General features: G+C 38.7%; 2 protein-coding genes across 2 annotated transcripts; one reads left to right on the top strand and one right to left on the bottom strand.

The window, feature by feature from the left end:
• Positions 1-48,781: 48,781 nt before the first annotated feature.
• Positions 48,782-103,595, bottom strand: LMNTD1 (lamin tail domain containing 1). Its single transcript, XM_082635260.1, has 9 exons — positions 103,498-103,595; positions 94,264-94,499; positions 91,353-91,551; positions 71,696-71,882; positions 71,040-71,159; positions 69,038-69,252; positions 68,259-68,429; positions 54,460-54,523; positions 48,782-49,702 (listed from the first exon to the last, which is right to left on the bottom strand). Exons 1-9 carry the CDS (start codon positions 103,584-103,586, stop codon positions 49,682-49,684), a joined length of 1,302 nt encoding a protein of 433 aa, XP_082491386.1. The 5' UTR covers positions 103,587-103,595; the 3' UTR covers positions 48,782-49,681.
• Positions 103,596-119,449: 15,854 nt separating this feature from the next.
• LOC309812462 (histone H2A.V-like) lies at positions 119,450-120,000 on the top strand. The gene has a single exon (XM_082636253.1). The coding sequence runs from the start codon at positions 119,550-119,552 to the stop codon at positions 119,934-119,936; it is 387 nt and encodes a 128-aa protein (XP_082492379.1). The 5' UTR covers positions 119,450-119,549; the 3' UTR covers positions 119,937-120,000.
• Positions 120,001-144,179: the final 24,179 nt, after the last annotated feature.

Here is a 144,179-nt window from a genome sequence, read left to right as displayed (position 1 = left end):
TGGTAATTTATTGTCAGGAAACAGAGATGTCTTATGGACTGTGGCCAATACAAGAACTGGAAGCTAGAGATCTATCAGGATACTCTCAGTGTCTTGTGTCTGCTGTTGTCTATGTCATTACTTTATTCTGTTCTCTCTGTATATCACTATTCTCTAGATCTTGCATCTCCATGGCAAAATATGTCAATAGAGTGAGTAAAAATGACAAAAGGTCTCTTGCTTCTCAAGAACAGGTGGCTCTAGCATTCTGTGAAGCTGGCTCCCTCTGGATGGTGCAATACTGAAGTGATGAGTGGATTCCTTGGTCATGGGCTCACTCCCACATCTTCTTCATGGTGAAGTAGGTCTCCTGGTTGGATGCCTTGTGTGGGTTTCCAGGCCTGTGGTTGAGATGCTCCATAGGCCCCTGAGTGTGGTGCTGGCTGAGGCTCTGGAATGTGTGTGTATCCCTGTGAGGATGAATGGATGGCCTTTCCAGGATGTAGGGGTTCCATGTAGTCAACTTGCTACTAAGTGGCTGGTTGACTTCCTTGAGGAATAATGCCATATTGGGGGTTCAGTATTGGTCTCTGTTGCTGAGAAGTTGGATATTCAAAGGCAGCAGTAGCTAGATTGGTCTCGGTAAGTGGGGTCCATGCTCTTGGGCTCACACATAACTTCTGTTTCTACCACCATGTTTGCTCTGTTTGTGTGTCTATCCTGCTTGCTGTGGGTGACCGATGACAAAGACTGGCTAATGTCAAGTGACTATCCATTTTGTCTCCTTGGTTGTTCAGGGCTTTTTCTGTGGTAGATGCTTTCTGGTCAGTATTCACATATAACACACAAGTTTTCACACTTCATGCTGTCACCTGTATGTCTATCCACAAGACTCCGTGTTTCTCATCTTCCAGTTCTTTTCCTTCCAGTTCCCTAGCCAGACAGTCAGGCCATTGGATGCTGCCCAGGAATTTATATATATCCTCACCTTGGATCACTTCTCCTTTCACCCAAAGCCAATGAGCAATTGTACTGTTCACAGGTCTACCATTGAGAAGAATTTCCTCTCTGTTGTCTTTCCAGGTCTAGCACAGAGGTACTGAAATTTTAGTTTGCATTAGAATTATCTGGACAGCTATTCAAAACATAGATTGCTGGGCTCAACCCCCAGAGTTTCTGATTAAGTAGGTCTGGAATAGGAACCAATACTTTGCACTTCTAACAAGTTTCTAGGTGATGCTGATACTTCTGGTCTGGGGACTGTATTTTGAAAGCCACTGCTCTAGAGATTATAAAATGCATAATCTATACTTATTACAGTCTATAAGTAGCATTTTACCACTTCATGAACAATATAAAGAGCTTTTATCTCTAAAACTGCCCTTACTTATGACTACTCTTTTTGCTTTTATTGTCATGTATTTTACTTCAACCTATGTTATAAACTCTACCACATGTTATTTTTTAAATTATTTTTGTTGTTTTAAATAGTCACTAGTCTTCTAAAAAGTTTTAAACGAATTAATCTTTTACATTTATCCATATGTTTATCCTCTCTGGAGCTTTTCATTCTTTTTAAAAATTTCATGTTTCCATTTGTAATCATTTCCTTTCATTCTGAAGGACTCCTTTTAGAATGTTTTGTATTGCAGATCTGCTGGCAAAAATATTCCTCAGCTTTGCTTTGCTTCAAAATGTCTTTATTTAACCTTTACTTCTGAAAGATATTTTCACTGGGTAAAGAGCTCTAGGTTGGCAGTTTTCCTTCTTTTTTTTCCCTAGCACTTTGAAGATGTCATTTAATTGTCTCTTGGCTTCCACCATTTGTATAATTGTTCCCTTGATGATATCTTTTTTTTTCCTCTGGCTACTTTTAAAATTTCCTTTTATCTTCAGTCGTGAGCAGTTAATCATGATGTTTTGGGGAGTTTTTTCTTTGTATTTATCTTATTTGGGGTTCACTGAGGTTCTTGTATCTGTGGTGATGTCTTTCATCAGTTTTGGAAAATCCAGAGACATTATCTCTTTAAATATTCCTTCTCTCCATTCTTTTTTGCCTCTTCCAGAACTCCAGAACACAGGTTAGACCATTTAACAGTCTTTTTCTTTTTTTAAATTATTTTTCTTATCTGTGCTTCAGTCTGAATAATTTATTTTGAGTTGTCTTTGAATTCAATGACTCATTCCATGAAATCCTAATTTTGTACACTGTATAGTCCTAGAAAGTTCATTTAGTTCTTTTTAGAGATTCCATTTCTCTGCTTAAATTCTTCATATTTTCAGCCACTTTGTCCATCTTTTCCTTTATTTAACATGTTTATAATAGTTTTTTTAGCTTGCTTCTTTTTTAAAATTAATTCTTTTATTGGAGTATAGTTGATTTACAATGTTGTGTTAGTTTCTGCTGTACAGCAAAGTGAATCAGCCATACATATACTTATATCTACTCTCAGTTCCAACATCTGGGTCATCTCTAGTTTTACTTCTATTATTTTCTTGATTAAAAATTACATTTTCCTACTTCTTTGCATGTCCTTTTTTATTGTTAATTTTTAAAATTTTATTCTGGACGTTGTATTAAAAACCTGTAGATATTGACATAACTATATTTCTTTTCAGGTAGGGCACATTTTCCTTTACCAGGCAGCAAGGTTGAAGGACTAATCATTTCAATTCCATCAGGAATTGAGTTGGGATGGGAATGGGTTGCAGCTTTAGGTTGCTTTGGTTCTCATCTGGCTTCAAATGTGTTGAGAATGAGATCTGTCCTGTTTTTAGTACAGCTGCTTCCCCCCGATCTGACTTGGAGATTTAATCACTCACACAATGGGGAGCTCTCTCTACCTTTCCAACCTAGTGCCCCAGCTTCCCAAGCTGCCCAGCATTCATCAAAAGTCTCATGGGCAAAGACTGACTGGTGGGGAGAGCTGCTTATTCTTTTGTGGATTCCTCTAGATTCAAATATATCACTCATGCTACTGTGGCTATTATAGACGCTGTTAGAGTTTCCTTTCCCTTGGAAGAAGAATCCCTTTTCTCATGGCAAGCTCAATTATCTACCTATCCCATGCTTAGCAGATGCTACTAGGGAGGAAAAGGTTCTTCCCTGTCTGGAAGTTAATTCCTTTAGACTTTTTGGCATCCATTTTTTCTTCTTTTCAGTTTATCCATTTTCCCCCTACAGTGAGAGCTATAATTTTCTATAGACTTTTACATCATAACCTAAAATAGAACTCATCTAAATTGTTTGTAACCCCTATGAAAACCATGCAAATTAGATATTATCACCTTTATTTGAAGGTGAATATCACCTTAAAGATTAAGATGAAGCTTAGAATGGACCACTTGCCTGACATTATCCTATTTGAAAGGACAGAATCCGAATTCCACTGCAGGCTGAACTTGCCATGCCTCCAGAGCTAGTGCCACCTCCCTTCCCCACCCTGCACTTTACTCCTTTCACTATAAAGGCACTGCTGTAAGGTGACTAAGGAAAAAAAAAAAGTGTTCTGTGGTCGAATTAATCTAAGAAATGCTGCAGGCTATCTTCTCCTCTTTAAGATTTATGATATCCACCAGCATGTTAAAGTCCTACAGTTAAATAACTTGTTTAATACAATGTTTTCTAAACTTGTTTGACTTCAGGACTTTCCCCCACCTCAGCAAATAACAGCGATATCACTCCACAGAACTAGAGTTGTGTGGAGTACATTTTGCACAGAACAGCACTACATTATTGTCTCTTGATTCTGCTGGTTATGTCTTCCAAAAAGGTCATTTAGGCATTATTTTATAATAATTCACCAAAGCATTTGATGAAGACTGCAGCACTAAATTTTATTAATTTAATTATTTCCTATAGAAGAAATACACGTTTAACTGAATGTTTAGAATAAATCTGTTTTAAGCTGTGCCTTTCCAAAAAAAAAGGTAAATATGAGAGAACAGAGTTAGCATAATAAATTATATTGTTTTATTTAAAATATATTCTCTTACCTGAACCATGAAGCAAGTTGCTCTACCCTTATCAATAATGAATCATTCTGCAACATATAGAAATGCTACTTTAGAAATATTTTATGTCAGAAGAACAAGGAACTTCAACGACTGAGAAACTTACAGCTGTCCAGACAGAGGTCATAAAAACAGAAGTATTTTCTCCATTAGGTAGAGTCACTGGCTATCACTATCTTGCATTAATATTTTTACATGGATTTCACTGTAAAGGTTAAAATAAAACTTATAAAATATGTATGTTGCAGGAAATATGTTAGAGTGTATTAATTTGGTTAAGACTCATGATATAAAATTTCTCGTGAACTAAAAATCAAATTGATTTCCACTGGATCTTCTGGAATTTCTACCAGATTCCAGGGTAAATGAATGTCCATATTGTTCTTTGAGACAGGAGTCCTTTACATGGTTTAAAAGCATCATGGCCATGATCTGCTGGGTGAGAAAGCTCAGTGTATTAGACTCAGATGCACCAGGCAGTTACTATGTCCAGGACATGATGAAATGTTCCCTGACCCCGAATACCAAATGTTTACTGAGAAACAGGTGGCCACCCTTGACCAAAAAATCCACACTTCATTCATCTTCCCACTGTTACATGAATAAATGCTGATCAGTGGCTCCTGTTACAGGGAATATAGAAACATGACTTTTACTTCAGAAAAATAGTGACTCCTGACATACTCAATTTCAGCTAATCAATTATAATCTCTTGGCCAATCTTGTTTTATGTATGCTTCCTTCCATTTTGCACTATCTCCAATCCCTCCACCACTAAGTGGATTTTTTCTTTTTTTTTGCGGTATGCGGGCCTCTCACTGCTGTGTCGTCTCCCATTGCAGAGCACAGGCTCCGGACGCGCAGGCTCAGCGGCCGTGGCTCACAGGCCCAGCCGTTCCGCGGCATGTGGGATCTTCCTGGACCGGGGCACGAGCCCGTGTCCCCTGCATCGGCAGGCGGACTCTAAACCACTGCGCCACCAGGGAAGCCCTAAGTGTATTATTTTAAGGCAAGTACTAGACATTGCACTTCAGAATGATTCTCTAGGACTTTTTGTTTCCTGTACATTACTTTTTTTAGAAAAATTAAAGCTTTTATTTTGGAAGCGTTTTAGATTTATAGAAAATTTGCAAAGATAGTTCAGAGAGTTTCCATAGTACACAGAGTTTCTATATACCCTATGACAGTCTCCCCTATTATTATTTTACAATGGTATGGTACATTTGTCACAATTACTGAGTTAACACTGATGCATTTGTATTAACTAGCGTCCACAGTTTTTTCAGATTTCTTTAGTTTTTTTTTTTTTTTTGGCTGCACTGGGCAGCATGTGGATCTTAGTTCCCCGACCAGGGATCGAACCCACAGCCCTGCAGTGGAAGTGTGGAGTCTTAACCACTGGATGGCCAGGGAAGCCCCAGATTTCTTTAGTTTTTACCTACTGTCCATTTTCTGTTCTAGGAGCTTATCCAGGGCACTGCATTACGCTTAGTTATCATGTGTCCTTAGACTCCTGACTGCAACAGTTTCTCAAATTTTCCCTGTTTTTTAAAAAATGCTGGTCAAAGTATTTTTTTAAATTTATTTATTTTTGGCTGTGTTGGGTCTTCGTTTCTGTGCGAGGGCTTTCTCTAGTTGTGGCGAGTGGGGGCCACTCTTCATCGCGGTGCACGGGCCTCTCACTGTCGCGGCCTCTCTTGTTGCACAGCACAGGCTCCAGACGCGGAGGCTCAGTAGTTGTGGCTCACGGGCTTAGTTGCTCCACGGCATGTGGGATCTTCTCATACCAGGGCTCGAACCCGTGTCCTCTGCATTGGCAGGCAGATCCTCAACTACTGTGCCACCAGGGAAGCCCTGGTCAAAGTATTTTTGTAGAATATTCCTTAATTGGGAATTGTCTGATGTTTTTCTCAAAAGTAGACTGGGACCATGGAATTTGGGGAAGAAAACTACAGAGGTGAAGCGCCCTTCTCATCACATCATATCACTGGTGTATACTTTTAAAACCACGTATCACGATAGAGGTTAACCTTGATCACCTGGCTGACGTACTGCTGTCAATTTCCTTCACTGTAAAGCTACACTTCCCCCACTATTTCCACACTGTACTCTTCGAAAGGATGACATTCTGTGCAGTCTACATAATGAGAGGGGAATTATGTTCCACCTTCTTGAAGGGAAATATCTACGTAGATTGTTTGGAATTTGGCTGGGAGGTTTGTCCATTCTCTCCTATTTACTTAGTTATTCAATCATTTATTTATAGCAGTATGTACTCATAGGTATTTGTCTTATATCTTGAGTTATAATCCTATACTAACTTATTTATTTGTTGCTCCAATTGTTCCAATTTTAGCCACTGGGAACTCTTTCAGTAGGTTCCTGTGTCCCTTTGACATATAGCTATCACTGTGGGGTCTTTTTATGTGATTGACTGTTTTTTGAGCACTTCCTTACTATGCTTTAGGCCCATATTGTGTATTTCCAGCCCCAGTCCTAGAATCAGTCATTTCTGGTTCCTTTATTGGGGGATGGTACTAGAACTGGGTGCTAGATGTGCTCCCCACTACTGGGGTGTCACTGCTTCAAGGTTCTCTCAGCTGACAGAGCAAAGAAATACACCTGTGTATACACATATCAATTTCTATATGTATTTCTATATGTAACCATCTGTATATATATTAAGCTAAAAATGAATTCATAGTGATGTCTCCAACTCTAATTCAATACCACATAAACCCATTCAAGCTTTTTCCCCTTTGTAATCTCCCTCCATCAGTGAGAAGCCTGGCTCTTGCCATCTGCCATCCATTTATATGGTAATTTAATTCCCGTATACATGTATAACGGTTTCCAAAATGTTAACCCAACCTCCATGGAAACAACTTTATCAACTAAAATATAGTTCTTATGTATAATTTCTTTCATCTTCAGCCTTACAGTCTTCACTCATTTCCAAAGTTATTTAGGTCAGCACCTTATTTCCCCACCCCTCTAAGGATTTATAAAATCCAAAGTAGCACAAAACTATAATAACAAAGTAAAAGCAACCCATAGGCCATTTCACCCCCCTAAAATGAACAATAATTCCTTAATATTATCAAATACTTAGTCAATGTTCACTTTTTCTATTATCTCATAAATGTTTTATTTTAGTATTGGCTTGTTTGAGTCCCAAATATAAACAAGTTTCACCCATTGAATTTGGCTGATATAACTATTAAGTTTCTCTTAATCTATAGGTTTTCTGCTCTCATTTCTACCTTGCCATTTATCTTTTGAAGATATGCTTCATTTGCATTTCTTCCTACAGAATTTTCTTCCTACAGAAATTCTGTCCTATAGAATTTTCCATTTGCTGGATTTTGCTGATATTTAATATCTTACTTCTTTCTCTGTATTTCCTATAATCCAGTATTTCTGTAGTCTGTATTTCTTGTAATCTTGTATTTAGATCTAGAAGCCTAAGCAGATTTGTTGGGAGGAGGAAGAGGACACTAATATTTCATAGGCAGAGTTGTGTACTTAGGACATTCCATCTAGAAGCACATAGTGTCTACACATCTCTCTTTTTGTGATGTTAAGAATGATCAATGCATTAAGGTATTGTTAACTTGATTATCTGTTATAAACTTCACCATCAGCCTTTTACCTAATCATTTTAGCAACCACTGATGATGGTTACTTAGATCTAGTATTTCATCAGGGTTTAGAAGTCACATCTGGTGTATTCAGTTTATAAGTGCCAAGAGGAACTAATATTTAACTACTCATTCTCTGCAAGAAAAACATGGTATTAGAGTCTGGATTAATTGTGATAAGGTGAGAAAGATGGCATATAAGAGTGACATTTGGTTTTACTGCATTGCTATAACAGTATAACTTGAGAGCTGAGTTAAAGAGCTGGGAAACACTGAATAATGATATACTTCATCTTTCTAGGAATGCTAACTGATTTTCCCAATGTCTCTTAGCTAGTGAGTGGTAAGGCTGGAAACAGAATATAGGTCTCTGGACTATGGATTCAGTGTCCTTTCCAGCAAACCCCAATGCCATCCTGCTTTTGTGTGCTCTTCAGCACTGGGTCAGCAGACACAATAGCATCATTTATTTGGCAATATGGAAAGATATAGGATTTGCCTATTTTCAGACAGAGGAAAGCTTGCTTTATTAGTAATTAGTTTTGCTTCACAGAGAGAAGAGGTGGTCTATAACTCTTGGTAAGAAGAAAGACTCTGTTCTGGCTGGGGGCGGGGCTTGTCACTGGATGGCTCCTTGCTGATTTGATCACCCAGGATGAATGGTTAGTGAAGCACTTATTTATTTATTCTTAACCCTGGCTAAGAAAAAATGGTGACTGAAGTAAAGAACTGAATGTCTGACCTTTACAAAATAAAGGCATTCCACATATTGTCTTGGCACTTTGCATTATTTCCATCCTTTTCTGTGCTAGCCCCTGTACCTCTGGAGCTGAGAAGACTGTGATTTACATCTCCAGACTCCCTTTCCAGCAGAGGTTTGGATTCAATTTAAATAATGAAAACGAGATGCATTCATATGAGATTTAGAAGGTACAGGAAAGTTCCTCAGGCATCAGGGGCAGGTGTGTGAACTTCAGCAAATGTGGGTTTTTGCAGTTGCCTACTATAATTTCCTGCCAGTTACCCTCCCCAGGACTGGTGGCAGCTGTGACTTCTAGCAGTGGTTTCCTGCAGTTTTTAGACCAATGGGCAGCAGCAGGAACCTGCTGATTCTCTGGACAAAAACTGCACCTAAATACTGAAGGCTATTGATCCCCCATCCCCTGCAATTTTTGCTCCCAGCTCCTCCAGTGGTTTTGAAAGCATCTACTTCAAAGTACTAATTCTTTTCTGTTTGAAATGCACAGAGTAGTTTCTGTTTTTCTAATTGAACTCTGATATAAAAAGTTGTAATTAGCGTCCATGTCTGAAGTTCAAATGGTAGGATCGATTTATATCTCTGATAGTAAAGAAAATAGGAAGATGCAAAGTAAGCTGTAAAGCAGAAGAAAGAATCACATATTTTTAGTTAAAAATGAAAAAGTACAGAAATGTCATAACTGTCAACATTTCACTTTGTCTTTTTTTAACCTTAAAGACAAAGCTAAGTCTACTTTAATCTTCATCATCCCCCCAACATCATTTTCCATTCCCTTCCCCATTTCCCAGAGAAACGACCCTACTGAGTTTGTTTATATACTTCCAACCCATATTTTACATATAAGTATGTAGTAACATTTTATGTGTTTTAAAAACAGCATCATATGTACATATTCTCCATCTTGCATGTTTGTCTTCAGCATCACGTTTCTGAAGTTGATCCAGGTTCAATTGCTTCAACTGCTTCATAGTGTTTCCTGGTTGATTGTTCCATTTTGTATTAATATGTTCCCCTACTGATGGGCATTTAGGTTGTTTCCAATTGTTCGGTATCATTACTTTTTTTTTTTTTTGGTATCATTACTTTTATGCTGTCAATACTCCTCTTGTTCTGAACGCTTTCTGAGTCTTGAATTTTAACGAAGCTAAGACAACATATATATTTTAAAAATATCTTTCACCTCTTTATATTTCCTTTTAAGACAGTTACTTAACAGTGATGTGGTCCACATACCCTAAAAACAGAAAAGTCTGATTCTAAATGATCAAAAAATCATACAGTTTAGATGAACAGGATTTTCTCAAATTCTTCATCCCTTCTGACTATATGAAGTCACGGAGACAGAAGGGAATCATCCACGTTAATAATTACTTGTGAGTCTGGCTTTTAAATTGTGCCATTGCAGTGTTTGCTTCACAGTGCCTTGTGCCCACATCAAAAAGTAGCCATATGAAACTCCTTGCCTCATTTGGAGGCTGCTCATCTATACCTTTTGCTTAGGCTCAATGTCAGTTTCTTGCTCCCTAACAAATCCCCTGGCAGTACAGAAATCAACGTTGGAGCACAGACTCTAGCAAGTGTGACAGTTACGCTCAGTGACTCTCTGGTGTAGTCCTTAACAAGAGTATTTAGTCACTCACTTGGCCTGTTTCATGTAGAGATATGCTTTGCAGAGAAACAATTCCAAGAGGGTTGAAATGAGTCATAGTAGTTGATTAGTCTATGATGGTGTTGAGTCACTGGAACCAAAACATTTTGCAAAGTGCCTATTGACAGATGACCACATGCTCTGGTTTGAGCTAGTGAGATGTGACATTTTGGAAAATAGGAAGAAAATTGTGATATCTTACTATCTCCCCATGGAACATGCTGTCAGCTGCCTAGAGGAATGTTTTCATTTTTGTGTATACTGCTTCCTTGATTTAGAACACCCATTCCAATGCTACCACTCTGACTTGCAAATTCCTATTACTCATCTTTCAAGATCCATCTCAGGCCTGCAGTGTTTCTTGAGACACAGTTACTCACTCCCATCATGGAGCCTCACAGCTGTTGGTTTCTACTGTTATTAGACCATCTATCATGTGATACTGTGATTTACCTGCCTTTGTATTTATCTTCTTCATCATTCTTCAGGGACAGAGACCTTATGTTAGTTGTCCTTATATACTTAGCACGTGACACATAGTAGGGCTTGATTCACTTTTTAAAAATATTTATTTATTTATTTTATTTTTGGTTGTGTCGGGTCTTAGTTACAGCGTACGGGCTCTTTCATTGCAGTGTGTGGGCTCTTTGTTGTGGCACACGGGCTTCTCTCTAGTTGTGGTGAACAGGCTCCAGAGCACGCAGACTCAGTAGTAGCAGCACCTGGGCTCTCTAGCTGTGGCGCGCAGGCTTAGTTGCCCCATGGCATGTGGGATTTTAGTTCCCCGCCCAGGGATCGAACCCACATCCCCTGCTTGGAAGTCAGATTCTTAACCACTGGACCACCAGGGAAGTCCCTCGATTCACCTTTGTTTCTTTGTTAAATGGGTGTGTTACTGTTTATGTAGGCACCATGAGATGCTAATACTTATAACAGTAATTGTTAACATTTACGAAATGCTTCTTATTCTAGGAGTTTCATGGTTCAGGTCTTACGTTCAGGTTTTCAATCCATTTTGAGTTGATTTTTTTGTGTGGTGTAAGATAGTGGTCCAGTTTCATTTGTTTGCATGTGGCTGTCCAGTTTTCCCAACAGCATTCATTGAAGATACTGTCCTTTTCCCACTGTATATTCTTGGCTCCTTTGCTGAAAATGAATTGACCACATATGCATGGGTTTATTTCTGGGCTCTCTATTCTGTTCCATTGATCTATGTGCCTGTTTTTATGCCAATACTATACTACTATTTTGATTCCTACAGTTTTGTAATATAGTTTGAAATCAGGTAGCATGATGCTTCCAATTTTGTTCCTCCAAGTGCTTCTTATGTGCTAGGCACTGTCTTAAGTGCTTTAGTCATATTAACTCATTTTATTCTCCAATACCATTCAGGAGGTAAGAACTGTACTCTCTTTTACAGATAAGGATGCTGAAGCACAGAGACATTAAGAAACGTATCCTGTCATACAGCTTCTAAGTGGCGGAGTTAGGAATTACACTCAAGCATTCTAGCATCAGAGGCTGCATGCTTAGACACTATGCTCTATTGCCTCTATTTTATGTTAGGAAGATAATCTAGAGATAATTTTAATGAAACAGAATAAATAATTTTACACTGGAAAATAAAATTGCAGTCACTAAAAGAGAATGTTTCAGGATTAATTTGAAGACCATACTCGAATGAGTTAGAGCTGTACGTGTTTGCCTAGAGGGAAATCTCTGATGTACAATTAAGTAAGAAAAACAAATTTTAGAGTAACTTGGTGTTATAATTTCTCGTGAATAAGAAGAAAATAATAGAAGGGTCATACAGGCTGGACCTCTTCCTTCCACATCTTTCTCTATGCTGACAAAACATGTACATGAAGGCTGGGCTGTAAATATCGGTTATGACACAGAAGGAGACTAAGTAGGGGAGTGAGCTTATTAATTTTCCTTTTGAATTATTTCATGATTTCAGTGGCAACATGTCATTATTTTAATATTTGAAGAAGAATTTACTGAGGAAAACATTATTGAAGGTGAATACAGTAAAATTCTAGAGAGAAATTCCAGAGAAGGTGACTTGCCAAGTCACACCTGGTAGGTGAAGTTGACTTAGTTCAAAGCGGTTTCCATGAAACCCTCATTTTAGCAGTGGTTGTTTCATTCTTAAGGACTGTGGAAAATGAAGAAACTGTGGTCTGAGGCTGGTGGGCCAGGCCTAGTGGGGGCACCATATTCATTTATGCATCTCCCCGACTCACGTCGCCCCACTTGCCCCTCAGGCCTGGGCAACTTGCTCAGGGAGGAACCCTGGCCACCTGCTGTCCCCTGCTATCTCAGCCTGTTGTGGGTGAGGACTCCTCAGGCATCCTTGTCTGACTGAGTGTCTCACAAGGGCTCTGGCTCCTGCTGCCACTTCCGGGTTCCGAGGAAGTACTTGCTATGGGACAGGAGATCTGGCTTCCCCCGCAGCTGCCCCAACGGGATGGAAACACAACCCGGGAGTACAGGGGGAGGTGCTGCTCTGTGAAGCTCACTTGGACAGGAAACAGAAGAGGGCCAGAACACAAATCCTTCTCTCATCCTCCCCTTGATCAATTCTTCTGAGGCTCAGTGGTTCCAATGGCCTTTTCAGAGATGTCTGTGCAGCAAAGCAACGGACTAGGTCTTCTTGTGGGGCTGCGGCCGTCTCTGTAATGTACCGCCTTGTGCTTGCTTTCTCTCCTTCACTGTCTCCCTTCCACCTTTGCCCTCAGGCTCTTGCTGCCCTGGGAGTAGGAGTGGTAGCACATAAACTGTACAGCAGGCTGTTTTCTAGGGGACTGGAGCCAAGATGTGGTGGGATATAGCCTGGTTTAGAAGCATGGATGCCTGATGTTATAAACAGTCCTTTGTGCTGAAAATTGGGAAGCACTATTTGAAGTCTGAGTGCTTGACTTGTGGGCTTTGGAAAGGATTTTTTAAAAAAATTGGTTTTGGTCTGATACAAGGAAATGTAAGTTAGACACAATTATTTAGGAAAAATAAGTTTTCTCTAAATTATATAGAAAGGAACTAACTTGGGATTTTTTGTGAAGCGAATTATGTGAATGAATTTGTTGAAATACCTTGATTCTTTTATTTTATTGATTTATTGATTTTATTGATTTCTGCCTTTACTAATAGGATATGTCTTTTGAATTAACACCCTGTTGTGGCCAAGTAAAAAATGTCAGCTTTATCCGACAAATATTGGCATTTTGACCAAGGCTAAATATATAGTTAAAATAAAATAAATTTAAATAAAAGTAATACATACTTATCTGGAAACTTGATAAATACAATAATGTATAAAAACTAAGAATCAGCTATAGTCCTACCATCCAAATACAACCATGTTAACATTTTGGTATATGTCTACCCATGTTTCCTATGGATAGGATATGTATGTATTTTACATTGGTATGCGTAATATGGCAATATATACACCAAGGAAACATGTAAAATATTTTTCACATATTAATATCTGTATATATTTTATAAAACACAAACATATTTTATATATGATTTGGAGTATTACTGTTTAACTTAATATATTATGAGATATTTCCTAAGTTATCAAATATTCTAAAACATGAATTTTAATGGAGACATTCGGTATTTCATTGTATGTACAGGTCAGAGCTTATATTTAACCAAATACTTTGTTGTTGGACATTTGAAATGTTTTAGATAAGGGGGCTTGTATAAGTTTCCTTTTTCTTTACAAAAATGTTATAGAATTTAGAGAGATAGAAAGGGCCTTAAGAGATGGTCTGGTCCACGCCTCTATGTACTACCCTTTGATCATCCCTGTAAGCTGGACTGAGACAGTAAAATTGTAAAAAGGATTTATTCCATCTGTTTTCTTTTATCCCTCTTCTTGCTCAGTTGCCCAAAACCTTCAGCCCCATCTCTCTCTGTTTACTGCCAAAACTAATTATCAAAACCTCATCTATCTGGTTTTCATAAAAACGACAACAGCAGCAACAGCTGAGGCATATAGTGTTTACTGTGTACCAGGCTCTAGTCTAAGCACTACATTTATTTTAACTCCTTTAACCCTCGCAAAACCCTTACTATCCCTAAGTTAGAGACAAAATGGAATCACAGAGGTGTTAAGTTAATTATTCAAATTCACTTAGAGTTAGCAAGTGGTGGGGCTAGCATTTAAGCCCAGGCAGCTAAGGTTTAGAACCTGAACTCTAACCACTATGTGATAACAGATGCCCCCGAGCATAAACATGCCAAAGAAGTTTCATTCTGAGTTCTAACTTCCATCATTGGAAAGGGCTGCCTGGAACGATGTGTTGAAGAAGGATTCTGGGGCTATATCTGGTTTTAGAGGGGAAAAGGGCCATGATATATGAACAATGTCTCCCTTCTGTGAAAGGAAACAGTGATTGCATATTTGCCATCTTTGCCTTACGGTTTTTGTTACGCTAGAATTAGTTCATTTCAAAGGGATAAAACTCCAGAGATAAAAAAAAAAATTCTGTAGGTGGAATAGAGTTTACTTATACTATTGTTTTTGTTTTTGCAGGAGGCAGATGAGAGAGCAGAGGTTAGGGCGATTTCAGGCGTTTGAATTCACACTCTTGGTCTGCCACCTTCCTACCAACTGACATGCTTCCTCTATCAGTTCAAATGACTCATTTGAAGACCTTTATCTTTATATTTGTTTTAAAAAATTGCCTCTTTCATTCTGTCTGTCCTTAGTTCGAATAAAAGCAGAGGACAATGGAAAGCACAAAGAATCAGGGGACAGAGTTATGGGCTTATATTTTTTGCTCCATCAAATTAACTGTGTTTTCTTGTGTAGTATTTACTAAACCTCCTTTTAGCCTCCATTTTCTCATCTGTAAAATAATTCTTACTTAAACTGTTGTGAAGCTTAAGTCAGATAATTGTATAGGAAGTGTGTTACTGGCAGACGATGAATGTTCCCTCCATCACACTCTCATATGCATCAATACATTGTATCCTTTTATATTCTTTTTTTCTTTGATTATTTCTGACAGAGGCCATTTACTAAAATGTTTACTAGATTTTTTGTTGTTCTTGCTTTTTGGTTATATGGAGATATCCTTATCAAGCTTCAGTTATGGATGTTTCAGAAATTAACACTCAGTTGAAGACCTGGCTAGTGCTTGGTAACTCCACAAAACTGCATTAGGGGTAATCTTGGTGCTTGAATTATACTTTAAGAAGAATTATAGAAAGCCTGCTGTCTCTTAAGTTGCTAGTGCCACCATTTTCTAGATTGCGCAAGGTAGAAATTTAGGGGTCATCATATTCATTTGCTTTTGTTTTGGATGACTTCTATTGTTCACTGATCTGATGTTAATCTCATCTGTGCAGGAAAGAGTTTGCACACCTTTTAGAAGGACTACTTGGGGGGCTAGCCCTTGGATGCTCTCTTGGAACTTGGCTTTGGAACTGATACATTGATAAGGCTGTTTTGCCCACCTGGGCCCTGACCCTGCTCTACCAGCTTGCCTAGATTAATTGTACAGATGGTGCATTCATGGTGAACGCCTGCTTTCCTACTGGGAGTCTGGAATTTTGGTAGTTGTGGGTCGTCACACAGGCAGAGAGGGCCAACATGACTGGCCTCCAATGAAAACCTTGCACTTTGAGTCTTAAACTCGTTTCCCTGGGAAGAAACACTGATTTCTGTTTAAGAAGGAGCATGTTCTGTGTGACTATCCTCCTGGATCTCCCCATTCCAGCCCCAGAGGAGAACGTGGGAAGCCTGCGTCTGAATTCCTCCAGACTCCACCTTATGTGTCTTTTCCCCTTGCTGGGAATGCTATGTATTGTTGCACTGTAATAAACCATAGCTGTGACTATACTGTCTCTGAGGTAATGAGCCTGTGAACCCTTCTAGTGAGTCACCCAACATGTGGGTGGTTCTGGGACACCCGAAATACCATCTGTTGTATTTTTTGTGTCTTAAAGTTTAATTTGAGTCTTTTCTATATCATCCGTGTCTCCTTTTAACAAGCTAAATCTTTTCTCTACCTTCTTGAACATATGGAATATATTTATTATAATTGTTTTAATGTTCAAGTCTGCTAATTCTATCATCTGTGTCATTTCTAGGACTCTTTCCCTTGAATGATTGTTTTTTTTCTCCTCATCAGGGGTTGTATTTTCCTGCCTTTTAGCATACTTAGTAAGTTTTGTTTGTTTGTTTGTTTGTTTTTTTGTGGTACGTGGGCCTCTCACTGTTGTGGCCTCTCCTGTTGTGGAGCACAGGCTCCGGACGCGCAGGCTCAGCGGCCATGGCTCACGGGCCCAGCCGCTCCGTGGCATGTAGGATCTTCCTGGACCAGGGCATGAACCCGTGTCCCCTGCATCAGCAGGCGGACTCTCAACCACTGCGCCACCAGGGAAGCCCTAGAGGCTTGCTTTTGAACCTTGTTGGGCGAGACCAGAGCAGCCTTTAGGCTCACTACCAAGGTGCTATTCTTCTGCTGTGTTCCCTGTCTGATGCCCTGCATATTAGGGCATTTTTCCACTCTGGCTGGTGGGAATACAAAGTACTCCTAGTCTTGCGTGAGTCCCAGGGATGTTCCTGCTGGTTTCCTGAGGTGGTCCTTTCATGGTCTTGGTAGCTTCTTCACAGGCATGCACTGATCAGTATTCAGCTTGAGACTCGAGGAGCCCTCAAGAGATCTCCAGAAATGTCTCTCTGTACACCTTCCTCCATTCCATTCAGCTAGCTCTTTCCTGTGACTTGTAGCTGCCTTGGTCTCCCCGAAGTCTCAACTCTGTCTTTTCAACTCAGGGAGATTGTTCGGTGTTGTTTGGGTTCCCTCTCGTTCTGAGCCCTGGAAGCCAGGCTGTCATAGGGCTCCCCTTGTTTGGTTCCCTTCTCTAAGGGATCACTGCCCTCCACTGCCTGTTGTCCAGGGTCTAAAAACCCCTGTTTTCTATATTTTGTTCATTACTTTTTAGTTTTTAAGGTGGGAGGGTAAATCCAGCCTGTTACTCTGTCAGGGTCAAAAGTGGATGTCCAGACTTCCACACACTTCTTTGAATCAGGTAGTTGAGGGTCTTGACTTCTCATCACTGACATATCGCCTGGCACATAGCAGTTGTTCAAACATTATCTGTTAAAAGACGAAATGAATGAATACTATATAGTTAAAGATACAGTAGTATTTTTCATTTCCCCAGACTAGACACTTAATAGTAAAACTTCAAAAAATTATGTTTTAGATGTATGCAGGCTTGAGGTAAAACCCCTGCCGTCACTTAGTAACCGGCTGACCCTGTGGCCTTTTCCCTTCTGAGGACAACATGTACCTTGCAGGACAGGGGTGAGGATGAACTGAGAGGTGGTGTACAAGAAGCACACCGTAAGTTCTGAGTGAGATGGGAACACTCGCTATTGTTCTTGGCCTGCTTAAGTAGTAACCCTATGTTGATATAAGGCTTTATAATTCATGTGCTTTCCATATATGTGTCATATCAAATCCTAACAATATATTTTCTCCCAAATAATTACCTAAGTTTAAAGTCCCAAGAATCTTATGAAAGAAGAAAAAAATAAGACGAGCATTTGAAGACTTGAGAGCAGAGCTTTGCGTTTGAACATCACACTCTATCTCTGGCTTTGAAGAAGAACATCCAGGCTTGCATGATAGACTTTGTCTGTCAAGTTTTTAACCTGCTCTTCACTTAGTTGTTTATGCCAAAAGCTGTCTTCACAGACTCCCCTTGGCGCTCACCTTCTGTGATGTAAAGCCTATAATTAATATTATGTGTTACCTTGATGGCTGATAAATTTGGGAGGGCCTCGAGTGGCCTAACGCATGTCCCCCTTCTCACTTTGCTCTCACGGATAAGGCCCTCGAGCCAAACAACCGTCCTTATCAAGGGGACCAGGCGCAGTTTCAGCTTATCCTCAAGGGATGGGTTTTAGTTTCCTGCCAGACTGTGGGATTATTCAGACAAACCAATCTCATTCTCCTGTGGGAACCAGGGGGCACCCCGACCTCTTGATACTACAAAGCCTGCTTCCCACCCCCCTGGTTGTTCACTCGCCCCTGACTGCAAACTCCGTGTGGCCCTGTGTGGGTGCTGTGTCTTCTTCCCCTGAGCTGTGAACTTATGTGACTAGTACTGTTCATCCCATCTGTCCAGGATTGGGTGTCATGTGTTTGGTCATCCCCTCGGAACCCTGGGACAGGAATCTTTCCCTGGACAGTAGGGTGAATGTTGTGCTAATTTCTGCTATATAGCAAAGTAACTCAATTATACACATATATATACATTCTTTTTTTAACACTCTTTTCCATTATGGTTTATCCCAAGAGATTGGCTATAGTTCCCTGTGCTATACAGTAGGACCTTGTTGTTTACCCATTCTAAATGTAATGGTGTACATCTACTAACCTCAAATTCCCAATCCACCCCTCTCCCTCCCCCTCCCCCTTGGCAACCACAAGGCTGTTCTCTATGTCTGTGAGTCTGTTTCTGGAAAACTCTAGGAGCTTAAAGACACAGGTTCCCAGAAGAGGTCAGGAGGGGGACTAAGGAACCAACCCCGGCTTCTCCTTCTCTGGGTCTGAGTGCTGGCCCGCCCACACACTGGGAGAAGGTAACCCAGAGTGTGGAAGGACAGGGTGTTCTTTCTCTGCACTCTTCTTCCTTTCCTCCTCACCCCTGATGGGAAGGAGGCTTTTTAATCTGATTACGTATCCAAGTTATGCTGTGAGAGGTGGTCCATAATAGGAGGAGGAAGGTTTGCCTGCCTAATAACCTCTTTGGTCAAGGATCCCACTGGAGAGGTTGGGAGCCAGTTATATCCCAATTGGAACCAGGAGCAATAGTTGACTTGGCTCTGGAGAGGTGGTGGGTGGGAAGGATGGAGCCAGAGCCTTTGAGTGGGAAAAGGGATAGAAAAGGAAGAAGTACCAATAAAGTGTCTGTTCTGTTGGAACTCACATATTTCAGGATATAAAACATCCTGAATTTTTAAATAACAAGAATATAATTAAATGAAAAAAGAGAAATATATGATATGTGACTATACTTTATTCTCCCTGAAAATTCCTACTGTTAGATTTATTAAATTGAATAAGTTGGGGATCCAAAAGTTAATTTGAGTTAAAAGGAGAATTTGTTGAATCAGGATATTCTTCATAGGCTGCTGCTTTAAAAACCTTTCTGCTAGCTGGTGACTAGTGCGGTTGTGTTCGTTGGTAAAGATCTCTTTCCACATTGACTGAATCAGAAGGGTCTCACCTAAGAGAGTGAGACAAAGAATCCTAATACTCATCAAACAGCTTGGGAACAACACAAATGATACACCAGGCTCTATTCTAAGCACTTGTTTACATGCATTATCTCCTTTAATCCCCCAAACAGCCCTACAAGGTAGGTGCTATCACTGGCTATGTGACTTCTGGCAAGTTACTTACCCTTTCTGAATCCCCTCTCTATTTCAGAGAATTTTTGTGAAAATTAAGTGATAGGATCAATGTAAAGCACTCAGCCCAATTCCTAGAATACATTAACTGTGAAGGGGAACAGAATATGCCACCCCAAAATATGCCTCTTTGGCATAAGGATTATTTTGAAAAACTGCAGACACAGGAGAAACTCTGAAAACAGAGTAGAAGGGAAATTTACATTAGAAAGGGGGCCTGTACCAGGAAGAGAGCTACCAGCAGAGATAAGTGTTTTGCCTGAGCATAACAGGGAAGCCTTTGTTTACTTCTCTTTGAAATCCCAGTTCCCGATGCTTTTCCTAGCTCAGGATGGTATATAAGCCTCAATTTCTGGCCGCTTTTGGTATCTCATATTTTTTGTGGGACTCCTGTAGGTACATACTTAAAATTGTTGTTGTTGTTTTTTTTCCTGTTAATCTGTCTTTTATTACGGGGGATCTCAACCAAAGAACGTAGGCGGGTAGAGGCAAAATTATGTTCCCTCCCCTATAACTGCTAAAAGGATTTGTTGTGTAAAAGCTATGCTATTTTTATTCCCGACTGTCCAAGGGAAGAGTTTACAGACTATGGGTGTTAAACATATTTGAAATTTTCAAAGCACTCAGAGCATTAAACATTCCATCACTGGACCATCATTTGAGTTCAAGCCCTGGCTAGTGCAGGAGGCAGGTGTGTTAAAGCTAGGCGGGCTCTCAGACCACCATGTGTATTTGCATCTTCTGGCCCAGATGCACACAGTAGGCAATGCAGGGCGTGGAACAGTTCAGTGGCCAAGACGTGTGGCACCAGATTGCCTGGATTCGAATCCCAGTCCTGGCATTTAGTAGCTGTGCAACCATGGGCATTTAGTTAACCTCCCTGCACCTCAGTTTGTCATCTGTAAAATGGGGAGAACAGCAGCACTGACCTCAGAGAATTGTCATGAGGATTAAGGGAGACAGTGCAGGTGAAGTATGCCAGGCATGTAGGGAGCACCAGTGAATGGAGTTATGACATGTTGGTAAATGGCATTCAAGTAGAGGACTGTGGGACATAGATCCTAATACAAAATGCTAATAAGGTGTTAACCAGGAGTTCCCACCCCTGTCATGTGGAGCACTTTCTGAAAGGAATGAATGCTTAAACAGCTAACGTGTTGAGTACAATTTGCAAGATGCCGTGCTGAGCACTTTACCTGTTTTAGCTTATTTAATCTCTAATAATGCCGTAAGATAGGCGCTGTCATTCTTCCCATTTTACAGATCAGAAAACAGAGGCCCAGAGAAGTGAAATACCCATTGCTCTGAGCAGTAGGCAGGACTGATGCTGAAGGGCCGTATGGCTGTGGGCTGGAGTGCAGAGCTCCGTCGACCATCGCGTTCACGGGCTGAAGGCTGGACTGTGATCCAGGAGGCAGCTGCCTGGTCTGGGAGGGGCGGGATGCACCCTAAACCTCTGCAAATTCACCTACCTGTTCACAGAGCGGGGAAGGTGCGTGGTGGTGGAGCGGGAGCGGGACACGTTCCTTACCCTTCCCCAGAAGCCACTGCCACAAGAGGCCACCTCGATGCTGAGCCTGTTAGCGGAGGAGGTGGGTACCTGGAGTTCCTGTGAACTGATTAAAAGCAAGAGAGAGGGATGAAGCTGGCTTCGTGGGGAGACAGGCCTCTTCGTTCAACACTGAGGTGAGGCGGAGACGGCTCCTTTATGCCCAGAAATATCCATCCTACCACCTGTGTGAAAACGCCTCTGTTTCTAGAATTCCCTGTTTACAAAGGGAAGGGCACAGGGACCATGTTAACTGTCTTCAGGTAACACTAATCGGTTCATCCCTTGGAGTCCCTGCTTCACGTGTGTTTGTCGAAAAGATTGCACGTAAGGTCCTCCAGCTGAGGGCAAAAAAGGGAAACAGAATAGGAAACTACGTGGTGTGTGGTTGGGTGGGAGAAGGGATGCAGGAGGGAGGAGAGGGGCTCTGAGGGGGAAATTGCTTGGGCACCAGAGCTGGTGCTGCCTGCTTCCAATTTCTGTTACACTGGCCTTAAATGTCATTCGGGAGGACTTCATGTGAGTCTTTGGCATGGATGTATTGCTCTGACCCTTGGGAGAGAGCAGACAGGAGTATTGTCTCTTTCATCTTTAAGAATACTTTCTTTTCTATTCGGCAGCTGCCTTATTGCAATTGAAGTTCCCATCAGTCAAGTAGACATTAAGTGGCTTCTTATACAAATACTTGCTGACTTTGCAAGGGCCTCTGAAAAACATTCTATTTCTTATAAATTCTTTGAAGTTTTATTTTGGCTCCAGCAAGTGTGTACAGATATATCCAGAGATGGAAAGGGTTCCTGTGCAAATGAACTCCACAACCACGAAGTGATGGGAGAGACAATATGCTCACAATTCCCTGTTGGAGCGGCCCCCAAAGGTCACCTCCAGGTAACGTGACGGGGAAGTTGCTTTTGCTGTTAATTATTGTCCACATTTAGACTAGAAACTTTGCGAGCTAAAAAAAACTTAAAGTGTTCACGATAGTCAATTTGAAGGATATGGATAAATGAATTGAAGAAAATAAAAATCACTTGTAATTACAATATTGAGACAACTTCCATTAATGATCTTTGCTCAGAATATATCTGTATCTCTATCTTTGTCTCTACTGATCTACCAGTCTATCTATGGCCATAATAATGTTTTGAGATATTAACCAATTTTTATTGTAAATTTTATCAAAGTATAATATACAGACAGAAAAATGTACAGATCATAAGTGTACTTTTGCACAAATTGGTGTGTTTTTATAAGCTGAACATACCTGGGTGCCTAACAGGTAACTGAAGAAGTGGATGTTTCCATGAACTGGTGTGCATTCCCTCTGCATTTACCTGTACCCTGAGGTCCTTTCTCTACCTCAAGTAGGTAGAGTTTTCCAACTTCATGTCTTGGGTAAAGGAGGCGTCTGCAGATCACAGAGCAAAGGGACTTGACTTTTTGACAGAGATCCAAGAAGATGAGAGATTTAGAAGAACATGAATCAATTTGAGCCAATTTTTTTTTAACCCTAAGCCTAGATAAAGGATTCTTGGATGGGGGAAGAGGAGAGAAGGAAGTAAGCAAATCGAGCAAAGACATCACTGGGTCTCCTAGAAGGGGCCTTGGCCCAACCCCGAGTTCACAAACTCTATCAGAGAAACTGTGGACTGGAACTTGGATCCACATGTAAAGGTTTCCAGATCCAAGAGCATCCTGCTTTCAGTACAGTGAAGGCCTGAACCCTCATTCAATTCAACCAAAGTAGCCCCCCATGCTCCATGTGTCAGCATAGCCTCCCAAGTCCTAAAGTGCACAGCTTAGACATGAGGGTGATTCTGATGCAGAGGGTCCTTGGTCCTCGCTTTCAAAAACACGGGTGTAGATTCTTGTCCAGGCCATGACCATGTTTCCCAAGCTTGTCTGTGCATCAGAACTACCTAGGGACCTTGTTAAATACACAGAATTCCAGGACCCACTACTGAATTTGATCAGGTCTGCCAACCTGAATGTTGACCAACTCTCCCAGGGATTATTATGCAATCAGTCAGGCATCCACTGGAGGATTAGATTTGATACTGGAGGATTAGAAGTGCTCTTCCAGTGGCCTGTGAAGTATATCACTTTATAAGAACAACGATTCAGTGCAGTGGTGTCCAAGTGACCCAGTGGAGCCCACTTAGAAGCTGTTGATGGAAGAGGAGCAACTTAGGTGGTAAGGCACCTCTCCTGTCCTTCGTTCAGGCAGACAGACCCCCTTCTACCTAAATGGACTTGCATAAAGTATTCCAAGGTCAAGAGAGTTTAGCAAACCACTCTCAGTTCCATAGTATCAACCATTATCAACCACATCCTTTGCTCTGTCATTTATTTTATCCACAGAGGAATTTATGTGAGGATGAGGGTACCCCTGGCAAGAGCTTTGCAGGCCAAAGTCCTCTCTTCATTCGCTGAAGAAGAGATGGTGCAGCTATGACACAGTTGCTCTGTGCTTTCTAGCATCATGCCTGCATCCGCAGGCCTCCTGAGGCTCCCGAGAGATTCTGCCATTGGATTAGCTTATGCCCTTCTGACTAGAGAGTCCTCTGGGCCTGGCTTGGAGGCGTTTAGAGCTCTGTTCCCAATTATTAAAAACATAGCAAGAGTGCAGAGAACATTTACAATAGTAATAATAACAATAAAAAGAACTTTAAAAGCCAAGGCTATAACAGACAAATAGTCTATTAACCTCTTCAGATGAGCTAATTTAAAGTGAGTGTTCCAGGCTTCCCTGGTGGTGCAGTGGTTGAGAGTCTGCCTGCCAATGCAGGGGACACGGGTTCGTGCCCCAGTCCGGGAAGATCCCACATGCCGCGGAGCGGCTGGGCCCGTGAACCATGGCCACTGAGCCTGCACGTCCAGAGCCTGTGCTCCGCAATGGGAGAGGCCACAACAGTGAGAGGCCTGTGTACCACAAAAAAAGTAAAAAATAAAAAAAAAATAAAGTCAGTGTTCCAAGTGTAATACCTGCTAGGATAATGTATGAGCCATTGACTGGTCACATCTAGAATATGTACTGCTGAAGCCAGCACCAGTGACCAGGCAGATCTTTTCATTTAGGGCTGCCGCTTAGTGGGATGAAAGTGTAGTTGAGGCTCCCTGTCTGTCAATGGGAGTAAATAGAAAAAAATGGAAAAAGAAGAACCAGGATGGAAAGAAAGCTAGAATTAGAGTGCCCCCAAAATAATCCTTTGAATGTGATACTGGAGGAGAAGTTAGAGAAGATACAAAAGGAACTTGTAGGCACCAGATGATTTCTGTTCAAAAATAGAACTATCGAGAAAAACAAGGATGGAGAAGAGGTAATTATTGTGTCACTCAAAATCCTGGTGCTGGCTGCAGGGTAAGATGGTGAATGTTCTAACTTCTCAGCTAGATTTGGGAAGCAAGGATGGGAAAATCAAATCAGGTGCTGTTTGTTTATTTCAATTTGCTTTTATCAAAGTAAACTTCTTACTGATGTATGTCTTACATACATAAAAGTACAAAATCATAAGTTTATAGTTAGGTGAATTTTTACAAAGCAAACTTAACCCTTATATAAAGTGAGTGCAGGATGAACAGGTAGAACATTAACGGTTCCCTGGAAGCACCATCCTGCTTCCTCCTAATCACTGGCTCCCACGAAGGAAACCACTATCCTAACTACAAACATGGGGGATTTGCCTACTTTTGAACATTACATAAATGGACTCATACAGTCTGTACTCTTTTGTACCTGCCTTCTTTTGTGCTGCACTGTGTTTGTGAGTTCACCTACCTGTGTGTGTGTGTGTGTGTGTGTGTGTGTGTGTGTGTGTAGCTGCTCAGTTTTTTGACTGTATCATGTTTCATCCTATAGATGTACCACAGATTCTCTGTTCTGTTGTCAGGCCATTTAGGTTATCTTCAGCTCTTTGCTGTTACAAACACTGCTGCTATGAACTTGTTTGAGTTGATTATTAAAAAATAATCTTGGGTGACGGGGTCCAAGATGGCGGAGTAGAAGAATGTATGCTCACTCCCTCTTGCGAGAGCACTGGAATCATAATTAACTGCCGAACAATCATTGACAGGAAGACACTGGAACTCACCAAAAAAAGATACCTCACATCCAAAGGCAAAGAAGAAGTCAAAGTGAGATGGTAGGAGGGGCACAATCACAATAAAATCAAATCCCATAATGGCTGGGTGGATAGCTCACAAACTGGAGAACACTTATTCCACAGAAGTCCACCCACTGTAGTGAAGGTTCGGAGCCCCATGTCAGGCTTCCCAACCTGGGGGTCCGGCGATGGGAGGAGGAATTCCTAGAGAATCAGATTTTGAAGGCTAGCGGGATTTGATTGCAGATCTTTGACAGGACTCGGGGAAACAGAGACTCCACTCTTGGAGGGCACACACAAAGTAGTCTGCCCATCGGAACCAAGGGGAAGGAGCAGTGGCCCCACAGGAAACAGAACCAGACCTGCCTGCTAGTGTTGGAGGGTCTCCTGCAAAGGCAGAGGGTGGCTGTGGCTCACCATGAGGACAAGCACACTGGTAGCAGAAGTTCTGGGAAGTACTCCTTGGCATGAGCCTTCCCAGAGTCCGCCATTAGCCACACCAAAGAGCCTGGGTAGGCTCCAGTGCTGGGTCGCCTCAGGCCAAACAACCAACAGGGAGGGAACCCGGACCCACCCATCAGCAGACAAGCAGATTAAAGTTTTACTGAGCTCTGCCCACCAGAGCAACACCCAGCTCTACCCACCACCACTCCCTCTCATCAAGAAACTTGCACAACTCTCTTAGATAGCCTCATCCACCAGAGGGCAGACAGCAGAAGCAACAAGAACTACAGTCTTGCAGCTTGTGGAACAAAAACTACATTCACAGAAAGACAAGATGAAAAGGCAGAGGGCTATTTACCAGATGAAGGAGCAAGAAAAAACCCAAGAAAAAAACCTAAATGAAGTGGAAGGCAACATTCCAAAAAAAGAATTCAGAATAATGATAATGAAGATGATCCAGGACCTCAGAAAAATAATGGAGGCAAAGATCGAAAAGATGCAAGAAATGGTTAACAAAACCTAGAAGAATTAAAGAACAAACATCTAGAAGAATTAAAGAGCAAACAAACAGAGATGAACAATACAATAACTGAAATGAAAACTACACTAGAAGGAATCAATAGCAGAATAACTGAGCAGAAGAATGGATAAGTGACGTGGAAGACAGAATGGTGGAATTCACTGCCACTGAACAGAATAAAGAAAAAAGAATGAAAAGAAATGAAGACAGCCTAAGAGACCTCTGGGACAACATTAAACGCAACATCATTCTCATTATAGGGGTCCCAGAAGGAGAAGAGACACAGAAAGGACCTGAGAAAATATTTGAAGAGATTAGAGTTGAAAACTTCCCTAACACGGGAAAGGAAATAGCCACGCAAGTCCAGGAAGCACAGAGAGCCCCAGGCAGGATAAAACCAAGGAGAAACACACTGAGACACATAGTAATCAAATAGGTAAAATTTAAAGACAAATTTTTGAAAGCAACAAGGCAAAAATGACAAATAACATACAAAGGAACTCCCATAAGGTTAACAGCTGATTTCTCAGCAGAAATTCTGCAAGCCAGAAAGGAGTGTCATGATATACTTAAAGTGATGAAAGCTAAGAACCTACAACCAAGATTACTCTACCCGGCAAGGATCTCATTCAGATTCGATGGAGAAATCAAAAGCTTTACAGACAAGCAAAAGCTAAGAGAATTCAGCACCACCAAACCAGCTCTACAACAAATGCTAAAGGAACTTCTCTAAGTGGGAAACACAAGAGAAGAAAAGGACCTACAAAAACAAACCCATTGGGCCTCCCTGGTGGCGCAGTGGTTGAGAGTCCGCCTGCCGATGCAGGGGATACGGGTTCGTGCCCCGGTCTGGGAGGATCCCATATGCCGCGGAGCGGCTGGGCCCGTGAGCCATGGCCGCTGGGCCTGCGCATCCGGAGCCTGTGCTCCGCAACGGGAGAGGCCACAACAGTGAGAGGCCCGCATACCGCAAAAAAAAAAAAAAAAAAAAAAAAAAAAACCCATAACAATTAAAAAAATGATAATAGGAACATAGATATAGATAATTACCTTAAACATGAATGGATTAAATGCTCCAACCAAAAGACACAGGCTTGCTGAATGGATACAAAAACAGGACCCATATATATGCTGCCTACAAGAGACCCACTTCAGACCTAGGGACACCTACAGATGAAAGTGAGAGGATGGAAAAAGATATTCCATGCAAATAGAAATCAAAAGAAAGCTGGAGTAGCAATACTCATATCAAATAAAATAGACTTTAAAATAAAGAATGTTATAAGAGACAAGGAAAGACAATACATAATAAGGGATCAATCCAAGAAGAAGATATAAGAATTATATATGCACCCAACATAGGAGCACCTCAATACATAAGGCAACTGCTAATGGCTATAAAAGAGGAAATTGACAGTAACACAATAATAGTGGGGGACTTTAACACCTCACTTACACCAATGGAAAGATAATCCAAACAGAAACTTAATAAGGAAACACAAGCTTTAAATGACACAATAGACCAGATAGATTTAATTGATATTTATAGGACATTCCATCCAAAAACAGCAGATGACACTTTCTTCTCAAGTGCACATGGAACATTCTCCAGGATCACATTTTGGGTCACAAATCAAGCCTTAGTAAATTTAAGAAAATTGAAATCATATCAAGCATCTTTTCTGACCACAACGCTATGAGATTAGGAATCAATTACAGGGAAAAAAACGTTAAAAACAGAAACACATGAAGGCTAAACAATACGTGACTAAATAACCAAGAGATCACTGAAGAAATCAAAGAGGAAATCAAAAAATACCTAAAGACAAATTACAATGAAGACACAACCATCCAAAACCTATGGGATACAGCAAAAGCAGTTCTAAGAAGGAAGTTTATAGCAATAAAATCCTACCTCAAGAAACAAGAAAAATCTCAAATAAACAATCTAACCTTACACCTAAAGGAACTTAAGAAATAAGAACAAACAAAACCCAAAGTTAGTAGAAGGAAAGAAATCATAAAGATCAGAGCAGAAATAAATGAAATAGAAACAAAGAAAACAATAACAAAGATCAATAAAACTAAAAGCTGGTTCTTGGAGAAGATAAACAAAATTGATAAAGCACTAGCCAGACTCATCAAGAAAAAGAGGGAGAGGACTCAAATCAATAAAATTAGAAATGAAAAAGGAGAAGTTACAACAGACACGGCCAAAATACAAAGCATCCTAAGACATGACTACAAGCAACTCTATGCCAATAAAATGGACAACCTGGAAGAAATGGACAAATTCTTAGAAAGATATAACCTTCCAGGACTGAACCAGGAAGAAACAGAAAATATGAACAGACCAATCACAAGCAATGAAATTGAAACTGTGATTTAAAATCTTCCAACAAACAAAAGTCCAGGACCAGATGGCTTCACAGGTGAATTCTATCAAACATTTAGAGAACAGCTAACACCCATCCTTCTCAAACTCTTCCAAAAAATTTCAGGGTAAGGAACACTCCCAAACTGATTCTATGAGGCCACCATCACCCTGATATCAAAACCATACAAAGATACTACAGAAAAAGAAAATTACAGACCAATATCACTGATGAATATAGATGCAAAAATCCTCAACAAAATACTAGCAAACAGAATCCAACAACAGATTAAAAGGATCATACACCATGATCAAGTGGGATTTATCCCAGGGATGCAAGGATCCTTCAGTATACTCAAATCAATCAATGTGATACACCATATTAACAAACTGAAGAATAAAAACCATAGGATCATCTCAGTAGATGCAGAAAAAGCTTCTGACAAAATTCAGCACCCATTTATGATAAAAACTCTCCAGGAAGGTCACATAGAGGGAACCTACCTCAACATAATAAAGGCCATATATGACAAACCCACAGCAAACATCATTCGTAATGGTGAAAAAGTGAAAGCATTTTCTCTAAGATCAGGAACAACACAAGGACATCCACTCGTGCCACCATTTTTCAACATAGTTTTGGAAGTCCTAGCCATGGAAATCAGAGAGGAAAAGGAAATAAAAAGAATACAAACTGGAAAAGAAGAAGTAAAACTGTCACTGTTTGCAGATGACATGATACTATATACAGAGAATCCTAAAGATGCCACCAGAAAACTACTAGAGCTAATCAATGAATTTGGTAAAGTTTCAGGATACAAAATTAATGCCCAGAAATCTCTCGCATTCCTATACACTAATGATGAAAAATCTGAAAGAGAAATTAAAGAAACACTTCCTTATACCATTGCAATGAAAAGAATAAAATACCTAGGAATAAACCTATCTAGGGAGACAAAAGACCTGTATGCAGAAAACTATAAGACACCAGTGAAAGAAATGAAAGATGATACCAACAGATGGAGAGATATACCATGTTCCTGGATTGGAAGAATCAATATTGTGAAAATGACTCTACTACCCAAAGCAATCTACAGATCCAGTGCAATCCCTATCAAATTACCAATGGCATTTTTTACAGAACTGGAACAAAAAATCTTAAAATTTGTATGGAGACACAAAAGACCCTGAAAAGCCAAAGCAGTCTTGAGGGAAAAAAACGGAGCTGGAGGAATCAGACTCCCTGACTTCAGACTATGCTGCAAAGCTACAGTAATCAAGACAATATGGTACTGGCTCAAAAACAGAAATATAGGTCAATGGAACAGGCTAGAAAGCCCAGAGTTAAACCCACACACCCATTGTCAACTAATCTATGACAAAGGAGGTAAGGATATACAATGGAGAAAAGACAGTCTCTTCAATAATTGGTGCTGGGAAAACTGGACAGCTACATGTAAAAGAATGAAATTAGAACACTCCCTAACACCATACACAAAAATAAACTCAAAATCAATTAGAGACCTAAATGTAAAACAGGACACTATAAAACTCTTAGAGGAAAACATAGGAAGAACACACTTTGACATAAATCACAGCAAGATCTTTTTTGATCCACCTCCTAGAGTAATGGAAACAAAAACAAAAATAAACAAATGGGACCTAACGAAACTTAAAGGCTTTTGCAAAGCAAAGGAAACTACAAACGAGAAAAAGACAACCCTCAGAATGGGAGAAAATATTTGCAAAGAAATCAACGGACAAAGGATTAACCTCCAAAATTTATAAACAGCACATGCAGCTCAATATTAGTAAAACAAAGAACCCAATCAAAAAATGAGCAGCAGACCTAAATAGACATTTCTCCAAAGAAGACATACAGATGGCCAAGAAGCACATGAAAAGCTGCTCAACATCACTAATTATTAGAGAAATGCAAATCAGAACTACAATGAGGTATCACCTCACACCCGTTAGAACAGGCATCATCAGAAGATCTGCAAACAACAAATGCTGGAGAGGGTGTGGAGAAAAGGGAACCCTCTTGCACTGTTGATGGGAATTGATACAGGCACTATGGAGAACAGTATGGAATTTCCTTAAAAAACTAAGAGTAGAATTACCATATCATCCAGCATTCCCACTACTGGGCATATACCCAGAGAAAACCATAATTCAAAGAGACACATACATGCCAATGTTCACTGCAGCACTATTTACAATAGCCAGGTCATGGAAGCAACCTAAATGCCCATCGACAGATGAATGGATAGAGAAGATGTGGTACATATATACAATGGAATATTACTCAGCCATAAAAAGGAACGAAATTGGGTCATTTGTAGAGACGTGGGTGGACTGTCATACAGAGTGAAGTAAGTCAGAAAGAGTAAAACAAATATCTTATATTAACGCATATATGTGGAACCTAGAAAAATGGTACAGATGAACCAGTTTGCAGGGCAGAAATAGAGACACAGATGTAGAGAACAAACGTATGGACACCAAAGGGGGAAAGTGGTGGTGTGGTGGTGGTGGTGTGATGAATTGGGAGATTGGGATTGATATATATACGGTACCATGTATAAAATGGATAACTAATAAGAACCTGCTGTTTAAAAAAATAAAATAAAATTCAAAAATAAAAAAAATCTTTATTTATTATTATCTTTATATTATTTCAAAAAATTCAACTCTTTTTCTTTTAGAGGAACATATTGAATGCATGGCAAAATATTTTCTGGGAACTAAGTTACACTTCAGCACTACCATTTTCTTTTCATATAACAGTAAAATATTAGTATGCATATTATCAATGGTACTCATCACAATCTTCTCCTTGACTTTTTGAATAGTGGGAGAAAACTGTAAACACATGATTAGAGGATTGAGAAAGTATTAAGTATCAAGAAAATTACATTTATGGGCTAGGCTCCTTTGGTTGAGGAGAGAAATTTATTTATTTAAAAAATTATTATTGAAGTAGAGTTGATTTACAATGTTGTGTTAGTTTCAGGTGTACAATAAAGTGATTCAGTTATATATGTATAATATATATATTCTCTTTTACATTCTCTCCCATTATAGGTTATTACAAGATATTGAGTATAGTTCCCTGTGCTGTATAATAGCTCCTTATTAGTTATCTATTTTATATATAGTAGTATGTATATTTTAATCTCAAACTCCTAATTTATCTGTCTCTCTACCTCCTCTTTGGTAACCATAAATTTGTTTTCTATGTCTATGAGTCTATTTCTGTTTTGTAAATAAGTTCATTTGTATCCTATTTTAGAGTCCACATATAAGTGATATCATATGATATTTGTCTTTGTCTGATTTACTTCACTTAGTATGATAATCTCTAGATCCATCCATGTTGCTGCAAATGGCATTATTTCATTCTTTTTTTATGGCTGATTGATAGTCCATTGTATATATGTACCACATCTTCTTTATCCATTCATCTGTCAATGGACACTTAGGTTGAGAAGAGAAATTTATAATGTAGTTTTCTGTATTTCATTATAGTCCATAATCTGGATGATCTTTTCATGATAGGAAATCCTTAAACCAATTCATGATATTTTATAACCCTCAATTAAAGTTTCATTTAAAAGTGTTGTTTCCCCATGAGCGTGTTCTAATTCTGGTGTTGTCCTGGGGAGGGCATGGTGGATGGGGTGCATGGGCGCTATCTCACTGCTGTTCTCTCTGCATGTTCTGTAACATCCATGTTGCCTCTACATAGCTGTTAGGATCAGGTTTAGCTCCACATGACAAAACAACAATATGAAACAAGACAAAATAACAGGGACTTAAACTTGATATGTTTATTTCTCCCTTAAGCAGTCTGGGGATATAAGATGATATCTTTAAGATAGCATCAGTGATCCTAGCTTTTGTTTCCCTTGTCTGTCTCTTAAGCACATAACTTCCATTCTTATGCTTACCCCATGGTTCACTATGGTTGCTAGTGATTCGGCTGATAGCATGTCTATGTTATAATATGGAAGCAGGAGAGAAGGAGGAGAAAAGGAGGTAGGGAGGGGGGGAGGAAACAGAGGGGGAGGGGGAGGAAACAGAGGGGGAGGGGGAGGAAACAGAGGGGGAGGGGGAGGGAGAGGGAGAAAAAAGACATGTCCTCTGTCTAGAAATAGTTCCTGAAAGTCACAAGCACTTCCATTACATTCTCAAAGCCAGAATGTCATTGGGAAATACGGTCCTTATCTAGTCATATTGCTGCTGCGTGTAAATTGGGGCTTTGTTAAGGAAGAGGAGAAAAAAGGGTGTTGGGTAGAGGTAAGCATTTCAAGTGTTTGTGACACTTTCGATATCTTAGGCAAATGCTGGGTTTGCTCAGAGGTGGTGCAGCAATGTGGTAGACAGCAGAGAAGGGCACGGAGGACCCTAAACATAAAACTGTACCCGAGAAAAGCCGGCATCAGACCTGCCTGACTTGACAAACGCCTTATTCTCTCGGGAGCACTTTATTTAGCAGTATGTTTTTGCAAAATGTAAAAGATAAAGATAGGAAAAATAAGTCCTTAACTTTCATTAAGAGCATGAAGAGACAGTGCGTTTGGTTTGTTGGCTGGTTTTATTTTTGTTGATGAGGCAAAGAAAGGAAGATGACAGAGCCTCCTCTGGTGATTTTCATGGATAAAGAAAAGAAAGTCTGGCCAAGTTTTTCGCAGTGTGGTCCTGCCTGAAAGTAGGAGGATGAACCAATTACATTTTCATAGATTTTTAAAAATTACTAATGGAAAATAAACAAAAGTTTAAATGGCTCTTATTGGATTTACTTTATATTTACCAAATGACTATTCTTTAAATATTACATAGTTAATAGCTATAACTATTACAGCATATAGCATACTCACATTTTTAAAACTTTAAAACATTCACATTTTTTGGAAATACAGTTCTCACTGTTTCTTAGTCTTCTCTGACAAGTGACTCGGATTCTGTGCTACTCATTCTCTGAACCTGTCTGGTGTGTTTGTAATAATAATAACGATAACAGCAACAACAATAATACATATGATAAAACCATGCGAGTTTAATATTATCATTTAAATAAAATGAGCATGAAGGCTGAGAATAATCTTGAAAATCAGGGAAGAGTATTACTCACTCAGCTGTGTGGTTAGGCAGGGATCCCATGGAGGAATCAAAGCCTCCACTGAATACTTAATGAAATGTGGCACAGTTATGAGGGAAGATACATACTTCAGTGTAAAATGGCTAAGCAATTGCACATGCTCTCCTTTTGTGAGGTTTGTACCCAAAATAACTTGACTAAAAAGAGAAATCTTGGGCAAATAATTTTATTCATTTAACAATGCTCTAAGCTTGTTTTTCTCAGGAGTTTGGAAGGCAAATGTGGCAGAACTCTCCATTTCATCAAGTATCTATCACACACCAATTTTATACAGTACTACAAAGTTTTGGATCCCTCTTACATATAAACATGTGATATTTCTCCCTTCTCGTGGTACAGTGGGGAGGGTACTGGAATAGGCCTTGTGGACCTGAGTTTTCTTACTTTGCTAGTAATGGGGTGGGGGGTGGACCAGATGAGTAAGAATCATACAAAAAGGAGAGGGACCTCTTACTGAGCTCCATGTGTCGCTGTGCTAAATTCTTCACATTCCGTCTCAAGTAATTTAATGCATTAACTCTACAGCTCTACGAGGTAGGTATGTTTACTCTCTCCATTTTACGGGTAAGAAAACCAAGGAATAAAGAGGTTAAAAACTGGCCCAAGGTCACATGGATGCTGTGGGGTTGACCTGCTAGAACTAAGAGATCTAGGCTAGATATTGCTAGGCTTTCTCCTTGTTCTGACCTCTTTGGACTCTATATTTCATTTACATGGATATTAAAACCACATTGGAAAGTCATCTGTGAGCATGGTGGGCAACATTCCTGGCTGAAAGCAGGAGACACACTCCTGGATGGCTGAGTAATGGAATATGGTCCTCAGTGTCATTTACTGGACTGATTCACATAAATGACATTTTGGGACTCTCTCAGGATTTCCAGTGCTAATCTGAAAAGTAGATGATGTACAGCTACTACCGGTGGCCAAACTCATCCAGCGCCATCACCACTGTACTAAGGTGAGTGACCTAAGTCAGCGCAACTTATATACCCTCTGCCCCCATCTCCAGAACCCTGGAGTCCATGGAGGGGCTTCAGGGGATTCATTAACCTCCTGAAGTCAGGTGAAAATTTTGTATGTAGGTGATACGAACATTTTTTTCTGAGGGGAAAATCCATAGCTTTCCTATGGGGAAATATTACCTTTGTTTTTTGCCAAGAAGTTTGGCATCAAAGACAAAGTTAGATGGTAAAGATATCTTGAAGGGAGAGAGGAGGCATAAGTCTATTTTAATATATGAAGGAGCCTGGCATGTCTTTCATCTCAGTGGAAGAAGGCAACAGAGGGGGAAAAATTGAGGACACAAAGAAGAATGACCAATAGAGCGTTGTTCTAATGGGGATGGGTAGGGACAAAATCAAGGTCACCGATTGTGGGAGAAAGCGGCAGGGGCAACTTCTTCTCTGGAGAGGAGAGAGGCGGATGGGGAAGGCAGGGAATAATGAGTTGGAAGGAAGAAAAGTTGAAAGATAAGTTACCGGTTAAAAGTCAGAGGTCAGGGTTAAGACCAGGATTGGGAGAAAAGTACATGAGTTTGGAAAACCTGCCTTGGGGGATGCAACCAGCACGGAGGCCCAGCTGGAGTGGAAAAACATGGATTTGTTTTGGAACCACTGAACATAGTCATGAGATTTTCCCCAGTCATTCTGGGCAGCCCCAGATTAAAGTGCTGCTGCCCTGCCTTATTCACGACTCCTTCTACCTGCACAGCTGCCACAAGCGGTCGTCCAGCTTGTGCACTGTGCAACTCGGGAGGATCCGCTCCCACTGTAGACGCAGTGCGTGTGTTTTATCCTGGCGTTCTGGCAGATGACAGTAAAGCATCTTTTTCTCACAAAATCAGTATGCTACAATTTTCTAACCAATGGAAGCAAAGTGTCTTGAAGAGGGGGAGCCTTTCTCAAATGGGCAGAAAGGTGCTGTATGGTCTAGCAGCGGCTCTGAGTGTAGAGGGCTAGGAGGAATAATGGGGTGGGTGCTAAGATGCAAATCAAAAAAATCAGGCCCCTGCAGAACAGACCTGTGCTTTTCTGCCTCAGCTAATGCAGAATTGTCCTACTTCGTGCTGCTCTTTTGCAAATACCACGGATTGCTGAAAACCTAGCCCCGTTCTCCCTTCCTCCTAAATCCTCTCCTGAGTTCAATACCTGATTTTCTCTTCTGCTGAAGTCTATTTGCCAGCACCTTGTCTGCTACTCACAAGGCACTATGTTTTATTACTATATATATTTTATTACTCTATTATTAGATATTTTTGTCTTCATAATCCTGAAATGATTTGAAATCTGTGAATAATGACAGAGGTATAGTGGAGCCACTAAGGCGCCATTGGTCCTTGATGGTCAGTCATAGGCTAGAGAGCCCCTTCCTCTTCAGGCAACCTGTCTCCCTTGTTGCCTGAAGATAGAGGCTTGTGACATTCTTTAAAATCAGGAATCCGGGAATTCCCTGGTGGTCAGTGGTTAGGACTCCGTGCTTCCACTGTAGGGGACCTGAGTTCGATCCCTGTTTGGGGAACTAAGATCCTGCAAGCCGTTCGGCGTGGAAAATCAAATCAAATCAAATCAAACCAAATCAAATCAAATCAAATCAGGAATCCTTAGGCATCAAGGTACCTTATTCCATAAGGCTCTACAAGACCCACTCACCCCTTGCCTCTCTGATCTGACCTTCCTCTACTCTCCTCCATGCTCCCCAGTTCCAGTCATGCCTCCCTCCTGTTCCCCACACACACCAGGCACACTCCCACCCCAGAGTCCCTGTGCTTGCCATCCCTACTGCTGAAACTCCTCCATGTCTCCACTTGGCTTGTTCCCCCGTCTTCACAGTATCAGCTGACATGTTACCTTCTTAGGGACACCTTCCCTGTCCAACCTATTTAAAATTGCAATAAACCCACTCCAGTCTTTCTTTATCACCCTTCCCTGTTTTGTTTTCCAGCCTAAAAGTACCTTCTAACTTGCTGTGTTGATGTACTTACATATTCTGTTCATTGTTAGTCTCCCACTACTAAAATAGAAGCTCTGTGAAGGCAGAGATTTTGTCTGTTTTCTGCCCCGCTCCGGTCCAGGATACCCCCCAGCATGGTGAACAGCCCATGAGAACAGAGCCAGCACTCAGTCATTCTATGTTGAATACATTGCTTGAAAATAGTTTCATATATTACTTTTCTAAATCATATATACAATGACCAAAGTATTGTCTAAATCAAAAACTGGTCTGACATTTGTAAATCACAAATTGTAGAGTTTGGGCACAAATGCTGCATTTTGGGTTTTTTTTTTTTGGAGAAATGTTGATGATTCAAAGACAATGGAATAGTGATTTGAAATCAGGATGGCCCTGTAAAATCTAGAACTTATCATGGCTAAACTGTGCCTGGATAGACAATAGCTAAGTCCTAGTAGAAATCCTTTAAACCCTAAAAGAGTATCTGGTGTAACTGTTGTTGACAGTAGAGAGATTCTTCAGCCGCCAGATTTCCCAAGACTTCTTTCAATTCAAAACTTAAGTAACCACCTAGTTTACATAATAAGTTAGGTCAGTGGATATGTACTTAAGTTACCAACATATATTCATACATTATTTCTTCTTCTGATTATATACATTCTTATATATATATATATATTCTGATATATGTGTTATACTGTATGTATATGATTGAAAATAAATTCCTCTGGGGTTCCATTTAGATGCCCCAAGTCAAGCAATACTTTTTTTTTGAAACCCAAATCTCTTCAGCGGTATTTTCCTTTGTGGTAATGGAAGATAGCTGATTGTAGATGATTAGATGGAAGTGAAGTAATTTGGAAAACAGTTCAGAATAAGTTCAAGAGTAAAATGGGGGAAAAAACAAACAACAACAATGAAGAATCCACATTCTCTAAACTTCAAGCTGTAAAATGGCTGTTGTCAGCAGTACACATTTGAGTTATGAGGTAAAGTGATTAATTGGCTGAGTCTCAACAGGAGATAACATTGGGACCCAATAACTTAACACTGCATATTGAGCCCAGAACCACACTAGCCTCAATAAGTCTCCAGCATCCTTAACTGTACATTTCCCACTTATTATATTTTTTACGGTTGTCAGAGATCATTAATCTTGAAGTTCTAAGACATTCTACTTTCATGAGAAAAAAATAAAGCCCAGGACTTAACACAAATCTAACTGCCATGATAATGAATTATTAATACTTATCTGTTGACTCGTTATACTTTTTTGAGAATGATCTGGGTTTATCTCTTTTCCTTATGGACAAAATCAGTTACATTTTGGATAGATCCTTTGCTAAAGTTCCCAAGTGACAATCAGTATTGAAACTCAAGAGGTACAGGCAAACGGCTCCTCCTAAAATGAAGAGACAGAAAGTAAAGTGGAATCTATCTCATTTCCATGTTTTTCAGAAGACATACCTCTCATGTCTCCAGAGCAAGCTCAGCGTGTTCTCTGAAGTCCCATCCTCCCAGCGCCTGCCTGGTGACTGTGTTTATGTTTAGGCCCCTCACTTGAAAAGGCACAGGTTTAGGAAACAGCTGTTCACAATTAAATGGATTATCATTTGTCAACAGCATTCTGAGCTCAGAAATTCTGTGTTCACAGAAGAGAACGCTGCCAGGCCACGGTGCTCTTCAGAATGTGCCTGCACTTACATCACCCATCTAGTTTGGGAAGGCAGCTTTAAGGTTTTCAAAGCAGTGACAGTATCTTTGTAAAACTATTGTCACACACTCCACTAATCTTTTTCTCTTAACTTTAGAGCATTTGCTCATCATTTGTCTGAGATTTTATTTCCCTTGGATTTTGACACACCATTTCAAAATGGAAGACCAACGACACACCATTTCAAAATGGAAGACCAACAGCAGAGAATAAAGTGGGTATAAGAAATATCAGTATGGTCCCCTAAGAATGAATACTTAATGGATGAAGCTGAAGTTCCTTGGTAGTAACCCTGTGAAATTTATGAATCAGACTTCTAACAATTTAACTCTTGGTTAAAACATTTCTTTGCTGACATAAGTAATCTGAAGAGCTAACTAAGACTTGGAGGACCCAGAGCTTTAACTGTACTGACTAACCCTAAAGACTGTGTATGTTCACGTAAAGCAAAGTTCAGTCAGGAAGGGAATTAACCTCAAACTCGCCAGGTAATTATTGAGAAAAAAGCAAGTGTGTTTAAGTTACCTGGGTAGTTACTTCTGAGTTCTTCTTCTGTTTTTTTTTTTTTTAATTTTTTAGTTTGAAAATGGGGGAGTCATTTAGAAAGGGGGAGTCATTTCTAAAATATTTAGAAAATATTTTATCCAATTAGAGTTTTCAATTAAAGTTAAATTCTTCTCCCTATTTTAGTTTAATTTATTTTATTTTAGCATTTTTGGACACCCCTCAAAAAATCCAACATGTAGAAAAGAAACATGCATGAATATGTTTCTTGAAGCATTGTTTATAATAGGAAACATTTGGGAAATGATTTAAATGTCCTATAGGTGAATAGATAAATAAATTATGAGATTCGACCCAATGGCCATTTTAGTTTATTATGAAGACTATGAAGCAACATGTACTATGCTTATGATAAAATTACATAAGAAAATCCAATGATATTATTGAAAAACAAAAAGAAGGAAAAAACAGGATATAAAGATTGTTATGTACTGATTTCAAGTGTACCTGTTTCTGTAGCTTTCAAAATCTTTATGATATGGCTATAAATTTATTATTTAATTCAAAGTAATATATTAGACTTATTTTTATACCAAAGAGAGTCTGTGAAAACCTCGCTGATAAAATCTAAAGGAAACCAGAAAGTTTAGTTTTTGAAAAAACTATTTGAGTTTAAATTAAAAAGCAGTTCAGGAAATCTCCCTTTTTTTGGGGGGTGGTGGTGGTGGGGTGGTACGCGGGCCTCTCACTGTTGTGGCCTCTCCTGTTGGAGCACAGGCTCTGGTCGCGCAGGCTCAGCAGCCAGGGCTCACGGGCCCAGCCGCTCCACGGCATGTGGGATCTTCCCGGACCGGGGCACGAACCCGTGTCCCCTGTATCGGCAGGTGGACTCTCAACCACTGCGCCACCAGAGAAGCCCAGCGAATCTCCTCTTGAGCTTCCTGCTCCACCTCCCCCCGACATTTGTTCAACATTTAAAGGTTTTGAATAAGCCTGTAATGTGTAATTTATTCTTCTGTAACGCTATCTCATATTTTTTCTAATCTCTCCTTTTTAAAAAGATAGCAAAATAAGCAAATAAACCCACAGTTAGCAAAGAAGCACTGGATAATGATGGACATCTACAGTGTTTTTTGTTAGCTGCAAAAGAATTAGCAAAACCTCCATTTGGCGATTTCTAAGAGCATTTACTTATGTTCATAAAGTGTTCCTAACATAAGTGAACTTTAAACTGTAATACTTCTTCAAGGACGTCATTTCTCAAACATGTGGCAATTACAGATCTTAACGAGGTGTATATTCTTTAGTTGCCAACAAACAAAAGTAACAAATTTATTATCTAGAAGGAGAAGATAAATTCACAAAATTTAAAAATGAAGCATTTACAAAGGTACGGGAAAAAGGAAACCTTATTTTATGGGGCTATGGAAGGGAACTAGAAATACGAAAATCACTTTTTAAGTTTTTGTGAATAGCTTCAGTTTAGAACTAAAGCCTTTCCTTCCTCTTTACTTTTGCACTATTAAGCTGTTTTGCTTTTTAGTCGTGGGGGCGCAGATATAGGGCCATTGACATCCTCTTAACGTTGAGCCAGCAGTCCTAGTTGAATACAGAACTTAATGAACAAGCATTTGTGAAGTTTCTGTGATCCTAGAAATATACTGAGTACTCTCGTTAGTGCTTCTCTAACTTCAACGTGCATACGGACAACCTAGGGATAGAATTAAAATGTGGATTCTAATCCGGTGGGTCTAGGGTGGATTCTGAGGTGATGGATTTCTAATAAGCTCCCAGGTGATTCAACGCAACTGCTCTAGAGATTAACCTTTGACTCGCACTACAGAACACCAAAAGGCAAATTTGCATGCTTTTGAGAAAGTGAAAGACAGTAGACAATTGGCAGACGTAAACCCTCGTGCACTTGGCCAGATGTAAGTAAAGCAGCTGCAACCAAACTCCAGCCGACTGCTGGTGTCGGGGGCTGATGTTGCCTGACGATGAAATGAGAGCTTAAAGTATCCAGTTCAGTGGCTGCTACCAGGTAGGTAACTGTATTTTCCTCTTCTTTCTGGATTCCCTGGCGGCGCAGTGGTTGAGAGTCCGCCTGCCAATGCAGGCGACACGGGTTCGTGCCCCGGTCCGGGAAGATCCCACATGCCGCAGAGCGGCTGGGCCCGTGAGCCATGGCTGCTGAGCCTGCGCATCCGGAGCCTGTGTTCCGCAACGGGAGAGGCCACAACAGTGAGAGGCCCGCGTACCGCAAAAAAAATAAAAATAAAAATAAAAAATTACCAGATGAAACTGTTAGGGAACACAACCTAATAACGTTTCAGCATTTTATACTGGTAAAATCAAATGCTGATTAGAGAATGGACCAGTGGGTGTCATGTAGTGTGCAGAAGCCATTACTTAATATACTTGAAATCAGTGTTGCTTTTGGAAGATGACTGGCTTTATTTAACAAAAAAAAAAAGCTGGAAAAAGTGACTTTCCATAAGAGAAGTAAGAGGGAAGTCATCTGTGGACGTGGTGGGTGGGTGGAGAGTTAGAAATGGACTAGGAAGCTAAGGAAATGGGGCTAAGAAGGAAGGTTGATGGAGCGATATGCCTTCATAGGTGGAATGTCCTTGAGAAGTTCCGGGAGATGGTGTGATATTGTGATTTACAATAAGAAATATATATTTGGTCTTCCGTTCCCGGCACAGAGTTCCCCAAACCCTTGGAATTTCCTGTGATGAGAGCAAAGGTGTCTTTTGTCATGTTAATAAGTGACTTTTGGAAACCGAGTGGGCTGGTTGCCAGGGGAACCAACCATGTGATTATAGGGTTGGACCTTTCAGTTTCACCCCCCTGACTTCCAAGGAGGGAAGACAGGCTGAATTAATCACCATCAGCCAATAATTTAATCAATCATGCTTCTGTAGTGAAGCCTCCATAAAACGCCAGAAGGATGGGGTTTGGAGAATTTCTGGTTGGTGAACGCATGGAGATTCGAGGAGAGTGGTGTGCTCTGGGGGAGGTCATGGAAGCTCCTAGCCCCTTCCCCATACCTTGCCCTATGCATCTCTTTCATCTGGCCGGTCCTGTGTTATGTCCTTTTATAATAAACCAATCATCTAGTAAGTAAAATGTTTCTCCGAGTTCTGTGAGCCACTCTGGCAGATTAATCTACCCAAGGAGGGGGTCATTGGAACCTCTAATCTATAGCCGGTTTGTCAGGAGCACAGGTGACAACCTGGACTTGGGATGGGCATCTGAAGTAGTGGTGAGAGAGGGCATCGTATAGGACCGAGCCCTTAACCTGTGCGATCTGATGTTATCTCCAGGAAGACAGTGTCAGAATTGAGTTAAATTGTTGGACACCCAGTTGGTGTCTGAGAATTGCTTGGTGTGGGGAAAAAACCCACACTTTGCAATTGGGTGCAGTCTTATATGGGAATGCTCAAAAGACTTCAGAACAGAGATGTTAGACATTCAATTCTAGGTTACTTGCTATGCTGTAGGCTAAATGACACAAATCCTCTCTATTGCCCCGAGGCAATGTGTCCTGGACACATACAGCCTTGTGTAGGAAGCACTTTGGGGTGTGGAGGATTCTGGTCATGTCCAGCCTGATGGTTGTGTTCAGCCTGTGGGAAAGGACAGCAGAAGGCAAGACAAGAATAGCCCATGTTGAATTCAGCAGGAGGTCATCAGTGACTTAACTCCCTAAACGATCAACAATCCCCAGAGATATTGGAGAGATGGGGGTTTCACATGTTGCGAGAAGGATAATGAGTCCTTGAGAACATTTAGGGAGTTGACAATTTACACAAATATAAGGTGTTAATTGAAGCAGTAATGTGCACAAAAATATAGAAGGGAGAGACATCATGTAACCAGAAATCAACTAGAAGACTTAACACACCTTAGATTTCACTTGAGATTTCAAACTATAGGGGAGTAAGAGCCATCGTGGGATCTTGAACTGTAATGTGTTTAATTTTCACTTCGTAGATTTTCACTTTGGCAAAACTAATAGGACAGCTTTAGAAAAGCATATTGGTCAATCTTATTAGGACATTTTTCAAAAGTCTTTAAAATTAAAATATCTCCCTATCCCCCGTGAAGTTTTTACCTGAAAATTTTATAAAACATAGGTTTAGAATAGCTCAAGCCAACTTTTCAATTTAGGTTCATACCTCCCATCCTTTCCCTTAATAAGATACCTTCCTCACTTTCTGAGACCGCTCCTTGAACAATTTCCCAATAGCATATTTTCATAATGAATATTGACAATATGCCATTTATTAGCTAGGGAACATGAATTACATTGTACAGGTTGATATTGCCTTAACACTGAATTTTTGGGCAGGGTCGGGGGGAACTGTTACACAGGCCATGGCTGCCTTCTCTGAGTATTTGTATACTTTGTTCTAACAGTAGGTGATGAAGGTGAGAAGCATTTTAAGAGGCCCATGCTGACCACAGAGACAGACCTTTACTCAAGCCAAAGCTCAGTGTAATCAACCACCATATTTGCTTAATGATTTTTAGATTTTTTTTTTTTTTTTTTTTTGCGGTACGCGGGCCTCTCACTGTTGTGGCCTCTCCCGTTGTGGAGCACAGGCTCCGGACGCGCAGGCTCAGCGGCCATGGCTCACAGGCCCAGCTGCTCCGCAGCATGTGGGATCTTCCTGGACTGGGGCACGAACCCGTGTCCCCTGCCTCGGCAGGCAGACTCTCAACCACTGCGCCACCAGGGAAGCCCAATTTTTAGGTTTTATAATGTACGTGTATAGCTAGAAATGCTCTACTCCATATTTGTTTTTTTCTCATTGAAAAGTTTTTTTTTTTTTTTAAAGCCAGTCTTATAAAAAGCAAATTTGGAAAAGTTGAGGTTTCTTAGAAAAATAACTGCTGTATTATAGTGGGATAAATTCGATCTCTATATGTCACCGTCCAATGTACTGCCAGATTCCAACGGAGAATCTGGAATTGCTATTTCCCTTCTATAACATATGGGAGCAAGTTCAAACACTTGGCCCCAGAACACAAAGCTCATGATTTGGTTCACTCTACTTTTCTTGCCTCATTTCCTTGTTCCTTCTTTTATTCCATCTTCTAAATGCACACCAATATGAATGACCATTTTTCAGAGCCACCCAGAGGCTTCCATTTATTTTCTGTGTGTGATCAGCTTCCTTTTCTCCATTTGCTCGAACCATCTTCACTTGATTCTTAAAATCAGCTCCATGGCACCTATCTGGTATTCTTCATTCTCCAAGGAACACACAAGATTTTATATTTAGCTTTATTGTAGTGCTTCTTTGATTCTTTATTTTATTACAAGTATCTTTTCCACTGGTCTATGACTCCCATAAAAGCACAAATTATATTTTGAAAAATTCCACTGCTTAGCATATAATAGATGCTCCAAAAAATTAGTGATTAAGAATGCATGACAGGGAAAAATAAGTTTGCAAAATACAAACTCAACAGACAACTACAAGCCCTTCAAGACATGTCTCCAGCTAATCCACGTAGATTTTAGTGATTTAAGGAAGAGAGGGAAAGGTTAAGGGGTTCCTGAAAGGTGGTTCTAGAAATTAAGAGGAAATTTATAATCTCTAGAGCCAATTATTGCTTCAGGGCAATATTTCAGATATCCCTTGTTTCAGGTAAGCTGACAATATACCCCCAATAAAGGTAAGGTCACAGTTTCTTGCCTGTTTTGTTGGGATTCTTTGAAACATCAGGATTCACCAGCTGAATGATGGTGAATTGGGGATGTCTTAATTTTCCAAGATTGGGGCAGACATGCTCAGTTAAGATTAAAAGGGAAAGATCAAGTTAAAAAGAAGTATTTTTTTTTCTTGGTGATTTATACATAGTTTTTTTTTAACATCTTTATTGGAGTATAATTGCTTTACAATGGTGTGTTAGTTTCTGCTGTATAACAAAGTGAATCAGCTATATGTATACATACATTCCCATATCTCCTCCCTCTTGCGTCTCCCTCCCACCCTCCCTACCCCACCCTCCTAGGTGGTCACAAAGCACCGAGCTGATCTCCCTGTGTGTTGATTCTTCCAATCCAAGAAATGGTATATCTCTCCATCTGTTTGTATCATCTTTAATTTCTTTCATCAGTGTCTCATAGTTTTCTGCATACAGGCGTTGTGGTCGGAAAAGATACTTGATACGATTTCAATTTTCTTAAATTTACCAAGGCTTGATTTGCGACCCAAGATATGATCTATCCTGGCGAATGTTCATAATGGTTGTTTTAAAATAAGGCCTCCTATAGAGAAGTGGTGTCTATGCCCCCTCCCCTTGAGTATGGGCTCTATAACTGCTTGACTAACAGAACATGGCAGAAGGATGCTGTGTCATTTTCTGCATCCAGATCTTGAGAAATTGGTAGCTTCCACTTATGTTTCTTAGGACACTCACTCTTGGAACCTAAGTAACTTGTGTGAGGAAGCCCAAGCTGCCTTGTGGAGAGCAGTCAGCACCAATTTTCCTGCCATGTGAATGAACCATCTTGGGAATGGATGTCTTCCCCATCCCACCCCAGTCCCCGAGTCCCTTGTGGTCCCCCTGTTTTCAACAGAGCAGGAAGTATGAGACACAAGCTTGGAAAGCAGTTCCTATGGTACTTCTGCTCATGGTACAAGGTTCCTCCTTCTAGACCTCAAGTTATTATTGGTTGACTAATATAAATGTAATGTATAATTCAGGCAGAAGGTAATATTATTAGTCACCTTTGCAATCTGTGGATATTAAGGCAGAATTTGGCTGCCTGGCAATCCTGTTGGCCTCTTACTTAGAGAACCTTTTCCCCTCTTTCTCAAGACCACAGTACAGACACAAACACAACCTATTTAGAACAGACAATACTGTTTTCAAACGATTCCAAAAGTTTTACATTTCTCATGCTGTGGTAAAATATAAGCAACAGGCTTATATAAAATTTCATGGTATTCAACATGCTGAAACTGTTTTTAGCCTAAGAAAAATAAAATATTAGGAAAAATAAAACTCCTCTAAAAATAAAATTTCTATTGCATCTGTTTTGTCTTGTAATGTATTCCAAAGAATATGGCTATGCTATGGATATGTCTATATAGATATATTTCAAGTCAGTATTTTTGTAAACATAGATAATTGAGTGGTAACCATTTATATTATCTGAGCACAAAGTTGTATCGCTACCATGCATTTTAAAACTTACTCAGATGGCTAGATTCTAAAGCCTCCTCTACTTGGCCTTGGCATTAAGTGCCAAGGGTAGGAGTTTATCCCCGAAAAGAACTCTAGCCCTGATACTGATCTGAAAATTTGGATTCCTCTACAAAGCTCTTTGGCAATTAACCAAAAATACTTCAACATATGAACAGTGTTTATCCTTTCACAATTTCTTTCACTATTTCATGCCAAAATAATAAAGTGTGCGTGTGTGTGTGTGTGAGAGAGAGAGAGAGAGACAGATAGAGAGAGAGAGAGAGAGAGAGAGACAGAGGAAAAGTGCTGAGGTAGAGCTTAAAATGTTCACCTATTTTGGGGTGTATTCAGTGGTAGGTAAAGTTTTGGGTTTATTTTCATTGTAATTCATGTAGTTCGTCTATCTCTAGGTGAATTTGTTTCCCTAAACAGTGAATATTATTATTATTTTTTTAACATCTTTATTGGAGTACAACCGCCCCACAATGGTGTGTTAGTTTCTGCCCTACAACAAGGTGAATCAACTATACATACACATACATCCCCATATCTCTTCCCTCCCGTATCTCTCTCCCACCCTCTCCATTCCACCAACCCTCTAGGTGGTCACAAAGCACCAAGCTGATCTCCCTGTGCTATACGGCCGCTTCCCACTAGCTAGCTATTTTACATTTGGTAGTGTATATATGTCAGTGCCACTCTCTCACTTTGTCCCAGCTTACCCTTCCCCCTCCCCGTGTCCTCAAGTCCATTCTCTACATCTGCATCTTTATTCCTGTCCTGCCCCTAGGTTCTTCAGAACCAAGTGAATATTATTTAACAATGATCATTACTCGGATGTTTTATGAAATAACCCTCACTACTCCTGTAAGATGATTATAAGCAGAGTGCTGCTGCCAAATTGCAGAGGCAACAAAGAAGTAGCAAATTTCTGGGACCATGAGATAAAGCTCACTGCTGTCTAAGGCTGCTGAAGCCTAAATGATCAATCTTATACCTTTCCTTCAGAAACTTAGGAAAACAAAATGCTCCAAACCCACATTCTTTCTTTGTAATCCCTGAATAGTCTTGCCTGAGTATTACCACTTAGGTAGTTAATGACTTTTACCAGCAGAGGTAGGTCATTCTTCCCCTTCCTATACTGTTCTAGAGAGACTGATAGCCCTTGAGCAGGAAGATAGTTGAGGCTTGTGCTAGAACACTCCATGGTGATGTCACTGATAAGAAATCTACCGCACTGAGCATTTATTTCTCTTTTTCTTGCAAGAGCAAAAGGTTATACACTTTCTGAGAGTTCGCTTCACAAAAACAAGCAATACTTAAATGCACCATATTTTTGGTTATACACTTTCTGAGAGTTTGCTTCACAAAAACAAACAATACTTAAATGCATCATATTTTTGACCACCCAGAGAGGAAGCGTTCTTACAGAAGAGCTCAGAGGGGCTATTGTTATTGATGAAGTGTCAATGAATCAGATACATAGATGAAATTCTTCTGAAGCTACACAATCTTCAAATATAAGGAAGACTATTTGAGCTGAAATATGTTTTGGATTAGGAAACCTCTCCTCATTCGAGGGAAGTAATTGGAAACACCTGAGGCTCACATGCCATTTCTTTTATGTGTTTCTATCACAAATCTTTGAGGGAAGGAGGTTGGGAGGGATGCCTGCACGGGTGAGGTCGCTTATTGGCTTTAGTTCCCAGAGCCCTTTGGGTTGTACATTTATACTCCCAACTTGAACATGATAATCACAAATGGAGGCAGCTGGAAGAGATTATGAACCATGAAATAAGTTAACTTTGATTGTACACTCTCGGATGCTCTTGTTGTCTCCTCAAATACCGTGACTACACAGTTTCTATGGTAACTATGAAAAAGAAGAGCCTACACAATTTAGCCAACGTTTGACTCAAAGATCATACATAATGGTTCAAAGTGGCATAAGGTGTTATTGAGAGTTGTCTGAAAAGGTAGAAGTCTACTCCTAAGTGTCCAAAGACTAAAGAAATAATCAGTGTGGCTTGGTGACTAGAAAATATTTGTGCTTCATCATTATGCGTGGGTTAAATGTGAACCCTTTTTATCTCAAGCCAAAAAGCATATGACAAATTATTTTGTCAAGAAATAGAACTCTTCTCAGATGCATTAGACTGGCATATGGCTCTTCTTCCATCTTGGAAATACTTATCTGATTTTACTAGAGTTTTGTTTATTTACCATTTTAACTATTTTTAAGTGCATTCACAATATTGTGCACTATTTCCAGAACTTTTTCATCATCCTGAACAGAGGTCCTGTGCCCCTTGAACAACAACTGCCCATTCTCCTCTTGCTGACGCCTGGTGAAAGCCATTGTACTTTCCACTTCTATGAATTTGCCTATTCTAAGTACCTCAGAAAAATGGAATCCGGATATTTGTCCTTTTGTGTCTGGCTTATTTCACTTAGCATAATATTTTCAAGGTTTACCCATGTTGTAGCATATATTAGCATTTTATTTTTTTACTGGATGAATAACATTCTGTTGTGAGTATATACCATATTTTAAAAATCCATTCATCTGCGGATGGACACTTGGGTTGTTTGCACCTTTTGTCTCCTATGAATAATGTTGCTATTAATATTGGTATACGTATATGTTTGAGTTCCTTGGCACATGACTTTTTAAAAATAAAGTATTTTTGGCCCTTGATATTTGGATATAATAAAACAAAACTCAATGATCACCACTAATGATCATTTTTTGGGTTATTTTACGTTTATTTTTTTAAACAGGGTATATCGGGGGAAGGTCCTCACTTTGCTTGCTCCATCTCACCTTCCAAGACTGTATATGCCCCATCTTCCTGCATATGTTATATAAATAAACAGAAATTAAATTAAATGAAGCTGGGCTACCAGGTATCGACAGGATTTGTTCTCAGAAACTGAAGCAATCATACCTTCTGCCTATAAAGAGGGACAACATTAAAAATGAGCAAGTTCATTAGTTTTTCAGCTTCTATACTCTTGATGGATATAGAATAAGATCTCCAAAGACTAAGAAGTGAGATTGTAAAAAAAAAAGTAGCTCTATCAGATTATTTACTTAAAACACTCTTGGCATTTCCTATCTGTGGGATTTTGTACCTAGTATCACGAGGTGGAAGAGATTATTTTGGCTGAATTTGAGTTGCATGTAGGCAGGTTTAAAAACTCCCAACTAGTTACCCCATAGAAACTTCATCTATTACTTCCAGCCATTAGGAAGCCAGATTAACGCATGCTTTTGGGAGACAGATTCCAAGTGTAGAGGATCAGACCACAAGATTCAGAATTCCTGAAACATGTGCTTTTGGAAAATGCATCTGCAGAAATGGCAGAAGTTGTCGACCTAACAGCTGGGCAGGGTATAAAAGACTGAAATTAGTGACTAGGAAACTTCATGTGCATAAAATGAAAACAGTGATGGTTTTGCTTTTGACCAATGTTTTTCTTCATAACAGCCTAGAAAACAAATGTTTTAACTTGTCCACAAACTCTCCTGCTTTAAGAAATGGTTACAGGAAAATCCTGAGGAATTATCTTTTCTAAAGGAAACTGTGTTCTCGCTTGCTGCTGGCTTCCTCTCCTGTGTGGAAGGCAGGCTGCGTCATGTCAGGCATCCTTGTGTTGTTCTCTAGACTTGGATATTATTGTCCTGAACAAAAGATAAAATAGCAATGCATGATGAAATATAGTACAAACTGTAAGTATGTTGAAATTGTCATAGCAATATAAAGTAGAGATGATTAGTCTTTCCTTCTCATTAATCTTAAATTAAGACCAGGAAATAGCAGATCTAGATCATACTCATGGATGGGGGACAATAACAGGAGGGAGGAAATTATTCGCTGATGCCTCACCTTTTGCCAGGGTGAAAGGATTATTCATTTTGCTCTCCTTCTAACTCAACTCTGTAACTTGTGTGCTTGTTCAGGTTACAGTTCTTGTGCTGATTTGTGATGTGCAGGATTTTTTGACTCCTAAGCAGTGTAGCTATTTCACTAACTGGTCATGGATACTATTTACTTCTGGTCTTAAATACGAAGATCAAAATGATTCTGAGACAACCAGCTTAATGACTTGTTTCTAAATGTTCACACCCTTCATTTCCTTCTTGGTGGTACTTAAGTAGTACCTAATTATCTTTGCCATTGAATATCTAAGATGTGCCCCAGATTTAAAATATATCAGGTAACATGCACACAAATGTAATAAAGAAGAGAAAGTTTTGTTTCTCTGTTTGCAATTGCTTGAGTCTCCTCTAGGAGACTTAGCAGGAGACTCCTCAGCCTGAGATGTTTATGTTCTACCGTCCTCTGTGGAAATGGAGCTGGAGACATCTGCATGGGCATGTAGTTTCCTTTAAACTATGGAATACTTCTGACCCAGCATGGTGAAAAGTCTAGATTGCAGGTCTTTTTATTCCTCCCGTACAACCTAGCCATGGCACAGTAAGGTGAGGCTGGGAAGACAGAGAACAGGGTAGCTGACAGACTTTGAAGGAAAGAAGTTATAGGAAACAACTATTCATGAAATTTCAACTGACTGAAGAATTTTGGAAATAGACCAATTTGAGGGCAGAGAGGAGAAAGCTATTAGTACATATATGGAAGGAATATATAACAAAATACAGATAGAAAACACTGACATCAGAAAATTTAATCATTACACTTTCAAAACTCCTTTAGCAAGGTTTCATATTAAAAAGTATTAAATATTAGTCCTCCTTTCTATGCTGTTAAATACTGACTCTTAAAACTCACTATTTATGAGTTAAATACTCACTCATAAAAACTGTCCCCAGGATGAGAAATTATTATGGAAGGTTCTTGTCAGGGTCCTAAGGAAGTTTCAGTGAAAGGCTAGAAGAACACCCCATGTTTGAGTTGTCCAATTTGGTCCATTCAGAACAATAAGTATTGTGTGAACACATATCAGTTCATGGAAGGATGCTATCACTGGTACTTTATTAGGAGTCCTAATACAATACACGAGAGTATCTCGTAAGTGTAAGAACTTTTGCCAATTGTGAACTCAATATCCCATGCTTGCAATTTTGGTGCTGTCTTCCCAGGTCCTAATCAACTGCGTCCTCTTGAAGACGGTGCTGGTGATATGTAACAAGTCCCACTTCTGCCCCTGATCCTTCTTCCCTCTTTATTCTGTATCCTAGATTGCTCATGTCTCCTAGCAATCTGAGAGTTCATGTGGCAGGTGGGACATGATGTGGCCTTGCTAGAGTTCTCTACTCTAACCTGTGGAAAGTTCTGTTTCTGCAGCATTCTGTGGCATTACCCATCTGCACTGCCCATTAGTCAGACAGCAGAACTCTCACACATTCCTCACAAAGAACTAAGCAAAGAGAGCGTTTGAGAGCTGTGACTCCAAGTGCAATGGCATGGAGTTATTCAATTGTAGCATAGACATGTGATTAGCAGTTAAAGAATCTAGAGATTGAACTTTGATTTTCTGTGTTTGTACCAATAATTGACATTCTTAACAGCAATTTTGGAAATAGGACTTGAATCTTTTTTGGTGTATGGAGAAGTCTTAAGATTCTCATGATAGCCAACTCCTTTTTTGTAGCTCAAGACAATCTTTATTTATTTATTTATTTATTTTTGGTTGCATTGGGTCTTCATTGCTGCACGCGGGCTTTCTTCAGTTGCGGCGAGTGGGGGCTACTCTTCATTGTGTGAGCTTCTTATTGAGGTGGATTGTCTTGTTGTGGAGCACGGGCTCTAGGCGCGCGGGCTTCAGTAGTTGTGGCAAGTGGGCTCTAGAGCGCAGGCTCAGTAGTTGTGGCGCACAGGCTTAGTTGCTCCGCGGCATGTGGGATCTTCCCGGACCAGGGCTCGAACACATGTGCCCTACATTGGCAGGCGGATTCTTAACCACTGCACCACCAGGGAAGTCCCAATCAAGACAATCTTAATACTTGATTAGCAGAGTGATGTGGAAGAGTGTTGGCATTAGGCTAAGATTCTAGTCTTCACTTTGCCAGTCACTATCTAAGTGACTTTAGGAAAGTCACTGAATCTCACTGAGCTGAAGTTTCTTCAGCCATAAAAGGGAGATAATATCAGCCCTACTTACCTCATAGGTTCAAACTAGATAATGTGAAAACCGTGAAATCCTGTACAAATGTGTAACAATACAAGTCACCAAGGAATGGTCGTGAATATCATTGAGAACTGACTGATGACTTTGTCTCTGAACAGTTTTTCATGAACAGATATACCAGACTCAGGAGCTGACTGTAATACAGAAATTATTCACTGACAAATGAAGTAAAACTTTGCTCCTAGTAAAGACCTCAGAAATATTCTGAGAGCACACTGATGGTCCATCCTAAAGATGTCACCAGATGGGGATGGAGGCTCTGAGAAGACAAAAGTAAGGCATCCAAGGAACCTAGAAATTTTCAAAACAGAGTGGATAAAAAAAAAAAAATCAGAACTACCAAAGAATCTCCCACAGAGAGTTTCAGTGAACAAATCTGTGACCATGGTAGTTAAGCAGAATAATGACTGAGGAAGACCAACAGAGGCTAAAAACTTTTGCCAAAATTATGTTATTCAATATCCTATGAGAGGATTCAGAACATTTTTTTCCAACCCAAACCAACAACAACAAAAAATCCTAGTTTATGTGTATAATAAAACTCAACTGCACATTCAGTATTCAGTATAATTCCCTTCTGGCTACAAAAGTGAAGGGTAATTGAATTGTAGAAGGGCTGGTTGCTAATGTCTATGGCAGATTTCAGATCCCATCCTTTGCATTTCAACAACATGCTGCTCAGGGCTATGCCAACTGGAAGAAATGGACCTAGGTACAGATAAAACTCTAAGACTTCTGGGAGCAGAGATTATATCAATGGAGGCCAAGGCTGGATTCTTCAGCTTTTTTTTTTTTTTTTTTTTTTTTTTTTTTGCGGTACGCGGGCCTCTCACTGTTGTGGCCTCTCCCGTTGCGGAGCACAGGCTCCGGACGCGCAGGCTCAGCGGCCAGGGCTCACGGGCCCAGCCGCTCCGTGGCATGTGGGATCTTTCTGGAGCGGGGCACGAACCCGTGTCCCCTGCATCGGCAGGCGGACTCTCAACCACTGCACCACCAGGGAAGCCCTCTTCAGCTTTTTGCAATTAAAAAATCTTTAGTTTAATTTTGGCCCTGTGGTTGATTACTAGGTGAATTTTGGTAACTTGTCTCTACAGACTTCTGTTTCTTTTGCTCTAAAATGAAGTAGCCGTAATAAACCCCTTTACAGTCCCAATGTTCTACGAGAAGTGTCTGAGAAGAAAGGTTCTCAGAAGAATAGGAAGAGGTAGCCATCACATGTTTAAGAGTTTGGAAGCTCAAGGATAATAAGGCTGTAGAAATGGAGAGAGTGGGCTTGTAAAAAAGTAGGTAACCTTTAGAAAAATAGATGTTGATTAGGAAAAACCTAGGAAGAGACAAGCTGAAAGAAATTGAACAGCTGAGCAATCAGAGAAAACTGGAAAGGTTGGTACACAGACATGGGTAGCTAGTGGGACCATGCAAGGCCAGCAGGTTATGTAGAGAAGTAAAGTCACTTCTGCCAGCAGAGTTTAGAATACTAACAAGTTGGGGATCAGGTGGCTGTTACTTTATTCTTAAATCAAGGAGTGAATCTAAAGCTTAGAAAAGAAAAGAGCAAGAAGACATATAAGTAGGTTAGTCATGGACTAGGGCAACAAAGGATGTCAACTAGAGAAGAACACTGACCAAAAGGATTCCTTGACCAAAAATCACCTTGTCATCAGCACTTTGGGGAAGAGTTAAACACAACCACTTACAAAACAGAAAGCCATTGAAATCTTCCTGAATTACTTAGATGTTGATGTCAGCATGAAAAAGATGAGGCAATGTAAGAAGTGACTGATTAAATGATGCAAAGTCATCTATCAACTGAGTAGCAGAGGCCAGAGTTCTTAATCTTCCCTTTCCTCACCATTTAAAAGACACACAACTAGAGAGCTTCTGCAGTCTCTTTAACCAGAATAACTTCTGTTATGCTATTAATAATCTGTTGCTCATAGGAATTAAAATGCACTGGTATAGTTGTAAAATTGATTTTTTAGTATTTGAAGTGACTCTGGATTTCAGTCACTCTTACTTGTCCATCAACAAGGATAGGATGAGGATATAGGGCAAAAAGTGAAGATGTGATACTTCTTTGTTTCCCATTCTTAAAAAGTTTATCATACACCAGAGACGACAAAAACTGATGGTTCCAAAAGCAACATAAATATTTAACAGAAAACTAATCACTACAGGATATATGAGAACAATCCATGTTCTGATGGCTCTTAAAGATGTATCTACAAATTATTTTAGTCATTAGTTTTCTGCAAAGAAGGCAAATTTGCAATATCTTTATATACTTACCTTTAAAAGTTGAATTGACTGCCTATTGCTTTTGTAACTCAGACGTCCTGTTTTTCCTTGATCTCTGCAAACCCAAAAAGGAGGGTGGGAGGTGGTTAGGGCGATGGGCAGGATCCAGTCCTATATGCCAAGCATTGATTTTTTGCATTAAAACAAACCATGGAATAAACTAACAACAAAAGGATTATCTTTCATTTGAAGAAGAAATCTAAGGTTTAAGGATAGTATATAATGGTAACTTGAACTAAATGGTTTAAATACCACTTGAAAAGTATTATTTGATGATTAAGTCCAAGTTTTCAATGAGTCATGTTAAAAGGAAACATAAATTTCAAGATATAATTAATTAAAACTTTGAGAGAAGAAATATCTGGAAGATATATTTTTTAAAACTGAAGTCGCAGAATAATTTTACCAGCCTGTAAAATTCCTCAAATGCTTTCTACAATTCCAGCAGCCGCAATGATGAAGTAGCTAGTGAAGGGAGGTACAGGAATAAGGCTTCATCAAGAGGGATATACAAGGAGATGTGTGGACAGAAGCAGACACCGCCTAGCCGGCCAATTTAGGCGGCTCTACTCTGGTGATGAATGAGGTGACTGATTCACCACCAGGGTAGAGTGGTGGCTTCCCTAACTTCCATATATTTAGGCAGGGATTGAAAGTCACTTTGTTGAAATAGAATTCCTACATTAAAAAAAAATGTATCACACTGAAATAGTGCTGGATGGATGACCACAAGTACAAATTACTTCCAACCCAGTGATGAGATGTTATTTTATTCTTGTAAAATATGAAAGGAAAGAAAAATAATATTCTAGGTACAGACAACAATGAGCTCCTCTGGAAAAAACCACTACAGGAAAGCTCTTCAGTTCTACCCAATTTTCTCTGTGAGCTCAGAAGAAGAACTATCAAGTAAAATTGCTAGTATTTGCTTACAAAGAAACAATATCCAGAAGCTGGATGTGAAAATGTGATTGGCAAGGAAGAGTAACAAAAGTGTAGGGTGTTTCTAGTTAACACAGTGTTTCCCTCAGCCACTAATAGGGTTCTAAATCCAATGAATCAGGATGCTGCTTGGCACATCACAGGGTAAAATTTCTGAATAGTGAGTTATGGACCTGGAATATAAACAGGCTTCTAAGATATTTTCCTTACATAGGCAGTGGTTTAGATAGAACAATCTGGTCATCACTTCTCATCTTCTGGAGCAATTTGTTGGCCTGAAACTGATTAAATATTTTATGTGTGTCCTTCCAGACTGACTAGCCTGAGGATGAAAGTTTTGAATTGCAACCTGAAAACGAGTTCTTCAGCAAAGTACTGTATTTTAGAGCTAAAAACACTTATAGAAAATTCCCGTCTATAATTTCTGTAAGTTTAATGATGGGATTATCACTGGTAGTGGTGTTTGTTTCCATTTCAGAGGTGATGGTAATTATTTGGGATTATTTGAGCCTCAAATATTTAACACTTAGTAACTTTAATCTGAATACTTTGACTTCCTAAAATAGTATTTTTTTTACTTGTGTGAAGAAATGGATCATTAATGACATATTTCCATAAATGAGATTATAATCTTTCATACCTTTAAAATACTTTTGTTTTGTAATGTTGAAATGTTTTGAAATAAAAGACCTAGTCATGAAGTTACACAATCATTCTGTCATTAAGACTAATATCTTGTCAATGGAACAGGATAGAAAGCCCAGAGATAAACTCACGCACATATGGTCACCTTATCTTTGATAAAGGTGGCAAGAATATACAATGGAGAAAAGACAGCCTCTTCAATAAGTGGTGCTGGGAAAACTGGACAGCTACATGTAAAAGTATGAAATTAGAACACTCCCTGACACCATACACAAAAATAAACTCAAAATGGATTAAAGACCTAAATGTAAGGCCAGACACTATCAAACTCTTAGAGGAAAACATAGGCAGAACACTCTATGATATAAATCACAGCAAGATCCTTTTTGACCCACCTCCTAGAGAAATGGAAATAAAACCAAAAATAAACAAATGAGACCAAATGAAACTTAAAAGCTTTTGCACAGCAAAGGAAACCATAAATAAGACCAAAAGACAACCCTCAGAATGGGAGAAAATATTTGCAAATGAAGCAACTGACAAAGGATTAATCTCCAAGATTTACAAGCAGCTCATGCAGCTCAATATCAAAAAAACAAACAACCCAATCCAAAAATGGGCAGAAGACCTAAATGGACATTTCTCCAAAGAAGATCTACAGATTGCCAACAAACACATGAAAGAATACTCAACATCATTAATCATTAGAGAAATGCAAATCAAAACTACAATGAGATATCATCTCACACCGATCAGAATGGCCATCATCAAAAAATCTAGAAACAATAAATGCTGGAGAGGGTGTGGAGAAAAGGGAACACTCTTGCACTGTTGGTGGGAATGTAAATTGATACAGCCACTATGGAGAACAGTATGGAGGTTCCCTAAAACCTAAAAATAGAACTACCATATGACCCAGCAATCCCACTACTGGGCATATACCCTGAGGAAACCATAATTCAAAAAGAGTCATGTACCAAAATGTTCATTGCAGCTCTATTTACAATAGCCAGGACATGGAAGCAACCTAATTGTCCATCATCAGATGAATGGATAAAGAAGATGTGGCACATATATACAATGGAATATTACTCAGCCATAAAAAGAAACGAAATTGAGATATTTGTAGTGAGGTGGATGGACCTAGAGTCTGTCATACAGAGTGAAGTTAAGTCAGAAAGAGAAAAACAAATATCGTATGCTAGCACATATATATGGAATCTAAGAAAAAAAAAAGGTCATGAAGAACCTAGGGTTAAGACGGGAATAAAGACACAGACCTACTAGAGAATGGACTTGAGGATATGGGGAGGGGGAAGGGTAAGCTGTGACAAAGTGAGAGAGTGGCATGGACATATATAGACTACCAAACGTAAAATAGATAGCTAGTGGGAAGCAGCCACATAGCACAGGGAGATCAGCCCGGTGCTTTGTGACCACCTAGAATAGGGAGGGTGGGAGGGAGGGAGACGCAAGAGGGAAGAGAGATGGGAACATATGTATATGTATAACTGATTCACTTTGTTATAAAGCAGAAACTAGCACACCACTGTAAAGCAATTATACTCCAATAAAGATGTTAGAAAAACCCAAAAAAGAAAACTAAACAAAAAAGTTAAGGTTATAACAACAACAACAATGACAAAAATATATATATATATAAAGACTAATATCTTGGAACTCTTTATATGGTCATTAAAGAAACCTTTATTTCAGCTCTAAGAAGAGACATATAAATGGTTCTCACTTGTCTATTTTTTTAAAAAAGAAACTCCTACAGAAGTATTGTGATAGTGCAATCGGAATTTTCTGAAATCAAGCAACAGAAGAGAAAAACCATAACTTTTAAATACATGATTTAATATGATTTTCCTTTATAAAAGAATTCCTACTTTTTTGATATTATTATTTGATAATAAAAAATGAAATGAAACCCTTGGCATTTTGTAGTGTTCCTACAAGTAATTATTTTCTATTCAGTGTGATTGTAAGAGGTCCAAGTAATTGGCCTTCTATATTCCACAGGATAGTCAGGTATTTTGTTTTAAAATTTCTATTTATCAATTCATACAATTTCTAGTTATATTGTTGACTAGTACTGCCATATGTGTATATATATATGTGTATATATATATATGTGTGTGTGTGTGTGTATATATATATATATATATATATATATACACATACATACATACACACATATATATTAACTGAAAATCTGGCCAGTCATAGAAGTGACATTCGACGTTCTAAATTCTTAATCTGGTAAATGTAAACAATGCAATACATGTCTAAGCACGAATAAACAGAACAGATACTAATATGAAGGATGTATAAAGAAAATTTTTTCAAACTTGTATGTTTTGCTTTGTTACCGTCATGGATTGGAAGAATATTCTTTTTTTATTTTTATTTTTTTAATTTATTTATTTTTGGCTGGGTTGGGTCTTCATTGCTACGTGAGGGCTTTTCTCTAGTTGCGGCGAGCAGGGGCTACTCTTCGTTGTGGTGCGTGGGCTTCTCATTGCGGTGGCTTCTCTTGTTACAGAGCACGGGCTCTAGGTGCGCAGGCTTCAGTAGTTGTGGTACGGGGGCTCAGCAGCCGTGGCTCACGGGCTCCAGAGCGCAGGCTCAGTAGTTGTGGTGCACGGGCTTCATTGCTCCGCGGCATGTGGGATATTCCCGGACCGGGGCACGAACCCGTGTCCTCTGCATCGGCAAGCGGACTCTCAACCACTGCACCACCAGGAAAGCCCTGGGAGTATATTCTTATGGGAAAAAACTACTTTGATCCCAGAACAGATAGGCTGGATCTATTGAAATGCAATGAGTCAGACCCACAGTGTAACTAAAGTAAAATTCCATAAATGTGATCTTACTATAGAGCTTACACTGATGAGATTTTAACTGTTCCATTCCTGTACACTGTTATCTATGTTCAAGTTTCATTTATTTTCTAACAGATTGATTTTTAAAGTGTGGCTTTGCAACCCTCAGAAACTAAGGAACATTTATTACTATAATAATATTTGTATGGAAGACGGTAGCAGCTGTCGAGTCCACAATTAAAATGAATGCCACTGCAGTGTGTAACATGGATGACAGATGATAGGCAAGCGTATTAGACAGTGTGCAAATACAGTGCCTTAAACAGGGCACAGCCCCACACTGTTAGCTTAAAGCAATGTCTGTAGGATAATCTCTGCCGGCTAGTTTCTGCCATTTGATTCGAGTTACAGAAGAAATCTGACAACGTTGTCCACAGTCTGTCAGCTATTTTCAGCAAGAAGAAAGCGCATGCTTGGACTGGGAACAATGGCGGCAGAACAATGCAAACACATCTGCTTTGTTAAAGGGTCCGTAGCCTTTCTAAGAGCGACTCTATTATGCTGTGGTCAGTGCCTTGCCTCTGTGCTCTAATACAGTGGTCCCCAAACTTTTTGGCACCAGGGACCAGTTTCGTGGAAGACAATTTTTCCACGGACGGCAGGGGGTGGGGTGGGGGGATGGTGTCGGGATGATTCAAGTGCATTACATTTATTGTGCACTTTATTTCTGTTCTTATTACACTGTAATATATAATGAAATAATTATACAACTCATATCACGCAGAATCAGTGGGAGCCCTGAGCTTGTTTTCTTGCAACTAGATGGTCCCATCTTGGGGGAACGGGAGACAGTGACACCCGAAGTGTGTTGCTTATGTTCAGGCTACTCCGTGATCTCACTTTGGTCGCCGTCACTGCAGAAAACCCTGCTTCACAAAGACAGGATGTTGGAAATGAAAGCAGACTCCTCAGTGCTTTTGTGGCAATCTCAGGATATTCCACCTTGACTTTAATCCAGAATGTATGGAGATTTGAAGTTGTCTCAAACATACTTTTAAGGTCACTGCCATTTGCGATCTCAAGCAGATGATCCTCTTCTAGCATGGACAAAGTCGATTATTCACAAATGGGTTGTGGATCCATTCCTTCCCAGTTCAGGGGTCTTTCATGGTTGGGAAGTAACACTCAAACTCTTCTGAAAGCTGAGACAGGTGATGCCCCAGCTGGGAGAAAGAAGGCCCTGGCTCAGTCTCTTTTAAAATCTCTGCTAATGTTTGAAATATGTCAAAAATCCCAATGTTCACTCGTCGCCCCCATAATTCCAGTTTGGCTTTGAATGCAGCCACTTTATCTGCCGACTTGAACATAGTTGTTGTTCTCCCCTGAAGTGACATTGCGTTCGTTGAGCAGGTTGAATATGTCACACAAGTAAGCAAGTTTTGCGACCCATTCTGTGTCACTGAAATGTGCTTCCAGTGGTGACTGTTTTTTGAAAAGAAATCTCTGGAGCGGCTCTTGTAACTCAGAAACTCTGGCCAGTGACCTACCTCTAGAAAGCCATCTCACTTCTGTGTATCAGAGAAGAGTGTGTGCTCTGCGTCCTTCTCCTCACAGAGCTGCGTGAACAGATGTGAGTTAAGGCCATGTACTTTAATGTGGTTGATCATTTTAATCACATCCTGCAAAACACTGTTAACTTCAGGTGACATTTTTCGGCTAGCCAGCATTTCCCTATGGATGACACAGTGCATAGACTCACATTCGGAAGCGACCTCTTTGACCTGAGTAGTGAAACCAGAAAGCCATCCAGTCACGGCAGCTGCTCCGTCCGTGCATATGCCGACACAAAGTGACCAATTCAGTTTTCCTGTTATGTAATCATTCAAGGACTGTGGTGTTGGTTGGCAACAAAAGTGCACGTAACATATCCTCATGCACATCCTCCTGAAAAATATATCGCACAAAAACAAGCATTATTGCCTTGTTGTCAACATCAGTAGACTCGTCAACCTGGATTGAGTACCTCGGTGACTCATTAATCCTCTGTAACAATTGTGCCTCAGTATCCTCTGCTATTTCATCAATTCCTCTAGTTACGGTGCTGGCCGAGAGAGGAACACGTGCCACCTTTTGAACTGCAGCCTCTCCTAAAAGTTCACGACAAACGTCCTTAGCAGCAGCAGGGTCAACTGGTCACCAATACTAAGGGCTTCTCAGCTTTAGCAACGCGGTTAGCCACTAAGAACGATGCTCTCAGTGCAGACACATTTGAGGAAGTGGTGGCCTTCAGTAATTGCTTCTGTTCTTCGTGTTCATGGTTTTTTCTTTTGAGAACCTCCAAAGGCTTGTCTTTTAATGCAGGGTGCTTGGTCTCCATGTGGCGAAGCAGTCTTGAAGGTTTCATGGCTTCATTGGATGGCCGGTCACCACATATTATACAAAGCGGGCTTGGAGAATGTGAATCACCTGTTGCAATGAACCCGTAATTTAAGTAGGGCTCTTGGTACTTTCTTTTAAATGCAGCTTCCTTTTTGTTGGCAGTCTTAGAGCCTTCCGCTGTCTCATCATTGGGTCTTTCCCCTTTTCAGAGAAGCTCTCCAGCGACGTTTGTTTTTTACTCATTTTGGCTAGGATTCGCTTGTGGACTCACCAAAACTGTGACTGAGACAAGTGCACAGTGTGGGAAAGAGGCACAGATGGAAGTGGTAAATAAAATAATGGACGGGCCAAGCAAGGACTAAAATAAGTGGATTCTGACTTAAAACCTGCCACCAGATGCAGCTGTACAATTGAAGTACATCAGCTCACTTGCCACTATAAAGCCTGCCACCATATGCAGCTTAATTGTCACTTGCCACTCACTGATAGGGTTTTGATACGAGTCTACAAGCTGTTGATTTATTGTGGTCTCTGTGCGGTCAAACCTCTCTGCTAATGATAATCTGTATTTGCAGCCGCTCCCCAGTGCTAGCACCACTGCCCCAGCTCCACCTCAGATCATCAGGTATTAGATTCTCATAAGGAGCACACAACCTAGATCCCTCGCATGTGCAGTTCAGAGTAGGTTTTGCTCTCCTATGAGAATCTAATGCAGCTGCTGATCTGACAGGAGGCGGAGCTCAGGCGGTAATGTGAGCGATGGGGAGCGGCTGTGAATACAGATGAAGCTTTGCTTGCTCACCTGCCGCTCACCTCCTGCTGTGCGGCCCAGTTCCTAACAGGCCACAGACCAGTATCAGTCCATGGCCCAGGGGCTGGGGACTCCTGCTCTAATATCTCCAAATGCATACTACATTCTATCAAAAATGTATTTCTTGTTTTTTATTTTTTTTAATTTTTATTGTGGAAGATTCCATACTTACAGAAAATATGAAGGAATAATACAACCGCATCTGTATACCTGTCATCCAGATTCACTAATTAATATTTTGGCACATTTGCATTATCTATCTATGCTTATACCACACCAAACCGTTAGGAATCAAGTAAAGATTTCTGTATGGATCTATGAACAACGAATATAACCTCAATAAAATTAACACACCTAAAGAAAGAACAATGATTTGTCAATATCTAACATTCATTCTATATTTAAATTTACCTAATTGTCTTAAAAATGTCCTTTCTAGCTGAGATTTTTTTTCTTTTTGATCAGTAGTCTGTTAAGTGAAACTAAATGGTAGTGATCCCATGTGGGCCATCTCGTTTAGACTTAACAATGGCCAACACAAGATGGTTTCTCTCTATCTTAGTCTGGAGATGTGCCAATACAGGGCATTTAGGATGGCTTTTCTATCCTCAACACATGGCTTCATCCCTGACTTGAAAGATGGCAGCTCCACCCTGTAATCATGGCACAGAGGTGACACAGAGGAACACACTGTCCAAGGGCATGATCCAGATGCTGTGTACACAATTTCTGTTCACATTCTATCATACAGAAAGTAGACACATGGTTCTGCCTAGATACAGAGACTGAGAAAAACAGGCTTTATTCTTGGTGGCCATGCGTTTAGGTTTCCCTGGACCTATGGGTCTCGTGTCTAAACAATGGTTTAGGGGCAGTAATTAGCCATCTCTGCCGTGAGACATTCCTGGAAATGACTGAGCTCTGATGAACTATAATAAGACTAATACATTGCAATATATTGATATGCTTAGACATATTTCAGGTAAGACTATTTTTCTCCTACACTAAATAAGCCTCATATTATTCACATTTATTTTGAGCTCATCAGTCTATTTTTTTATGTTTTCTTTCTCCTTCCTTGTCAGGGTATAAGTTGTCAGTGTTTATTACTGTAACCATGCTTTCTTCCCTTTCTAATTTTCCTTTTCTTTGTCATCAAGTTTCTAAAAATAAACTTTTATAAGTATAATATACATGCAGAAGAGTTCACAAGTCATAACTGCACAGCACGATGAAAACAGTGATTCATGTAAACACCACTCAGATCAAGAAACGGAATATTGTTAGTATTCTAGAAGCAGTTTTGTGTAGCCTTCAAGTACTATTCCCTTCTTTCTTCCAGAAATAACACTATTCTGACCTTTAACACCATGGCATAGTTTTGTATGTTTTTGAATTTTATATAAACGGAATCATATAATATATGTTCCTTTCGGTATGGCATCTTTTGTTCAATATCATGCTTATATGATTCAATGGTGTTATTGCATGTAACAGTAGTTAGTTTTCATTGCTTATGGGATTGTATTAATATATCATAATTTATCCATGTTATTGTTGATGAACAGTTGGATTGCTTCTACTTTTTGGTTAATACAAATAGAGTTGCTATGATTATTGTATTTGTCATTTGGTCCACATGTGTATGTATTTGTTAGGCATATATGATTCCTGGGAATAAAACTGATGAATTATGGGATATTTGTAAATTCATTTTTCTTACCTTATTGCACTCGGACTTCTAGTACAATGCTGAACAGAAGTAATCATAAAGAGAATTCTTGCCTTGAGCTGAATCTCAAGGGGAAAACTTCAATTACTTCACCATTTAGTGTGATAGTTTGCATTAGGATTTTTGTAGATATAAAGGAAATTCTTTATAATCCTAATTTTCTAAGGTTCTCTCCTCATGGGTGGGTATTGAATTTTATCAAATGATTTTTCTATATCTATTGAGATGGTTATAATTTTCTTCTTTATTCTGTTAACTAATTAATTAATTTTCAAAGCTTGAACCAACTTTGCATTCTTGAAATAAATCCACTTTGTTTGTGATATATTATCCCCAAATAACCCATGTATCAAACAAGGTCACATTGAAAATTAGAATATATTTTGAACTGAATGGTAATGAAAGTATGACATATGTCATGTGAGAAACACAACATTCGTATACTTTTCTTTCAGTGTTTATCCCAGATTCCAGCATGCATACTTGATTTACTAAAGTCTAATATAAATTGTTACTTTTACAACTTATTGGACAAATCATGGAATTTAGAGAACTTTAACTCCATTTACTCACCTCTCAATTTTTGTGCTATTGCTGTTGTTATTATAGGTTAATTGTGTCCCTCCTAAATATATGTTGAAGTCCTAACCCCTTGAAGTTGTGAATTTGAAACTGGGTCTGTGTAGATGTAATCAAGTTAAGATGAGGCCATAGTAGATTAGAGTGTGCCTTAATCCAATGACTGGTGCCCTTAAAAGAAGAAGGAAGTATGGACACAGATACACAGATCATGTGAAGATGGAGGCAGAGGTTAGAGTGATGTATCTACAAGACAAGAAATATCAAGGAATGCCAGTAACCAACAGAAGGTAGGAAGAGGCAAGGAAGGATAATCCCCTAAACTTTCAGAGAGAGAGTGTTTGGCCCTGGTGACAACTTGATTTGACTTCTAGTCTCCAGACCTGTGAGAGAATAGATTTGTTGTTTTAAGCCACCAAGTTTATGGTACTTTGTTACGGTAGCCCTGTGAAACTAATACAGTTGTCATGTGTTTAAGTTCTCTCTATATTTTAAACCCTATGAGGCAATATTAGTATTGTTTTGTGTAGTGAATATTCATTTATGTTGATCCATGCTTTGACTGCATTTTTTTCCACTTCTTCCAACATCTCTGTGCATCCTTCTAAGATCATTTTCTTTCTAGTTGAAGTATTTCCTTAATGTGGGTTTGCTGTTGATGAATTCTCTCAGCTTTTGTTTGCCTGAGAGTGTCTTTATTTCACCACATTTTTTGAAGTTGATTTTTGCTTGGTATAGAACTCTAGGATAGTTCTTTTGAGTACATTAGCACACTGAATATTTCATTCTATTGTCTTCTGACTTCCATTATTTGTTTTTTTGAAGTTTTATTATAATATGTAGGTGTAGTTTCCTTTGGATTTGTGCTGCTAGAATTTATTTTTCTTGTTTCTGTGGCTTGATGCCTTTCATCAATTTTTGAGATTTTTGTCATTATTTCTTTAAATATTACTTCTGCCCCAGTCTTGCTCTCCTGTCCTTTTGGGACTCAAATTATAAGTCTACAAGACCACCTTGTCCCCAATCTCTTTTTCTAACCTGCTTTGTTCTTCTTTTTCTTTTTCTTACTTTTCTATTCTTTCCTTCCTTCCTTCTTCCCTCCTAGATTTTGGAATATTTTCCACTCCATTTCATTTTCAACACTGCTTCCAATATTCTCTTTAAAATGCAGATATTACTCTATAAGATGCCTGTTTAAAAACCTTCAGTGTCTCCTATTCTGTCTGTCCTTCATCAAACATGTATTAAACTATTATGTGTCATGCGCTGTATTTAGTGCCATTTATGTAAATTAAAAATACATCAATTATACTATACATGTTTTATGAATTAATATATATGTAATTAAAGTGTGATAATGAGGACCAGAATGACTTATTCCTATTTCATATCAGAACTCAAAAGAAGATCAAAGGGAATTTCAAATTTATGGGATTTTTGGTAATGTGAAGCAATATGACAAAATGTTAGCATGCATTAATCTTGAAGGATAAGTACATGGGTGCTTTTAACGTTATCCTCTATACTTTCTGTATTTTAACATGTTTAAAAAACAAAATGTGCTTGGTATAAAGTAAGCATAAGATGTGTAGATGTTTCTTTAAAATTATCTTAATTGTTAGTCTCTAAGCTCTTCTATAATATATTTGAGAGGCACAGTTAAAAACAAGGCAGCTATTCCCAGTAGAAGAGTCACATGCAACTGAGAATATTTCTTCTGTAACTCAGCAAACTAGCCTGTTTATCACTGTAGAGGGGAAGAAGCAGGATTGAAGAAACTATGAGTAAAATTGATGAATTTTTGTTTTATCTCTTTTTTTCTTTGTCAATTATTGAGGAGTGTGCTACTGATAGCAAATAGCCCAATGGTAGGCAAATTAAAAAGAGACTGACTAATTAACAAACAAGGTAACTTTCCCTTGAAGAATCATGTTACATATTTTTTCAAGGAAATGAACTGTTGATTCAGTGTCTGCTGTTACCCAATCAATGATCAACAAGTCATTCATAACATCTGTCTCTTTGTGGACATCTTTCTCAATTGAAATCAAAGAAAAACCCTTAAAATTCTGATATATATCTGTTAATACCGAAAATTTAATGAATAGAAAATTTAAAAAGTATGTAATGATGAACAGAGACCCTGAAGGTATCAAAACAACTCTCTTTTAAAATTATCATTACATAATATACAGATACAGGACTTCCCTGGTGGTGCAGTGGTTAAGAATCCGCCTGCCAATGCAGGGGACATGGGTTCAAGCCCTAGTCCGGGAAGATCCCACATTCTGTGGAGCAACTAACCCCGTGTGCCACAGCTACTGAGCCTGTGCTCTAGAGCCTGTGAGCCACAACTACTGAAGCCCGTGTGCCTAGAGCCTGTGCTCTGCAACAGGAGAAGCCACCGCAATGAGAAACTCATGCACCACAACAAAGAGTAGCCCCTGCTCGCCGCAACTAGAGAAAGCCCACACACGCCGCAATGAAGACCCAACGCAGCCAAAAATAAATAAATAAATTTATAAAAAAATATACAAATACAGTGAAATTTATGTTGAATAGGAAAAATTACTGAATAATCAAGGTGAGTTGCCACCACTATAGAAAGGTGCAACAAGAAAATCTGAAGTCAAATTTCTTTGGAAAACAAGTTATTCAAAATAAATAAAACAGTGAAGGCTATCATTAATTGGCAAAAAACATGAATGTACTTCTTGGAAATCTCAAATCTAACTCATAAAGTACTAAATATGTGTGTCTATAAAATATATATATATGTATATTAAATGTATATGTGTATATAAAACATTGCTGAAAGAGCTCTTTAAATATCAGACACAAGTCTCTTACTTTACAGATAAAGAAACTCAGGCACAAAGATATAGGATACTTAATTTTATGCAATGGAATACATTCAGGAATTTACAGAATTTCCATCATTCCACTTCTAAAAGGTATTATTTTGGAGGGTGCTATTTCCCAACATGTGTTAGCATACTAACATGGTGGTTCTTATACTGTGTGTACAGAATCCTGTGATTCCAGAGAGGTGTCTCAAAGGTCACAGGGAAGGAGGAAAGAAGAAGATGGGTGTAGTGGGTAGTGGGAGTCACTCTTCATCTTGGATGGGTCTCCTTTTATCCATTTCATATACTGGGATTCTGCAAAGATTTCACTTAAAAAAGCATCCCTCTGCTAAGTATAGGTTTGCAAATCATTATAACCTCACCAGGATACAGCTGCTCCATGAAAGTCTTTCTCCACAGCTTAGAATCTGCACTGTGTCTAATCAGTTCTTCTTAATCATTTGGCAGCATCTGGTGAACCTCATGGACTTTCTTGCCAGAAAACATCATATAGACATACATTTTTTTCTCCAAGTTTAGCCAGATTCATGGACTTCCTGAAGTCCATTAACAGATCCTGGGCTAATAACACCAACTCTAAAAGCTTTATTTAGAGGATTTAAATAAGAAATTTCTAGGTGAAAAAGAATAAGAATTTGGGAATAATATTAGAGTGTGTTTGGAAAAGATAGATATTTTTTAGCACAGCTTAACTTATTGGACCAATTTATCCTGCCAAATGAAAAACAAAATATACTTTTGACCAAACTCCAAGAAGCCTATGTACTCTTGCTGGCCATGCTGTTCTTTGGATTCGTTGATGCACTCAGATACTGTGCTAGAGCAAATAAGTGAACAGCTCATGGTACTTGCTTTAGAGGCCATCTGTTCTTGAGGATATGAATACTTTTTAATACTTAGAGACTTTTACAACTTAACCACCTTTTCACCAGTTCTACACACACACACACACACACATACACACTCACCACTTACTCTCCACTGGAATAAGTATCCCTTTGACTTACCTGGCTGGATCAGGCCTGGCTGACTGAGACCTGGGCTGTCTGTCTAAGCTGCATTCAGTCATGTAGGTGTTGTGAGGATCAATCAGTGGACAGTAGGGATGTGCAGAGACATTAGGACTGTGGCACCAAGGGCTGCGATTGGGGAGAAACATTGGTGGGATTTCTTTTTCTCTGTAAAATAAAAATTAAGCCCAAATTGAACCCCAAAGGCACTTCATACAGTGGCATTAATAATGAAAGCTCAATTAGAGTGAAAGCATGTTCCAAGACCAGAGAATATGGCTTTTCTAGACTTTGTGGGCAGCATCATCATCACATCAGAAACATTTGCCTACAAATGAATAACATAAATTCTGTTCTTTCAGCCACAGCCAGCTCTTGATCCAAGATGAAAATTCTAGATGATGCAAATCTTCCTCCACCTAAGCACTGCTAAAGGTGTGGTGATAACTTCATCTCTGCACTATTCCACGGCCTTACCTCTAACAGCAGTTCTGTTATGGAATGAAATGACCAGAGGGGCCTTAATATCACCCAGTGGAAATTGCCAGCCTTTATCATCCCACAAGTATACCCTACTTGCTCTGTGTTTTTATGTTTTAAAACATAAAAGCTATTATGGTTTTTATGGTCTTATTCAAAATAGGAGTTTTTTGGTCTATACTGATTTACCTATTCATCGTATATCTACTTGTCAACCAGTGACTCCCACCAGCTCAGCCCTTATTAATTGTGGGAAGGACTCAATTAAAAAAAAAAAGAAAACAAGCAACTTTTACCTTGTAAGAGAAGCTTGAACTCGTTCCACCTGATATTTTGAGGTATCTTTCTTAGATTGATCTTGTTTTTCTTTAGTTGTAGTTGTAGCTGCTGGCCAATGAAACATGTGCCTTTGAGATGTTGGACTTACTACTGAGCATCTGTCACATTCAGTGTCAGTCTCTAATTTCTCCCATGCTTGCTTCCAGTGAATAGGAGTGTACCAGGCAACAGCCTAACAAAAATGATTTATTAACATGAAATACTATTGGAGTTAGATAGGTTTTTTTTAATGACATAGCTTATTGCAATAAAATTTCAAAATCAAACTGTAATGTCATTTACGTACTGTGTAAGGATTAGTGAAACACATGATGGCTGTAGTAAGACATCCTGGCCTTAGTTTCCCGTTGTGAAAATTACAAGCTGCATAACCTCAGGCAGATTAGTCACCTACTGTTTTGGACTGTGTCCTCATATGTAAAATGGGGAGGGTGGTGGTGAGGGTGTTATATGAGGGTGTGGTAAGATTCAGTTAAGCTACTGAATTTTGTAACTATAAAGAACTATACAAACAGTAGTTGTAATATTAATAAGTTAAATTTTTAATAGTTAAGACTCTATCTATCTATCTATCTACCTACCTAATCTTATTTGAGATGGGGAAATGGGCATTAGAGCTAAAGACATGGAGGAGAAAGCACATTCCAGGCTAGAATCCTAGGTGGGCAGGTTTTTATTTTTTGGTTTCCTGAATATGCGGCATATATGTGCACATATATGTGCAAAAATTATTCAGAAAAATCATGTGTAGGGACTAATAATTATGTTTTTGTTCAACATGAGAAAAGTTAGGCACCGAAGTGTGCCCTATCGTTCTACTTGTTCTTGTGATCTGTTTTTAGTTTATAAAATTAGAGGTTTGGGTTGATGCTGGAACAATTGCAAAACCCTTTGTTTGCCAGCTAAATAGACATAAAAGAAAACAAGGCAAGTTCAGCTAAGCTAGGCCTACAGCAAAGAAAGAGAAAGATGAAATCTTTCTTAAAAGGTTTAATTTCATGGATCACAGCAGGAAAACCCCACTTTTGGTTCAGTTCATCAGTTAGGGATTCTCCTTTTTTGCAGCTCAAACATAGATATTTGCATGGCAAATATGTTTATGATCTTTTGAGTGCAATCTCTCTCAGTTAGATTGTAAGCCTTTCCTAGCCAAGGGCAATATTTTATTTCTTCCTGTATTATAGGGGGCTTAAAAACATCTGATGATAATGACAGTGATAATGTGATAAAATGATAAGTTTTAATTTCACCTCTGGAATGTTGACCATATGAACCTTGTAGGCTCTTTTGTCTGGTTTTATTTTACTTTTGCCATTTTGCCTATCATGTGACCTTGAGCCAGCCGTTTAACTTTCCAAGCCCCATTTTCTTCCTTTGTAAAATGCTTAAATAATCTGAGAATCAAAGGAGATAATGTACATATAAATAGCCCTTTGAGTTCCTACGGCACAGGAGTGGTCTGTTCCATATCTGAATCTCTAATAGAAAACAGTGTATTGGGAAAGTCCCAGGCATTGAATCATAGAAGATGCCTATTAAATTTCTGACATGTGATATAGAGGCTACAAATCATATAGGACAACAATGTGGTTGGTGAAAAATATCTAGCCCTGTTTAAAAATCAGTAGACTTGGGGCTGCCCGGGTGGCTCAGTGGTTAAGAATCTGCCTGCCAATGCAGGGGACATGGGTTCGAGCCCTGGTCCGGGAAGATCCCACAAGCCGCGGAGCAACTAAGCCCGCAAGCCACAACTACTGAGCCTGCACTCTAGAGCCCGCGGGCCACAACTACTGAAGCCCGCACGCCTAGAGCCCATGCTCTGCAACAAGAGAAGCCACCGCAATGAGAAGCCTGCGCACCACAACGAAGAGTAGGCCCCGCTCGCTGCAACTAGAGAAAACCCGCGTGCAGCAACAAAGACCCGACGCAGCCAAAAAAAAAAAAGAACAGGACACTGACTTCACCATTAGGTTTGCACAGGATCGTTGTACAATTTGGGCTTGTCCTAAATCTGTTTTGTTCCTTCCAAAGAAAATCTGATGGTGGCTGGTGCTTTGCTTCAGATGCTGCTGCCCAGACCTGAAAGAAAATAGTTTGTTAATAACAATTGCCATTGGAGTTCAACATAGTTTTATAAATGTCAGAGGGTTATTGCAACACATCTTTCTAAACAGGTGAGGTTTTTAAAATATAATGACTATAATATGTAATGTCAAGCTGTGTAACTGAACAGCTACTGTATGTGGTTTAAAGTAAAGCCCAAGAAAGAGGGGGGAACTCTCCAGCATCGCCTAAGCAAACCCTCTCTTTGTTTTTTCTTTAAAGATTATGTTTGCTAAGTTTTAGGAAATTAGGTATTTTATTTTGATAGTTAAATCATAAAAGCACAAAGTATTGTATGCCAAATTGAAGAAAGCTATGGAAATTTAATTATGGGTATTAATTTATATCCAGAGATGGACAAAGTGGCACAATTAACAAACAACAACAAAAAAATCACATTTAACAGAGAGATCAAGGGATGCAGAAACCACTGGTGCTAAGCCGTGGTCTGACTGGGTAAATGAGTTTTTCCTGAACAAATCTAGTTCATAGTATTTATATCTTATACTCACTGTTACCGTGGAATTGGCCTGCATTATGATATTGGGAAGGAATTGGTACAGAGAGACTGTTTGTCCATCCACATTTTGTTGGAGAATATGATTTCCAATTTCCAGTTCTTTGTCAAGGGAAGAGTTAATGAGCTTCACGCATAAACCTTTGACATTCACTTCAGCTATTTTAATGTCTCCAAGAGCACTAGAAAATAAAACTCAAAGATTATAAGGTGCCTTCAGATGAGCGTGTCTTTAGCTCACTTTAAGGACTGAATAATAAATATGCTTTGGAAGTTGTTCCTAAGCTGTATATTCTGTTGGACAAATTCCATGTAGAAATAGTGTATTTGGTGCCTTAAGCAAATGGCTTGATTTCTTAGTTCTGTTTGGTTATCTGTGCAACAAAATGATCTTTCACATAAAATAAACTTTAATAATCCTTTAGGTATCAAGATAAAAATGCCATTGGGAGGTACTATTATTATTATTTAAATATCCTACTGTTCTTCACAAGAAATACTGAGACATGAAACTCTCAAGTAGATCAAGAGGAAAGTTAAACTATTTAGTTTATTTCTGATAAGGTTACTGTGAACATGAATTGCAACTATATGCTTAAAAGAATTCTGCAAACTTAAAACATACAAATATAAGGTGGTATTTTTTCCCCTTCTAACATTTCAAGAGCTTAATATGTATCAAGGACCAGGTTAAATATTTATATATTAGCATTTTTCAGAGTGTGGGTCACAACCTATAAGTATTGGGTTGGCCAAAAAGTGCCTTCTGTTTTTAAGTAAAAATAAAAGACACATTTTTCATTTGCACCAAGAACTTTATTGAACAACGCAGTCATCCTTTTGTTCCACTATCTTCTGCCATTTTTCAGGCAACTTCATAATTCCATCTTCCCAAAACTTTTTATCTTTTTGAGCAAAGAACTTGTCCAGGTGCCTTTTACAGTCTTCCAGGAAATTGAAAATTTTCAGTAAGAGAATTTTTTAAAGACCCAAATAAATAGAAATCCGAAGGTGCAATGTTTGGTGAATACGGTAGATGAATCAGAACTTCCCAGCCAAGCTGTAACAGTTTTTGCCTGGTCATCAAAGAAACATGTGGTCTTGTCTTATCCTGATGGAAGGTTATGTGTTTTCTGTTGACTAATTCCGGATGCTTTTCATCGAGTGCTGCTTTCAGTTGGTCTAACTGGGAGCAGTACTTGTGGGAATTAATCGTTTGGTTTTCTGGAAGGAGCTCATAATAGAGGACTCCATTCCAATCCTACCATATACACATCATCACCTTCTTTGGATGAAGACCAGCCTTTGGTGTGTTTGGTGGTGGTGCATTTCACTTGCTCCATGATTTCTTCCATTCCACATTATTGTACAGTATCCACTTTTCATTGCCCATCACAATTTGTTTAAAAAGTGGAACGTTTTCATTACGTTTCAGTAGAGAATCATATGTGGAAATATGGTCAAGAAGGTTTTTTTTGCTTAACTGATGTGGAACCCAAACATCAAAGCGATTGACATAACTAAGCTGGTGCAAATGATTTTCAATGTTTGATTTGGATATCTTGAGTATGTTGGCTGTCTCCCATGTGGTATAACGTTGATTGTTCTCAGTTAATGTCTCGATTTGATCACTATCAACTTCAACTGGTCTACCTGACCATGGAGCATGTCCAGCGAGAAATCTCTCCACAACAAAGTTTTGCAAACCACTTTTGACATATTCGATCAGTCACAGCAACTTCTACATACACTGCACAAATCTTTTTTTTGCATGTGGGTTGCATTTTTATTTTTCTTGAAATAATAAAGCATAATATGCTGAAAATGTTGCTTCTTTTCTTCCATCTTCAATATTAAAATGGCTACACAAAAATTCACCAATTTTGATGTCTTTTTTGAAATGTATGCTTATATGACAGCTGTCACATACAATCTAACAAAATTGTTTTGAATGAAGTTAAAGACAACGAAGTGATACTCATCTTACAGAAAAAAAAACAAATGAAACTTTTGGCCAACCCAATACGCCATGAAATCCCTTTGGTGGGTTAGGGACATAATTTTGAAAATGAAATATACCACTACCAATAATAGGAACCAATACTTATGATGTGCCAGGCACTTTCAAGATATTATCAACATATCTATGATTTCATATCTATAATTCTGAAGTGCAAACATATCTGGAAAACCAAAAGATTCTTAAAAAAACGCACTTGAAGCAAAATCTGACCTGAATTCCTTTGGTGGCAAAACCTGACCTGAAACTGAGGAGAGGCTAGTTACTGTCTTCATTCATGATTTGTGTGACTATTCATAAATTTGGCTGTGGAAAGTTTACTGTTTGATTTTGGATACTTCTCCAAGCCCTATTGGGGTGTTATGTAATATGTGTTCTAGTCACCATATTACTTTCTTAAAATCCTCCAAATTCTGAATTTGGAAACATGTAAGTCTCCAAATGTTTTGGTAAAGGCATTGTGGACTGGTAGTTACTTATGTAATTCTCACAAAAGGCTACATGTTTCTTATTGAAGATCACCATCAAAAATTTGAAAAAAACTATTATCTCATTTAATTCTCACAACAACGCAGTGAGACAGGTACTATTTTTAGTCCCACTTTATAGAAAAGGAAACTGAGGTTTAGAGAGATTAACTGCCATGTCCAAGTTCTCTCAATAAATGTTAGTTCTTGTTCTTCTTTTTCAACTAGTAAAATCTCAAAGAAGTTTGATCCAACCATTCAAATTGTTTAAATTTTGTATATACCCTGGTGGTTGAGCACTGCTAGAAGATACACACACACACACACACACACACACACACGCACACACACACACAGTATAGACTGCTCACCAAATGAATTAGTGGTCTCCAGCCACATGTGGGCCCTTAGTGATTGGCAGCAAACTGTGTTCTTCATGAGCTGAGCCAGCACCTTCTGTCATTCCCTCAACAACATTCAATTCCCTGCCTCACATCTCCAGTTTTATTGTCAGAAAATGATCTCACTAAAAAAATAGAGCCATCAGAAAGAAGTGTGTTTTCCTGCTTTCCACTTAGAAGCAGGTTCACCCATGCCCACACTGACCTCTTCGTTCCAGCCACCTCGTTTCAGTGCAAGAGGAACCCTTCTCCCATCTAAAGTGAAACTCTGCTTTTACCACCTCCTGCTGCTGCTTTGGTATTTCAGTCCCATTCATTTTTCTCTTTTCACACCAACCTCTCCCTCTAGACTGCCTCTTTCCCCCAAATATGTATATATCTTCCAACTGCTATAACCTTAAAAAAGAAAATCACAATCCTCCTCTGGCTTCCACTTCCTACTGCCATCACAACCGAGCTTTTTTTTTTTTTTTTACATCTTTATTGGAGTATAATTGCTTTACAATGGTGTGCTAGTTTCTGCTTTATAACAAAGTGAATCAGTTATACATATACATATGTTCCCATATCTCTTCCCTCTTGTGTCTCCCTCCCTCCCACCCTCCCTATCCCACCCCTCTAGGTGGTCACAAAGCACCGAGCTGATCTTCCTGTGCTATGTGGCTGCTTCCCACTAGCTATCTATTTTATGTTTGGTAGTGTATATATGTCCATGCCTCTCTCTTGCTTTGTCACAGCTTACCCTTCCTCCTCCCCATATACTCAAGTCCATTCTCTAGTAGGTCTGTGTCTTTATTCCTGTCTTACTCCTAGGTTCTTCATGACATTTTTTTTTCTTAAATTCCATATATATGTGTTAGCATACAGTATTTGTCTTTCTCTTTCTGAATTACTTCACACTGTATGACAGACTCTAGGTCCATCCACCTCATTACAAATAGCTCAATTTCGTTTCTTTTTATGGCTGAGTAATATTCCATTGTATATATGTGCTACATCTTCTTTATCCATTCATCCGATGATGGACACATAGGTTGTTTCCATCTCCTGGCTATTGTAAATAGATCTGCAACAACAACCGAGCTTTTGGAAAGACTACGGCATGAGTTCTTCATCTCTTATTCACTCCCTCAACCCACAACCATATATTTCTGCCTTAGACCAAGATGATTAAGGCCCTCTTAAACTGGTCATCAATTAGTAAATTGAGTGGTAACTGTTCAGTCTTTGTCTTTTTTTAAATAGAGGTATAATTGACATATAACATTATATTTAGTTTGGGGTGTACAACATAATGATTCAGTATTTGTATATAAGGCAAAATCATCACCACAATAAATCTAATTAACAACATTGATCACCATATATAGTTACAATTACTTTTTCTTGTGAGGAAAACTGTTAAGATCTACTCTCCTAGCAAATTTCAATATAATACAGTATTATTAACTGTGGTCTCCATTCTGTACAGTACATCCCAATGACTTATTTATTTTATAATTGGAAATCTGTACTTTTTGACCCCCTTCTCCCATTTTGCCCACCCCCCACCTCTTGCTTCTGGCAACCAATCTGTTCTCTGTATTGATGAGTTCATTTTTTAAAAAATTTCATTGATAAGTGAGATCATACGGTATTTGTCTTTCTCTGACTTATTTTACTTAGCACAATGCCTTCGAGGTCCATCCATGTTGTTGCAAATGGCAAGATTTAATTCTTTTTTTATGGCTGAATAATATTGCATTTTATATTTATACCACATTTTATTTACCAATCATCCATTGATGGACACTTAGGTCGTTTCCATATCTTGGCTATTGTAAATAATGCTGCAATGAATATGGCAGTACATATATCTTTTTGAATTAGAGGTTTTGCTTTCTTCAGATAAATACACAAAAGTGGAATTGCTGGATTATATGATAGCTCTGTTTTTAATTTTTTGAGGGACTTCCATACTGTTTTCCATAGTGGTTCAATTTACTTTCCCACCATTCAGTCTTTGTCTTAATGTCTCTGTGATATCTGCCTCTGCCAGATAGGTCCTTCTCTCCTTGTTTCCCCAAGTCCACTGTTTTTCTTCTACCAGTCTGGTTGCTCCTTTATGGTCTCTTTTTCAGATTTCTCTTCCTTCATCCATTTCTCAGATGTGAATCCCTGGGGTTCTGCCCTTAACCCTCTTTTATTCCCATCACACTCTATATACATGATATCACCCACAAACAGGGCTTTCAGTAACCATTAATATACTGATGACTGCTAAATCTAAATCCTTTTCCTGCTGAGCTTCAGACCCATAGAAACAAATGACCCCGTAGAAAGAAAGACCCCAAAGATACCTCTAAATCAACATGCCCCAAAATGAATTCATCATTTTAGAAAAGTAGGAAACCTATTCAGGAAATTTCATCATCATTTATCCTGATGGCCACGCCTCAAACTTCTATTACTTTCCTGCTCTCTTATCCTTCTTGCCTTATCTGTGATGATGTTCTATTAATATTACTCTTTTTTTTACATCTTTATTGGAGTATAATTGCTTTACAATGGTGTGTTAGTTTCTGCTTTATAACAAAGTGAATCAGTTATACATATACATATGTTCCCATATCTCTTCCCTCTTGCGTCTCCCTCCCTCCCACCCTCCCTATCCCACCTCTCTAGGTGGTCACAAAGCACCGAGGGGATCTCCCTGTCCTATGCGGCTGCTTCCCACTAGCTATCTATTTTACATTTGGTAGTGTATATATGTCCATGCCACTCTCTCATTTTGTCACAGCTTACCCTTCCCACCCCACCCCCATATCCTCAGGTCCATTCTCTAGTAGGTCTGTGTCTTTATTCCTGTCTTACCCCTAGGTTCTTCATGACATTTTTTTCTTAAATTCCATATATATGTATTTATATATGCATACGGTATTTGTCTTTCTCTTTCTGACTTACTTCACTCTGTATGACAGGCTCTAGGTCCATCCACCTCATTACAAATAGCTCAATTTCGTTTCCTTTCATGGCTGAGTAATATTCCATTGTATATATGTGCCACACCTTCTTTATCCATTCAACTGATATGGACACTTAGGTTGTTTCCATCTCTGGGCTATTGTAAATAGAGCTGCAATGAACATTTTGGTACATGACTCTTTTTGAATTATGGTTTTCTCAGGGTATAAGCCCAGTAGTGGGATTGTTGGGTCATATGGTAGTTCTATTTGTAGTTTTTTAAGGAACCTCCATACTGTTCTCCATAGTGCCTGTACCAATTCACATTCCCACCAGCAGTGCAAGAGTGTTCCTTTTTCCCAACACCCTCTCCAGCATTTATTGTTTCTAGATTTTTTGATGATGGCCATTCTGACCAGTGTGAGATGATATCACATTGTAGTTTTGATTTGCATTTCTCTAATGATTAATGATGTTGAGCATTCTTTCACATGTTTGTTGGCAGTCTGTATATCTTCTTTGGAGAAATGTCTATTTAGGTCTTCTGACCATTTTTGGATTGGGTTGTTTGTTTTTTGTTATTGAGCTGCATGAGCTGCTTATAAATTTTGGAGATTAATCCTTTGTCAGTTGCTTCATTTGCAAATATTTTCTCCCATTCTGAGGGTTGTCTTTTGGTCTTGTTTATGGTTTCCTTTGCTGTGCAAAAGCTTTTAAGTTTCATTAGGCCCCATTTGTTTATTTTTGTTTTTATTTCCATTTCTCTAGGAGCTGGGTCAAAAAGGATCTTGCTGTGATTTATTTCATAGAGTGTTCTGCCTATGTTTTCCTCTAAGAGTTTGATCGCCTCTGGCCTTACATTTAGGTCTTTAATCCACTTTGAGCTTATTTTTGTGTATTGTGTTAGGGAATGATCTAATCTCATACTTTTACATGTACCTGTCCAGTTTTCCCAGCACTACTTATTGAAGAGGCTCTCCTTTCTCCACTGTACATTCCTACCTCCTTTATCAAATATAAGGTGACCCTATGTGTGTGGGTTTATCTCTGGGCTTTCTATCCTGTTCCATTGATCTATCTTTCTGTTTTTGTGCCAGTACCATACTGTCTTGATTACTGTAGCTTTGTACTATAGTCTGAAGTCAGGGAGCCTGATTCCTCCAGCTCCTTTTTTCATTCTCAAGATTGCTTTTGCTATTCGGGGCCTTTTGTGTTTCCATACAAATTGTGAAATTTTTTGTTCTAGTTCTGTGAAAAATGCCAGTAGTAGTTTGATAGGGATTGCATTGAATCTGTAGATTGCTTTGGGTAGTAGAGTCATTTTCACAATGTTGATTCTTCCAATCCAAGAATATGGTATATCTCTCCATCTATTTGTATCATCTTTAATTTTTTTCATCAGTGTCTTATAATTTTCTGCACACAGGTCTTTTCTCTCCTTAGGTAGGTTTATTCCTAGATATTTTATTCTTTTTATTGCAAAGGTAAATGGGAGAGTTTTCTTGATTTCACTTTCAGATTTTTCATCATTAGTGTATAGGAATGCCAGAGATTTCTGTGCATTAATTTTGTATCCTGCAACTTTACCAAATTCATTGATTAGCTCTAGTAGTTTTCTGGTAGCATCTTTAGGATTCTCTATGTATAGTATCATGTCATCTGCAAATAGTGACAGCTTTACTTCTTCTTTTCCGATTTGAATTCCTTTTATTTCCTTTTCTTCTCTGATTGCTGTGGCTAAAACTTCCAAAACTGTGTTGAATAAGAGTGGTGAGAGTGGGCAACCTTGTCTTGTTCCTGATCTTAGTGGAAATGGTTTCAGTTTTTCACCATTGAGGACGATGTTGGCTGTGAGTTTTTCATATATGGCCTTTATTATGTTGAGGAAACTTCCCTCTATGCCTACTTTCTGCACGGTCTTTATCATAAATGGGTGTTGAATTTTGTCAAAACCTTTCTCTGCATCTATTGAGATGATCATATGATTTTTCTCCTTCAATTTGTTAATATGGTGTATCATGTTGATTGATTTGCGTATATTGAGGAATCCTTGCATTCCTGGAATAAACCCCACTTGATCATGGTGTATGATCCTTTTAATGTGCTGTTGGATTCTGTTTGCTAGTATTTTTTTTTTGAGGATTTTTGCATCTATGTTCATCAGTGATATTGGCCTGTAGTTTTCTTTCTTTGTGACATCCTTGCCTGGTTTTGGTATCAGGGTGATGGTTGCCTTGTAGAATGGGTTTGGGAGTGTTCCTCCCTCTGCTGTATTTTGGAAGAGTTTGAGAAGGATAGGTGTTAGCTCTTCTCTAACTGTTTGATAGAATTCGCCTGTGAAGCCATCTGATCCTGGGCTTTTGTTTGTTGGAAGATTTTTAATCACAGTTTCAATTTCAGTGCTTGTGATTGGTCTGTTCATATTTTCTATTTCTTACTGATTTAGTCTTGGCAGGTTATGCACTTCTAAGAATTTTTCCATTTCTTCCAGGTTGTCCATTTTATTGGCATAGAGTTGCTTGTAGTAATCTCTTATGATCTTTTGTATTTCTGCAGTGTCAGTTGTTACTTCTCCTTTTTCATTTCTAATTGTATTGATTTGAGTCTTGTCCCTTTTTTTCTTGATGAGTCTGGCTAATGGTTTAACAATTTTGTTTATCTTCTCAAAGAAAAAGCTTTTAGTTTTATTGATCTTTGCTATCGTTTCCTTCATTTCTTTTTCATTTATTTCTGATCTGATTTTTATGATTTCTTTCCTTCTGCTTACTTTGGTGTTCTTTTGTTTGTTTGTTTTTCTTTCTCTAATTGCTTTAGGTGCAAGATTAGGTTGTTTATTCGAGATGTTTCTTGCTTCTTAAGTTAGGATTGTATTGCTATAAACTTCCCTCTTAGAACTGTTTTTGCTGCATCCCATAGGTTTTGGGTCATCTTGTCTCCATTGTCATTTGTTTCTAGGTATTTTTTAATTTCCTCTTTGATTTCTTCAGTGATCACTTCGTTATTAAGTAGTGTATTGTTTAGCCTCCATGTATTTGTATAATATTACTCTTTAGTATCTTCTGTATATATTGCCTTCTCTCCATCCCTCTTGCTGCTGTCTTCATTAGGCTCTCTTCACTTCTGTGTCACAGTGTAACATTGTCTTAACTGGTTTCTCCGTTCTTGCTCCCTCCTAACCATTCAACATTTTGCTTCCAGAGCAATCTTTGTACAAGGATAAGTCCTTCAAAGTCTGACCATTTATTTCTAGAGAAAACACCAATGTCACAGAATGGAAACAAGTTTCTACATAATCTATCAGCCTCTTTAATTTTTTTTTCCTACTTCCTATCTTTGCTTAAATTGCAACCACAAGAATTTCTCACAAGACTTGTGATAATTCATGTCTTTGCATGCTTCACCCATTGCCTATGCATGCACTATTCCTTCTTCTTGTTCCACAACACTTGAAATTTTCAGACTTCTTAATACTTAATATCTTGGGTACAAAATATCTCATTGTTATTTTAATTTGATTTTCCCTGTTTATTGTGCAGTTGAGTAAGCTACTTATTGGCTACCCAGTTTTCTTTTGAAAATTGTCTTTCATATAATTTAGTCCATTTCTATAGGGTTGTTTTACATTTTTATGATGGATTTATAGTATAGTATTTAAATATATACAGAAATTTTTGAAAGAACTGTGTGGTAATAAGTGGGTATTATCCATATTAAGTTGCTATGTTGGTAATAACTTGCTATGACAGCAAGAGAAAAATAACATACACTTCTTATGAATTGTAGAATCACAGTGCTAAAAATATTGCCTGCAGTTTTGGTCCCAATGCCCTCACCATAGATTTATTCCAGAGTTTTCTGTTTTCTATTTTTATGTTGATAAACCAGCTACCAATCTTTTTGTTGTTCCTTTGAAGGTAAGTGTCCTTTTTCTCTGGCTGACTAAGATTTTCCTTACTTCTCCTGTTTTAGAAGTTTTTCTACTTCATACCTAGGGGGTTTTTTTCCCCCTATGTTTTCTCTTGCTGGGAGTTGGTAGTGTTGCTTGTACCTGTGGCTTGATGTCTTTCATTTTTGGGAAAATTCTCTGCCAGTATTTCCACCAATACTCTTCTACCTCAGTCCTTCTCTCCTCTCCTTAGTGACTTCAATTACAAGCATTTAGATTTTTAAAAATCTTGCCCTAATTTTTCCTTATGTTTGTTTTTTTCTATTCTCTTTGCTCTCTATAATTCAGCCTGGATGTTTTTTTCTGAGAATGTTCTGGTTCAATAATTCTCTCTTCTGTTGTATGACATATATTGTTAAACTCATCTACTTTTGAAATACTAATTTCTGTTACTGGGTTTTTTTTCCTAGAATTTCCTACTGATTCTTTTATTTTTAGTTTCCAGTTCTATGCTAAAAATTTTTCTTGTCATTTAATTCCTTGACTATTTTAGTCAAGGTTATTTAAAAATCCCTGTCAGAAAACCATAATATCTGGATCACCTAGGCCTGTTTTTATTGTCCATTTTTAATCTTAGTTTTGGGTCAACTTTTATTGTTTGTATGCCTTGTTATTTTTGACTTATTGCCTAGTATGATAGATTAAACATTGCAGAGGTAATTTAAAGTTATGTATAATGTTTTCTTGACCCAGAGAGGATTTACTTTAACTACTGGCAGCCATCTACATTGGGGGTAAACCACTTCATTCCAATCAGGGTGTGAAATAATTTGCCACCAAGCTTTGGCCCCAATTAGGCTGGTTTATTTTGAAGATAGCCTTAATACTGTGTGTACCTTTGAGGTTACAACTGAAAGCCTGTGGTGTTTGTCAGTGACCCTCCTTCTTGACAGGCCCTGAATCAAGCCAATTTTTATTCACCCAGTCCTGTGAGACTGCCAAAATCTCTGAATAACTTCTCAGCCTCTTAGCTGCTGCTTTCAAATTGACAACTGTTTTGAGGAGGAAAGTGGCTCCAAATGTCAGTCTATCACTCTGAGTTTCCTCTCCTAGAAGAGGACTTGTGAGAATATAAGATGTAAAATCTATGAAATCTTTATGTATTTATTTGTTTGGTTGTGCTGGATCTTAGTTGTGGCAAGCAGGCTCCTTAGTTGTGGTTCATGGGCTCCTTAGTTGCAGCTCACTGGCTCCTTAGTTGTAGCACATGGCTCCTTAGTTGTGGCATGAGAACTCTTAGTTGCAGCATGCATGTGGGATCTAGTTCCCTGGCCAGGGATTGAACTGGGGCCCCCTGCATTGGGAGTGGGGAGTCTTAACCACTGTGCCACCAGGTAAGTCCCAATCTATGAAACCTTGATCTACACTACCAACCTGCCTTCAGTGGTCTCACTTTATACCCATACTACATTGTATGAGGTTGCCTGTTTTGTAGAGAGGTTCACTTTTGAGCAATGTATATACCTGTTCCTTTCTTTTACATTACCATTAGGGTTCTTACTAAATTGTAGATATAACATTTTTACTCTTATTTGATAGCCGTAGAATTTCTCTATGTCATCCTCATTCTAGTGTTACTGAATTCTCTGTGGGATGTTTTTATTTTTTGACTGAATTCCTTTTAGTTTTTGAGAATTGCTTTTTCTGCCTGGGAAGATGAGCAGTAGTTTGAGTTTTTCTTTTAACCAGATAAGACCCTAGAATAGCTCAGTTATCTCTTTGTTATCATATATGTAATTGGATATGTACAGTTGCTTTTCAAAAACATTTCATTATTCAAGTGAAACGTTTATTCATTGACATTAAATTTTTATTTTATGCACATAGGTAGAATAAATTAGCTTGTCTGAAAGAAAAAAATACCATTGTTCATATCAGGGCTAGCCACTTCATTTGCCTTCCTTTTGATATAAGGCCAAAAGTTACAGGAAAATACTTCACATAATACATGGAAATTCACTGAGCCAGGGCTGTTAATCTGCTATCACACAGCCTTCTGTAGTTATCTTTTTTTCTTCCCTGTAAGCCTTCCCATTTTTCTTTAGTAGGAAAATGACTTGAAACCTCTAAATTGTGACTGGCTGAGAGTGTAGAGTGATGTACCAATCATTCTGTCAGTAGCCTTTGCATGGTCTTGATTTATAGAGATTGTAAAGACAAATGGCTATATCACTTTTTTAAAAAAATGACAGTTTTTCGTTATTTAAGCTCTAATTTCTCTAGTTGTTGGAGTCTACTTGATAGCTCCATGCTACTTTACTTATCTGCCTTTAGATTTTTGCTACTCTAAAGTTTACTAAATTTATCTTTAGCATTTCAGTTCTTCCAATATGCATCTACCTAACATTATCGATGAAAATTGGCACCTGTGTTTATAGTTGCCATTAACAGAAAGAAAGACAAAGACCACATGATCACACTTTTTAATCAGATTCAGAAAAAGCATTTGACAAAATTCAACATCTTTTCACTATAAAAACTCTCAAAAAATAGGTAAAGAAGGAACATACCTCAGCACAATAAAGGACATATATGAAAAGCCCACAGCTAACACAATCAATGAGGAAAAACTTCCTCTAAGATCCACAACAAGGCAAGGATGCCTATTCTCACCACCGCTATTCATCTTAGTACTGGAAGTCCTACCCAGAGCAATCAGGAAAGAAAAAGAAATAGAAGGTGTCAAATCAGAAGAGAAAAAGTGAATTATCTCTGTTTGCATATGATGTGCTCATATAAGTAAAAAAACCCTAAGAACACCACAAAACAAATTCAGTAAATTGTAGGATGCAAAAATCAACATACAAAAATCAGTGGCATTTCTGTATACTAACAATGAATGAACCAAAAGGGAAATTAAGAAAATGATCCCATTTACATTAGCAACAAAAGAACAAAATACTTAGGCAATAACTTAACCAAAAAATGAAAGATTTATACACTGAAAACTACAAAACACTGATGAAGGAAATTTAAAAAGACACAAATAAATGGAAAGTCATTCCATGTTCATGGATTGGAAGAAGTAATGTTGTCAAAATGTTCATACCAGTCAAAGTGATTTAGAGATTCAATGCAATCCCTATCAAAATCCTAATGGCATTTTTAAACAGAAGCTGTAAAAAAAAAATCCTAAAATTTATGTGAAACTACAAAAGACCCCAAATAGCCAAAGCATTCTTGAGCAAGAACAAAGCTGGAAGTATGACACTTCCTGACTTCAAATTATATTGTAAAGCTAAAGTAACTAAAACAGTGTGGTACCAGCATAAAAAAAGACATATAGACCAATGGAACAGAATAGAGAACCCAGAAACAAACCAACACATTTATGGTCTACTGCTCTTCAACTGGAGTGCCAAGAGCACACGATGGGGAAAGGATAGTCTCTTTAATAAATGCTGGAAAAGTGGATATCCACATGCAAAAAATGAAATTGGACCTCTATCACACACCATACACAAAAATCAACTCAAAGTGGGTTAAAGACTTAAAGGTAAGACTCAAAATCATAAAATTCCTATAAGAAAATATAGGGGAAAACCTTCTTGACATTGGTCTTGACAATAATTTCTTAGCTAACACACCAAAAACACAGGTGAGAAAAGCAAATATAGAAAAAATGGGATTACCTTAATTTAAAAAGCTCCTGCACAGCAAAGGAAACAATCAACAAAATGAAAAGGCAACCTACAAAATGGGAAAAAAATATTTGCAAATCATATATTTGATAAGGGGTTAATATCTAAAATATATAAGGAACTCACACAACTCAATAGCAAAAAATCAAATAATGCAATTAAAAAATGGGAAAGGACCTGAATAGACATTTTTCCAAAGAAGATATGTGAATGGCCAACAGGTACATTAAAAGGGGCTTAACATCACTAATCACAGGGAAATGCAAATCAAAACCACAATGAGATATCACCTCACACCTGTAAGAATAGCTGTTATCAAAGAGACAACAATAAGTATTGGTGAAGATGTAGAGAAAAGGGAACCCTGTGCACTGTTGGTGGGAATGTAAATTGATGCAGTGCTATGGAAAACAGTGTGGAGGCTCTTCAAAAAATTAAAAATAAAACTACCATATGATCCAGCAATCCCACTTCCAGGTATTTGAAGGAAATAAAATTACCATTTGTTGAGTTATCTGCACCATCATGTTCATTGCAGCATTATTCACAATAGCCAAGATACAGAAACAAAGTGTCCATTGACAGATGAATGGATAAAGTGAATGTGGTATTTATTTTATAAATACAGTTGATTATTGAACAGTGCAGGGGTTAGGGGTGCCGACCACCCACACAGTGGAAAATCAGCATATAACTTTATAGTCGGCCCTCCATATCCATGATTCCACATCCACAGATTCAGCCAAACACAGATCATGTAGTACTGGAGTATTAATTGAAAAAAATCCACCTATAAGTGAACCCATGCAGTTCAAACCTGTGTTGTTCAAGAGTCAGCTGTATACACACACACACACACACACACACACACACACACACACACACATATATGTAATGGACTATTATTCAGCCATAAAATGAAGGACGACTTGCCATTTGTGACAACATGGATGGATGTTGAGCACATTATGCTAAGTGAAATAAATCAGACAGAGAAAGACAAATACTGTATGGTCTCACTTATATGTGGAATTTTTAAAAGCTGAATTCATATAAACAGAAATTAGAACAGTGTTTGCCAGGGGATAGAAGGTAGGGGAAATGGGGGAATATTGGTCAAAGGATAAAAACTTCCAGTTATAAGATGAATAAGTTCTGGGAATCTTATGAACAGCATGGTGACTATAGTTAAAAATACGGTATTATATACTTGAAAATTGCTAAGACAGTAGACGGTGGATCTTAAATGTTCTCACCAGAAAAAAAAAAAAGGTAATTATGTGAAGGATGTGTTAACTAATTTTATTATGGTAATCATTTCACAATACATATGAGTATCAAATCATCATTGTATGTTACACAATGTTATTTGTCAATTATATCTCAATAAAAAACCCCAAAAGACAAAAAAAATGAAGTTGTACATCTTAAATATATGCAATTATGTCAATGATATCTCAATAAAACTCTCTAAAAAAAGTGAAAGAAGAAATGGTTATAAGCAGATTCATACTACAAAAAACGTTAAAGGAAGTTCTTTTCAGGTACTAGCATAATTAAAATGGATGGAAATATAATTTATAGATCAAAAAATAAACAAAACAAACAAAAAGAACTAAAAAGCAGTGAAAATACATAAGGGTAAATATATAATATTTTTCTTATCATTTAAACTTCTTTTAAAAGTTGATTATTTAAGCCTAAATAACTATGGAGTATGAGATTTACACCATATGTAGAAGTAAAATATGTGACAGCAGAAGCACGATGGCTGGGAAAAGAGAAATGAAATTATAGTATTCTAAGGCTCTTATACTATTTGTGAAGTGGTAAAATATAACATGAGGGTAGTCTGTAATAGGTTCAAGATGTATCCTATAAACTTGGAAGGAACCCCTAAAATAAAAGAGTTACAGTTAATCAGCCAACAATGGAGATAAAATGGAATATAAATAATGATTAATTTCAAAGAAGACAGAAAAAGAATAAAAAGAGAACAGAACAGTTGGGACAAATAGAAAATGAATAACAAGATAATAGAATTAATCAGCCATATTAAAAATTACTTTAAATCTAAATTGTTTAAATGCCCCAATTAAAAGACAGAGATTGTCAGAAGATGAAAGATCAAGCCTACTGCATGCTACCTATCAATACAAAACATAATATTAAATATAAAGACACAAATAGGCTAAAAGTAAAAGGCTAAAAAAAGCTATACCATGCTAACACCAGTAAAAGAAAGCTGGAATGGTTATATTGATATTAGACATAGTAGATTTCTGAGCAAAGAATAATGCCATGGATAAAGAAGTTTATTTCATAATGATATAGACATCAATTCTATATTGGAAGAAGATATAACAATCCTAAATGTTTACACACCTAAAAACAAGGCTTCAAAATACATGAAACTAAAACTGATAGAACTGCAAGAAGAAATCAATGAATCCACAATTATAGTTGGAAATTTTAACACCCCTTTTTCAATAATTGAAGGACATAAAATCAACAAAAAAGACAATAGACTTAACACTATCAATCAATTTGACCTGACCAATATTTACAAAACACTCCACTCAACGATAAATATATTTACCAGAACATTTACCAGGATAGACAATATCTGCTATAAAGCAAGTCTCAATACATTTAAAAGGACTCAAGTCATATAAATTATGTTCTTTGACCACTATGAACCTGAATTAGAAATCAATAATAAAAGATATCTGGAAAATCATCAGAACTGGAAAAATATGTAAAATATTTGGGAGCTAAATAATAGACTTCTTATTACTCAAGGATCAAAGAAGAAATAAAAATGGAAACTAGAAAGTATTTTGATGCCGCAGCTAAGTGCTTGGGCAGACTGTCCCTGGGAGAGGACTCAATCTAGCTCTGCAGAGATAGCAAGGAGAGCCTGGAGTGTGTTCTGGGTGGAGCAGTGGTGGCCACTGTCAGCACACTCAGGAGTACACAGCAGCTCTCCCAGTGAGAGTGCCCTGGGCTCTGCCCACTCCATACTGCAGCTTAGCACTAGATCTGGGTCCTGGAAGAAGACTGCCACAGAGGCAGCCCAGATCTCAGGCAGCAGCTGAACCACCTCAATTCCTGCAGCCACAATACCTCAACCCCCAGCCCCAGCCCACTTCACCTCACGGCTTTGCACTAGATTTAGGACAAACACAACAAGGAAAGGTAAGTGACCTTGGTGCTGCTTCTGAGCAGAACCGTGGACACCTACACAAGCAGTGCATAGGTCCTCTGTGACTGCACAGACCTCATTGCTTCAGCAATCACCTCCTTTGGGGCAGGGCATGCACTCAAGGGCAACAGAGTCTGATTGAACCTGATCCTCAGGGCTTCTGCTCCAACAACTGGGGAGTAGACCCTGCTCCTGACAGGGCAGCAACAGCCATGGAGCAGAGAGGAAGTCCGGCCTCACAACCTGCACAGGCTCTACACACTACACCAACCACACCCCTATCAAGGGGATAATGGCCAGCACACCTTTAGGAAAGACATGACAGATGTCCATATCAAAAGCAGTCCTCACACCAAAAGCACTGGACACACAAAGTCTACACAGGGATGTTCTCACATAAAAACACCTCTTCAAGTGATGTTCAATACCACAGCAATCAGACAAGAAAAATTGAAAGGGAGGAAGGTAAAACTGTCAGTATTGCAGATGACATGATACTCCATATGGAGTCTCCACACAAAAACTATTAGAACTAATAGATGAATTCAGCAAGGTAGCAGGATACAAGATTAATATACAGAAATTTCTTGCATTTTTATACACTAATAATAAAGTAACAGAAAGAGAAATTTAAAAATCCTGTTTCAAATCTCATCAAAAAGAATAAAATACTTAGGAATAAACTTAAGCAAGGAGGTAGAAGACCTATATGCTGAAAACTATAACACAGTGACAAAAGAAAGTGAAGATGATTCAAAGAAATGGAAAGATATCTCATGTTTCTGGAATGGAAGAATTAATATTGTTAAAACGGCCATAGTACCCAAAGTAATTTACAGATTTAATGCAATCTCTATCAAAATACCGTGACATTTTTTTCAGAACCAGAGCAAATATCCTAAAATTTATATGGAATCACAAAAAAACCCCAGAATTGCCAAAGCAATACTGAGGAAAAAGAACAAAGCTGGAAGTGTAACTCTTCCACACTTCGGACTGTACTAGAAACCTGCAGTAATCAAAACTGTGGTATTGGCACAAAAACAGACTTATGGATCAATGCAACAAGATAGAGAGCCCAGAAATAAACCCATACACCTATTATCAATTAATGTACGACAAAGGAAATAAGAATATACAATGGAGAAATGACCATCTCTTCAACAAGTGGTGTTGGGAAAGCTGGACAGCTAAAGCTGGATGTAAATCAATGAAATTAGAACATTTCCTCACACCATATGCAAAAGTAAAGTCAAAATTGTTTAAAGACCTAAATGTAAGACTTGACACCATATAACTCCTAGAAGAGAGCCTAGGCAGAACATAATTTAACATAGGTTGTAGCAATATTTTCTTAGACCAGTCGCCCAAGGCAAAAGAAATAAAAGCAAAAGTAAACAAATGGGACATAACCAAACTTAAAAGCTTTTGCACAGCAAAGGAAACCATCAACAAAATGAAAAGGCAACCTATGGAATGGGGGAAAACAACTGCAAATGATGCAACCAACAGGGGGTTAATATCCAAAATGTATAAGCAGCTCATACAACTCAATAGTGAAGAAACAAAAAACCACATCCAAAAATGGGCGAAGACCTAAACAGACATTTTTCCAAAGAAGACACATGGAAAGATGCTCAACATCGCTAATTATTAGAGAAATGCAAGTCAAAACCACAATGGGGAATCACCTCACACCTGTCAGAATGGCTATCTTTAAAAAGTCTACAAATAATAAATGATAGAGAGGGTGTGGAGAAAATAAAACCCTCCTACTGTTGGTGGGAATGTAAATTGGTGCAGCCACTATGGAAGACAGTACAGAGGTTCCTTCAAAACTAAAAATAGAGCTACCATATGATCCAGCAATCCCACTCCTGGGCATATATCCAGACAAAACTATAATTCAAAGAGAAACATGCACCCCAATGTTCATAGCAGCACTATTTACAATAGCCAAGACATGGAAACAACCTAAATGTCCATTGACAGATGAATGGATATAGAAGATGTGGGGTATCTATCTATCTATTTATACATCAGCCATAAAAAAAGAATGAAATAATGCCATATGCAGCAACATGGATGGACCGAGAGATTATCATACTAATGAAGTCAGAAAGAGAAAGACAAATACCATATGGTATCACTTATATGTGGAATCTAAAGTATGACACAAATGAACATATCTATTAAACATAAACAAACTCACAAACAGAGAACAGACTTTTGGTTGCCAAGGGGGAGGAGGGATGGGGGAGGGAAGGATTGGGAGTTTGGGGTAAGCAGATGCAAACTAGTATACATAGGATGGATAAACAACAAGGTTGTACTGTATAGCACAGGGAACTATATTCAGTATCCCCTGATAAATCATAATGGAAAGAATATGAAAAAGAATGTATATATATGTATAACTGAGTCACTTTGCAGTATACCTGAAACTAACACGACATTGCAAATCAACTATACTTCAATAAAATGTTTTTTAAATGTGTGTTTATTACTAAAAATTCACAATTTAATCTGTTGTTTGTGCAACAAGAAAAGCAGGGTTAAGTAAATGCATAGATGAGTCAGCTTTTATTTTAGTTCTAATATCAACTTTCTTCCTGATAATTTTTTTTTCTACAGATACTAATAACCATAAAAATGGATCAGTAAGTTATAAGTCCACCTTTTTCCTTCTGTCTTGAACTCAAGACAGATAAAAAAGGATTCTAAATCCATCTCAATGATTTGCCAATAATGAAAATTTTCTTGAATAATTGAGTTAACTTTATTGGTAAGACTTATGTAATGCTGTTTTCTCTGGCATCTTTGAAGAATTAACTTTCCTTGTTTGGTTCCCTAGAAAGTTATATTGATTCCTTTTAACTGCCCAGAATATGAAACAGTTATATTTTAATGGATTGCTTAGGCTCTTAGATGAGATCATGGATCTAACAACAGTTTAGAACTTTATTTCCTACTAATTTATTACTCCTACCCCAATAGAAGATATTAAATAATTCAAATAGAGTATTTACCTGGATCTAGATTGGCCCACTTCTTCAAGAATCATAGAAAAGTGCTTCCAAGTTTTCTTGGTGTGGAATGAGTGCATGACAAGTTTCTTTGAATCACCAAACAAAGATAGGAAATAATCCTCCCCTTCCCCAGTCACAGCTGGCTGAGAAGCAAGCACCGGCATAGTGTGTTTCTTTGGAATTTTGAAGTTGTTGAGTCCTTTCAAAGAAACCAAAGAAGGAAACAATAGAGAGAGAAGTAAATAAAAGATTAAAAGAAACCAAAGCTACTATCTTTATTCTTTGCTTCTACAAAATGATATTCTTTATACATTTTACTGTCACAGTCAAACTAAGTGAGGATAGTTAGAAGCTTTAAACCAGTCTATAAAATAACCAGTAAGTGATTAGTTTTAGTGGCACTCAATTCCTAGAAATTATTGCAGTTATCTTAAAATATCAATTGTATCATCAGCATAATTACAATTTAACTGATTAAGTTGTACTACAAGCATCATAAGTTTTTGAGTAGGTAAAACATTTGAGTCTCAAATTTGGTACATTATATGTAAGTACAACTTTATTCTATTTTGTATTAGCTTTTCTCCCCAAATTGCTACTCATAAATTAAAGTCTCAAATGAGTCCTTTCCTACCAATGGTTTGTATTTTGCCAGGTAAAGACTTAAATTTCCTCTAATTAACTAAAATACTTTATTAAAAAGATAAAGTAATGTTTAATCAGATTCTAGTAACTTCTTACTCTTAAAATTCTCAGTAGTAAGATTCAAATACAAAATAAGTTTCAAGATTTTGCATAGAAAGAATCATGCTGGATAAATCTAATTATGTATCTGCAAAGAGAGAGTAACACTACAGACAGGAATCATGATGAAATAGATAGAGCAATGTGTCTTGGATTTAGACACATCTGTACTCCAGCTCTGTCACTTACTAAGCCAAATGATTTAAACCTTCCAATTCTCAGTTTTCCTGAAAATAAAATAAGGATAATACTACTTTGTGTGAGGTGATATGAGGATTGAAGATAGTGTAGGTAAGTGTCTAGAACAGTATCTGGCATTTAGCAGGTACTCAATAAATGAGAGCTATTATTGTAGCACACGGACTTTGGTCAATGTGACCCTGAATCCAAAGTCATCAAAGGATTAAGACAACCTAGAGTGTGCTTTATCTTCTTGTGTCTTTAACAAAGCCAAAGCAATGTGAAAGATGGAAAGAAATATACACATAGTTCCTAAAGAGGATTCCTCAGAGTATTTTGTTTAGAAGAAATATTTGGAATTAAATTAGTTCATTCCCATTCAAGTGAGTATTTGCTTAATCTTTAAATTCCTTTGGGGAAAGAGAATGTATAGCATCCTTAATAGCTCATCCTGAGGGATGAAAATCTTTGTATTCTAAAAGGAAAGAAGACACATTGATTTTAGTTCCAGTTATTATCTCATCTAGAAATGAAATGAACCAAATGCAGTAAGTCTTGGTAGACTCAGCCATCTATCTACAGAGTCAGAACCTACAGTAACTGAAGAAGACTTCATCCCAGCACAACTCTCATCTTGCAAGGTGAAACCAGTATATTTGTTAACCCCTCCCCCCAATACTAGGAGCTTTCACAGTTCAACTCAAATATAGAACATATACCATGATGATACAGTGCCAAAGGATGAGAAATATTACCTCCTTAGATATAAAATGTGTATTTTCACTTTTAAGCATATAGATTTTGGTCATTGCTAAAGGTCATTGTGAATTTAGGAGGCTTCTTCAAAAAATGTATCTTAGGCATACAAACAATGAAGCACAGGGAATATGACAATAATGGCAGTAGATCAAAGTCCTATATAACACTGTGAAAAGGCTTAGGAAAATACCAGGAACAAAATGAAATGTAGATAGGAAGGAGCAAGGCTGTAAATGTCCACAGAATGGTAGAGGAGAATGAAGACATCAGGTAGTCATGGGTGTATTCGTGTTAACAATTTTGAAACTTGTTAGTTGACTGGTAATACAGACCCCAAGTCTAGCCTATTCTATGAGAAGGTACTTACAGATACATTCGGATTCACAACTAATTTTATTGAGCACACTTACTATGTGCTAGGTGATTTTCATAAATATCTCATTTAATTCTTAGGATAGCCCTGTGAACTTGATATTTTAATCCCCATTTTATAGGTGTGGAAAATGGGACTCAGAGATGCTAAATACCTTACTTAATGTCCCATGTTATTGGGACTACAAAGGTGGTTTGAACCTAGGTCCTCTGTTTCCAAGGGCAGTGGTCTTTTTAGTAAACGTTGATAACATACCCTCAGAGTTCCCTAAACATGGTGAGGGACATACACCTCATAGTGTGAGCACTGCTGAGTGCATTGTTGGCAACTGTCAAAACTTTACTGCTGCTTTCATTTTCCTCTTCTCCAAATTCTTTATTGTTTTTTCCCTTTTCTCTCCACCATTTTATTACCTACTTTATCTTTCTTCTTTCTCTTATCTACCCGTCTTTCCTTACTTAAGCCATAGTCTCCTATAGCATAACATACATAAGACATTGTTAATCTTTCTGATAGCATTCAGAGGAAGGGCAGTTAATGCTATACATTACAATTTTTAATCATTTAGCAATTCTAGAGCATCTAAGTGGTCAACCCATGAATCATTATGATAACTCAAGATATTTTAATCATAGAGATGATGTACTTGGCCACCTATGTTTATGTGACTTGAATATGACTCCAGTGCTAGAATCAATGGTGGGCAGAGTCAAGTTATTCTGCATATGACATTAAGAAATTAGTATTATTGGAGACAAATAATAAAACATCATTCTGGCTTCTAGGCACATAAAGACTCTGTTGAACTATATGCTTTAAAAGTACTCTAAAAAACTTGGTACATGTTTTGCTTACCCAAGCTGTCTTCTGATTGGGAATGGCTCACTAGAGCAGGTTTAAGAGGCCTTGGTCCAATTGTTGATAATGTTACTCCACTAACCTGAGGGCTGGACAGATAGTAACTGAGAGGTATTTCATTGGATAATGACCATGAACATGGCAGTGTAGTGGTATCTGAATCCGTTGACGCTGGAAAAAAATGTACTAAAGATTGCTGTGTCTTTGAGAGATCATCACGTGTGTCTTCAATTCTGTGTACAAAAATTAGTATAATAAACAAAGTGAGAAAGTCAAAATGATAGACTGTGAGCACAAGAAGCATTAATTATCATTATTACTCAGGGTTTTGCTTTTCAAAGATATTATGCATCTAACACAAGTGCAAGAACATCTTATACTTTTAGTTTTAACAATCTAAATAAAACACTTTAGTGTCAAGTCATGCTTTTCTCTCTTCTATTTAAAAATCAATAAACTCCTACTTCAGATAGTTTTGCAAAAGTGTAAATGCTGAAAGAAGAAAATAAAAATTACTATATTCCACCAACTAAAAATTTTTACCATTTCCTGCCATGCTTTTTATTTTTTATTAAAATTTTTTTATTGAAATATAGTTGATTTACAATTTTATATTAATTTCAGGTGTACAACATAGTGATTCAATATTTTTTCCTTCCAGGCCTTTTAATGCAATTTTTTTTTTTTTTTTTTTTTTTTTTTTGCAGTACTCAGGCCTCTCACTGTTGTGAACTCTCCCGTTGTGGAGCATAGACTCTGCACGCGCAGGCTCAGCAGCAATGGCTCACCAGCCTAGCTGCTCCGCGGCATGTGGGATCTTCCCAGACCGGGGCACGAACCCGTGTCCTCTGCATCGGCAGGCGGACTCTCAACCACTGCGCCGCCAGGGAAGCCCTAATGCATTTTTTTCCACTCAAAATTGAGACTCTATAAACCATTTATATCCCACTTTTATCACTTATTATATTTCCCCTTTCCATTAACATGAAAAACATGATTATCATTTCTGTTTAATATGTAATGGTTTACTATACTTTTTCCTTTAATTTCTCCTTTTGCTTACCTAATTTTCCTGTATTTATAAAGATTCTAGAGTTAATGTGTGCTTTCAAATGCACTTTACAATTTAATAACTATAAATACAGCTCACATGTGTATGTTTGTGTGTATCTGTGTATGTATATGTGTGAATGCTAAGGGACTAGCACAAAAGAGGGAGAAGAAAGACTTACTTTCTGAGTATTATTTTTGGAAGTAAATCCTACTACATGAATAAAGATTTTCCTTTCTTTCTTTTTCATAAATGTAAAAGTATAGTGTGCAAGCATTTAAACAAAATCCCTAAACTACAGTACACTTATTTTACAAGTAAAACAATATTCTCATGGAGCAGCTCATGAAAAGGCTTATGAAAACTGCATTTTATGAGTCACATTGAGGCTCTTCTCAGTAACTTCAAAGCAATCCATGTGTGTGTGAATGTGTGTGTGTTTAATGCTTGAATTGTGAACAAAGTCCTGGGGTCCAACCCTTTAGCTCTCTGAAAAACCAGACACTTGGCCAGCCCAAGCCCTCCCTTCCTGGGGGCCAAATGTCTATCCACTATAAGTCAGGAACTAAGTGTTTTGCCTCCAAGCACTGTCTCTATTTTGATCTCTTTGTTTTCCAGAGTTCCTATAATGTTATTTTAGCCAGTCTTCTGTTCTTTGTTTTTGTTTTTCCAAATCTTTCCATAACGGAACAAGGGCCTGAAGCTTCCTAATCTGCCATCTTGCTGATGTTACTCTCAATCTCTTTGTTTACCAAGAGGTATTCACAATCATTTTGTTCTATAATTTGTCAGCTCCTTCATCAGAAATATTATATCTGGAGAGCTCTGTATTAAAAATCAGAATTCTCTAAGTGTGCCTCTCACAAGGCACAGATATCTCAGACAATTTTTAAAAATAATTAAATGGCATTGGCTTTGGAAACTGCATTATTATTAGCCCAGTACTTATCAAGCTTGAGCACGTGCCATTCTACCGACTACCCAACCACTCATCTTTGTCAAAAATCTCTAACCCATGAAGATATGCTCTTGAGTATGACTGTGGTGGTAACGAAAAGGAGACTACAGAGGTCTATTGTCAAATGACAAATATTTCATCTCTGTCTAAACTGAGACAGATCATATGACATAATTTTTCCCTGACACTGTCTAGAATAAGCAGGAAAAAGACCTTTCTCTTTCAAAGTTCCTTACATCTGGGTTTCATTACAGACAACTGGCTACATCTTTTCAGCATGTTCATTTTATAAGCTCTGAAATTTTTTCTTCCACTGGTAAAACAATAGCACTTCCAAATAAATTTAATTCCACAAAAGATTCCCAATAAGCCTTTGCAAATGTTGTGATCAAAGAACTTCAGTTTAGGGCCACAGGGGATTCTTGTTTTTGTAGTTGAATAAGAAATTTCTAATGGCAGCACACACCGTTGGAAGAGCTGAAACATTTCAGGAAGAAATGAGCATGATGTAGCCCATTGTCTGAGCCCTGCACCCACCCACCTATTAGACTCCTTTTGGAAGATGAGAGATTGTCTTCCTTGTTCTTAGCGAGGTTTCCCTTTCCCATGTGGAATTTTCCAAGCCCTTACTTGGTATTTTGCTCCCTCTGTAATTGATTAGCACTAAACCAGAGGCAGTTATAAAAGTTCAATTCCAGCATTTCAATGTTATTTCAATGCTGCATTGGTAATACTGACAACAGTTATTTCTCAGATGACCTCTAAGAACAAATATTTAAAAAATAGACTTGAGAGAGATTGGTTCAAGATGGCAGAGTAGAAGGACGTGCGCTCACGCCCTCTTGAGAGAGCACTGGAATCATAACTAACTGCTGAAAAATCATCAACAGGAAGACACTGGAACTCAACAAAAAAGATACTCCACATCCAAAGACAAAGGAGAAGCCTCAATGAGACAGTAGGAGGGGTGCAATCACAATAAAATCAAAATCCATAACTACTGGGTGGGTGACTCACAAACAGCAAAACAATTACACCACAGGAGTCCATCCACTGGAGTGAAGGTTCTGAGCACCAAGTCAGGCTTCCCAACCTTGGGGTCTGGCAATAGGAGGAGGAATTCCCAGAGAATCAGACATTGAAGGCTAGTGGGATTTGATTGCAGGACTTGGACAGGACTAGGGGAAACAGAGACTCCACTCTTGGAGGGCACATACAAAGGAGTGTGCACATCAGGAACCAGGGAAAAGGAGAATTGACCCCAGAGGAGACTGAAGCAGACCAACCTGCTAGTGTTGGAGGGTGTCCTGCAGAGGCGGGGGTTGGCTGTGGCTCACCACGGGGACAAGGACATTGGCAGCAGAAGTTCTGGGAAGTACTCCTTGGCATGAGCCCTCCCAGAGTCTGCCATTAGTCCCACTAAAGAGCCTGTAGACTCCAGTGCTGGGTCGCCTCAGGCCAAACAACCAACAGGGAGGGAACCAACAGCCCCACCCATCAGCAGACAAGGGAATTAACATTTTACTGAGCTCTGCCCACTAGAATAACACCCAGCTCTACCCACCACCAGTCCCTCCCATCAGGAAACTTCCACAAGCCTCTTAGATAGCCTCATCCACCAGAGGGAAGACAGCAAAAGCAAGAAGAACTACAATTCTGCAGCTTGTAGAACAAAAACCACATTCACAGAAAGACAGACAAGATGAAAAGGCAGAGGGCTATGTACCAGATGAAGGAACAAGATAAAACCCCAGAAAAACAACTAAATGAAGTGAAGATAGGCAACCTCCCAGAAAAACAATTCAGAATAATGATAGTGAAGAAGATCCAGGACCTCAGAAAATAATGGAGGCAAAGATCAAGAAGATGCAAGAAATGTTTAACAAAGACCTAGAAGAATTAAAGAACAAACACCTAGAAGAATTAAAGAACAAACAGAGATGAACAATACAATAACTGAAATGAAAAAATACACTAGAAGTAATCAATAGCAAAATAACTGAGGCAGAAAAACGGATAAGTGACCTGGAAGACAGAATGATGGAATTCACTGCTGAGGAATAGAATAAAGAAAAAAGAATGAAAAGAAATGAAGATAGCCAAAGAGACCTCTGGGACAACATTAAATGCACCAACATTCACATTATAGGGGTCCCAGAAACAGAAGAGAGAGAGAAAGGAGCCGAGAAAATACTTGAAGAGATTATAGTCAAAAACTTCACTAACATGGGAAAAGAAATAACCACCAAAGTCCAGGAAGCACAGAGAGTCCGAGGCAGGATAAAGCCAAGGAGAAACATGCTGAGACACATAGTAATCAAATTGACAACAATTAAAGACAAAGAAAAATTATTAAAAGCAACAAGGGAAAAATGTCAAATAACATACAAGGGAACTCCCATAAGGCTAATAGCTGATTTCTCAGCAGAAACTCTGCAAGCCAGAGGGGAGTGGCACTATATATTTAAGGTGATAAAAGGGAAGAACTTACAACCAAGATTACTACACCTGGTGAGGATCTCAATTCAGACTCGATGGAGAAATCAAAAGCTTTACAGACAAGCAAAAGCTAAGAGAATTCAGCATCACCAAACCAGCTCTACAACAAATGCCAAAGGAACTTCTCTAAGTGGGAAACAAAGGAGAAGAAAAGGACCTACAAAAGCAAAAACAAAACAATTAAGAAAATGGTAATAGGAACATACATATCGATAATTACCTTAAATATGAATGGATTAAATGTTCCAACCAAAAGACACAGGCTTGCTGAATGGATATAAAACCAAGACCCATCTATATGCTGTCTACAAGAGATCCACTTCAGACCTAGGGACACATACAGACTGAAAGTGAGGGGATGGAAAAAGATATTCCATGCAAATGGAAATCAAAAGAAAGCTGGAATAGCAATACTCATATCAGATAAAATAGACTTTAAAATAAAGAATGTTACAAGAGACAAGGAAGGACACAACATAATGATCAAGGGATCAATACAAGAAGTAGATATAAAAATTATAAATATATATGCACCCAACATAGGAGCACCCTAATACATAAGACACACTCTAACAGCTATAAAAGAAGAAATCGACAGTAACACAGTAATAGTGGGGGACTTTAACACCTCATTACACCAGTGGACAGATCATCCAAAGAGAAAATTAATAAGGAAACACAAGCTGTAAATGACACAATAAACCAGATAGATTTAATTGATAGTTATAGGATATTCTATCCAAAAACAGCAGATGACACTTTCTTCTCAAGTGCACATGGAACATTCTCCAGTATAAATCACATCTTGGGTCACAAATCAAGCCTTGGTAAATTTAAGAAAATTGAAATCATATCAAGCATCTTTTCCGACCACAACACTATGAGATTAGAAATCAATTACAGGGGAAAAAATGTAAAAAATACAAACACATGGAGGCTAAACAATACATTACTAAATAACCAAGAGATCACTGAAGAAATCAAAGAGGAAATCAAAAAATACCTAGAGACAAATGACAATGAAAACACAATGATCCAAAACCTATGGGATGCAGCAAAAGCAGTTCTAAGAGAGAAGTTTATAGCAATACAATCCTACCTCAAGAAACAAGAAGCATCTCAAATAAACAATCTGAACTTACACCTAAAGGAACTAGAGAAAGAAGAACAAACAAAACTCAAAGTTAGTAGAATGAAAGAAATCATAAAGATCAGAGCAGAAATAAGTGAAATAGAAACAAAGAAAACAATAGCAAAGATCAATAAAACTAGAAGCTGGTTCTCTGAGAAGATAAACAAAATTGATAATACTTTAGCCAGACTCATGAAGAAAAAGAGGGAGAGGACTGAAACCAATAAAATTAGGAATGAAAAAGAAGTTACAACAGACACCACCGAAATACAAAATATCATAAGAGACTATGACAAGCAACTCTATGCCAGTAAAATGGAGAACCTGGAAGAAATGGACAAATTCTTTGAAAGGTATAACTTTCCAAGACTGAACCAGGAAGAAATAGAAAATATGAACAGACAAATCACAAGTAATGAAATTGAAACTGTGATTAAAAATCTTCCAACAAACCAAAGTCCAGGACCAGATGGCTTCACAGGTAAATTCTATCAGACATTTAGAGAAGAGCTAACACCAATGCTTCTCAAACTCTTCCAAAATTTGGAGAAGAAGGAACACTCCCAAACTCATTCTACAAGGCCACCATCACTCTGATACTGAAACCAGGCAAATATACTACAAAAAAAAGAAAACTACAGACCAATATCACTGATGAATATAGATGCAAAAATCCTGAGCAAAATAGTAGCAAACAGAGTCCAATGACACATGAACAGGACCATACACCATGGTCAAGTGGGATTTATCCCAAGGAGGCAAGGATCCTTCAATATACTCAAATGAATCAATGTGATACACCATATTAACAAACTGAAGAATAAAAACCATAGGATCATCTCAATAGATGCAGGAAAAGCTTTTGACAAAATTCAACACCCATTTATGATAAAAACTCTCCAGGAAGTTTGCATAGAGGGAACCTACCTCAACATAATAAAGGCCATTTATTACAAACCCACAGCAAACATCATTCTCAATGGTGAAAAACTGAAAGCATTTTCTCTAAGATCAGGAACAACACAAGGACTTCCACTCTTGCCACTATTATTCAACATAGTTTTGGAAGTCCTAGCCATGGAAATCAGAGAGGAAAAGGAAATAAAAAGAATACAAACTGGAAAAGAAGAAATAAAACTGTCACTGTTTGCAGATGACATGATACTATATACAGAGATTCCTAAAGATGCTACCAGAAAACTACTAGAGCTAATCAATGAATTTGGTAAAGTTGCAGGATACAAAATTAATGCACAGAAATCTCTTGCCTTCCTATACACTAACAATGAAAGATCAGAAAGAGAAATTAAGGAAACAATCCCATTCACCATTGCTACAAAAAGTATAAAATACCTAGGAATAAACCTACCTAAGGCGGTAAAAGACCTGTTCTCAGAAAATTATAAGACACTGATGAAAAAACCAAAGATTACACAAACAGATGGAGATATACCATGTTCTTGGATTGGAAGAATCAATATTGTGAAAATGACTATACTACCCAAAACAATCTACAGATTCAATGCAATTCCTATCAAATTACCACTGGCATTTTTTACAGAACTAGAACAAAACATCTTCTAGACACAAAAGACCCCATATAGCTAAAGCAATCTTGAGAAAAAAAAAAAAAATGGAGCTGGAAGTATCAGTCGCCCTGACTTCAGACTATACTACAAAGCTACAGTAATCAAGACAATATGGTACTGGCAGAAAAACAGAAATAGAGGTCAATAGAACAGGATAGAAATCCCAGAGATAAACCCACACACCTGTGGTCAACTAATCTATGACAAAGAGGCAGGGATATACAATGGAGAAAAGATGGTCTCTTCAATAAGTGGTGCTGGGAAAACTGGACAGCTACATGTAAAAGAATACAGATATAACACTCCCTAACACCATACACAAAATAAACTCCAAATGGATTAAAGACCTAAATGTAAGATCAGACACTATAAAACTCTTAGAGGACAACATTGGAAGAACACTCTTTGACATAAATCATAGCAAGATCTTTTTTGACCCACCTCCTAGAGTAATGGAAATAAAAACAAAAATAAACAAATAGGACCTAATGAAACTTAAAAGCTTTTGGACAGCAAAGGAAACTATAAACAAGACAAAAAGCCTACCCTCAGAGTGGGAGAAAATATTTGCAAACGTATCAACAGACAGAGGATTAATCTCCAAAATATATAAACAGCTCATGGAGCCCAATATTAAAAAAAAACAAACAACCCAGTCAAAAAATGGAAAGAAGGCCTAAATAGTCATTTCTCCAAAGAAGACATACAGATGGCCAATAGGCACATGAAAAGCTGCTCAACGTCACTAATTATTAGAGAAATGCAAATCAGAGCTACAATGAGGTATCACCTCACACTGGTTAGAATGGGTATCACCAGAAAATTTACAAACCATAAATGCTGGAGAGGGTGTGGAGAAAAGGGAACCCTCTTGCACTGTTGGTGGGAATGTAAACTGATACAGCCACTATGGAGAACAGCATGGAAGTTCCTTAGAAAATTAAAAATATAATTACCATACGATCCAGCAATCCCACTACCGGGCATATACCCAGAGAAAACCATAATTCAAAAAGATATATTCACCCCAATGTTCAATGCACCACTATTTACAATAGTTAGGTCATGGAAACAACCTAAATGCCCATCGACAGATGAATGGATAAAGAAGATGTGGTACATATATACAATAGAATATTACTCAGCCATAAAAAGGAACAAAATTCAGTCATTTGTAGAGACATGGTTGGACCTAGAGACTGTCATATAGAGTGAAGTCAGTCAGAAAGAGAAAAACAAATATCATATATTAACACATATATGTGGAATCTAGAAAAATCGTACAGATGAACTGGTTTGCAAGGCAGAAATAGAAACACAGATGTAGAGAGCAAACGCATGGACACCCAGGGGGGAAAGCGGGAGGTGGGGGATTGTGGTGGTGGTGGGATGAATTGGGAGATTGGGATTGACATATATAAACTAATATGTGTAAAACAGATAATTAATAAAGACACTTAAAAAAATAGACTTGAACTGATCAGTAAACACAGGGCATCTAGATCTAAACTAACATTAGCCTTAAACTGTGTATATTCAATATTAGTGATCATTTTCTAGAAAACATTGGAAAACCAATGCTAATGCTTTATTTGATAGAATGATTTACATTAGTAGTAAAAAGAGAGTTGTAGCTTTTATTTAACATCCTCACAGACATTTCCCAAACCAAAATTCTCTAGCAGTTCTCTGTCCCTGGGTTAATAAATTAGTTTTAAAGAAACTGTCTGCCAATTACCTTAAAGAAACAATTAACATGCTAGATATGAGCTTTGGAATCTCAACCAGGTCTGATAGGATGGAGATCTGTCTAGGTGAATTTTTACATTACTCAAAGACTAAACCTTATAAAACAGTGGTTGGGGAAATTGTATGTCATCATTAATTAATTTTAGGAGATTTGTAGACTCGGTTCTAGTTCTAACTTTTCATAAGCTGTTTTGAAACAAAGAGGTCAAATATTCTATCCTCAACTTCTAAAACTCATTTGTGCCTTTCTTACTGAGCTTGATTTTCCATTTTATCTTCCTGCTCATGGACTTCACTCTGCAGGACCACCGAAATTTCCTGAGTGGCTTGTGTGTCTTTCATCTTGGCTGGAAGAGAAGTCTCTTTTCTTTTCTGGGAAAACAAATCATGACATTAGTCAGTGAATAGAGCTGAGCTTTAAGGCAGATTTTCTTTTTTGAGTGACCTCACTTGTTAATCTAACTACCTTAAAGTACCTGCCAGACTTCATGATTTCTTAACCAAGCTGGGGCCACAACCAGGATTCTAATATGAATATGTAAGCACTGATATAGCCAATACTGATATAGCCAATACTGATATTGGCTAAAAATATTAAACAAATCTAGATGAAGGGGTGTAGCACTCACTGGAAGCAACTCAAGAGGCAGCGCAGTAAGCCAGCAAAGCTACCTTTATGATGACAACTTTCACATCTGGCCAACACTGCCTGTTAGAACACTGTGAAGTAATGTCTCCATAGTTACAAAGTTCCAGTCTCTGAACAATTACTATGTTAATGCTGCACCTGCTTTGCAGTTTGCAGACATCAAATACCAGTAACTTGTTTTTAAGAGAGCTGTTTATCCTACCAGACAAACTTTGCCATCAAAATGTTTGATATCCTATTTTGGATTTCTTAGGATTAAGGCTAGTATGCAAATATTGGGGGAGTTAATCACTGTTTTTTGTCTTTTTGTTTGTTTTGTTTTGACAGATGCTCTTTGAGCACATGGCAACATCTAGGCAGCAGGAACAGAAAACTTGTGTATTTTAAGGCGAAAAGAAACCTATTGGTAGAAACAGTGAAATCAAAGCCAGGAGTTCTAAATTCTTCTAGTTACACAAGCAATATGATTTAGAAGAAATCATTTAATTCAGATTCTATCTTGAGTAAAAGATCCACACAATGTGTCATGATAATAATGGCATGGGGATAAAATTAACCCATATGAAAGTAAATGATTATACACAGTAATAAGATATAGAATGATGATGATTACTGGGTGAGTAAGTTCATTCAATAAATATTTAAATAAGCATCTACTGTGTACCAGGAACCAGCAAGTTACTATGAACAAATAATTCCCACTTCAAGGAATAATGATAAAGTATCTTCCAATTTAGATTAGACAATGGCTTCCAAAAAATTAAAAATAGAACTACCATATGACACAGCAATCCCACTACTGGGCATATATCCTGAGAAAACCATAATTCAAAAAGAGTCATGTACCACAATGTTCATTGCAGCTCTATTTACAATAGCCAGGACATGGAAGCAACCTAAGTGTCCATCGACAGAAGAATGGATAAAGATGTGGTAAATATATACAATGGAATATTACTCAGCCATAAAAAGAAATGAAATTGAGTTATTTGCAGTGAGTTGGATGGACCTAGAGTCTGTAATACAGAGTGAAGTAAGTCAGAAAGAGAAAAACAAATATCGTATGCTAACACATATATATGGAATCTAAAAAAAAAAAAAAAGGTTCTGAAGAACCTAGGGGCAGGACAGGAACAAAAACACAGGTGTAGAGAATGGACCTGAGGACATGGGGAGGGGGAAGGGTAAGCTGGGACAAAGTGAGAGAGTGGTATGGACATATATACACTACCAAATGTAAAATTGATAGCTAGGGGGAAACAGCCACGTAGCACAGGGAAATCAGCTTGGTGCTTTGTGATCACCTAGAGGGGTGGGATAGGGAGGGTGGGAGGGAGATGCAAGAGGGAGGAGATATGGGGATATATGTATATGTATGGCTGATTCACTTTGTTATAAAGCAGAAACTAACACACCATTGTAAAGCAATTATACTCCAATAAAGATGTTAAAATAAAATAACATAAAATATATAGATGCATAACTTAAAAAAAAAAAGGAAAATGGCTTCCATCTTGGAATGATGAACAGTATTTAAATACAAAGGACAATGAAGAAAGTAACTCTTTTTTTTTAATTTTTTATTTTTTTATTAGTTTCTGCTTTATAACAAAGTGAATCAGTCATACACATACATCTGTTCCCACATCCCTTCCCTCATGCATCTCCCTCCCTCCCACCCTCCCCATCCCACCCCTCCAGGCGGTCACAAAGCACCGAGCTGATCTCCCTGTGCCATGCGTCCGCTTCCCACCATCTATCTACCCCACGTTTGGTAGTGTATATATGTCCATGCCTCTCTTTCGCTTTGTCACAGCTTACCCTTCCCCCTCCCCATATCCTCAAGTAGTCCATTCTCAAGTAGGTCTGTGTCTTTATTCCCGTTTTACCCCTAGGTTCTTCATGCCATTTTTTTTTTAATTCCGTATATGTGTGTTAGCATACGGTATTTGTCTTTCTCTTTCTGACTTACTTCACTCTGTATGACAGACTCTAGGTCTATCCACCTCATTACAAATAGCTCAGTTTCGTTTCTTTTTATGGCTGAGTAATATTCCATTGTATATATGTGCCACATCTTCTTTATCCATTCATCCGATGATGGACACTTAGGTTGTTTCCAGCTCCGGGCTATTGTGAATAGAGCTGCAATGAACATTTTGGTACATGTCTCTTTTTGAATTATGGTTTTCTCAGGGTATATGCCTAGTAGTGGGATTGCTGGGTCATATGGTAGTTCTATTTTTAGTTTTTTAAGGAACCTCCATACTGTTCTCCATAGTGGCTGTACCAATTCACATTCCCACCAGCAGTGCAAGAGTGTTCCCTTTTCTCCACACCCTCTCCAGCATTTATTGTTTCTAGATTTCTTGATGATGGCCATTCTAACTGGTGTGAGATGATATCTCATTGTAGTTTTGATTTGCATTTCTCTGATGATTAATGATGTTGAGCATTCTTTCATGTGGTTGTTGGCAGTCTGTATATCTTCTTTGGAGAAATGCCTATTTAAGTCTTAAGCCCATTTTTGGATTGGGTTGTTTGTTTTTTTGCTATTGAGCTGCATGAGCTGTTTATAAATTTTGGAGATTAATCCTTTGTCAGTTGCTTCATTTGCAAATATTTTCTCCCATTCTGAGGGTTGTCTTTTGGTCTTGTTTATGGTTTCCTTTGCTGTGCAAAAGCTTTGAAGTTTCATTAGGTCCCATTTGTTTATCTTTGTTTTTATTTCCATTTCTCTAGGAGGTGGGTCCAAAAGGATCTTGCTGTGATTTATGTCATAGAGTGTTCTACCTATGTTTTCCTCTAAGAGTTTGATAGTGTCTGGCCTTACATTTAGGTCTTTAATCCATTTTGAGCTTATTTTTGTGTATGGTGTTAGGGAATGATCTAATCTCAAACTTTTACATGTCCTTGTCCAGTTTTCCCAGCACCACTTATTGAAGAGGCTGTCCTTTCTCAACTGTACATTCCTGCCTCCTTTATCAAAGATAAGTTGGCCATATGTGCATGGGTTTATCTCTGGGCTTTCTATCCTGATCCACTGATCTATCTTTCTGTTTTTATGCCAGTACCACACTGTCTTAATTACTGTAGCTTTGTAGTATAGTCTGAAGTCAGGGAGCCTGATTCCTCCAGCTCCGTTTTTCATTCTCAAGATTGCTTTGGCTATTCGGGGTCTTTTGTTTTTCCAAACAAATTTTGAAATTTTTTGTTCTAGTTCTGTGAAAAATGCCAGTGGTAGTTTGATAGGGATTGCATTGAACCTGTAGATTGCTTTGGGTAGTACAGTCATTTTCACAATATTGATTCTTCCAATCCAGGAGCATGGTATATCTCTCCATCTATTTGTATCTTCTTTAATTTCTTTCATCAGTGTCTTATAATTTTCTGCTTACAGGTCTTTTGTCTCCTTAGGTAGGTTTATTCCTAGATATTTTATTCTTTTTGTTGCAATGGTAAATGGGAGTGTTTTCTTGATTTCATTTTCAGATTTTTCATCATTAGTGTACAGGAATGCCAGAGATTTCTGTACATTAATTTTGTATCCTGCTACTTTACCAAATTCATTGATTAACTCTAGTAGTTTTTCGGTAGCATCTTTAGGATTCTCTATGTACAGTATCATGTCATCTGCAAACAGTGACAGCTTTACTTCTTCTTTTCCAATTTGGATTCCTTTTATTTCCTTTTCTTCTCTGATTGCTGTGGCTAAAACTTCCAAAACTATGTTGAATAAGAGTGGTGAGAGTGGGCAACCTTGTCTTGTTCCTGATCTTAGTGGAAATGGTTTCAGTTTTTCACCATTGAGGACAATGTTGGCTGTGGGTTTGTCATATATGGCCTTTATTATGTTGAGGAAAGATCCCTCTATGCCTACTTTCTGCAGGGTTTTTATCATAAATGGGTGTTGAATTTTGTCGAAAGCTTTCTCTGCATCTATTGAGATGATCATATGGTTTTTCTCCTTCAACTTGTTAATATGGTGTATCACATTGATTGATTTGCGTATATTGAAGAATCCTTGCATTCCTGGAATAAACCCCACTTGATCATGGTGTATGATCCTTTTAATATGCTGTTGGATTCTGTTTGCTAGTATTTTATTGAGGATTTTTGCATCTATGTTCATCAGTGATATTGGCCTGTAGTTTTCTTTCTTTGTGACATCCTTGCCTGGTTTTGGTATCAAGGTGATGGTGGCCTCGTAGAATGAGTTTGGGAGTGTTCCTTCCTCTGATATTGTTTGGAAGAGTTTGAGAAGGATAGGTGTTAGCTCTTCTCTAAATGTTTGATAGAATTCGCCTGTGAAGCCATCTGGTCCTGGGCTTTTGTTTGATGGAAGATTTTTAATCACAGTTTCAATTTCAGTGCTTGTGATTGGTCTATTCATATTTTCTATTTCTTCCTGAGTCAGTCTTGGCAGGTTGTGCATTTCTAAGAATTTGTCCATTTCTTCCAGGTTGTCCATTTTATTGGCATAGAGTTGCTTATAGTAATCTCTCATGATCTTTTGTATTTCTGCAGTGTCAGTTGTTACTTCTCCTTTTTCATTTCTAATTCTATTGATTTGAGTCTTCTCCCTTCTTTTCTTGATGAGTCTGGCTAATGGTTTGTCAATTTTGTTTATCTTCTCAAAGAACCAGCTTTTAGTTTGGTTGATCTTTGCTATCGTTTCCTTCATTTCTTTTTCATTTATTTCTGATCTGATCTTTATGATTTCTTTCCTTCTGCTAGCTTTGGGGGTTTTTTGTTCTTCTTTCTCTAATTGCTTTAGGTGCAGGGTCAGGTTTTTTACTCGAGATGTTTCCTGTTTCTTAAGGTGGGATTGTATTGCTATAAACTTCCCCCTTAGAACTGCTTTTGCTGCGTCCCATAGGTTTTGGGTCGTCGTGTCTCCATTTTCATTTGTTTCTAGGTATTTTTTAATTTCCTCTTTGATTTCTTCAGTGATCACCTTGTTATTGAGTAGTGTATTGTGGTTTTTTTTTGTTTTTTTTTTAAATTTTATTTTATTTTATTTTTTTGCTTTATAACAAATTTAATCAGTTATACATATACATATGTTTCCATATCCCCTCCCTTTTGCGTCTCCCTCCCACCCTCCCTATCCCACCCCTCCAGGCAGTCACAAAGTACCGAGCTGATCTCCCTGTGCTATGCGGCTGCTTCCCACTAGCTATCTACCTCACGTTTGGTAGTGTATATATGTCCATGCCGCTCTTTCACTTTGTCACAGCTTACCCTTCCCCCTCCCCATATCCTCAAGTCCATTCTCTAGTAGGTCTGTGTCTTTATTCCTGTCTTACCCCTATGTTCTTCATGACATTTTTTTTTCTTAAATTCCATATATATGTGTTAGCATACAGTATTTGTCTTTCTCTTTCTGACTTACTTCACTCTGTATGACAGACTCTAGGTCTATCCACCTCATTACAAATAGCTCAATTTCATTTCTTTTTATGGCTGAGTAATATTCCATTGTATATATGTGCCACATCTTCTTTATCCATTCATCCGATGATGGACACTTAGGTTGTTTCCATCTCCGGGCTATTGTAAATAGGGCTGCTATGAACATTTTGGTACATGTCTCTTTTTGAATTATGGTTTTCTCAGGGTATATGCCCAGTAGTGGGATTGCTGGGTCATATGGTAGTTCTATTTGTAGTTTTTTAAGGAACCTCCATACCGTTCTCCATAGTGGCTGTACCAATTCACATTCCCACCAGCAGTGCAAGAGTGATCCCTTTTTTCCACACCCTCTCCAGCATTTATTGTTTCTAGATTTTTTGATGATGGCCATTCTGACTGGTGTGAGATGATATCTCATTGTAGTTTTGATTTGCATTTCTCTAATGAGTAAAGATGTTGAGCATCCTTTCATGTGTTTGTTGGCAGTCTGTATATCTTCTGTGGAGAAATGTCTGTTTAGGTCTTCTGCCCATTTTTGGATTGGGTTGTTTGTTTTTTTGTTATTGAGCTGCATGAGCTGCTTATAAATTTTGGAGATTAATCCTTTGTCAGTTGCTTCATTTGCAAATATTTTCTCCCATTCTGAGGGTTGTCTTTTGGTCTTGTTTATGGTTTCCTTTGCTGTGCAAAAGCTTTTAAGTTTCATTAGGTCCCATGTGTTTATTTTTGTCTTTATTTCCATTTCTCTAGGAGGTGGGTCCAAAAGGATCTTGCTGTGATTTATGTCATAGAGTGTTCTGCCTATGTGTTCCTCTAAGAGTTTGATAGTGTCTGGCCTTACATTTAGGTCTTTAATCCATTTTGAGCTTATTTTTGTGTATGGTGTTAGGGAGTGATCTAATCTCATACTTTTACATGTCCCTATCCAGTTTTCCCAGCACCACTTATTGAAGAGACTGTCCTTTCTCCACTGTACATTCCTGCCTCCTTTATCAAAGATAAGGTGACCATATGTCCGTGGGTTTAACTCTGGGCTTTCTATCCTGTTCCATTGATCTATCTTTCTGTTTTTGTGCCAGTACCATACTGTCTTGATTACTGTAGCTTTGTAGTATAGTCTGAAGTCAGGGAGCCTGATTCCTCCAGCTCCATTTTTCGTTCTCAAGATTGCTTTGGCTATTCGGGGTCTTTTGTGTTTCCATACAAATTGTGAAATTTTTTGTTCTAGTTCTGTGAAAAATGCCAGTGGTAGTTTGATAGGGATTGCATTGAACCTGTAGATTGCTTTGGGTAGTAGAGTCATTTTCACAATGTTGATTCTTCCAATCCAAGAACATGGTACATCTCTCCATCTATTTGTATCATCTTTAATTTCTTTCATCAGTGTCTTATAATTTTCTGCATACAGGTCTTTTGTCTCCTTAGGTAGGTTTATTCCTAGATATTTTATTCTTTTTGTTGCAATGGTAAATGGGAGTGTTTCCTTGATTTCACTTTCAGATTTTTCATCATCAGTATATAGGAATGCCAGAGAGTTCTGTGCATTAATTTTGTATCCTGCAACTTTACCAAATTCATTGATTAACTCTAGTAGTTTTCTGGTAGCATCTTTAGGATTCTCTATGTACAGTATCATGTCATCTGCAAACAGTGACAGCTTTACTTCTTCTTTTCCAATTTGGATTCCTTTTATTTCCTTTTCTTCTCTGATTGCTGTGGCTAAAACTTCCAAAACTAGGTTGAATAAGAGTGGTGAAAGTGGGCAACCTTGTCTAGTTCCTGATCTTAGTGGAAATGGTTTCAGTTTTTCACCATTGAGGACGATGCTGGCTGTGGGTTTGTCATATATGGCCTTTATTATGTTGAGGAAAGTTCCCTCTATGCCTACTTTCTGCAGGGTTTTTATCATAAATGGGTGTTGAATTTTGTCGAAAGCTTTCTCTGCATCTATTGAGGTGATCATATGGTTTTTCTCCTTCAGTTTGTTAATATGGTGTATCACGTTGATTGATTTGCGTATATTGAAGAATCCTTGCATTCCTGGAATAAACCCCACTTGATCATGGTGTATGATCCTTTTAATGTGCTGTTGGATTCTGTTTGCTAGTATTTTATTGAGGATTTTTGCATCTATGGTCATCAGTGATATTGGCCTGTAGTTTTCTTTCTTTGTGACATCCTTGCCTGATTTTGGTATCAAGGTGATGGTGGCCTCATAGAATGAGTTTGGGAGTGTTCCTTCCTCTGATATTGTTTGGAAGAGTTTGAGAAGGATAGGTGTTAGCTCTTCTCTAAATGTTTGATAGAATTCGCCTGTGAAGCCATCTGGTCCTGGGCTTTTGTTTGATGGAAGATTTTTAATCACAGTTTCAATTTCAGTGCTTGTGATTGGTCTATTCATATTTTCTATTTCTTCCTGAGTCAGTCTTGGCAGGTTGTGCATTTCTAAGAATTTGTCCATTTCTTCCAGGTTGTCCATTTTATTGGCATAGAGTTGCTTATAGTAATCTCTCATGATCTTTTGTATTTCTGCAGTGTCAGTTGTTACTTCTCCTTTTTCATTTCTAATTCTATTGATTTGAGTCTTCTCCCTTCTTTTCTTGATGAGTCTGGCTAATGGTTTGTCAATTTTGTTTATCTTCTCAAAGAACCAGCTTTTAGTTTGGTTGATCTTTGCTATCGTTTCCTTCATTTCTTTTTCATTTATTTCTGATCTGATCTTTATGATTTCTTTCCTTCTGCTAGCTTTGGGGGTTTTTTGTTCTTCTTTCTCTAATTGCTTTAGGTGCAGGGTCAGGTTTTTTACTCGAGATGTTTCCTGTTTCTTAAGGTGGGATTGTATTGCTATAAACTTCCCCCTTAGAACTGCTTTTGCTGCGTCCCATAGGTTTTGGGTCGTCGTGTCTCCATTGTCATTTGTTTCTAGGTATTTTTTAATTTCCTCTTTGATTTCTTCAGTGATCACTTCGTTATTGAGTAGTGTATTGTTTAGCCTCCATGTGTTTGTATTTTTTACAGATCTTTTCCTGTAATTGATGTCTAGTTTCATAGCATTGTGGTCGGAAAAGATACTTGATACAATTTCAATTTTCTTAAATTTACCAAGGCTTGATTTGTGACCCAAGATATGATCTATCCTGGAGAATGTTCCATGAGCACTTGAGAAAAATGTGTATTCTGTTGTTTTTGGATGGAATGTCCTATAAATATCAATTAAGTCCATCTTGTTTAATGTATCATTTAAAGCTTGTGTTTCCTTATTTATTTTCATTTTGGATGATCTGTCCATTGGTGAAAGTGGGGTGTTAAAGTCCCCTACTATGATTGTGTTACTGTCGATTTCCCCTTTTATGGCTGTTAGTATTTGCCTTATGTATTGAGGTGCTCCTATGTTGGGTGCATAAATATTTACAATTGTTATATCTTCTTCTTGGATCGATCCCTTTATCGTTATGTAGTGTCCTTCTTTGTCTCTTCTAATAGTCTTTATTTTAAAGTCTATTTTGTCTGATATGAGAATTGCTACTCCAGCTTTCTTTTGATTTCCATTTGCATGGAATATCTTTTTCCATCCCCTTACTTTCAATCTGTATGTGTCTCGAGGTCTGAAGTGGGTCTCTTGTAGACAGCATATATATGGGTCTTGTTTTTGTATCCATTCAGCCACTCTGTGTCTTTTGGTGGGAGCATTTAGTCCATTTACATTTAAGGTAATTATTGATATGTATGTTCCTATTCCCATTTCCTTAATTGCTTTGGGTTGTTATTGTAGGTATATTCCTTCTGTTGTGCTTCTTGCCTAGAGAAGTTCCTTTAGCATTTGTTGTAGAGCTGGTTTGGTGGTGCTGAACTCTCTCAGCTTTTGCTTGTCTGTAAACGTTTTAATTTCTCCATCAAATCTGAATGAGATCCTTGCTGGGTAGAGTAATCTTGGTTGCAGGTTTCTCTCCTTCATCACTTTAATTATGTCCTGCCACTCCCTTCTGGCTTGTAGAGTTTCTGCTGAGAGATCAGCTGTTAACCTGATGGGGATTCCCTTGTGTGTTATTTGTTGTTTTTGCCTTGCTGCTTTTAATATGATTTCTTTGTGTTTAATTTTTGACAGTTTGATTAATATGTGTCTTGGTGTATTTCTCCTTGGATTTATTCTGTATGGGACTCTCTGTGCCTCCTGGACTTGATTAACTATTTCCTTTCCCATATTAGGGAAGTTTTCAACTATAATCTCTTCAAATATTTTCTCAGTCCCTTTCTTTTTCTCTTCTTCTTCTGGAACCCCTATAATTCGAATGTTGGTGCGTTTAATGTTGTCCCAGAGGTCTCTGAGACTGTCCTCTGTTCTTTTCATTCTTTTTTCTTTATTTTGCTCTGCATCAGTTATTTCCACTATTTTATCTTCCACCTCACTTATCCGTTCTTCTGCCTCAGTTATTCTGCTATTGATCCCATCTAGAGTATTTTTCATTTCATTTATTGTGTTTTTAATCAATGCTTGATTCATCTTTAGTTCTTCTAGGTCCTTGTTAACTGTTTCTTGCATTTTGTCTATTCTATTTCCAAGATTATGGATCTTGGAAATAGAATCTTGGATCAGCTTTACTATCATTATTCTGAATTCTTTTTCAGGTAGACTGCCTATTACCTCTTCATTTGTTAGGTCTGGTAGGTTTTTATCTTGCTCCTTCACCTGCTGTGTGTTTTTCTGTCTTCTCATTTTGCTTATGTTACTGTGTTTGGGGTTTCCTTTTTGCAGGCTGTAGATTCGTAGTTCCCGTTGTTTTTGGTGTCTGACCCCAGTGGCTAAGGTTGTTTCAGTAGGTTGTGTAGGCTTCCTGGTGGGGGGGACTAATGCCTGTGTTCTGGTGGTTGAGGCTCGATCTTGTCTTTCTGGGGGACAGGTCCACGTCTGGTGGTGTGTTTTGGGGTGCCTATTGCCTTATTATGTTTTTAGGTAGCCTCTCTGCTAATGGGTGGGGTTGTGTTCCTGCCTTGCTAGTTGCTTTGCATAGGGTGACCAGCACTGTAGCTTGCTGGTCATTGACTGAAGCTGGGTGCTGGTGTTGGGATGGAGATCTCTGGGAGATTTTCGCTGCTTGATATTATGTGGAGCTGGGAGGTCTCTTGTGGACCCATGTCCTGAAGTTGGCTCTCCCGCTTCAGAGGCACAGCACTGGCTCCTGGCTGCAGCACCAAGAGCCTTTCATCCACCCGGCTCAGAATAACAGGGAGAAAAGGTAGAGAGAAAGAATTAGTAGAAGAAAGAAAGAGAGAGGGAAAGAAAGGAAGAAGGGAAGAAAGGAAGGAAGGAAGGAAGAAAGAAAGGAGGGAGGGAGGAAGGATGGAAAGAAAGAAGGAAAGAAAGGAGGAAGGGAGGGAGGAATGAAAGCAAAAGGAAGAGTGAATGGAAGAAGGGAGGGAGGGAGGGAGGAAGGAAAGAAAGAAAGAAAGACAGGAGGGAGGGAGGGAGGAAGGAAAGAAAAAGAAAGTGGAAAGAAGAAGGGTGGGAGGGAGGGAGGGAGAAAAGAAGAAAGAAGGAAAGGAGGAGCGGAGGGAGGGAGGGAGGAAGGGAAGGTAGGAAAAAAAAGAAAGAGCAGGTAAAGTAAATTAGAATAAAGTATGAAATATAGTAGCGTTATTAAAATTAGAAAGTAATTATTGGAAAAAAAAAATAACAACGGACCGATAGAACCCTGGGACATATGGTGGAAGCAAAGCTATACAGAGAGAATCTTACACAGAAGATTACACATACACATTCACAAAAAGAGAGCAGGGGGAAAAATCAAAAATCTTGCTCTCCAAGTCCACCTCCTCAATTTGGAATAATTCGTTGTAAAAAGAGGAAAAGGGGGGAAAGTCTTAAATCTTGTCCTCAAAGTCAACTTCCTCAATTTGGGATGATTCGCTGTCCATTCATGCACTCCACAGACGCAGGGCACATCAAATGGACCGTGGAGCTTTAATCCGCTGCCTCCGAGACTGCACAGAGAGATTCCCCTGTCTCTGCTCTCACAGCTCCCGGGTCTCAGCCTTGGACCCGGCCCCGCCTCTGTGCGTAGGTCGCCGGAGGGCGTCCGTTCTTCGCTCAGACAGGACGGGTTTAAAGGAGCCGCTGATTCGGGGGCTCTGGCTCACTCAGGCAGAGGGGAGGGAGGGGCGCGCAGTGTGGGGCGGGCCTGCGGCGGCAGAGGCCGGCGTGGCGTTGCAGCAGCCCGTGGCGCTCCGTGCGCTTTACCGGGAAAGCCGTCCCCGGGTCTCGGGACCCCGGCAGTGGCGGGGTGCACAGGCCCCCCCGGAAGGCGGGGCGGACAGCGACCCGCGCCCGCACACAGGCCCCGCGGCGGCGGGCGGCGGCGTCGGCGGCGGGCCGCGGCGGCGGCGGTGGCGGCGGCGGCGGAGGGCGGCGGCGTCGGCGGCGTCGGCGGCGGGCCGCAGCTGCGGCGTCGGCGGGCCGCGTCGGCAGCGGCGTCGGCGGCGGGCGGCGTCGGCGGGCCGCGGCGGCGGCGGCGGCGGCGGGCCGCGTCGGCAGCGGCGTCGGTGGCGGGCCGCGGCGGCGGGCCGCGGCGTCGGCGGCGGCGGCGGCGGGCCGCAGCGGCGGCGGCGGCGGGCCGCGTCGGCGGCCGCCCACGCCCGTCTCCGAGGTCCGCGCCTTACCCGCGGCTCGCGCCTGTCTCCGGTGCTTCCCTAAGCAGCCCTCTTAATGCCCTCTCCTCGCGCACCAGGAAACAAAAGGGAAAAAAGTCTCTTGCCTCTTCGGCAGCTCCAGACCCTTTCCCCGGACTCCCTCCGGGCTAGCCGTGGTGCACTAACCCCTTCAGGCTCTCTTCCTGCCGCCAGCCCCAGTCCTCTCCCTGCGCTCTGACTGAAAGCCGATACCCGAGCCTCAGCTCCCGGCCCCCCCGCCACGCTGGCCGAGCAGACAAGCCTCTCGGGCTGGTGAGTGCCTGAGGGCACCGATCCTCTGTGCCGGAATCTCTCTGCTTTGCCCTCCACACCCCTGTTGCTGTGCTCTCCTCCGCTACTCCGAAGCTTTCCCCCTCCGCCACCTGCAGTCTCCGCCCGCGAAGGGGCTTTTAGTGTGTAGAAACCTTCCCTCCTTCACGGCTCCCTCCCACTGTTGCAGGTCCCGTCCCTATCCTATTGTCTCTGTTTATTCTTTTTTTCTTTTGCCCTACCCAGGTATGTGGGGAGTTTCTTGCCTTTTGGGGGGTCTGAGGTCTTCTGTCAGCGTTCAATAGGTGTTCTGTAGGAGTTGTTCCACGTGTAGATGAATTTCTGATGTATCTGTGGGGAGGAAGGTGATCTCCGCGTCTTACTCTTCCGCCATCTTCCTCCGGGGCGAAAGTAACTCTTAATAAAAGAAAAAGGCAAGAAGTATATCACATAATGAGGCAAGTAAATGAGAGGAGAGTAAACATTTGACTATTTTCTTCATCTCAGAGATAAAGAGAAATTCCTTATCAGCATTATAGGCCAATTGAATAAATACAGCATAAAGAGATTTATAAATTTATACTTATGTTTAGAAAAGAATTAAAAATGGATTTATTATTTCATGCCACTGTCCCAGTGTCCCTAAATCTACCTGTCTGGATGGTTTCCTAGCTGTAAAAATTTCTGTACTTGAACCACATATGTTAGCATGATGTCATTATGACCTCATTTGTTTTATCAGAGCACCTATCCACATTTTCCAGCATAGTTTGGAGAAACAAAATTCTGTCAACTGAGAAAAACTTTGAAAAGCTTTGAAATTGTGAACGTTTCAATAGTTATTTCCCACACAGGTTATTTTCCTTATTTCCCTTCCCCAAATTAAAGCATATATGCAATTAAAATCAATTTCCAGACCTACTAGAGAATGGACTTGAGGATATGGGGAGGGGGAAGAGTAAGCTGTGACAAAGCAAGAGAGTGGCATGGAAATATATACACTACCAAATGTAAAATAGATAGCTAGTGGGAAGCAGCCGCATAGCACAGGGAGATCCCCTCGGTGCTTTGTGACCACCTAGAGGGGTGGGTTAGGGAGGGTGGGAGGGAGGGAGACACAAGAGGGAAGAGATATGGGAACATATGTATATGTATAACTGATTCACTTTGTTATAAAGCAGAAACTAACACACCATTGTAAAGCAATTATACTCCAATAAAGATGTAAAATAAATAAATAAATAAAAACATTTCACCATACCAAAAATAAATATCAATTTTCTCTTTTACTGCTTCTCAAAGTAAGCCAGTGGTTTTCAAAAGGAGTTGAAGTGAATCATAGGGGGAATTTTGTAAATATGAGGGGACATTAATAGTAGCCATAAAGATTTGGTGGGGTGCTAACTGGCATTTAGCGGACAGGATCCAGAAATGCTAGATTTTCTGAAATGTGGCGGATAATCCTACTTAGCAAAGAATTCTCCCACATGACTTGCCAGACATTCATGTAGGTGAAAAATAGTTTATAATTATTTGAGCCTAAAGCCTAGCTCCATATTACATATAAATGCAAAATATTTTTGTACACTTTTAATTATTTTGTACACAATTACTTACATTGAGGGAAGATTATAGATTGGTTTGTTCAGACCTTTTCCAAGAATTTTTCATCAGTTTGGAAAAATTACATCATCAATGGCAATACCACTTGGTGTATTCATGTGACTGTTATAACTTATCTGCTAAAGATAATAACCGTAGCAACAATAACAAAATCAACCTGAATCTGATGAATCCTCTAACTTACATAAAATACAGAGAACAGAAAAGCAGGTTAGCTAATAGATCAAGAGATTTAAAAGACACCTTTTGTAATTTGTGGATATAATTTATAACCTAATTCAAGCAAACTGTAAAAAATGCATGACATTGGAAATTTAAGTACTCTGGATACTTAATGATATTAAGGAATAAATTTTAAATATTTAAGGTGTATTACGGTATTATGATTGTATTTTTTAAACAAGATTCCTTGTTGTTTAGAAATACATACTGAAACATTTAGAGATAAAATGATATAATGTCTAGATTTGCTTCAAAATAATACAGAGGGTAGGGAGTGGATGATGGAGTTGTGGATGAAAATGACGGAAGTGACTTGTAATAGTTGAAGCTAGGTAATGGGTACTGGAGGTTTGTTATACATCATGTTTATTTTTTCTATAAATGTTTGAAATTCTCTGTTGTAAAAAGGGAGGATCAGGGCTTCCCTGGTGGTGCAGTGGTTGAGAATCTGCCTGCTAATGCAGGGCACACGGGTTCGAGCCCTGGTCTGGGAGGATACCACATGCCGCGGAGCAAGTAGGCTCATGAGCCACAACTACTGAGCCTGCGCATCTGGAGCCCGTGCTCCGCAACAAGAGAGGCCGCAAGAGTGAGAGGCCCGTGCACCGCGATGAAGAGTGGACCCCGCTCGCCACAACTAGAGAAAGTCCTCGCACAGAAATGGAAGACCCAACACAGCAAAAATTAATTAATTAATTAAAAAACTCCTACCCCCAACATCTTCTTTAAAAAAAAAAAAGGGAGGATCATTTGGGGATGTGTAGACTCCACACCTTGATAGCATCATCTTCCTGGCTGTCTCTAATTCAGGGAGGACAGGGTCAAGGTAGAGCTGAAAGGGAAAAGCAGAAACACTTACTGTTTATGAGGTTCAGTAGCCTTCACACAGGTTCTTTCACCACAGCTCTGGAAGATGGGAGTCTCCCCATTTTCCCAAATGAGGAAGTGGAAGTTCAGAGAGATGAATACCTCTTCCAAGGTTATATGGTCAATAGATGGCAGAGCCGGGATTTGGTCTCACATCCATCTGTTACAAAACCCCTTCACTATACTCCCTGTTTCTCTGCTGTAATTCCTGTCCAATGTCTTCCTAACTCCTTCCATGGTAACTGCCTAATCATTTACCTACTCCCGAACCAGCTTTGTCCCGATCTTTCTCTTTGCACTGGTCTCAAATCACTCTCTCCCAGCTTCCGGACTCTGTGTCATTTCTCTTTGGCCTTATCCTCTATTGGGAAAACACCAGAATTTTGCATGAGAAATTGAAGCTCCATAAGAGTAGATACAGGGCAAAATAAGATGGTGAAAACTGAGTTTTATATTATGAGCTTTTACTTTGATTAAGAAAAAATGAGGGTTATTGTCCGGGCTCTGGCGGCGGCGGTGGCGGCGGCGGCGGTCCGTGCTGCGCGAGCGGTGGTGGCGGCGGCTCGGCGGGACCGAGGGCGGGAGCGGCCGAGACCATGGCTGGAGGCAAAGCTGGAAAGGACAGTGGGAAGGCCAAGGCTAAGGCAGTGTCTCGCTCACAGAGAGCTGGGTTACAGTTTCCCGTGGGCCGTATCCACAGACATTTGAAGACTCGCACCACAAGTCACGGAAGGGTCGGTGCCACTGCTGCAGTGTACAGTGCCGCAATTCTGGAGTACCTCACTGCTGAGGTGCTGGAGCTGGCAGGTAATGCTTCCAAGGATCTCAAAGTTAAGTGCATCACTCCGCGCCACTTGCAACTTGCAATCCGTGGTGATGAAGAGTTGGATTCTCTTATCAAGGCTACCATAGCTGGGGGTGGTGTGATCCCTCACATCCACAAGTCTCTGATTGGAAAGAAGGGACAGCAGAAAACTGCTTAGAGACTTGTTCTAACCAAGCCTCTTCCTCCCCGTCATTGTACTGTAACTGGGACAGAAGAAATAATGGGGGACTTCCGGGTAAGATGGCGGAAGAGTAAGACGCGGAGATCACCTTCCTCCCAACGGATACACCAGAAATACAGCTACACGTGGAACAACTCCTACAGAACACCTACTGAACGCTGGCAGAAGACCCCAGACCTCCCAAAAGGCAAGAAACTCCCCACATACCTGGGTAGGGCAAAGCGGAGAGATCCGCACACAGAGGATCGGTGCCGAGCGGCACTCACCAGCCCGAGAGGCTTGTCTGCTCGCCCGCCGGGGCGCGCAGCGCTGGAAGCTGAGGCTCGGGCTTCGGTCAGAGCGCAGGGAGAGGACTGGGGCTGGCGGCGAGAACTCAGCCTGAAGGGGGCTAATGTGCCACAGCTAGCCGGGAGGGAGTCCGTGAAAACTCTGGAGCTGCCGAAGAGGCAAGAGACTTTTTCTTCCCTCTTGGTTTCCTGGTGCGCGAGGAGAGGGGATTAAGAGCGCTGCTTAAAGGGGCTCCACGGACGGGCGCGAGTCGCGACTGAAAGCGCGGAGCCCAGTGACAGGCGTGGGACGCTGGGGCTGCTGCTGCTGCCGCCAAGAAGCCTGTGTGCGAGCGCAGGTCACTGCCCACACCGCCCTTCCGGGAGCCTGTGCAGCCCGCCACTGCCGGGGTCCCGGGATCCAGGGGCGGCTTCCCTGGGAGAACGCACGGCGCGCCTCGGGCTGGTGCAACGTCACGCCGACCTCTGCCGCTGCAGGCTCGCCCCGCACTCCGTGCCCCTCCCTCCCTCCCGGCCTGAGTGAGCCAGAGTCCCCGAAGAGGCTGCTCCTTTAACCCTGTCCTATCTGAGCGAAGAGCAGACGCCCTCCGGCTACCTACACGCAGAGGCGGGGCCAAATCCAAAGCTGAGACCCAGGAGCTGTGAGAACAAAGAAGAGAAAGGGAAACCTCTCCCAGCAGCCTCAGAAGCAGCGGATTAAAGCTCCACAATCAACTTGATGTACCCTGCATCTGTGGAATACATGAATAGACAACACATCATCCCAAATTGAGGAGCCCGGAGTCAGTGCTGTGCCTCTGAGGTGGGAGAGCCAACTTCAGGACACTGGTCCACAAGAGACCTCCCAGCTCCACATAATATCAAACGGCGAAAATCTTCCAGAGATCTCCATCTCAACACCAGCACCCAGCTTCACTCAACGACCAGCAGGCTACAGTGCTGGACACCCTGAGCCAAACAACTAGCAAGACAGGAACACAACGCCACCCATTAGCAGAGAGGTGGCCTAAAATCATAAAAAGTCCACAGACACCCCAAAACACACCACCAGACGTGGACCTGCCCACCAGAAAGACAAGATCCAGCCTCATCCACCAGAACACAGGCACTAGTCCCCTCCACCAGGAAGCCTACACAACCCACTAAACCAACCTTAGCCACTGGGGACAGACACCAAAAACAACAGGAACTACGAACCTGCAGCCTGCAAAAAGGAGACCCCAAACACAGTAACATAAGCAAAATGAGAAGACAGAAAAACCCACAGCAGGAGAAGGAGCAAGATAAAAACCCACCAGACCTAACAAATGAAGAGGTAATAGGCACTCTACCTGAAAAAGAATTCAGAATAATGATGGTAAAGATGATCCAAGATTCTATTTCCCAGATCCAAAATCTTGGAAATAGAATAGACAAAATGCAAGAAACAGTTAACAAGGACCTAGAAGAACTAAAGATGAATCAAGCATCGATTAAAAACACAATAAATGAAATAAAAAATACTCTAGATGGGATCAATAGCAGAATAACTGAGGCAGAGGAACGGATAAGTGAGGTGGAAGATAAAATAGTGGAAATAACTGCTGCAGAGCAAAATAAAGAAAAAAGAATGAAAAGAACAGAGGACAGTCTCAGAGACCTCTGGGACAACATTAAACGCACCAACATTCGAATTATAGGGGTTCCAGAAGAAGAAGAGAAAAAGAAAGGGACTGAGAAAATATTTGAAGAGATTATAGTTGAAAACTTCCCTAATATGGGAAAGGAAATAGTTAATCAAGTCCAGGAGGCACAGAGAGTCCCATACAGAATAAATCCAAGGAGAAATACGCCAAGACACATATTAATCAAACTGTCAAAAATTAAACACAAAGAAATCATATTAAAAGCAGCAAGGCAAAAACAACAAAGAACACACAAGGGAATCCCCATCAGGATAACAGCTGATCTCTCAGCAGAAACTCTACAAGCCAGAAGGGAGTGGCAGGACATACTTAAAGTGATGAAGGAGAAAAACCTGCAACCAAGATTACTCTACCCAGCAAGGATCTCATTCAGATTTGATGGAGAAATTAAAACGTTTACAGACAAGCAAAAGCTGAGAGAGTTCAGCACCACCAAACCAGCTTTACAACAAATGCTAAAGGAACTTATCTAGGCAAGAAACACAACAGAAGGAATATACCTACAATAATGAACCCAAAACAATTAAGAAAATGGGAATAGGAACATACATATCGATAATTACCTTAAATGTAAATGGACTAAATGCTCCCACCAAAAGACACAGAGTGGCTGAATGGATACAAAAACAAGACCCATCTATATGCTGTCCACAAGAGACCCACTTCAGACCTAGAGACACATACAGACTGAAAGTAAGGGGATGGAAAAAGATATTCCATGCAAATGGAAACCAAAAGAAAGCTGGAGTAGCAATTCTCATATCAGACAAAATAGACTTTAAAATAAGGACTACTAGAAGAGACAAAGAAGGACACTACATAATGATCAAGGGATCGATCCAAGAAGAAGATATAACAATTGTAAATATTTATGCACCCAACATAGGAGCACCTCAATACATAAGGCAAATACTAACAGCCATAAAAGGAGAAATCGACAGTAACACAATCATAGTAGGGGACTTTAACACCCCACTTTCACCAATGGACAGATCATCCAAAATGAAAATAAATAAGGAAACACAAGCTTTAAATGATACATTAAACAAGATGGACTTAATTGATATTTATAGGACATTCCATCCAAAAACAACAGAATACACATTTTTCTCAAGTGCTCATGGAACATTCTCCAGGATAGATCATATCTTGGGTCACAAATCAAGCCTTGGTAAATTTAAGAAAATTGAAATTGTATCAAGTATCTTTTCCGACCACAATGCTATGAGACTAGATATCAATTACAGGAAAAGAGCTGTAAAAAATACAAACACATGGAGGCTAAACAATACACTACTTAATAACGAAGTGATCACTGAAGAAATCAAAGAGGAAATTAAAAAATACCTAGAAACAAATGACAATGGAGACACGACGACCCAAAACCTATGGGATGCAGCAAAAGCAGTTCTAAGAGGGAAGTTTATAGCAATACAATCCCACCTTAAGAAACAGGAAACATCTCGAATAAACAACCTAACCTTGCACCTAAAGCAATTAGAGAAAGAAGAACAAAAACATCCCAAAGTTAGCAGAAGGAAAGAAATCATAAAAATCAGATCAGAAATAAATGAAAAAGAAATGAAGGAAACGATAGCAAAGATCAATAAAACTAAAAGCTGGTTCTTTGAGAAGATAAACAAAATTGATAAACCATTAGCCAGACTCATCAAGAAAAAAAGGGAGAAGACTCAAATCAATAGAATTAGAAATGAAAAAGGAGAAGTAACAACTGACACTACAGAAATACAAAAGATCATGAGAGATTACTATAAGCAACTCTATGCCAATAAAATGGACAACCTGGAAGAAATGGACAAATTCTTAGAAATGCACAACCTGCCAAGACTGAATCAGGAAGAAATAGAAAATATGAACAGACCAATCACAAGCACTGAAATTGAAACTGTGATTAAAAATCTTCCAACAAACAAAAGCCCAGGACCAGATGGCTTCACAGGCGAATTCTATCAAGCATTTAGAGAAGAGCTAACACCTATCCTTCTGAAACTCTTCCAAAATATAGCAGAGGGAGGAACACTCCCAAACTCATTCTACGAGGCCACCATCACCTTGATACCAAAACCAGGCAAGGATGTCACAAAGAAAGAAAACTACAGGCCAATATCACTGATGAACATAGATGCAAAAATCCTCAACAAAATACTAGCAAACAGAATCCAACAGCACATTAAAAGGATCATACACCATGATCAAGTGGGGTTTATTCCAGGAATGCAAGGATTCTTCAATATACGCAAATCAATCAACGTGATACACCATATTAACAAATTGAAGGAGAAAAACCATATGATCATCTCAATAGATGCAGAGAAAGCTTTCGACAAAATTCAACACCCATTTATGATAAAAACCCTGCAGAAAGTAGGCATAGAGGGAACTTTCCTCAACATAATAAAGGCCATATATGACAAACCCACAGCCAGCATCGTCCTCAATGGTGAAAAACTGAAACCATTTCCACTAAGATCAGGAACTAGACAAGGTTGCCCACTTTCACCACTCTTATTCAACCTAGTTTTGGAAGTTTTAGCCACAGCAATCAGAGAAGAAAAGGAAATAAAAGGAATCCAAATTGGAAAAGAAGAAGTAAAGCTGTCACTGTTTGCAGATGACATGATACTGTACATAGAGAATCCTAAAGATGCTACCAGAAAACTACTAGAGTTAATCAATGAATTTGGTAAAGTTGCAGGATACAAAATTAATGCACAGAACTCTCTGGCATTCCTATATACTGATGATGAAAAATCTGAAAGTGAAATCAAGGAAACACTCCCATTTACCATTGCAACAAAAAGAATAAAATATCTAGGAATAAACCTACCTAAGGAGACAAAAGACCTGTATGCAGAAAATTATAAGACACTGATGAAAGAAATTAAAGATGATACAAATAGATGGAGAGATGTACCATGTTCTTGGATTGGAAGAATCAACATTGTGAAAATGACTCTACTACCCAAAGCAATCTACAGGTTCAATGCAATCCCTATCAAACTACCACTGGCATTTTTCACAGAACTAGAACAAAAAATTTCACAATTTGTATGGAAACACAAAAGACCCCGAATAGCCAAAGCAATCTTGAGAACGAAAAATGGAGCTGGAGGAATCAGGCTCCCTGACTTCAGACTATACTACAAAGCTACAGTAATCAAGACAGTATGGTACTGGCACAAAAACAGAAAGATAGATCAATGGAACAGGATAGAAAGCCCAGAGTTAAACCCACGGACATATGGTCACCTTATCTTTGATAAAGGAGGCAGGAATGTACAGTGGAGAAAGGACAGTCTCTTCAATAAGTGGTGCTGGGAAAACTGGATAGGGACATGTAAAAGTATGAGATTAGATCACTCCCTAACACCATACACAAAAATAAGCTCAAAATGGATTAAAGACCTAAATGTAAGGCCAGACACTATCAAACTCTTAGAGGAACACATAGGCAGAACACTCTATGACATAAATCACAGCAAGATCCTTTTGGACCCACCTCCTAGAGAAATGGAAATAAAGACAAAAATAAACACATGGGACCTAATGAAACTTAAAAGCTTTTGCACAGCAAAGGAAACCATAAACAAGACCAAAAGACAACCCTCAGAATGGGAGAAAATATTTGCAAATGAAGCAACTGACAAAGGATTAATCTCCAAAATTTATAAGCAGCTCATGCAGCTCAATAACAAAAAAACAAACAACCCAATCCAAAAATGGGCAGAAGACCTAAACAGACATTTCTCCACAGAAGATATACAGACTGCCAACAAACACATGAAAGGATGCTCAACATCTTTACTCATTAGAGAAATGCAAATCAAAACTACAATGAGATATCATCTCACACCAGTCAGAATGGCCATCATCAAAAAATCTAGAAACAATAAATGCTGGAGAGGGTGTGGAAAAAAGGGAACACTCTTGCACTGCTGGTGGGAATGTGAATTGGTACAGCCGCTATGGAGAACGGTATGGAGGTTCCTTAAAAAACTACAAATAGAACTACCATATGACCCAGCAATCCCACTACTGGGCATATACCCTGAGAAAAGCATAATTCAAAAAGAGACATGTACCAAAATGTTCATAGCAGCCCTATTTACAATAGCCCGGAGATGGAAACAACCTAAGTGTCCATCATCGGATGAATGGATAAAGAAGATGTGGCACATATATACAATGGAATATTACTCAGCCATAAAAAGAAATGAAATTGAGCTATTTGTAATGAGGTGGATAGACCTAGAGTCTGTCATACAGAGTGAAGTAAGTCAGAAAGAGAAAGACAAATACTGCATGCTAACACATATATATGGAATTTAAGAAAAAAAAATGTCATGAAGAACATAGGGGTAAGACAGGAATAAAGACACAGACCTACTAGAGAATGGACTTGAGGATATGGGGAGGGGGAAGGGTAAGCTGTGACAAAGTGAAAGAGCGGCATGGACATATATACACTACCAAACGTGAGGTAGATAGCTAGTGGGAAGCAGCCGCATAGCACAGGGAAATCAGCTCGGTACTTTGTGACCGCCCGGAGGGGTGGGATAGGGAGGGTGGGAGGGAGACGCAAAAGGGAGGGGATATGGAAACATATGTATATGTATAACTGATTAAATTTGTTATTAAAAAAAAAAAAAGAAATAATGGGGATATGTGGAATTTTTAAAACAGTTAAGTGGAAAAGCATAGACAATTGCTGTAGACATGAAAAAGAAACATTTGTATGTTCTTAGACTCGAAGTTGGATAAAAATATCTTTTCGTGTGGCAACAGTTGTGTGTTGATTGGCTAGGTTTCTCCCATGTGTTTTATACAAAAATGGAATTGATAAACCATTTAAAAAAAAAAAAAGAAAAAGAAAAAATGAAAAGTGGCAAAATATCACCATATTCAGTAATCAAAAAACCCCAAAATATTATATGTCCATAATTTTTTAAAAGTTGAAAAACACAGAGAACTGGCTTTATGCATCCTGGTCCTCTGTCTCCACATATGGAGAACATTTGCACAGTAGGGGATTTTTTTTATTAAATCAGTAATATAAATAAAATGTCTTGTGTGAATGAAGGTTGTATATATAAAGAGAATTTTCTTCCTCTCTCAGGCCATGGGTGGAAATTTCCAAACTGAGTAATATGTAATTGAAGATTACAATTTAAAACATGACATGTTCCACTAAGATTCAAAGAGTTTGTATATATAAGAAGACAGTTTCACATTTGCACCCATATTATAGTATAAATTCCTATTGTAAAGCATCTTACTAGTCTAAAAATATACTGTGTTTCTTCATTTCTTTCACCCAGAACCACGTGTAAATAACACAGCCTTGAACAGAGATGCTATTATTTCACCTTGACGTCAGGGTCATGTGAAGGTCCTACAGGAAGTGCTCACAGAGAGGATAAAGGACCACTTATTGGGAGGTTCGAGTTTCAGATAGCTTGCTCAAATACCTTCATGGCCCTTCCCAATCACAAAATTCTATTGCCAAACAGCACTAAGAATGTCTGCATATGTGATACTAAACGTCAAACAGTGGTTTGAATCCTCAGATATTCGTACCAGTTTTAGCAATGGTTCATAAATAACTGCATGGTTACTTCACACACAGGGTACATGTATTGAGGCTCAGACTTTATCCACGAATCATTTCTACACATGTTCTTTAGAGGAATAAAATACTTATTCTAAGACAGGGCATCTCAGACTTTTTCAGAAAGGCAGAGATCCAGAACATACGCTCTTATTGGCAGAACACCATTTTCCTGTAAAATATTTTTAAAAATACAAATGAATATATTTTTTACTTCATCTACACACCGTTTTAATATATTTTTACTAGCAACAAGAAATGCACTTCATATTATTTGGATACCATGTAAACTTAAAACCACTGGCTCACACATTTTAAAACAAAATAAAACACCCAACAAACTGTTGAGCCAAGAATAAACGATTGGTTTTGAGTTTTCCTATTGATATGAATTTACAGTTTCATTTTCTTCTCTCATCGACTGGCAACCTTAAGCAGAAAAGTGGTGTCTGGAGCCAAAGACTTGTAAAAAAGGATTGGAGAACCATTTCAATTGAGAACATGCGATCCATTAACTTTTTTTCTTTTGCACACAGGGTAAAGGCAATCATTATTCAATATTACGTCGAACGCTCCCTCTCTACAGCTTATGGAACACTAGTGCCCCGTGGGAAAAAGTACGAGCAGCAGTGGATGAAAGGAGTATGAAAGAGAGTTATTAGAAGCCTGAATAGGAGCCCTGCCCATGGCATCAGGCACAAATATAAGACGGAATGGAGCCTGGCCCAGCTCACTGTGGAAGCACAGCCAGGCAGAGGGGTCTCAACCCTGCCTCAAGCCTTCTTCCCTGGTTAGGGCACACGTAACACATGTGATCAGTTGTAGCTACTGTCAGCAACATGACTGCTGAAGGCAGTAGGTGGCAATGAGGGGTGCAGGTCACTAAGGGTGGATTCGTTCCTCTTGAGAAGCCCCCTGAGAGTTCTGTCTACACAAATGAAGCTGCTTGCATCATTCTCCCGACAGTTTGAAGTACAAGCAAATTTAAACTGGTAAATTAAATTTAAGTTGGTGAGCAGCTTTTCTCCTCATGTGCAAATGAGAGAACAGAAGAAATTGAGAGACTCCTAAGGATATTAAGGACCTCGAGGTTCACGTTATGTCTTTTGCAAGAAAAGGACACCTCTAACCTTCACTAGGAACAGAGAATAAATTATCAGCGTGGATGATACTGTGCCTGAAATTATCCTGTGTCATTTGTTTGAGACGCTGCATGTGAGAAGGAGGTGAGAAGCCAGACATCTGAGATGGTATGAGAAAATTCATGCAGTGTGAGGGAGTGGAACTCTCTAACCTTTGGCCACATGTAGATTAGTTTGTAGGAGAAAGACAAGCTGGACATTTTTATACCCTGGAAATTTTCATTGGCTGTTCTATTATCCTTAGTTTTGTTGTTAATGTTCTGTGTTCATGTTTGTTTCTCCCTTATTTTCTGAGTAAATGCTTTTACAATTCAGAGCCATAATCCATAGTGAATACTACTACTACTAGCTATCATTTAACGTATATTTCCTATTTGTGTTAAGTACTCTATGTACATTATTTCCTTTCATCCTTTTAAGGATGTGTAATTATCTGTCTTTCACAGATGATGAAACTGACACTTATAGCAGTCAGATAATTGCCCAGAGTCACACAGCTATGAAGTGGCAGGACCAGGGCCAGAGTTCAGGTCTGTCTGACTTTAGAGATTGTGTTCTTCGTCATTACACTCCATCATTCCCTGAAAAATACAGAGTACCACTGTTGAAAAGACTATTGGACAGATACTCTATAATGACATAAATAGGTGACAGCCATGTGCCTTGCTCTTCTGGAATTTATTCTTTTGACGGGGCAGTAGTATCTGTGAATATGAAAAAGTAATGCATGACAGAATGTGATAAAAATCAAAGGATAGTTCTGTTAGGAACTAGAAGAACTCAGGGAAGAATTAGTACTTTTGCTGTTGTGGTTAGAAAAGACTTCACAGAAGAGCTGAGATATGTGTGGACCTCAAAGGATAGATAGGATTTGGAAAAGCAGAGAACAGGAAGGAAGGCATTTATTATCTTATATTTTCATGCATGTGTTCACTCATCAAATACATATTAATTGTCTGTTGTGACTAGACAGTGTTGAATGTACTTTTCTGGCGAGCATCAAAATCCAGGGGTAGACATGGGGTAGGCGTATTAATGGCTGAGGCAGAGAGATGGCCTGGGTGTGCAGTCCTAGGTAGAGCCAGATAGATAGGGGAGACCAGATCAGGGAGGGCTGTGAACCAGGCCAAGGGGTAGAATATATTCTCAGTATGCATTATCTAGCCATTTACTTGTTCCTAATGGCTCAATAATTATATTAATTACTGGATATTTCAGGAGTTTCTTGCTTCCATTTGTATGTAAGAGTGTGTGTGTGTATGTTTTTCTTTTCTTTTTGTTTTTGGATTTATAAGAGTTCTTTATTTAATCCAGATCAAAGTTCTTTGCTGGATTTATGTATTACAAATATATTCTCTCAGATTGTAATTTGTCTTTTTACTCTCTGAAAGGTGCATTTTATGAGTAGAGATTCTTGATTTTAATGAAGTCCAATTTATCAATCTTTTCTCTTAATGACTTTGTGTCCTATTTAAGAAATATTTATTTAAATTGAGGCCATGGAAATATTAGACTATTTTTTCTCCTGGAAGTTTTACTTTTGTACCTTTAATATTTATGAACCACATTAAATTAATTATTGTGTATAATATGCAGAAGGATTCAAGGTTTAGTTCTTTTTTTTACAGAGCTATCCAGTAGATCCTGCACTCTTTACTGAGAAGACAGCATTCCTCCCATTGAAAGACAATAGTACCTCAGTTGTAAATCATGTGGCCATATGTGTTTGGGTCTCTATTCTGTTCTATTAATTTATTTGTCTATCCTTGTGCCATTACTGTACTGTCTTAATTAGGGTAATTTTATAGTATAGTATATAGGTCTTTCAAAAAATTTGTTCAATACTATCATGACTATTCTAGGTTCTTTGATTTCCATGTGAATTTTTAGAATCATCTTGTCAATTAAAAAAAAAATACCAGCTTAGATTTTGTTTGGGATTGCACTGAATCTACAGATCAATTTGGAAAGAATAGATTATCTCTAATCTTGCTTTCTGGTAATATTCTTGTCAGGTTTTGGTATGAAGATTATGCTGGGCTCTGAAATAAAAGCAAAAATAAATAAATGGAACCTAATTAAACTTAAAAGCTTTTGCACAGCAAAGGAAGCCATCAACAAAATGAAAATACAACCTACAGAATGGGAGAAAGTATTCACAAATGACAACCAACAAGGTGTTAATATCCAAAATATATAAACAGCTCATACAATTCAATATCAAAAAACCAAATAACACAATAAGGAAATGGGCAGAAGACCTGAATAGATATTTTCCCAAAGAACACATAGAGATGGCTAACAGTCCCGTGAAAAGATGTTCAACATTGCTAATTATTAGCGAAATGCAAATCAAATCAACAATGAGCTATTGCCTCATACCTGTCAGAATGGCTATCATCAAAATGTTTGCAGATAAGAAATGTTGGGAAGGATGTGGAGAAAAGGGAACACTTGTACCCTGTTGGTGGGAATGTAAATTGGTGCAGCCACTGTGGAAAACGCTGTGGTCGAAAAACTAAAAGTAGAACTACCATATGATCCAGCAATTCCACTCCTGGGTATATATCTGGAAAAAAGGAAAACACTTATTTGTAAGGATATATGCACCCCAATGTTCATAGCAGCACTATTTACAATAGCCAAGATATGGAAGTAACTCAAGTGTCCAGGAACAGATGAATGGATAAAGAAGACATGGTATATATACACAATAGAATATTACTCAGCCATAAAAAAATGAAATTCTGTCATTTGCAGCAATATGGATGGATGTGGAGAATATTGTGCTTAGTGAAAAAAGACAGAGAAAGACAAATATTGTATGATATTACTTATATGTGGAATCTAAAAAATAATACAAATGAATGTATGTAGCAAAACAGAAAACAGACTCACAGATACAGGAAAAAAACTAGTGGTTACCAGTGGGGAGAGGGAAGAGGAAGGGGCAAGTTAGGGGGATGGGATATAGAGATAAAAACTGCTATGTATAAAATAGATAAGCAACAAAAATATATTGAATAGCACAGGGAATTATAGCCATTACCTCGTAAAAAAAAATAAAAAGAAAGAATGAAAGATCATGCTGGTTTTATAAAACAAGTTGGTAAGTGTTTTCTCTTTTTCCATTATCTGGAAGAACTTGTGCAAGATTGACATTATTACTTCCTTATATCTGGGGCAGAATTTACTGGTGAAACATTCTGGTTCTGGACTTTACTTTCTGGGCAGTTTTAAAATTCAATTTCTTTAGTAGTTTTAGGACTGATTATATTTTCTATTTTTCTTTGTTGATTTCTGGTAGGCTGTGTTTTTACCAAATTTTTTCAAAAGGAATCTGTGATGTTTTCTCCCTTTTCATTACTGATATTGGTTATTTGCCTCTTCTATATATTTTCCCCTTTGTTAATTTAATCAGTCTTTTTAAAGAACCAAGCACTGGCTTTTGATCCTCTTTATTATACGTTCTAAAACTTTCTTTGGGTTCAGTTTGCTATTATTTTTGTGAATACTTGAGATGGCTATTTATATAATTACTTTACAGCCTATTTTTATTTTCTAATATAGGCAGTTAAGGCTTAATGGCATTTCTCACTAAGCATGGCTTTAGCTTTATTCCATAAATTTTACTATGTAGTATTTTAATTATCATTTCTTTAAATATATTTTTAAATTTACATAATCTTTTAGATAGCTATTGCTTAATTTCCAAACATATGAAGATTTTCAAGTTATTGTTTTGTTAGTGATTTTTAACTAAATTCCTCTGTGGTCAGAGTACATACTCTGAATAATTTAAGCTCTTTGAAATTTTGTTGAGTTTACCTCATGGCAAGCATATGGTCCATTTTTGTAAAAATGTTTCTGTATTTTTGAAAAGAGTGCATACTTTGAATTTGCTGAGTATAGTGTTTTATATGTCTCAATTAGACTAATTGCAATAATTGTGTTATTCAAATTATTTTTATCCTTACCGATTTTCCCTATGATTATAAAAACTACAGAGAGAAGTGTATGAAAATTCATCATTGTTTTGCAAATTTTGTCTGTATTTTACATTTCTACCAGCAGTGCACAAGGATTCCCTTTTCCCTACATCTTCACCAACACTTGTTATTGCTTGTCTTTTTGATGAAAGTCATCCTAGCAGGTGTGAGGTGACATCTCATTGTGATTTTGATTTGCATTTGTCTGATAATTAGTGATGTTGAGCACCTCTTCATGTACCTATTGGCCATCTGTATGTCTTCTTTGGGAAAATGTTTATTCAGGTCCTTTGCCCATTTTTTTTACCAGATTATTTTATATATATATTTTTGCTATTGAGTAGTATAAGTTCCTTATATCTATTATTTCTGTCTGTGTTCTGTCTTGTTTCCTCATATTTTTGAATATTCTTATTTTTTTAAATAAACTTATTTTATTTATTTATTTTTGGCTGCATTGGGTCTTCGTTGCTGCATGCAGGCTTTTCCTAGCTGCGGCAAGAGGGGGTTACTCTTCGTTGTGGTGCGTGGTCTTCTCATTGCAGTGGCTTCTCTTGTTGCGGAGCACAGGCTCTAGGCATGCGGGCTTCAGTAGTTGTGGCACACAGGCTCAGTAGTTGTGGCTTGTGTGCTCTAGAGCTCAGGCTCAGTAGTTGTGGCTTGTGGGCTTACTTGCTCCGCGGCATGTGGGATCTTCCCGGACTAGGGTTTGAACCCGTGTTCCCTGTATTGGCAGACGGATTCTTAACCACTGTGCCACCACGGAAGCCCTTGAGTATTCTTCATTGAGTAAAAAACATAGTTTATGAAAAAATTATAGATGTAATTTAGGCCTAAAGTGATACATTCCTTTAGAGAGTATCTATTAGGCAGTTAGGGACACTAGAAAGTCCATATTAACTAAATCAGTTCAGTCAGGGGTTAAGACAATTTGAAGCTGGGTTTCAGTTTCTGTGAAGGCCAATCTATGTCTGGTTTATTCTTTTTTTTTTTTTGCAGTACGCTGGTCTCTCACTGCTGTGGCCTCTCCCGCTGCAGAGCACAGGCTCCGGACACACAGGCTCAGTGGTCATGGCTCACGGACCCAGCTGCTCCGAGGCGTGTGGGATCCTCCCGGACCGGGGCACGAACCCATGTCCCCTGCATTGGCAGGCAGACTCTCAACCGCTGTGCCACCAGGGAAGCTCCTATGTCTGGTTTATTCTTACTCCCAGGGTTTGACTTTTAAGGTTCCAACGGTTTGACTTTCAAGGTTCCAACCAGAAGCCTGGAGGGGGGTGTTACCAGTGCTTCTACTCTTTGTTGGACCTTGAACTACAACTTTTGTCCTCCATGTCCATAAATCTGTAAAATCTCTGTTCATTCTCTCAACCAATTCTTCCTAAATAACCTGACAAATTTAGGGCAAATGTGGCTGTAAAGATGGGTTATCTTTCTGGGTCTTTTCATTCTTCTGGGTCTTGGAATCATGATGCTTGACTAACTTGATATTTTTCTGGTGTCTTTAGTTCTGTTACATTTTCCCAGCTTTTCTATTTGTTTTCAGTAGGAGAATTAGTCCAAATTACCTGGGTAGCCCTACTAAATCCTTATCCTCGTATTGTTTAAATAAAATATTTCTATGCCTTTTAGTTCATCTATTTACTATATTGGTGTCTTCAGTCAATAAAAGAAATATTCTCTTTAGTATTGTGCTTAGACAAAAGAGCTGGTCCTATAGCCTGTATGTTCCATGACAAATTTAAGATGAGATTCAAATTTATTTTATTACTTGGCAGTTTTTTTTTTTTTTTTTTTTTTTTTTTTCTGTACGCAGGCCTCTCACTGTTGTGGCCCCTCTCGTTGCGGAGCGCAGGCTCAGTGGCCATGGCTCATGGGCCCAGCCACTCCATGGGATCTTCCCGGACCGGGGCACGAACCCGTGTCTCCTGCATCGGCAGGCGGACTCTCAACCACTGTGCCACCAGGGAAGCCCGGCATTTTTTATTTGGCCTCATTATCTAGCTTTTCTATGGCTACTTCACTCTTCTCCTCCTGCTTTCACAGTGTGTTATGCAAATGTAATAAGAAAATGCCTGTGAAAGGTCTTTGTAAATGTTTAAAGAATAATACACGTATAAGGTGGTATTACTATTCTAGATTCATCATCATTTATCTTGTAAAAACCTTGTACACATATTTTAGCACCTCTGAGAAGGTTTTGGTGGGCCATTTGGTGGGCAGGAGTATTGTTCTGCACTGAATGATGACAACTGATTTATTCAGATCTTCTCCTGGGAAGAAGGATCACAAAGTAAACAAAGTGTAACAGTTCATCTGCACATGAAACATGTATGATTAAGTAACTTGTCAAAATCATAGAGCTTGTGCTTAATGGAAAAGGTAAAGCTAGTACATGGCAGCAGGGACTGAATCCTGGACCCTATGAATCTAATCCCATGGCATGAAATAGAAGCAGTAAGACAATGAAAATTCAAGAAAATTATTTTCAAAGACAAAATTTCAAAGATGTGAAAATCAAAAAGAAAAACTTCTCTCAACTCTGAGCTACTATGCTAGCATATTTCTCCTTCCCTCCCTCCCTCCCTCCCTCTTTTCTTCCACAGCCAAATATCTCTGGGCGGGGGGGAAGCTATACTGCTTTCATTTCCTTACTGCTTACTCACGTTAAATCCACTGTGATATGATTTGTTCCTTCATGGATAAATCATGCCTGCTCTTAGGGATCACAATGACCTCCTAGCAGACCCATCTAACGGCTTTAATCCTGCTCTGTTTCTATATGATGTCATTCTCTCTTGGCCTCTTTTCCTCCAAATTCTTGTCCAATTCCCCTTCCTCCTCTTTTTCTCCAAGTTCAGAGGATCCTGTTGTGTCAGTCTTTGGCCCTCCCTCTCTTTGCTTTTTCCCTTTCCTATTTCCTTCAACAATTTCACCTTTTTTTAATATATACCTGCAACCACTGTATCTTTATGACTCTAAAATCTCTAGTTTATGCTCTCCTCTTAAACTAATCCAGCAATTTCAACTGCCTACTACACGCTTCAGATTTTTCCAGCCCTACTCAGTTGTCCCTAATTGTTAAGGACCTCCCTGATGGAAATAGAGCTCAACCCAGTCCTAGAATTAATGAGAACTCAGGCTGGCAGGAGATACCAGCTACCTTCCCTGTGAACAAACAAGGTCTAGAAATAATGTAATTCTTGACTTCCTTGTGCCTGGGGTCAGGGTGCTTTGAAATTAACAGATCCATAAATAGGTGGAGAGCATAACATTTCAATCTTTCATTGAAAGACCACAAGCCCCAGTCAGAAGGCTTTTTGGCTGGTCCTTCTGCTTAGGTCTCTGATGTCCAATTTTTATGCCAGTTTACCAGATGTTAGAATGCAGAGTATCCTTGTTAAAGGTCAACCTTGTACACTAGGAAATTGGTAACTAGAAGTGGGGCAGAAGTGGCTTTAATCAACCCTTTTAGCATAAATCAGTCCTTTTCCTTGTGGCTCAGTTTTGCTCTCAGCTTCTCTCATTGGGCACTGAAAGTCTTCCCTGATGAGAGTCAGTCTTCACCTACTTCATGAGTCACCAAGGTCCATGCTATGAGGATCACTTTTGGTACATCATGGTACCTCCCTGAACCGGATTTGAGTTTGAAGCACTCTGGTTAAGATTATCCTTCCGTGGACATTAGCCTTGAGGTCCAGGACTTTATAAACCCTACCACCACTGATTACATCCCACACCTTGCTTGGCCCTCCCCCCTAAGCTATTACGCTATTGGCACAGACAGTATTAGGACATTTATAATTGAACTCATTAGGACAGGACCTTGATGTCCCATATTCTCTTGTGCTCACTATTTCTTCTCCTAGTATTACTTTCACCCAGACACTCAATCTCTGGATCACTTCCTCATCTTTGACAAATATTCCTCCTTTGTTAGAATTCAATAAATCATCTATCAGTTTATTTTATTCCATCTCCATGACAACTCTCATCGATTCCTCCATTACCCAGCTAAAACAAAACACTCAGTTTTATCTCTCTTATCACTTGCATTTACTCATCTGATGCTCCAATCAAATTGATCTATGTAGTATCTTTGTATGTGCCCCTGGCTTTCCCACATCCATGCCTTTGTTCTGACTATTCCCACTGATAAGCATCACCCTTCCCAACACTGCTTCTGCCTCTAAAATCTATTCAGTCTTCAAAACTAGTTTTCTCAGCCGTAAAATGGAATTAACACCTATTTCATAGAGGACTACATAAAATAATGTAAGTAAAGCATTTTAAATGCTTTTATTTTTATTATTTTTAATAAAATAATAAATGGTCATTATTTTTATTCTTAATATTTATTACCCATATCTTTCATAAAGCATTTTTTCATTCTCCTAAACTAAAAATGATTTCTTTCTCTCCTGAATATCCATGGGAGATAGGTTTTCCATTTCTTTCCCATGGCATTATCACATTCTACATTACATTACATTACATTACATTACAGTTGCTTAGCACATGCCTTATCCAATCATAATAGACTCTAAGCTCCCCGAGGTCAGGGGCCATTTCTTGGGCATCTTTGCTCCTTCTCCAGTGAACAGAATAGATACCTTATAAGTATCTGCAAAAGCAATGAACGGATTCACCACAATGGTAATTATAGCTTTATCACAATCTTTACTCACAAATTACATCTTGATGAAATTACAAATTAACAAATCCCATTATACCTACAAATTGCACAGTGAATCATTCATCTGGAGGGTGATTACCCGGTTCTTTCTGAGAGGTGTTGGCAGGCTCTGAAAGACAAGTGAAGACATGAAGAAGGCAGTGTTGCTGCTCAGAAGTCAGAAACTGGGAAGAATGTTTGTCCCTGGTGAACCTTTTCAATTCCAATATCAAATTTCTTCAATTCTTATGGCTATAAGATATACCATTATTTTATCTACCACCAAGAAAAAAATCCAAGATAGTGAATCTAATAAAAGACCCTGGCATAAAGCCGGGATCCCCAAGGGACAACTTGAATTTTTCAACCTTAACCTGGTAAGAGAGAAAAGAAAACTCTCCCCTGCGATTTTGAACCACAGCCATTACTCACATATGTATGAAGTCTGCATTCACACCACCAATGTACTGTAAAAAAAACTCAGGAAGATAATTTAATTTAAAGTGGTCTCAGGTTGGTAGTGGCCCTAGGTAACTGTTGGAAATAAATGTTTATAAAAGAAATTCAATCCAGGCAACACCAATGTCATAGATTGCCACTGATCATACGATGCATCTCAATTTCAGAGGTGTTAAATTGTGAAAAAATATCATCGTAGAATTGATGTAATACCTTGTTTCCATTAAGTATTGAGAAGGTCTGCAAATAACTCAGTGAAGGAGATAGAAAGTAAAACCAAACCTCTCTTTCTCTGACATTTTGACCGGGACCAATTGCTTCTCTTCCAGAGACCCATTAGGAAGTACCCTTGCATTCAGAAAATAGATTCCGAGAGGGTAGGGCACTTCAGGGTCTGTGCTGGTCTCATTGTCCTGTCTTATAAAGCCCATGGTGGGAGACTGTTTGGGGTTGGGGAGGGGATGGTGAAAACCCATTCTCTAGTCCCAATGGACTGACTCCTTCTACCCACTAGGGCCTCAACTTCACTCCACTGAGAGGCTTCTTGCTTTGTTCACCTGCCTGATTGTCCACCTGCTTAGTTGTCTTCCTTCCCCCATCTCACAGAGCACAACAGGAAGCAGGTCATTTATGCAAGCAGACATTTTACATCATGGGCCACACCTGTGTACATGTGTGCATGTACACACACACACACACACACTGGGAGGATTAGCTGCTCATTTTTATACTACTGTGAATAAACCTAAATCCCTAAAACATGATGTTTCCTTAAATGGGAGTTTAAATGACATCAGAGAGGATGAGGAAATGTGGTCCAGGCACATGGAAAGGGCAGGTTTGAGTGAAATACTTTAGTGGTGCCTTTGGGCAAGCACAGTAAGTTTGAGGACTTAGGTGCCTAAAGATTGGGAAAGCAGTGACACTGGTAGGTGAGAATGTGCCAAAAACAAACTACTCAACTCTAGTTTTTTTCCTTGGGGAGCCTCGTGAGGACAGGTAACCAAATACAAATAGAATATGCTTTCCGTATGACTAGAAATACTGATCACACAACATAATACATGTATATGTGAATTGGTTTAATGCCAAACCATGTAAAGGAGGAAGCTGTTTAATACTCCAATGAAGACTCACTACCACTGGAGTAGACTAGAGCTGATTCAGACCATGCATCAATATTGAGCAATTCCCGTGGTTGTCATTTGCTGAGTCAGTACTGGAGTTTTATGTGCCATCTGTTACTCTATGACAACACGCAATCTTGAAATTCACTAGAGCAAAATAGTAAAAAGACTTTTCAAAGACGTGTCTCAGGAATATTTGTTAATCAAACTCACTTGTAAGGCAATCAAGATCTAACCTTGGACTTGTTAGCTCAATGAGATATCCAAATAAGCCAAACTTAGTTTTTGAATATTTTGATATTTATAAATTATGATATGCGATTTATAAATTGACTCAAACCATAAAACTACATATCTTAGTTTTAAAATGTTTCCTCCGTAGGCTGTGAGTTATCTATTAAGTTAAAAAAATATGCATATGCATATATATATATATGGATATATATGGATATCCATCCATATGGTATAGAACAGGTACTGTCCATCATCTGTATTTCCAATTGCCTATTTCATTTCACCATCTGGGTGTTCCACATGACATGCTATGTACAGAACCAAGATAATTATCTTGCTCACTTTCCAAACATACTGGAGATATTATCTCCATCTGCCTGTACTATCTCAAGTAAAATCAATAATGTTGCTCAAGCCAAGTGCTTTGGACTCCTTGATTATTTCTTCTCCACCTCAATATACTCAATCAGCCATTACAGATAATCAAAAATGTCTCTTGCCTCCATCCCCTTCTCTTTGCAACAATACCATTATAGACTCACATCTTATTTCTCCTAAACTGTTGAAGTAGTCTCTAAATGGTCTCCCTCTAGTATATTCTCTACAATATCACCAAAACTGTCTGAAGCAGAGATGTAATTGTTTGAGTTCTCTAATGCCCAGGGAAGAAAGTAAAAAATCCTTAGCTTAGTTAATGATTTGGCCTAAATGACTCTCCACCATCATCTCTAGCCATTACTCCCCACAAGCCACATAATCTAACCACAGCAGGTTACTAGATATTTTTCAGTGCTGCCCATCCTTGGTTTGTTTGCTTGTTTATTTATTTATATTTAATTTTATTTTGTTGTGATAACACAACATGAGATCTACCCTCTTAACAAATTAAGTGTACAATAGAGTCAACAACTGTTGACTATAGGTACAACGTTGTACAGCAGATCTTGAGAACACACCCATTTTGTTTAACTGAAACTTTATGCTTGTTGATTAGTAACTCCCCATCCCCCTCTCCCCAGCCCTGGCAACCACTATTCCACTCTGATTCTATAAATTTCACTGTTTTAGATAGCTCATATGCAGCCTTTTTTTATTATAGTTTTTTCCTCTGCCTAAAATGTCCTGTCCTCTTTTGTCCAATGGAAACTCCCACTTATCCTTCAAGGTTCAGATCATTTGTAATTGTACATGACCACCTTCATCCCTACCCTCCATCCCTCTCCATCTATGCTCCACATTTCTCTATTTGAGTATCAATTACATTATTAAAGGCAAAGCTGATAGGCAATAAGTATGCACTTCAGCCATACTAGATATAGATAGCCAGTGTCTATTTTGACTACTTGGTGCTTTTTCAGTATAGTTAGTAAACATCTTGAATGACACTCCTGATTATAGACATTATTTCAGATCTATCTCTATCATGACACTGTGAGATAAAGGGTATGGGCTATCTTATTTATCCTCATATCTCCAGGGACTGACATAATACCACAGATGTGCCCTGTATGCTTGGTGAGATTAATAATATGTAGACAATCAGTCTTTATAGTAATTTGTTGAAAAATAGATTACTTTTATCTAAAAAATTACTTTTATCTTAATAACTATGAAGTTTGCCTGATTTATACCCAAATGATCATCAACATCTTTTATGATCGAAGCTACACTATGGATTTGATATGTTCGGGGGCCAGTTATAACAAGTGGTTTGGGTACTCTCGGGACTTTTCCTTCTTGAAACTAGCTTGGAAAAGCCTGGCCTTTGGAATCAGACAAACCTCAAATTGAATTGAGAGCTGTCTCTCAAAAACTATGTGACTTTGGTTAGCTACTTAACCGAGATCTATTTCCTCTTCTTCAAAAACAGAAAATAGATACCTCCTTTACAAAGTTGTTACAAGACCTAAGTGATATCATGTATTTAAAGACATGGGATATAATCCTGCATGAACAGTGAACTTTGGTCTCCTTGGAACTAATTTAAGTTAGTAGATAAATTTTCTATTTTGAATACCAAACTCTCCAACCAGAAAAAGAGCAAGAAAAGGCATATGAGGTACAGTTTCCCTGGTAGCATCCCAGAGAAGCTGTACATAAGCTATCACAATGGACAACATGCCTGTTACTGAATCAGTTCTGATTATGCAGCTGAGAAATAACCATATGGCTGGTGTTATGTACTAGGGGTAAATTAAAGGCCAAAGACAGCTTTCTCTTTGTCAAAACAGGAACTACTTTTTTTTTTTATCCCTAAAGAATCTGGTTTTGAAACATCTGAATTCATTTCCAATGGAGGCATCTCTTTTGCTGATGAAATATGAGGAGCAACTAGGTAGTGCAGTTGGTAAGTCAACTGTCAAGGTTGATAATGTAATCATAGTTATTTTATTTCTCTGACCTCTGAACCTATTAGAACTAGGAAGGATCATTCTGAGACAAAGAAATGTTGAATACCTCTAAGTCACAAAGTTTAGTAGAAAACAAAAATTGTTCCAAACTCTTTTGATTAAATTCTATTATCCTAGGCTTCTACTTCTAATATGGAAAATTGACAGATAGGAATAATTGATATTAAAAAGGATTAAATCTAGGTTGGATAATGTGTTTACTTTTATTTCCCCCAATCTCTTTTGCTGCCTTACTTTTATCCCTCCTTGTCCATGTGAAGATATAAAAACCCTGGCATCATAGGCCCTGTAGCCAACAAATATGAAATGTTTCCTTACTGAGGAAAAGGAGATTATATGTTAGCTCCACGTTTTTCAAAACTTAACAAGGATGCTAGAGTGGCCAAAAAACTTGGTGGTTTCCTCCCTTCACCTTTAAGTACCATCTGCTTCACAATTTATTCAGATCTAAATAGCCCAGTCTATATATCTGTGTCAACAGAAGATCGTCAAGTTGATGTGCAAAGTTTACTTTCAAACATATCATTCTACAATTTAACAATTAACTTAAATCAGCTGTTATTTTCATACCTGTTCATCAGTAGATTGCATACAAAGACATAATTCACTTTAGGGAGGCCTGTCTCCAAATGACAATATTGCTCAGGAACCTATAAAAAATCACAACAATCACTTACTTAAAAGATTCTATAATTAAGAATAATCTCATTGTTAGCTTCAGCAAGAAACAGGTATGAACTAAAGAAAAATCTGCATAATTCTGAAAAATTTCTTAGGATCCTTGCTCCTTCTTCCTGCCCCAACCTAGGTCCTATAATTGAGAAGTTTTGGCCAAAGTAGTGGATATTGTTGGCACAGAGGCCTCAGGTTACTTGCCTTCCTTATTCTTTGAACTAAGCTCCTTTGGCTTTGTGGTTTACCTCTTGGGAATCTACAGATATACATAGACTTTGGGATTTCTCCAAATTCAGAGCTGAGAAAGACACTGTATATAAATGTAGCATTATCTGAAGACTTAAAAGTAAATCTTAGTAACTATGGAAGGGTCCTGAATCAGGATTAAATTATAGAAGACCACTCCTTCAAGAGAGGGAAAGAGGTCAGGGGAAAATAAAAGTCAATACATTTTCTAACCTAGATTTAACACCTTTTAATATCAATTGTTCCTATCTGTCAATTTTTCATGTTACAAGTAGATGCCTAGAATAATAGAATTTAATCAAAAGAGTGATAAATTTGGGACAATTTTGTTTTCTACTAAATTTTGTTACTTAGAGGTATTCAAATTTTCTTTGTCTCAGAATGACCCTTCCTAGTCCTAATAGGTTCAGAGGGTCAGAGAAATAAAATAACTATGATTACATTACCAATCTTGACAACTGACTAACCAACTGTACTGCCTAGTTGCTCCTCATATTTCATCAGCAAAAGAGATTCCTCCATTGGGGATGAATTCAGATGTTTTAAAACCAGATGCTTTAGGGACAAAAAAAATAGTAGTTCCTGTTTTGACAAAGAGAAAGCTGTCTTTGGCCTTTAATTTACCCCTAGTACATAACACCAGCCATATGGTCATTTCTCAGCAGTATAATCAGAACTGACTCCTAAAACCCTTGGAATTGCCTAAGTTATGATAGTGATCAATATGTCTTTTGTTATATTAATGAGGTGGCTTTTGGACCCCACCTAAGGATGGGGGCTGGTTGCCAGGGGAGCCATCTGTGTGACTAGAAGGTTGGAACTTTCATTCCCACCCCTCAGATCTCTGGGTATGTGGTAGGGGCTGGAGATTGAGCTCAATCTTCAATGGCCGATGATTTAATCAATCATGCATATGTAATGAAACCTCCACAAAAGCCCAAAAGGAGAGAGTTTGCAAATACTTGATTCTTATCTGTTTCCTCTATTAGACTGTAAACTCCATAAGGGTAAGACTCTTTTTATATTTGTTTGTGCTTTTTTGTTTTTAAGTCATACTTAATCGGGAAAACTGAAAGCTTTCCCCCTAAGGTCAGATCTCCATAAAAGAAGGATGTCCACTCTTGCCTATTCAACATTGTACTAGAAGTACTGTCCAGGGCAATCAGGCAAGCAAAAGAGATAAAAGGCATCCAAACTGGAAATGAAGAAGTAAAACTATCTCTATTAGCAAACGACATGATATTATATGTGGAAAATCCTAAAGAATCTGCTAAAAAAAATTAGAATAAAGAAGTTCAGCAAGGTTGCACAATACAAATCAATATGCAAAAGTCAATTTTATTTCTATATACTTGTATGAGCAATTAAAAATAAAATTAAGAAAAATTCCATTTACAATAGCATTAGAAAACTATAAAAAATTTTTTGAAAGAAATTAAATAAGATCTCAATAAATAGAAAGACGTCTTATGTTTATAGATTGGAAGGCTTAACATTGATAAGATGGCTATACTCCCCTAAATGATCTACAAATTTAGCATAATCCCTATCAGAATCCTACCTAGCTTCTTTGTAGGAATTGACATGCTGACCTAAAATTCATGTGGAAACTCAACGGGCCCAGAATAGCCAAAATATCTTTTAAAAGAGGAACAAAGTT

The sequence above is a fragment of the Mesoplodon mirus genome (genome assembly GCF_964341445.2).
Source record: "Mesoplodon mirus genome assembly, chromosome: 11".
In the NCBI taxonomy this organism is placed as follows: domain Eukaryota; kingdom Metazoa; phylum Chordata; class Mammalia; order Artiodactyla; family Ziphiidae; genus Mesoplodon; species Mesoplodon mirus.
The sequence above is the reverse complement of the archived record's forward strand: the minus strand, read 5'-3'. Positions and strand labels throughout refer to the sequence as shown.

Excerpts from the sequence above, each read along its gene's own strand:
- LMNTD1 (XM_082635260.1), bottom strand. The coding sequence starts at position 103,586 with ATGAAAGACACACAAGCCACTCAGGAAATTTCGGTGGTCCTGCAGAGT. Across the intron at positions 54,524-68,258 it reads GCCAGGCCTGATCCAGCCAG|AGATCAAGGAAAAACAGGAC; the intron begins GTAAGTCAAAGG and ends TTGGGTTTGCAG. Across the intron at positions 49,703-54,459 it reads AGTCAATTCAACTTTTAAAG|GACAATAATATCCAAGTCTA; the intron begins GTAAGTATATAA and ends TCTTTTGTTCAG.
- LOC309812462 (XM_082636253.1), top strand. The coding sequence starts at position 119,550 with ATGGCTGGAGGCAAAGCTGGAAAGGACAGTGGGAAGGCCAAGGCTAAG.